The sequence below is a fragment of the Magnolia sinica genome, chromosome 19, assembly GCF_029962835.1.
Source record: "Magnolia sinica isolate HGM2019 chromosome 19, MsV1, whole genome shotgun sequence".
In the NCBI taxonomy this organism is placed as follows: Eukaryota; Viridiplantae; Streptophyta; class Magnoliopsida; order Magnoliales; family Magnoliaceae; genus Magnolia; species Magnolia sinica.
Window position 1 is genome coordinate 43,366,244 of NC_080591.1, and position 144,179 is coordinate 43,510,422.

A 144,179-nucleotide genomic window follows, 5' to 3' on the forward strand; every position below is an offset into this window, starting at 1 on the left:
GCGGTAAGCCAACAACGACCGAGTTGTGTGACAAAATATGGAGGCTGAACAAATTGCTAAATACCTTTCAGACCTTAACTGGCAGCAACCCACTGATAAAGAGATGGTCCAGAGATTTGGAGTGGGGAGAGAAATCCAGCTCAACCTCACAACAAACGCATTTAGATCCAAGATTCACCCCTTTCTTTTTTATCATTTCGTCAACTGGAATCACCCCTTGCATTAACCTCCAGAGAAAAACAGAAATCTTAAGAGGTAACTTCGCATCCCATATCCACTTAGCCCAAGTTTTCCACTGCCCACCCACTCTGCAGACATCCCAACCAAATTTGATGGAGAAATAGCCTGAATGATCGTGAGGCCAGAAACAATAGTTGGACTCGTCACATGTGCAAAAACCACCTTGAATAATATGCTCCAGCGCACCATCATGGGAAAAGGCCACCATAGGCAAGCATTGGTTTAATCCCTCCGTACTTAGCACATCTTGAACAACAGGCTGTTGGAGGTCACCGAGATTGGATGGGACGCTAGATTAGCTAGTGGGCTTAAACCCGATCAGTTACACTGTGAAAGGTTGCACCTACCTTGCCCCACATGCCACCAAACACTTTTATCCAGAAACAGGACTAGCTTGGCCAGGCATTTCCATAGGGGCGATGGGTTCGTTGCCGGGGTACTACCAGTCGAACTAAACAGTGAGGTTTCATACTTGGATCTGACGAAATCTACCCACATGTTGTTTTCGCTACCAAACTTCGCCACCCAAGCTATCTTTAGTCTCAGTGCTTTCATCACTTCCTTCAATTTTCTAATGCCAAGGCCTCCTTCCTCTTTAAGCAAAGTGATTTTGCTCCATTTTTACCAATAGAGCTTCCTCTTCCCTTCATGCCAACCCCAAAAGAAATTTACAAAACTCGATTTCATGCTTACCAAGACTTGGGCCAGTATAGTGGCAGCTGCGATTATGTGAACTAGGATCCCACAAAGAATGTGGCTTATAAGAGTAGACCTGTCATCCTATCAGAAGTGTCTAGCCTTCTAGCCTTGGATTTCGGCTTCAATTTTGTCAATCATAGGCTGAAAGACAGCACGCCTAACCTTGCCTTTAACCATTGGAACCCCCAAATAGGTGAACGCTACCGTAGAGCTGGGAATCCCGAGGATCCTCTTAATGTCTCTCACCCTGCCAGCTAGGAGCTAGGTAGGGTTATGGAAACAATTCTTCCTCTGATTTATCTTTTGGCCTAACACTAACTGATAAGAGGAAAGAAAATCAGTAGCTGCTTTAAGTGAAGCACAACCTCCATTTAGGAAGAGAACCATGTCATCTGCATATAGCAGGTGCGAGATTTGCTTGCAACCTTACTTAAGCTTGAAAGGCTGACATCTGCCGCTGTTAACCAGAGCCAAGAAGCCTCTGCTCAACACCTTTGCTGCTAGAATAAAGATGCTAGGAGATAGCGGATCCCCTTGATGTAAGCCTCTTAAAGATTTGAAAAAACCTGCTCCATCATCATTTATAAGCAGCATAAACCAATTATTGTTCCAACACTTTTCAACTATATTCACCAAAGATTGGCAAAAATTGAACCACTGTAAGACATGTTTGAGAAAATCTCACTCTAATTTGTCATACGCTTTTTCCGTGTCCAGCTTTAGAAGAATGTTCCCGCCACAGACTTTTCGATCCACTTCTCTGAACAGCTCTTGGCCCAAGGCTATACTTTCTGAAATCGAGCAACCTCTAATAAAATCTCCTTGCTCTAAGGAGATCAGCTTTGGGAGCATCGTAGCCAACCTATCCGCAATTATTTTTGTGAAAATCTTGTACACGTAATTACAAAGACTAATGGGTTGAATGTCAGAAAACTTTTTCGCGGCTAACATTTTAGGGATCAAGCAGATAAGGGACATAGATAAAGCTATGGGCAAAGATCCTCCCTAGAATAGATGAGTTACTGCTCTATGGATGTCTGTCCCAACTATTTGCCAGCTGCTAGCAAAGAATGTCCCTAAAAAGCCATCTGGGCCAGGCGCTCCATCCTTTGGGAGTGCCAACACTGCACTCCAAACTTCTTCTATCAATGGAATAACCATAAGTTACCTGTTATCTACTTCTAAAATGAGATGTGGGATCACCTCCACAAGGTTATCTACCTAAGACTGACCTTCTGCTTGGAATAACTCGGAGAAGTATTTTACAGCCTCCTCCTTGATTAATCCCAAATATGCAGTCATAACTCTTGAATCTAGCTGAATCTCCCCGGTTTCAGCTCTTCTAGCTCTTTCCATAGCTGATAGGTAGAAAATTTTCGTGTTTCGATCCCCTTCCTCGAGCCAGTTGTTCCGAGCCTTTTGCTTCCAGAAAATTTCCTCGGCCAGCTCCATACGTGCTAAACGCTACCTCACCTCTATCAGCTTAAACTGGTTAATCTCATCTACCCGGCCCGGATTGTGCACGATTTTCTAGATCTAATAGGTTCTGCTCGGTTGCCTTTAACTACTGGAAAACATTGCTAAAGACGTCTCTGTTCCATTCCTTGAGATGGAATTTCACCTTTATAATTTTGAGCATGAGGTTGACCATTGGTTGGGCCGAAAAATCTCCTGCCCATGCATCCTTGATCACCTGGATGCATCCATCGTGCAGAAGCCACATTCGCTGAAAGTGAAAAGGCTTGGCAGCTGACTGAGGGGCCCTAGGGAAAACCAGCAAAAGAGGCACATGGTCGAAGCTCACTTGTAGCAGGTTCTTCAATTGGAAACGGGAGAAAAGATTTACCCAGTCTCCATTGCATAACACCCTATCGAGTCTTGCCCAAACACGTGTGTTCACTGCTTGATTATTGCACTAGGTAAACCTGTTTCCAGAGAAACCCGCATCTAACAGGCCTGCATTTTCGATTGCCTCAAAAAATTCTGAGGAGCTGCCATGATCATCGTTCCTACTGCCCTGCCTCTATTCATTGGACAACACAGTGTTAAAATCCCCACAAACCGCCCATGGACCTAGGGAGCTTCTTGCCACAAAAGCTAAATCCTCGCATAGCGCCCTCCTTTGAAATCTAGAGCATTTAACATACACAATGGATAGATGGAAAGTTAGAGGGGAATTATGAACCTAAACATTAAAAGAAATCATCTAGCTAGATTGATGAGCAATAGAAACTGCTAAGGAATTTTTATGGAAGAACCAAAATTTCCCCCCATCAACAGCGTTGGAGAAAGAGGAGTGGAAGCTAAGTTTTAATCACACTCCCACTCTTCTTTCCTCCCTAGTCATTGGCTCCAAAATAGCGAGACACCAAGGATTGTGATTTCGAATGATTCTACGAGTTGTTCTTAGGGTAGCCATGTTGGTTACACCCTAAGCATTTCAGATTAAGGCACTATCCATCGGCAACATTGCCCGAATTTATACCCCTTCTCTTCAACCTTCTCAGCCACCCATTCCATTCTTCCAGATCTGCCCTTATTTTTTATTTAGCAGGCTTTCTTCCCCCTACTCACTTTTTTCCTATTTTTGGTGATCTCTAGGGCTGAGTTAGCTCGTTGGATCCATTCAACCTGGCAAGCTGTAGGTGGCCCTGAAAGGATAGAGAATCTGAATCAAGATCTATTATCTGGATGTCACTGCCTCGTTCCAATTGTTACCTTTCTCTCTCTAGAGGTTCTGGTTCATCTGGTGTGTCTTTAATATTGTTGTTGTTGCCGCTTCCTATGAGGTGGGTGTCCCTCCCACATCCTCTAACATGGCCTGATAAGGAGATAGATTGACTATGAGATTTAGAGTTCTATCTTCTGTCCTATAGCCCTCTAACCCGCTTTGATTTTGAATCATATCCTCTCTAACAATAAGAAGCAAACCACAGAAATGGTTTGGTAAACTCCCCTAATTCCTCTCTTTTTTCTCTATCCTTCTCATCTTCAGTCGAAGTGGGGAATTACCTTCTAATCTCGAGCATAAGCGTGATATCCTGCTTACTTTCTCGCTCTACGCTCACTAGCTTCTCAAGGCTGACTATCTGAAAAACACCTGGCTGAGACCTATGTAGGATACTGCTTTGCACCTCTTGACTTAGCTCATCTGCTAGCCTTTGCAAAATTGGGCTAGATTCCCTAGCCAAGGAAGTAGAGGCCATAAGGTCATTGGACAATGGCCTATGTTCTGGTGAGCAGATTTTTTCACTGTCCGAGGCACCGACATCCGTTCTCTGAAGTTCCTATCTATGAACCTCAATTTGGTTATTAAGGGGAGAGCTCCTGACTTCCTGGGTTCCTTGAGAAATAGACTTGGAGGCCTGGTAAATGGTTGGGGTCTCTCCTGCATTTTCTCGAACACCTAGCATGCAAGAAGGAAATGCCCCTTTCTGGTTTTTGACTGACTGGATCTCAGGCGGAGCTATTACTAAAGATGGTTGACCAACATTGAAATTCTGGTAACCCAATCTCTTGTGGCTACCACTGTTGGGGCCACAGAAACCTTCCTCTCACCGCTAGGCTCCCAATCATATTCCTATTGTACTGGTTCCATTTTTACTGAAATCTGATATGTTTTGCCTGTAATGACAAGCTTGATCAATCTGTTAATGTCGACTCCAGGATACCTATTAACCTTCACCTTAGCGAACATTTGGAAGATGTCATACTTAAAGCAAGTATCAACTAGTATTACGTTCCTGAAAACATTTCCCAGGTCAACTATAGCGGATTCCTTCCATGCATGAGCCAGGATACCATACAAACAGATCCAGTTACCTTCCCCTTTCAGATTGAAATTTGGAGACTAGGGTTCTAACTCCTCTAGCCCCATTACGCGAAATAATGTTGGATCGGCCAGGAAATCTGACATCTTTGTTTTTGTTTTGAAGACGTTAAGGAAATTGATACTTGACACCTGAGCTATGTCGATAGAAGATGCTGCAATTCTATAATCCCTGAGCCCATCGATAAGCCGCAAAATCAAAACTGATTTGTTTATCGCTGTCCCGACCAAGCCCATCTGCAGTTCTCTTAGTTTTCTTTCCACCATAATAGGATCTGTTATTGTAGCATCTATCTCCTCAAGTTTCCCCGGTGCCAGTAGTCCGGGATTCTCCCATCTCTTGCGATTTGTCTCTAGGGTTTTCCTTAACTACATTCCCACATTTCCTACCCATTCGACTGGTTCTGTTATTTTGACTTTAGCGCCCTAAGATCTAGGGTTTGCCTCTTTTACCGAAACTACCCTACCATTAATCCTGTGGCCATCCAAGACTCCTTTTGCAGCCCAGGCATCATCTTCGTACCAGAAACGGATAAATGCGAAACCTCTGGAATGATTAGAGCCTGGAAACAGGGGGGGGTATAAACATCTACCACTCTGCCGTATTTTTGGAATATTTTGATGATATCTACCTGCGAGCAGTCAAATGGAAGGTTTCCAATGAACATGGTGAATCCACCTACCTGCTCATACCTCCTACCATTTGCTATTGATTTCTTTGTTGCTGACCCCACCCGCGATATGTATTTCTCCCTGCTTGCTCCTTTGGTATCTTTGCAAACCCTCAAAGAGGCTCTATCCCTTGGGCGCCCCCTTTTGTTTCTTCCCATTTCATCACAAGACCAATGTTCGGCCAAGTTCCGTCTGTTTCATGGAATGTAATTTACTTGACATGAAAAGTAAAAGATTACACAATGGAATATAATTTGACTGATAATTTTAAATGGTAATTGAAAGATAATTGATTGGTTTGATTGGGTTGGTATGAGATGGCTTCGTTTTTTTTTTTTTTTTTTTTTCCTTTGTTGTTTATAGCCTTAATTTACCCATCTAGATCATTCTCACATTCTGACTGTTACCACAATTGTCTATTGTCCGCCACCACTTTGAACTTCTCTGTTTCTCCTCTCGCCACTTGTCTATAACTACTTTCATATGATTGCTTCTTCATCGGTCATTCAAGAAATACACTGCATCATCTGATATGCCCCTGCTATGACTATTGAGAAATTTTCTCGATGCATATATGCAGATCTTCTAATACACCATGTGGACCGCACAAATTATACGTAATTTTCTCTAATTGGTTCTAGCAGAGAATGGCAATAATGGGGATGAACAGGATCAAGCTGATATTTACATTTTTCCTTCATCTATTCCCTCGTGACCTTGTAAATTTCACTGCAGTTTCTTGGAAGGTTTCAATGGTGGACGTCAATATCCTCAGTGTGGTCCACTTGGGCTTTAAATATGATTCAATTTTGATTCACGCACCAAAATGAGCTGATAAAATGGATGAACGACATGGATAGGACATGTACATGACAGTGGCCCCTACAGAATATACTCGGCATGCAATGGGCTTGCCCTCTCATGTTATGATAATGAAGTGGATTGCTTTTATTTATGATGGAAATAGTATAGGTGTAATCGATGACTAATTGAAGATGTATTATAGATGAAATATCGGAATATTAAGAGACGGTTTATCGCCCGGGATACTCGCACATGTATGAGTGTAAGGTGCGTAATTATCATTCCTATGAGTAGATGTGTATCGTGGCACAACTACATGGCACGTAAAGTGGCCCCCACTGGAGATGAAAATTAACCCACTCAAGAGGGAAACGAATACAACCTGCGGACCTTCTGCGGGCGCGGCTTTGGTGGATCTCCAGATCCACTGAGGTGGGTGGGACCCTGACTGTGGGGGCCACCCTGATGGATGTGACTATATCTACACTGTCCATTCGTGTTGAAAGCTCATTTTAGGGCATGATTCAATAAATAACCAGATCCAAATCTCAGATGGACTACGGAACAGGGAATAATGGTAATTGACTATTAAAAACTTTTTGAGGGCCATAAAAGCTTAGATTAAGATGATATTTATGTGGTCTCTACATCTAGGTCCTTGTGACCTTATCAATAGGTTGAATTTAATGAATCTATGAAGTTTTTAATGGTGGGGATTCAATCACAACTATTTCTTATAATGTGGTCCACCTAAGATTTAGGTCAGCTTAATTTTTGGGATCATACTATGAAATGAATTTTAAAAATGGTTGGATAGTATGGCACATACATTACTTTGAACACCAGAAGTAGGTGGGATCCACTGAAGCCGCGCGCACCTTTTACAGTTTCTTTTGACACGGATTGCGTGGTGTGCCGCATACCACCGCCTGGTTTGTGTGATGACGTCACCAATATCAGTGGTCTCACCATGATGTATATTTTATATCCATTGTGTCTATTTATTTTGCCTGATTGTTTTAGAGCATGGACCTAGAAATGAGATAAATCCAAAGCTCCACTGGGCCACACCACTAAAAGCAGTGGGAATTGAATGCCTACCATTTAAAACTTTCTTAAGGCTATAGAAGTGTTGGATCAAGCTGATATTTGGTTTTCCCTTCATTCAGTTTCACGTGATGTTGTAAACTGATTGGATAGTATATGATTATCATCGTAGTCCAACAGTGGGTGTCACTATCCTCATTGCTTTCTATTGTGTGGTCCCCTTAACCTTGGATCTGCTTTATTTTTGAGTGCATGTACGTATATGATCTTTCAAAGTAGATGGACAGTATAGACGTAACACGTAGGTAATGATGGGCTTATAAAACTTAGCAATGTGAATACACCACCGAGGCCAGTGCATTACCATGCGTCCAAATTTCTTTGACGCGAATTGGGTACCGCCAAATGACCTAGCTGGAGACGGACGGCCTGACAGTGGCTCTGTGGGGCCACTATGATATATGTGCATAGCTTATTCATTTCCATAGATTATTTTAGGGCATGAGTCGAAAAAAAAAAAAAAAAAAAAGGAATAGATTTGAGGACTAAGTGCAGTGGGGATTAAACGCCTCAGTTGAAAACTTTCCAAAGCAGCAGAAGTTTTGGATCAATCCAATATTTATGTTTTTCCTTCATTTTGGTCCATATGACCTTATGAACAGGTTGAATGGCAAAAAACATCATGGTGGCCCTGAAATGGATTGAACAGTTAGCATCCTTGTCACTGCTCCTGCCCGTGGTGTGGTCCACTTAAGCCTTCATTCTGCCTCTTTTCTAAGTTTATGCCTAAAATGATCAGTTAAAATGGATGGACGGCCTGGATAAAACACATACATCACAGTGGGCCCTATAGAGCCCCCCGGACCGTCTGTCTCTGGTTGGGAGCGGGGATTACCCAATCTGCGTCCCAATTTCCTAAAGCCATTAATTCTTTCAAGTGATGGTGTGGAGTGGGTCACATTACGAGCGTATTGTGTACGGGTTAGCCATCCCATGACCGTAATCTTTAGGTTATCATGGAATGCAGGTAAAGATGCACATACGTCGGCAAACCACATCACTGTAATCCATTAACAATTCTAAATAAACAGAAGCCAGATACTTTCTGTTTTATTTTTCGTTTGGTGAAGGCTCGGTGCCACTGCCACAAGATGTATATTACATGAAAGAAAGAAAATATTACACCTGGAAAGTAGAAACCCCCGTCATAATCCTCAACCATGCACAGAAGCACGTCTATTCATGGGAAAGCGGGTTAGAAACTCTTTCCACACATGCTATCCTCCCTTCTCATCTATTTTTATTTTCCACCTTTTTTTTTTCTTTTTTTTAGAGGCCCAGTTCGTTTTTTCTCTTTTCTTTTCCCAATAGGGTACTGGGAACTTAGTTAATATATACAGGCCTGTAGTTCCTCAATCCAAGCCATTGATCTAATGATTCCTGTTGAGGATGGACCATTCCCCCATAGTCTCCCAAACCAGAAGATTCCAGCGATCGAATCTTTTGTCTTTCCTTCACTGATTGTGGTTTGGTTGTGCATATCTTTTCAACCATGTATTCACACGCCAACAACAAAAAGGAGAGTTTGAGTACAATTGATAGGGTATTCTGAAAGTGGTCTATCCATGATAGGGTCCATCGGATCAATGGCTTGGATAGATCAACCAAGGTTTCCACGTCTACAAAATAAGTTTGGAAGCCAAGAGGAAATACCACCTCTATTTTGAAATTCAATAAGTCTCTCTCTCCAGTAACCGCCTAGTGAACATGCATATAAATAATTATTTTCATGTTCGGTGGGCTACCTAAATAAAGAATTGTACAAAGACCACCAAGCAGCAATGGCAGCGTTGGACTGTTACTATTCTAAGCTAAGATGAATACACAATTGGGTCCACCTATTGAATGGCCTGGATCTTGCATGAACTTGGAAGATTCCATGTTATGTTGTCACAGGGAGGAAAGGCACTATCGTAATTAAAGGAAAAAAGGGTAGCATTTTGAAAAAGGCCCGCCTAAGAAATCTTTGTAGCACGCGCGTTGCTATCCGTTTTTGTTTCGACGCCAATAACGGCATTGTCATATGATTGTATTTTGGTCCCTTTCTTGCAGGCGAATCATCGCCTCAGCTAAATATTGCCACCTTTTTAAAACTCCCTTCCCCCGTATCCTCCTTTTTCTCCTCTCTCTCTCTCTCTCTCTCTCTCTCTCTCTCTCTCTCTTTCTCAATTTCCTTCTATTTCCATGTCTGAAGGTGGTGGCCGTGGCCATGGTAACTTGCTTTGGGAAACTCAGTCATGGGCTTTCTCAAATTCGGACAATTCCGGTGGGAGCGAGTCAAAATCGGTGAAACAGCCTCCAACCGAGTCAAACTCGAATAGTCCGACGGCGACCGTGGCCACAGAAGCTGGCCGGAAGCGAGGACAAAGCGAGGTTTCAAAGAATATGAAAGGTGGTATCCCAACCACAGACTGGAATGAAAACAAAGGTGGTGAATCAGACCATGAGATTCATATATGGACTGAGAGGGAGAGAAGGAAAAAGATGAGGAACATGTTCTCTAATCTTCACGCCCTGCTTCCTCAACTACCTGCCAAGGTACTCCAAATGAAAGTTTGTGGTATGCTTTCTCTTCGCAGAAGATGGCGGTGATCCATACACTGTACACATGGAATAACACGTAAGGCAATCTGGACCGTCCAAATTGAGAGCTCCGTCATGGATCGAATGTTATCTCAATATCAGATTGAGAGAATGATCCTAGCTAATTCCTAACAATCAACCTTGTGGCTATCACTTGGGCTGTCTAAACTGAATTGGTCAGCTATACAATCAAATTCAATTGGAAAATTCAGATAGCTAGGATCATCTGATCAGTTAATCCCATGTTTGCAAAGTATGGATTTATGTACGTGTATGCTATGTTGTACAGTGGATGATTCACAGTCATTTTCAAAATATCAGTGAACTATCCCCATCATACTGCTACTTTCCTTTTCTTTTTCTCTAGTTTATTAAATACCAGGTTGGAGAAATTGTCTTTTACAATGAAATTGACAAATGAAGATTTAATTTCAGAAGGCAAATTGACTAGACTAGATTTTTACCGTTTACTTTCTCAAGGAAGACCATCCTTCTAAAAGGGGGAGAGAGAGAGAGAGAGATACCCCTCCCCACAGATAAGTTTTTTTATGCAAGTCTCTTGTTAGCAGCTGTAAAGTCTTCCTATTTTCATTTGTTGGTGCAAGATAATGGGGTGGTTTATTGTGAAAAATTGGTAAAAATCCTACTTTAGAACTTTAGAATACATGTCAGGGATTCTCACCCGCCATACCTGTGCACCAAATCTATGTGTGTACACATTATCTTCTCTTAGGACCTCAGGATTCTTTCAATTTTTCCTATTTTTTTCATAGGGTGTGAGATTTTATACAACAGCTTAAAAAAAAAAAAAACAAAAAAACAAAATGGAGAATGGCTAGGGATGCTTATCTTGTCAACTCCATTTGTACCATACATTTGGCCCTCTTTAGATCAATTAGAAGCGTTGATGTGGTGACCACCACCAGTACGGAAGGCACCTCCAAAGCCACAGCAATGGGACAATCTTCAACATCACCCTAAGTGGCCCGCCAATGGTAGATCAAGAAAAAGGTTGAGGGGAAAAAACAAGGGAGCCACGCTCTCTATTCAATGAATGAAAATCATACTATTTAGTTGGCCACAGTTGTGAAATCACCATGACATATCCGCATGGAAGGCCACAAGATCTATGGTTTCGATTGCTCTAGCCATATGTGGGATTAGTAATAGAGAAGTTAGGCGAGGCAACCAGCATCAGATGAGCTTATAACTCCAAACATTTTCATTACCTTTCTACAGGCTGACAAATCCACCATTGTCGACGAAGCAGTCAGTTACATAAAAACTCTCCAACAGTCCATACAGAAGCTCCAGAAACAAAGGCTAGAAGTCATCCGAGGGGCAACCACTGACTACAATAAATTAATGGTCACACCGCGAACCCCAGCCATTGAATCAAGAGAGACATTTATAGCTGATCAGACATCGTCGAAGAACTGGGCCATGATCAACTCACCTCCCGTCCTCTCGTTTCCTTGTTTTCCACAGTCCTTCCAGACATGGTCATCTCCCAACGTTGTCTTGAGCGTGAGTGGCAATGATGCACAGATTAGTGTATGCACTGCTCGGAAGCCAGGGACCTTAACCACCATTTTCTACATACTGGAGAAACATAAGCTGGAGGTGGTAACCGCTCACATTACTTCTGATTATTTCAGGAGCATGTTCATGATACATGTCAACGTAAGTTCAACTATCATGCTTACACCTTTCTCTCCCTTCCTTTTTTTCTCCTTTATTACCCAAAATGGATTTCTTAAGGGCCTGTTTGGTAGATGCCTAAAAATGAATTTATCTAATTTTAGGCAATGGTAATTATGAATTACAGAGCATATTCCATTTTGGTCAGGGACCAAAATAATATTGATAACTGACAATCTTGATCTCTGATACATAATTATGATTAACTGAAATGAGATTAACTCATTTCAATCGTCTTAAATACTGGCCCTAAGGGTGTGTTTGGATGCACTGTCGGATTGAGGGTCTTGACTCCAAATTGTTATTTCCCTCCATCCGTTCACACTAAGGGTCTTGGCTAGTTCCAAATTGTTATTTCCCACCATCCGTTCACACTGAGGGTCTTGGCTCCAAATTGCAATTACCTTACTTTCAAGTTGTATATGAAACAAACACAAATGCAATTTGAGGGCTACTTCATTTTGGAACCTAGAAAACACTTATTTAATAATTACCTCTTTATTCAACTGAAAATTCACAGTTCAATTCACTTGTCTATCCAAAGTAGCAGATGAGCAGTGGTGTTTTAATGGAATGCGGAGATCCAGGATCACAACTACCATGTTGGTTCTCTTTAACATCACTTTATGGCATGCATGTTAGAGGTTGGGGCCATTCATCAGCTAGTAATTTTTCACATGGATGTAAGAGAAAAATCATGGTAGCACATTCATCCAGTGCCACACATGCATGCTGGATTTGGATCATGGGAAAATTTCTTTTCTAGCCTGCGCATTGTTCTCATATAAGTGTGTGTAATTTGCCAAATCAGCTGACCAATATTAATTTTTGGTCCAGGCTATTTCACAGCGTACAGTTTCTGATGAGTGTCCCAGATATATGACTGGTCTGCCATCAAATGGTGTGAAAGAAGCCCGATTGGGACCTTTTATTCAGGGCCCCGCATTCTATTAAAACCCTTTGAAATGTTACTTTTTCTTGACTTCCTCCCATAGATTCAGGCAAAATTTTAGGACACCGTTCATTAAGGCGTCATTAAGCTGTCAATATTAGTCTTTGCGGCCCCGCGCGCTTGCTGTAAACCAGTCCTGGTTCATTGCCACTACACCGCACCCATGGGTTTACGGTTGTGAGAAAAGACCTACCATTTAGTGGATCATGTTGTGGATGGCTCATGGTAAGCTTAAAATGAAATTACATGAAAAGGCCAATCCTAGCTGTTCATTTTGTTGCCTTCAAACAGGTTGTGATCAGCATTAAAATAATGTCAATGGATCAAACTCATCATGGAGAAATATATTGGTTAGTAGGATTCTTCAACGGATCTGGTTTTTCTCACTGTCCGTAGCATAGTGAATTTTACATTTGCATGGACGGTTGAGTGGCAACAAACCAAGACTAGCTCATTGTGAGGGGACCATAAAATCTTCTCTAGTACATGATTTGCTGTAGTCATTTTTTGGTAATATGTAAACTAATTGTGTCATCATTACTATTTTACTATGCAATTCAAACATAAAATAGTTAGTCAAATGTAGATATATTTAGCAACAAGTAAAATAATTTGTAATCATTGCATGTAATTATTATAAAATCTTCATCTAAATAATAACATAAAAGTAATATAAAATTGTCATCATTACATTTTATTGATAAATCAAATAATATAAAAGTATCATCATCACGGTCAAATGATGCTATCATTAGGAGATGAGTAAAGTAATTTATAATCATTGATCATTTTCTTTATATTACCGTGATAATGGACAAAACAAACAAACAAACAAACAAACCCTAAATAAATTGAGATTGAATATATATGGTTATGAAAAAGATGTAATATGTTGTATGCAATAAGCCCTTGTAATTAGTAATAGTTATGGTTTAAAGATCTTTTGAAAATATATTGACTGCGAAGGTCACAAGTCCAACCAATTGGACTACAAGCTAGCATCCACCAAGTGTATAATTTCCAATCTATGTTGTACATGTGCATCTAACCCTTTCAATAGATCAGCCCCATTATGAGGATCAACTAAGGCAAAAATCAGCTACTCATCCAGTAGACCAAATTATGCTATTTTTCATCTGCTCTATATTGTTTTCTATGGCCTTGGGCTATTTTTTGCATAAGGTGATCCTCATGGTGGGTCCAACTTATTGGAAGGGTTCCATCCCTTCTGCACATGACAGGTTGGAAATTAATTATTCATTGGGTGGATGATAACTTATGGTCCAACCAGTTGGACTTGGAACCTTCTCTTAAATGTAAGTTATCTCTACATTGATTTACATAATTCTTTTTTCTGCCTTATGACTCCTGAAAAGACTTAATATTTCTGGTGAATATTTGTATCAAGTAGGAGGCTAGATAAAAATAAAAATAAAAATAAAAAAAAAAAAAAAGGAAAAGGAAAAAAAAAAGAACAAGAAAAAAAGAAAAAGCTCCAAACATCTCTCTGAGATGAAGATTGCACTTCCACATGTGCCATTATATTCCGTGACTTATTGAACAAAGATGTCATGATCAGCTGTCACACATCCATGTTGAATTTAGTGATTTTAGCAGTTATATCCAAGCCTTTCCAAGAAGAGGTCGTTTATGCAGAAAAAAGTCGGATTTTAAGCTCTCCCTTTTTTCCTTTTTCTTTTTCGGAACTAGATAAGCTACATATAAATATGTTTTGACAAGATCAGCTTCATTTTGTTTCCATTATGTTTTTGTTGTTACTATACATTTTTGTCCAAGCTATATGTTGATATAGGGTGCATTTGGTTGTAACAAATATAATGAAATTTCATTTTTAATCAATCTAATTTTGTGCAAAATATTATGAAATTTCACAATATTTAGTGCAACCAAATGCCCCTTATACAAAACAGAAACACTAGAAATTAGTTTATAATCTCAAGTACCACAATAAAATATCGAAGCACGTCATTGTTTAGTAGGATATAAGAGTTTGTTGGTTATCGAACATGGAAACAAGTGGGTTCTAGCAATTTATTTCACTAGATTATATTACCCAATGCAACCCAAACCCAGAAACAAAATATTAGTGGAGAACTTTTTTCCCTATATACCTCTAACACTTGCAACTAGAAAGAGACGGGGTTTTTAAAATGACCACTTCCATTTAGGATTTTTACTAACATTATATTCCTTGTTTAATTATAATAATTCCCTTACGGTACATTAGTTCTATATCATCCAAATGTCACACGTGAGATATGTGTGAACTATCCTAATACCCCCTTCAAATGGATGCGATAACTATGCTAGGATCAATATGTCCTTCAAAAAATGAAATCAAGCACTTGGCAGACCTTTAATAGAGATATTGACAGTCTGATCAGTATCTGGGAGCAAAGAGAACATGAAATTCACTACACGTGACCCTTTTGCAAACAAAATGATAATCATCCCAATGTAATTAGTTTTGAGTATGAGGTACTAGATTAAAAGCCATATGTGCCGCACTAATATTATCACCATTTACTTGTAGTGTTAGAATGGCTTTCCTTTCTTTCAGCCCATTTTTGTCCATTGGGCGTGTGTACTTTGTAACGCCAAGGCCTAGGGTCCAATCCCAACCAAGGTTAGCATTTTTCTTTCTTTCACTTGCTCGTTTCTATAAATAGAGTGTGAAAGAGAGAGAACACAACCTTTTTCCCACAAAGATGGTATAAGTTGTACACGAGTTGAAGCGAGTTGAGCTTGGCACGGGTCAGCCAATAGCTAACCCCAGCTCGAACTCAGCTCGGCTTTGTCCTCGAGCCTGACTGGCCAGCTCAGACCACTTCGAGCCGAGTTCGAGCCTGTGTGGCATTTCTCAAACACATAGAGTGCATCTTCAATTTTTCACAAAATGTAAAACAATAACAACAGTATTCAGGTATTTCATCAAACACTTGGTGGGCAACATCAAAATCATGATTTGAGGGCAATTTTATAATGTGAAGGTTTTTTTTTTTTTTTTTTTTTTAGTGATTTGTTTTGTATCCATTCATTCCTCGCCACTAGCTGATCCCGCAGAGAATGTACGTACCTGAAACAATACTTCATTGAGTCATTTCATCAAACACTTGGCAAGCAGCATTAATATCAAAATATCTGAATCACCGAGCCAATTCGATCCGAGTTGATTCAAGTTGACGTTCGATCCGAGTCGAGTCAAGCTCAAGCAAGCTCGAAATTGGCTTAAAATTTTTTTTAGATAAAAAAAATTTGCTCGACTCAGCTCGGACTCAGTTTTGAACCGAGTCGAATGGAGCTTTTTCAAGTCAAGTTGAGCGAGTTAACCGAGTTAACTTAGTTCATGTGCAGCTCTAATGGTATTAGAGCTGGGATAGCTATTGAGAGAGAGAGAGAGATGCTCTCTTAAGATCTAGTTCTCAAAGGAACTTTCGTGAGAACTTTTGATACATGATATAGACAAAAAATCTGAAGGGTCCATTGGATGAGTCACCTCATGTCAGATTGACGGGAGGGAGGTGACAGTGAAGGTGGCCAGACCTCGTAATATGGCTCCTAAGAACTGGGTGGGTCAGAAAAACTAAACCTGCGACGACACCTTCTTAGTGTTTCATCGTATGAGGGGGCAACACCACACCCCCTCTAGAAGCGGTTTGCGGAGGAGAGATGAATCGAGAGGTATATCTCCCAAGAATGCAGTGGTCAACAGATTCTCAAGGACCAAAGCTCAAGGATTCAACGTTTTTATGGGGAACCTCCCATTCGACTGCTCGGCGACCGATCTCCACATGATTTTCCACCACTACGGCAAGGTGAACGATATCTTCATACCTTCCTTTTCGGGTACGTCCTCTTCCGAAGGGTATGCTTTTATCAGATTTCACTACGAGAATGATGCTAGGGCTGCAATAGGAGTTCTCAATGGAAGAAAGATTAATAGGAGGGAGGTGACGGTGAAGGTGGCCAGACCTCATAATACGGCTCCTAAGAAGGTTCTCTCGCAGACTGTAGATCCAATGCCTACAGATAAGCCTCCCATGCCTAATCGTCCCCCTCCCTCCTCTTTCGCAGATGCTGTCAGCAGGGGGAACGTTCCCCACCCCCCTCAGGTTACCTTTCCAAAACCCCATGCGGATACCACCACTATCGCAGATGTGGAAATAGTCTCAAGAAAGTTGAAGGAACTTAAACTGGGACTGATAGGGCATGTAGTGGATAAGGGAATTTCATTTTTGAAACCCATTTCGACGTTGAGTTCCAGATTCACGTCTGCAGCCATAGACGTGATCAGAACTTCCCCATGCCATTTCCTGATATTCCTGAAATTAGAAAGTGAGTTTACAAATTTCTTTGTAGACTCCCAACTCCACACCTAAATGGGGCTGAAATCATCTGCCTATGGTCAGAATTTGAAGAAAAATCCTAAGAAGATTATTGGATCCGGATTTTTGGAATCCCGGCTCATGTATGGTTTGAAGCAGTTATTCTCGATTTGGGGAACTATTTCGGGCAGGTAACATAGATGGACACTAACTCTAGATTTGGGTTGTTTCAAATGTATGCTAGGGTGAAAGTTCGTCTTCGCCCAGGTGTAAATGTGCGATAGGTGTTGAAATTGAAGGTGCTAGATAAAGAATACCCCATCTATGCTGAGATAGAGTCTCAACCAGAGGGTGGGAAGAGAGATCCCCCTCTTAGCCACTCAGGGATCTAGCTGCAAGTAGTCGAGAGCACCAAAGAATGGGTTGAGAGGAGATTCCAATGCTCAAACCAAGGAACCATGAGCCACCTAAGAGTTGTTTGTCAAAATGACTCTTAAAACAGAATAGTTATCGTTAGAGAGGGGACACCTAATTACATCGAGCATAGGCCGTGTAGTTTAATTGGAGACAGGCCATCCAGCCCAGGTTCCCCATTCATGGAGCCTTTAGCTATCATTCCAGTCGGAGAGGATACCAGAGGCCACCAGCCGCCTAGAGGTAGCATTCCTCCAAACACCCTTATGCCGGGAGTCCAGATTCTAGACCGCCCCATCTTTTGGTCTCCCCAATATGCGTCTGGATTTGTTGAAAACTTAGATCCGGAGCTCCCACTGCTAGTCAAGTCAGAGGGAATGCAAACTCCTTCTGCAGACTTAGACAAAACCCCGAAGTCTACTCAGGGAGTGAGATTCTTATAGGAAATGACGTTGAGTTGCCTAGATGCAGAGGACTACCCTCTCAGTCCATTAGGAATGGAAGGACCAACCCTGGCCAATTCAAATGAACATGTCGCTACGGATCCTGCTATACACAAGGTCCACCTGTAACCAATGCTTTATAATTGTTGAGATAAGAGCAAAAGCCTGCTTTAGATGGGCAGACCCAGGTCAGCTGGGTGTTCTCCCTAGCGTTCCTCAGGTGACAATGAGGAAGGTATCCCAACTCCTTTTCTCCCAGTCAGGAAAAGCCCGCTGTCCCTCCAGAGCCCTCAAAAGTCACTTCAGTTAGCAGCTAACCTTTCTCCTTATTTCGACAGAGAAACTCAGCCAAGGTTTGTGAACCTCAACAAATGCCCTCAAACAGCGAACCCCTGATAGGTCTGCCTACCTCCCAGCAGCCTTCGGGGATGTCTCCATCCTTAGAGAAGGAGGTTCCTCCCCCAGTAGATCCCCCGGGCCAGGTGGAAATTCCTCTATCACTGGGAAAATCTTTAGTAGAAATGCTCGCAACAAACCAGGGCCCTGGAAGAGGCAGGAATAGAAAAAAGAAATGCAGAAAAGCTTTCGACAAGATCGGGGAGGGAGAATGGTGTTGCAGGCTAAGAAAATTAAAGAGAAGGGCTATGAACACAGAAGCAGGTGAAAAGATATGGGTGTTTTTCCAAAACCATCTCAATGTTTCAGCTGAGACTATCTCTAATCAGATGATTTATCTTAATGTTTCCCTGTAGGGCCATAGGGCGCCTATTCTTCTCTCAGTGGTTTACGCCAAATGTTCTAGATTGCTCAGAAGATCTCTTTGGGCAGACATGAAATCCATTAGTAGAAACTCCCAGATGCCTTGGGTAGTAACGGGGGACTTTAGTGCAGTGACTTTGGCAGAGGAGAGATTGGGGTCAAGGCTCCCAGACTTAACTAGTGAGTCTGAGTTTACAGAAGTTATTCACAAGGTAGGGTTGCTAGATGCAGGGTTCTCAGGTAGTCATTTCACTTGGAGCAACAATAGAGCGGGACTAGTTAGAGTTTGGGCGAGGCTGGATAGGGTGTCGCTCAACGATCGTTAGACTGACATTTTTTCGACATTCCGAGTTCAACACCTGCCCAGGAACAACTCTAACCACATGCCCCTCCTCTCGCTCCCGAGGCTTATGCAGTCTTCAGCCAGGCCTTTCAGATTCTTAAAGATGTGGACGCTGCATGAAAATTTTATGCATATCATTAAAGAAGCCTGGGCAAAGGACATCTCTTCCCAGCCTTTACTCAACATCCAGCTAAAATTACACAGAGTCAAATTGGCCCTGAAAATCTGGAACAAACAGGTCTTTGGTAATGTCTTCCTCCAGGTTAAACAGGCTAAACAGGATCTGACAGATATCGAAGAGAACATGCAGGATTTGAGGGAAACGGACTAGCAACTGGAATGTGCGGTTGCCAGAAAAGCTGGCCAAATTACAGCTGATGGAGGAGGTATTCTAAAAATAAAAGGCCAAAAATTCTTGGCTAAAAGAGGGTGATAGGAATATAAGGATCTTCTCTACTTCTGCAGCGGACGGGGTACGACGATAAGAAATTTATTCTATTATTGATGATTCATTGAATGTTTTCTCTGACCAGGAGACCATTAAATCTGTGGCTATTGGATTTTTCTCTGCTCTTTTCACTGTGAAGACCCTTGCAGACGATTCTGATTTCCTCCACGCCATGCCATCTCTTCTTTCAAATGTGGATAATGCTGCCCTTCTGCCGCCTCCCTCCTTAGACGAGGTTCGCCAGGAGATTGCGGACATCCCCCAAGAAGGAGCAGCTGGTCCTGATGGTTTCTCCAGTGCTTTCTTCGTTCATTGTTGGCACATTGTGGGAGCAGACATTCACAAGGCAACAACTTCTTTGTTCAATGGTGGAACCCTCCAGCGTGCGTTCTCCTCCTCTCTTATATGTCTGGTGCCAAAGGGTCCGGGTCCGTCTTCCTTCAGAGACTACTGTCCTATCAGCCTTTGCAATGTCATTTATAAAATTTTTGCCAAGCTTCTAGCGGCCAGATTAAGTAGCCTCCTTCCAATGCTGATTTTGTAGGAGCAAGGCACGTTTGTAAAAGGGCAGCCTATCTCAGAGAACATTGCATATGTGTAAGAAGTGATGAGGGACATTAATAGGAAAATCAGAGGAGGTAACATTGTGTTTAAGCTGGACCTAGAAAAGGCCTATGACAGGGTCGAGTGGGGTTTCCTTAAACAGGTGTTATCCAAGTTTGGCTTCAGTGGTAGGTGGATTTCCTTGATGAAAACGTGTTGGGGTAACAACTGGTTCTCCATCTTGATCAACGGGGAGCTGGCTGGTTATTTTAAGGCTACTAGAGGGCTCCGCCAGGGGGACCCTTTATCTCATTATCTGTTCATTCTAGCAGCTGAGGCCTTTTCCAGAAGCTTTAGGTAGTTCATGATTTTTGGGCGAAGTCAACCCTTCAAGATCCGTAGAGGGTGCCCGGTCCCTTCCCACATGCTTTATGCTGACGATACTCTCCTATTTATGAATGACTGTAGATCTTTGTTACAAGGGGTTTCTGATTTCCTTTCCTCCTTCCAGGCCGCATTGGGGCAAAAGATAAATAGAAGTAAAAGCTATTTTCTCTGCTTAGACAAACTCTCTTCAGACAGGGTTAGGTCCATTAAAAGGATTTTGGGCATGAGCCGTGCCACCTCAGGGGTCGGTTATCTCGGGGTGCCCATCTCCAAGGGTCGAGTTAAAGTTGTTGATTTCCAATTCCCGGTTGATAGAGTGGAGAAAAAAGTTAGCAACTGGAAAGTAAGACTCTTATCCCAAGCTAGAAGAATCACCCTCATTTGCCATGTTCTTCGCAGCCTTCCCCTTCATGTCTTGGCCGCTGCCATTGCCCCGAAGCAGGTGCTTGCTAAACTAAAAAAGTGTTTCTTTAAATTTTTTTTGGGGCTGGGCGGACGGAAAAAGGAAGCTCCCGTGGGTAGCTTGGAACTCAGTTACAAGACCTCCAGAGGAGGGGGGTTTGGGCATTAGGAAGCTGCAAGAAGTGATGGATGCGCAAAGAATGAAGTTGGCTTGGACTGTAAAATTCAGTGATTCGAGAAGCCCTTGGGCCCTTCTAATGAGAGAAAAACACGGCTCTGATCTATCCCCCTCCCAGATTATCCAAACGGCTGCTATGCGGTCCCCCCCCCCTGTGGAGTAAAATCAGTCAGTTGTTGCCCATGGTTGACAGCACCGTTCAGTGGTCAATGGGCCCTGGCGAGCATAACCTTTGGACAACCAATTGGACAGGGCTTGGTCCTCTATTGTAAAACACCATCCGGCCAGTCCCTACTGCTCTTTGGTCGATGGCGATTAAAGACTTCCTGGGTCCTACAGGTCCTCTCCCCCCTTCATCCGTTTTCTCCTTTCTGTCAGAAGAGGCACAGGATATCATTTTCCTTGGGGGGTTCTTCATCTCTACGGAGGTGGATGACTGCTTTTGGCCCCTAAAACCTTCAGGAAAATTCTCCCTGAAATCTGCATGGGCCCATGGTAGGACGCCTGCCCCTTCCAGGAGCTGGTAAGCTTGGGTGTGGCACGAGAAACTCCCTTCAAAAATCGTCATGTTTTTGTGGAGATTATTGTAAGATGCTGTCGCGGTGGAGGAGAGAGAGTCCAGGAAAAAGGAATTTCTTTGGCCTCTATGTGCGTGTGCTACACCGAGGGCGGCATCCAACGGCCAAGCCCTGAATCTGCTAATCATCTCTTCCTTTATGGGCTTCTTGCCATGAGGATTTGGTCCCACGTGGGTGCTTGTCTTGGGATTTCCTTCATGCCCAATCAATCAATGATAGACAGGGTCAGACAATGGTGGATTGCCTCGGCAAATGGGCGAGTGCCTCTCATCATCTGTAAATCCCTCCCCGATCTGATCTTTTGGGAGATTTGGCGAGATAGAAACTCTGCCCATTACAAAGATAAGAAAGTCAATTTTGGCATGTGATTGGCCCGTATTCAGTGGTGAGTGAAGGAACTATCTGTGGCTGAGAACAAGGGTAAGGCAGGGCCCCACGGGCGGCATCAAGCTTGGGAGATCTTTTGTCTTCCTGCTCCCCCTCGAAGTAAAACTCGTCTACATGTCATTCGTTGGGTTATGCCAGCCAACAATTGGGTTAAGCTAAACATTGATAGCTCCGCTAGAGGGAACCCAGGTATTTCAGGAGATGGGATTCTAGTGAGAGATGGTAATGGTAAATTTCTCTTTACTTTCTTTTCAGGTTATGGGTGGGGTTCTAACAACAAAGCGGAGTTAAGGGTGGTGCATGATGGGCTCCTTTTATCTCTTAATAAGAGGTTCCTCTAGATTGAGCTTGAGTCGGATTCAAAGTTGGTTATTGACCTTCTTCAGGGGAGATCGTCCCCCTCATGGCAGGGGACACCGTGTGTTGTTAGGATAATGAACCTCATGAAGAGAGGTTCCATTTCGCTGAGGTTCATCTACCAAGAAGGTAACGGCCCTGCTGATGGCCTGCCTCGCTGGGGTGGTGAGAGGCAAGAGAGCATAGTTGTGGATAGTTTGGTTAGTATTCCGGCATCCATTAGAGGTCTGATTTTGCTAGATTAGGTGGGCTTGGGCGCCATTAGGGCTGATGAGGAGTCCGGGTAGGGGTTGTATAGCAGCTCGTGTATAGTTTTTTTTTTTTTTGAAAAATAAAAAGTGGGCAGACGTTGGGGCTTTATTAAAAAAAAGAAAAAGAAAAAAGAAGTCACCTCATGAAACCCAAAACTAATTTTTTGGGCTGATCTAAAAATCTAGTGGGCCATAGCAAAGTTAGAGGCAAATCAAGGATCCGGAGGTTTTCAATTTCCTATGGCCCACCAAATTTTTGGATAAGAAGAAAAATTAGTCCAGATGGTTTCATGAGGTGACTCATCTAATGAATTTTTCGGATTTTGTGCCCACATCATATGTCGCAAGTTCTAACAAAGTTCCCATGCATGAGAATTGGTTCTCTAGATAGCATTTGTGTGTGTGTGCCACTATGGTGGTGCTCAACTGTAACCACAACGTCTCACAATCATCATGATTGTGTTGGACTCTGAAGCACCACCGCCCATAGTAGCTGCCTCATGTGTCACTTGCATCTGCCCTTAATATCACTTGGAATAGTGGCAAGCACCGTTGTAGGCATTGCCAACCACCAAACTGTGACAGTCGTCACTGTAGGTAGTGGTGGTCACCACCACCCACAGCAACAACCCATACCGCTCTGCCATTTGCTCTCCCCGTTGCTTGGAAGAATGGTGGCCATCGTCGTTAGCAACAACAATCACACTGCTCATAGCAACAACCCTCACCAGTAAGCAACTATCAGTGATTACTACCACTTAGAATCTAGTGATGGTCATCTTTCACCATCATCAATGTTGTTGCCATCATCCTCTTTGATCAATTTATCCTAGACTCCATCAAGATAATCTTAGTGTTTTTTTATGCCCTTATTTCAAGTAAGTTGATTGCGTTGGTGCCTTATATGGTCATTCTTATGTGAAGCTTTTATCTATTTAGTTCTATTTTCTTATTATTTAGTGCTTGTAAAATTTGTTCCTTTCCTGTCATGGGTGACCTAAAAGCTTTTACACCTGATAAGATAAGATCTTCTAATGGGCAGTTAAATCTTGTCATTACTACCATTTTCTTGATGGAATTATTTATTTGACTTGGTCTAAATCAACTAAGATATTCCTCCTTGGAAGAAAGAAATTAGGGTATGTCACTTGAACCAAAATGGAACCCAGTAAAAGTGATCCAACCTTTGAAGATTGGGTAAGTGACAACTCCACTATTATGACATGGTTACTTCCTTCTATATAACCACGAATTTGTAACACTTGTGACCTTTATTACTAGTTGCATCTGCATCTATGTTCAAATCCTTAGAATGAAACAAACAACACGGAAGTAGAGGGGTACCACACACACACACACACACAAAGAAAAGACCTCCTTAGGAAAATTGCAGAACTTCAGCCTCCTAACCATTACATCCTCCTCATCCACTACTAATGTGGCTAAATTAGAGGGACAACTAGTTATATTTGCTAACCATGTCTCTTGTCATTCATCTTCATCGAACGGGTTATGGATCATTGACTTTGGGATAATTGACCACATGGGTAGCCAATAAGGTAACATCTTATCATATTCACCTTTTCCTCAACATATTAATTTAATTGATGGGTCCTGTTCGAAGAAGATTTTAGGAAAAAAGGATCATATCAACTAGGCCCATCTATGTAATTATCTTTTTTGGTACATGTTTCTTCTTTTTTCAATAATTTACTATTTCCGGTGCTCTCACCAAACAATTGTACTATTATGTTACGTTTTGTTTTTTCCTTTTCATTGTGTCATTCTTGATCTATAAAACAGTGGCGGGCATATGGTTTATGGGATCTACTTTCTAAATTTGAGAGGGGAAACTTGTGAGTTTCCTAAGCAGTGCTAAACTTAGAGCAGTGAAGAAACTAAGACCACTATTCCTCCTGCTTTAGTTTTATTTTTTAGTTTTTTAGAGAATGGTTGACACATGTCACCAGCGTTGTATTGATGAAGACGGATGTACATCCATTCGAGCGGGGCCATGATGAGAAAAATATATATCAGGCCCCACCTAGCATATACCCAAAGCGGAGAAACAAAGCTAAAGAAAGGCCTGTTGACCTCGACTAACAAATACCCAAAGCAAAAAAAAAAAAACAAAGTTGTAAAGGGGGCGACTGCAGCAGGGATTGGCACGGTGGAACAACTAAAAAATGGGCAGCCAAAGCTACTCGCATGAAAGGCGACAGGCGAGGAGAGTGGTGGGGGAATGGAGAGATTGGGAGGGGAAGAAGGTTACCCCACACCTTTCTTTGCCTTACAATGTTTGATCTGGCCCATCCCTGCTTGTCAAGAATAATGGACCCTTTTATGAGATGGGGAAGGCCTGAGGAGAGAAACATCCTGTCTAGGGCACCACTGCTGGCCAAGTTGGCAAGGGCATCGGCCACGAAGTTCCCCTCGCGAAAGATGTGAGAAAACTGAAGGATAAGGGGCCCAGAAAGCTGATGAATGGATTGCAAGTGGTACTAGAGTTTCCAGCCACCGGTAGAAAAAGGGCTAGAGGCCGCATCAAAGAGAGTTTGAGAGTCCGTCTTAACAATGATGGAGGATAGACCCATATCTTTACAAAGGTGGAGTTCATCAACCATGGTTTGAGCTTACACAACCATATTGGAAAACATCCCGAATTGATTGTGGAAGGCGAAAAGCATATTTTCTAAGTGGTCCCGTCAGACGCCTCCCCCTCCTCTAGCTCCCGAGTTGCCCTTTGCAAATCCATCGACATTTAGTTTAATCCAGTTATTAAGAGGTCTTGCCCATCTGACAACAATAGCCTTAACGGGAGAAGAGGGGACATAATAAGTAGCGCCAAAGCCCCAAAGGACTAGATCATGCCATACTGATTGATCCACGTTAGGGAGGAGAGTACCAATCTCAATGAGCCAGTTGGAAATTCTATGGATGGTGACAACAGCCATGTAGTTCTGGTTCTCGAATTTAGCCATGTTTCTGCCAATCCAGATTTCCCAGATAATAATTGGGAGGGGGGAGGGGGGGGTCAAGCCCCGAAAGAATTGCCTCAGGGAGGATGAGGAGGCGGTTGATCTCCATTGCTGGATTCTGACTTAGATAAGTTGGTCCAGAATGAAAGGCATCTGGAAAAGACAAGCAAAGTGGCTCCAAACCATGGAGGCAATTCTACCATGGCAGAAGAGATGATCTAAGTCTTCGACTTGAGGATCTGGAGGAAGGTTGGTGTTGTTAACAGGGAAGGTGTGATTATGGCTGGCCTGGGGAAGAGGGTTGGGTAGAGAGGATATCCTGGCATGGAGGGTTGGGGCCTGAATCAAGTGGTGCCGAATAGGAGGGCTGAAGGAGTAATCAGGATGAAGATGGTTGCTGCAAGGGTGACTGATCATCGCAGGAAGATTTTGTCCCTGTGGAAGGGCTGGCTGAGAGGCCTGCTAAGAAAAAGTTGTTGATGGAAGGGAAATGGGGTGGCCAGTTGGAGGGCTGTTTGGCGGGGGTGGGGGGTAGAACAGGCCTGATTGGGAGCCTATTGCTGCCAGCTACTTGGCTAGATGGAGAAGAAGGGTTAGGTCCTATATGCAAGGAAGGATGAAGGAAGTACTGAGGAGGTTCTGCTGCATAATGTTGACCAGCAAGTTGGTTGGGTGAAGGGATAGTTCCAGCCTATATAGAAGGGTGAAGAGGGGCCTGTTGAGGGGCTGGCGCAGGGGGCTAAGGAGTTGGCCTATTAGGCTGCCTGCTGGCAAAAGAGGGCTGCAACCGAGTGGCTCTGAGAGAAGGATCAATGGTTGAGGAGCCCAACTACTCACAATAGATGCATCTGGATGCAAGGTAGATCCCAGCGTGCTGGATAGAAACATCTACCAGAACTGCCGTTTACATTACCTTCCAAAAGAAGACCGCATTGCATTACCTTCCAAAAGAAGATAGTAATCTTGAGAGGAATGAAATTGTTCCAGGCCCAAGAAGCCCATTATTGCTTTGGCCTAGACCCATGGATATTGGTCCAGGCTGATTTGATAGAGAATTTGCCATCCGAGGAGAGAATTCAACTGAGTTTATCCATTCTATTGGACTTGAATATGCCGATGTCATAGATAGTTTGGATGGCCTGAGGGGGGCAGGAAATTTACGGTTAGGGACAAGCTCTAGGAGCCCGAAGAATCCCAGAAATAGAGACAAGCATATCGCTATTTGGAGGCTGGGGGAGGGAAGTTGGCATGTCGAATAACATGACCTTACCTGTCCAATTTTGAATCCAAAATTTAACACTCCATTTGCCAATTAGCCATTTGGAGTTGAGAACGTAGAAGAACAAATTTTTACGCAAGTCTTCGCATAAGCTAGAACCGCTGATCGTGGAAAGGCTGGATGGGAGAAGAAATGTTCGCAAGTATTTCGCCATGCTTAGACTAGCCCACAGGGAGTTTCCCTCAAGAAGACGCCAAGCCATCTTGGAGTGGAAGGCTTGCATGGCATTGGTCAGCCAACGAATCCTGAGGCCTCCCTCGGCTGTCGAGTAACAGATCGCATTCCTGCTGACCCAATGACGTCATTTGGATCCCTCTGAGGATCCCCAGAAGAAGGATGCGAGAGACTTTCTGATGTGTAGCCAAGCTTTTTTTAGGATGTTGACAGCAGAAAGGATGTGCATGGGAAAGCTGGTAAAAACATGCTGAATGAGGACCAACTTGGCAGCCTAATTGAGGAGCTTCGCCTTCCAGCCGACGATTTTGTGTTCGATCTTCTGAATAAGGGGCAGCACGTGAAGGAATCGGATTCTTCCTTTGAGCATAGGCACACCAAGGTACGTGATAGGGAGGGAAGATAGCTGGAAATCTGAAATCTTTGCAACTTGCCTGGCTCTATTAAGGGGAGCACTCTTGGGGATAATGAAGCTGCTCTTGGATGAGTTGACTTTCTGCCCTGCAGCATTCTCGTAGGAACAGATGAAAGTTAGCAGAGAGTAAATCGAGGTAAGCCTGCCATTCAAGAATATAATGGTATCGTCAGCAAAAAGAAGATGAGATATAATGGGGCAGTTCCTTGGGAGGTTGTAAGGGAGGCATCCCCCTGACTGGAAGAGTTGTTTGAGACCTCGACTGAGGACCTCGACTGCAATAATGGGGCATTTCCTCTTCCTTTAGTTCATTCCGATGATAGGTGTCCTACCTTGATTTCATCAGTATTTATATTTCAATATATTATTTATGTTATTGATGATTTTTGCATTTCACATGGGTTTATCTTATGAAAAATATTTATTAAACTAGTTGAAAGTCAATTTGAAACAATGGTGGAAGTTTTTCAATACAATAATGCTATTAAATGATGGATAGTTTTTTAAATAGTTATTTTACTAAAATAAATAGATTTCCAAATATGTTGTGTATATACTCCATAACAAAATGGGGTTGTTAAGCATAAGAGTCGACACCTTTTGAAAGTCATACAATGCATTGAAATGAGTATTTATCGAACATATTGAGGTAGTGTTATGGTTACTATAACATATTTGATCAATAGAATGCTAACTAGATATCTTCAAAACATGCTCTTTCAAAGTCTTATGCCCATATATACCACTATTTAGTCTCCAACCTAAAGTTTTTAGATGTGTAGCTTTTTTCATTGTCATAAGACTACTTACAATAATTTTAGTCCAAGATTTGTTAAGTGTCTGTGTTTGTGTTTGAGTGCGTGCGTGTATTATGGATATTCCTCTACTCTTAGGGGCTATATAAGTATTTGTTTCCCAGGACTATAGAAAAGTTGGTTTCAGAAGATGTCATATTCTTTCTGGTCCATCAAAATGCACGCCCCTTGCACCTACTTTGGAGCATTTCTCATATTTACATACCTATCTATGTAACTTTGGTCCATCAAAATGTTATTATGCTAGTTGTAGAACATGTTCCTTTGATTCTTGAGTCAGAGTTGGCCTTTTTTTTATGATGTAATATATTCATACCAAAAAGAGATTACAGTAGCTATATAGCCTAAGATTTTGGGCTGGCCCGAACTGGTCAGGCCCACTTATCGTAAGAAGAAAAGGAAATCTGGATAGAAATTTGAGACAAAATCAGCCCACCTGCGGGCTTCCCAAACTAATTCTATCTAGGAATAAAGAACCTCAAATAGTTTTTTTTTTTTTTTTGAAGGGGGGGGGGGGGGGTGATGATTACCTAACGTTTTGTACCGATGTTCCACTTTCCCGTCACTCCCCATTCATGTTAGGCCATCTGCAGCGTTCACCTCCCTAAGAGTATGGGCAAAGCGCACCTTCGAAATGCTCCTTAGGGACTCGATCCTAGTCCTCCAATACCACATGGACCAGGAGGAAAGAACATGATTAGAGAGGGCAGAAACCACTGATTTAGAATCACTTGCCACCTCCACCCTAGTGAAGCTGACCACCTTGCACTGGATGAGACATCTAGGATCTCCCTAATCTCAACCTGAGTATTGGAGCCGAATATGTAAACAACGACAAAAGCGAAGAGAACTTCATTCCTCTGCTCATCTTTCTCGACTTATGAGTATTGGCTTGACCAATGAGAAATCCTCATATTATTACCCTTCAAATTCAAAATGCGACACTTCTAATCTAGAAAAATATAGGTCCAATATTGCTCATCCAATTAAGAACTTCATTCATTTGCTCATCTTTCTCGATAATTTCCTTGTTTATATCTTTTTTCTCTTTTCCATCTTTAGTAGTTGTGCGTTTGCAGATCCTTGTTGGAAAACATCAATGATGAAAGAAATGGATACCCTAGACAAATAAGGCATGTGAGATCTAGTTCCTCTCCCACCTGATTATCGATCATGTTCTTCTCTTAAATGGTTTTACACTCTCAAGTGTAACACAAATGACACAATTGCTCATTATAAAGGTTAGTTAATTGACAAAGACTTCATGCAACAACATGAGGTGGATTACCGTGATACTTTTTCTTTAGTGGAAAAATTAAACTCAGTTCATGTCATTCATCCTGTAGTAATTCATTGTGATTGGGCATTATATCAACTAGATGCCGAAAATGCATTCTTAAATGGTCATTGAGCACTCCTCCCAAATTCTAATCTAAAGAAAGTATGGAAGCTTAAGAAAAAACTATATGGGCTCAAGTAGTAACCCCGAGTGTGGTTTGAACATTTCGGTCACGTGATAAGAGATTGGATTTGTACCTAGTTTAGTTGATCATTTTGTTTTGATAAGGAGTCATCTAAGATTACAATCTAAATGGTCTATGTTGATAATGTTCTTGTCACTCATGACAATATGGATGACATAAAGGTTGCCCAAGAGTTTCTTGCTTCCACCTCCGTGATTAAGAATCTGAAATTATTGTGATATTTTCTTAGCATTGAGGCTGCTCAGTGCAAAAGTGGTATATTCATATTAAAATGAAAGTATAAGATTGATCTTACTTAAGAAACGAGTATTGTATATTCACCACCGGCTATAACTCTAATTGAAGTAAATCATTGCCTTCACTCCAAGGAGTCTCCCCCTCTTACAAATTTAGGGAAGTTTTAAAGCCTCATGGAAAGATTAATTTATCTTTCAATGACATGATTAGACATTGCTTATGTAGTTAGTTTGGTGAGTCTGTTTATGCATTCTCTGTGTGCCCACCATCTTGATGCGTTTTATCATATTCTTCATTACTTGAAGTCCACGCCTTGAAAGGAGCTAGGTTTTCAAATCATGGGCATCTTTGTGTTCATGCCTTCCATGATGCTGATTAGGCCGGATCATCTGGTCATCATCATTACCGGTTACAACATGTTTGTTGGAGGTAATCTAATCTCATGATAAAGTAACAAACAAACTATTGTTGCTCATTTTTCTACCGAAGTGGAGTATCGGTATATGGGACATGCCATGAGTTAAGTGCTCTGGCTTCGACAATTCTTTTCAATCTAGCAATAATGTTTCTACTATACCTCTTTTAGTGATAACTAGGTCATTATTCATGTAAGTTCTAATATGGTATTCCACTAATGTACCAAACACGTAAAGGGTGATTGTCCATTTCTTCATGAAAAATTTACGGTATGTCTCATCTCTCCTTTTCTTGTTCCATCCAAGGATCAATTTGTAAATGCTCTTAATAAGTGCTTATGTCTTCTTTTGATGATAATTATGTTCAAGTTAGGCATGCAAAATATCTAGGATCCAACTTAGGAGAGAATGTTAGAATGAGATTCCTTTCTTTTCATCCATGTTTTGTTCATTAGGCTTGTATGCTTCATAAGGCCAGTGCCTAAGTTCCAATCCTAATTAGGGTTAGATTTTTTTCTCAAAATTTCTTGTTTGCTTTTATAAATAAGGAGCTCTAGGAGAGTGATAACACACTATCTTTTCCATAAACATAAAGGTTGTATAGGAAAGGCCCTCAAACACAATTAATAAATTGAAGCAAGAGAAGATCGGCATCGACAGAGGCCAAAGCTCCACCATATTCAATCATTTCTCTCGAATGAGAGCTGGTGGAGTTTTCTTTGAACTTCAAGAAACTATTTTCAAGCCAAGATATGTTATCACTATTGATAGATCAATAATTGTTAAACACAAAATCTAATTTTCAATGAAGAAGGCAACAAGCTTAGTAGATCACCTTCAACAATAAGTGATATAGACAACATCTAAGCCTACTCACACTAAAATTTTATCAAGTACAATCTACATTAAATTGCAATGGGGTCGGCCTGCCTACACACCTAAGATTCGAGGCAAGACTGGTATCACATATGGAAAAAGGGATGGTCTATGGCTATGTTTTTTGCTAGGATAACACCCATTTTAAACCTTCATTTTAAGTGCCTATGGCATGGGACACCGATTTTTTTATTTATTTTTTAATGATCCCCTATGGGAAAATCGAAGGGTTCTGAGACCTCTACATATAAAAATTAGTACTTAGCCAAAACAAGCCCCCACGTGTCCAATGACACCGTTGCGCTAACCCGTTTCATCACCATTTAGTCTCTACCGAAGATTTACAATTGACTCATTGGGACTAAGGAGCGAACCACCCAAAGGCATCCTTATGCTACGTAGAGACCCTTGCACCACATATAAAGACCACTATGCCATAGAATGCTAAGGCAAGCGCATAAGTCTTGAAAAATTAGTAGCCTTTATAAACTAGGAAAATTATGTCCTACATGCCTATAAATTTCCCCTCATACTCATTCCAAAGAGAGCTTTTTAGCTAGAACTAGGAAGCTCTTTCCCTTAAGAGATAAAAAGGAACTTGAGGCATAGACACTCACCAAGATGAGCCTTACTTGTCTAAACATTTCACCTTGTTGGGATGCCACTTGGCCATGATCGAGACCCCTAGGGGAAGTTATGGTGCTAAACCTTAGGTTTCATAAACATGGCCTTGGGCTAAGGTGTAGACCCACTTTGCAAGATCACAATGCTCGAGCTTTGCATTATGCCAAAAGCCTATTGTAGCATCTATGCCAAGGTGTCAAGCTCTCCTTCAACTCATCCAAGGGCTAAAGGCATAACCCACATGAGATCCTAGTGTTGTGGTCCTTTCACAACTAGATGCTCTGCTAAGACCTAATCTCATCCCATCTCCGACATGTGAGGCCCATGACTTTGTTGGACTCATTAGAGCTTGTATATGTTAAGGCCTTCATAAACTCCTTCCTTAGCCAGATCAACCATCCAACTACTTTAAAGATAAATTATCAGCACTATTGCCACCCCAACCTTACAATATGATATGTTTTAGGCTTTTACCTTTCAATCAGGGACTTATTCCCTCAAATATAATTAAGGGCTTGTACTAAACCACAACCTAGAACGTAATCCCAACCCAACTACTAGTGAAAGCCGATAGACATGCATTATTTGGGATGTATATTATGCATAGTAAGCATGCCTTCCAAAATTAGAAGAAAGGAAGAGCCAATACCCTCGATTGTTCTAAATAGCTGAATAATCCCCATGGAGTTAACAACTTTTGGGCATGTTGACATTTATATTTCATCATTTAGACAAAATGGGTCCCACACATCTGATTACATATTTGTGCAACCTAAACTTGGATCCAAGTGCTCTATGCCAAAAGATGATATCATCACACCGCAATAAGGAACCACAAAACTAGTAAAACGCCTTTACGACACATGCATAGACCTCAGTGGCACATAGAATTCTAAAATAGAAATAGAGGTTCTCAACTTAAATGTCAGGCATTAAGAAAACTAGGCCCATTAACCTATAAATTCTCACCACTCATTTCAAAGAGAAGGATAAAAACATATACAATCTGAAAGGACCTTTAGACTCTTCTAGAAACATAACGAAATTTAGGCACAAATACTTAAAAGGTGGGCCTCACTTACATGAATATTTTGATTCTCACTAGGTGGACCTTACACCATGCACAAGGTTCTTAAGGGAGGAGAGGACCTTGATCCATGCATTGAGACCATCTTACAAGCTTTAGCACCATGCACCGAGTACCATCGAATCAAGCTTTTTACCTAGGTGTAAACTAATCATAGCATCCATGCAAAGGTGTAAATTTCTCATTCAGCCCACCTAAGGACTATAGTCATAGACACCTGAAAAGAAGTCTCATTGGCTTAACTCCTTGGAGCATAAGCGCAAACCTACTACAACATTTGCCCTTGGCTCTAGGGCTTACTATCAAAAGGATTGATCTCACACTTCACCTTAGCATCTGAGACTCATAGCATTGTTGGATCCATCTAGCTTGTGTGCATTAAAGCCATCATAAGTCTCCTAGTCCAACTAGCGATTCGCCCATTTAGAAGATGAAATACCATGGACCAATAACATTTTGTGTCATGTAATAGAATAGTAATATGATTTTATATTTTAATTAATAGTTTTCCATATGAATGTAATTAAGGGCCTATGCCGGACCACAACCACAAATATACTGCTCTTAAACACTAATGAAAGCCTCTTGGCATAACTTTTTTTTTTTTTAATTACACATACTATATGTATTACATAGCTCGTAAATAGAGTTTAATGAAAATAACAAATCCTTAATATAAATAAAGAACGACATACTCATCCCATTTGAAAAGAGGACTTTCCCACACCTTGCTAGCTAATCAATTATCTGATGCCACAACCTTTGATAGTCAAGTCCATGATGCAAACCTCGACCACATGAGATGTGTGAAGCCCAACAACTAACAAATATGTTAAGATGTTATTCCCAAACTGCCAACCATCAACATAAATTTTCTTGAATAGGGTACCAACCCATAAGACATAGGTTATCTCACAAATCATTGGTTAGCATCTCCTCTAGTCTTAGAACTCACGTCACAATAATAGCTTTTGCTAGAGTTAGCTTATGTGTTTGTGCCACTACTCTCATACACATCACTTGCGTGTATGACTTCTCTCCTCTTACCTATCTTTGAAAAGTCTTGAATAACCCCACTAGTTCTACTCCACAACAAAATAAGGCCTGCACCTGAGGCCCTTTATGTCTCTTCCCTTGGAGAGACTAGCTTTGTCATGTGAACAAGGCGCCTTCTGCACTAGCTCCCAATGGCACATATCCTCCCACATTTGTGCCAGAGCTGGAAGGTGTTAGCTCTAGCTGGGGAGGAAGGCTGGGCCTTAATTGCCATGAACACACTTGCTTAAATAATTTGATTGTTCTTTTATGTTTGAACTATAGGTGCTTAATTTTGAGCAAGAAACCAAAGTACAAAAATGAGAGAAATGACCAACTACTTATAGCTGGCAACCGAAATGTGAAGTGACATCAAGCGTTAAGAACCCACTCGACACTGATATCTTAGAAGCTTCGCGCATGCCAAGTCGATGGGGGCATCTGCTCACACTTATATTTTGATATTTAGATAAAATGGGCTCCATGCATCCGATGGCATCTTTACTTCACTTAAAGTTAGCTCTAGTTGTTGTCTCGAAAGATGATGTCATCATGTCACGAAAAGGAAGTAGAAAACTAGTAGAAGTCCGGTGTGCCATTCACAGAGACTTTGGGCCACATGGACTATGAAGGAAAGCATAGAGGTTCCACCCGCAAGGTACCAAAAAAATCAGGCTCATCAACTTATAAATACATTAACCCTCATTTCAAAGAGAGAGGGGTAGAAACACACACACACACACACTAGAAAGGACCTTTGGATTCTTTAGAAAAGATAGGGAGCTTTAAAAACAAATGTTTCCAAGGTGACCCTCACTTGCTTGAACACTTCCACTCTCACTAGGAAGGCCACTTAGCATGCGTAAGGCTCCCAATGAAGGAAAGGGCCTTGTACCATTCGTTATGATCTTCTCAGTACTAACTTTCACTCCATCTGTCGAGCATCATTGGATCAAGTGTTCAAAACCCCAAGTGTAGGGTCGCGATGTAGTAATAATCTCGGTGAGACTGATGTCTAATCCACAGGGACTAATCTTATTTGTACTTTGAAAGTAATTAGAATCAAGACTAGGAGAAGATCTAACCTAAATCACGAAAGAAAGAGAGTAATTGTGAAGTGTTTGATTTAAGGAACTCAATTGGAATAAGAGTCCTATCCTATCCAATTGGAAGAAAGATATACAATAAGATCAAATTTGAACTTCCATTGATCTAATTCTCAACGGATGAAAGTTGTGAGGATTAGAAGTAATTCCATCATCTAACCATGCCCAGGAGACAATGGCAAACAATAGGACATACCGATCCAACAACCAATATAAGAGAATTATGAAAGTTAAAAGGGATTCCATCACTCATCCATGCCTAAGGGACGATGGAGAGCAACAAGATTTACTAACTTCACAATCTACAAGAAGAAAAAGAAGATACTTCAAGCTATTGCAAATCCACTATAATTTAAGTCACAACAAACCATTAAACACTAAAAGTAATCAAACTAGAATCAAAGGAGTTCAACAATAACAAGAATCAAAGAAGAAAAACATCCCAACCATGCTACAAGCTTCACCCCTTAGCCCTAGCAAAGGGATTTAGCCAACCATAGACATGATTGGATTAAAAACCTAAGAGAGCATTAAAAACTAAGAAGAAGGGAAGAAGAACTTTTGGAAAGCACCTCCACCCTTTTGTTCTACTTCTCCAAACCTTAGATAATGCCCATGGATGCCCTGGGACTCCTATTTATAGTTGTGCAATACCTCCTTTTGCACCTCCTTGGAAAAAATCTAGAAACCGCATCAAATTTACGCACTCCGCGTAACTTGTTCAATGACATCGAACAAGCTTCGATGTCATCGAAGGTGCCTTGAACCTGTTTCTTTTTCCACGCTATGTAACCTCGCTCAGACTGCGTAACCTTCTATGTCATTGAACCCACCTTCGAAGGTGTCTTCGATGTCATTGAGCATTATTCGAGGAATCGAGAATGCGTCCAAAATAGTCCAATGAGTTTTTTAAAAACTTCTCGAAAAATTCGACGTCATTGAAGTGGTCTTCGAGTCATCGAACAGGTCTTCGATGTCATTGAGGAGAACTTCGAGTAATCGAACATTGTACCTAATATGTCCAGCGAGTTTGGCCGAAACTCTATAGAAAATTCGATGTCATCGAGCAAAGCTTCGAGTCATCGAATAAGTCTTCGATTTCATCGAGCCGGTCTTCGAGTCATCGAGCAATTTCTTCAATTTGTCTAGCGACCAACTCAATTTTCATACATAAATTCAATGTCATCGACCTATGTTCGATGTCATCGAACTGTAACTTCGATGTCATCAAACAGTGGTTGATGACATAGTTAGTGTGAATTCTGCACTTGTTCTTTTGACTTCATTCCTTCTCCACTCGATTTTCTTGAATCTTGGAGTCTTGAAATATTCAATCTTGGTCTCCAAAGATTCATTCTTTGCTTTGACAATTCTTGAGCACTAAATCCATGCTTTTAGCATTCTTTTCAATCTATGCTCTTATATTCACCTTGAAACACAAACACATGTAAAATATACCATTAAGCCATATTATGTTTGTAAAATTAAGAAATAAATGGGGGATAATATGCAATATTTAACCCTCAACATAACTCCCAACCAGCATTTTGCTAGTCCCAAGCAAAATATGGGAAAAATAATCTTCACTCGCAAGTTCAAAATCCTTTTTCAAAAAACAATCTTTTATAGTAGAAAAAAGTGAGATTTTGAAAACTTAAAGTCAAATCAATTAATCAAGTAGGTTCTTTATCAATTAAATCATAATGGAAATTCCAATATCAAGTTTTCCAATGGGCTTAGTGAAAATCAATTTTCTTCTTAGAAGACTACTATTGTTTTGTAATGTTAACCATGTTTATCATCAACATTTGTTGAAAACTCAAATACTGATTATGAACTTGTCCCCTTTTTCTTCTTTTTCCAGTTTTTTATTTTGTATCGACAATCACCATTATTTATTATTCTTTTTTTTTTTTACATCCTTTTCAAAGACCTTTTCCATTCTCCTCAGAGATGTTGTCATTCTTCACTCTTTTCATGACCTTTTTGTCGATCTCCTTTTTTTTAACTGGTTTTTCATCTTTTAAGGTGGTCAAAGTTCTCTAGACTAAATTCTCAAGCTCTATATCAATGATTCACATACTAACCATTAGAAATTCAAGCACCCTCTCAGAAGGCAAATTGAGCATGTATTGTGGTTTAGATTAATATGATATTCAAATTTTTTCTAAATTAATTTCAATGTAAGAACTGTAAGTGATATATTACTTAAATGATTCAAACTCCAACAATTCAAAATCCAATCTCAATCTTATCATACTCAAAGCATTCTTAATTACACAAATTATAACTTTCCAAATAGATTTCGACTCAAAACCTTCAAAAATTTTCAAAATTTTTGCTCAAAACAGAGAAAAACACTGATTAGTTTACCTAATCCCCCAAACCCCCACAAAAATCTACATTGTCCTAAATGTAAAAGAGATAAGCCTTCATTGGAAATGAGGCAATGAAAAGAAAAGGGAAGTGATGGAAAGATAATACTTGAAGAAGGAATTTTTGAGGTTTTTCTAGTGATCTCAGTGTAAAGATGGGTCAGTACAAAAGGCTCAACAGACAATAAGAAAACTATCCTAAACAGCGGAAAGCAAACTATCTTAATCCTAAATTCTTTAAAAGCAGTAAACCTAACTGGAAAAATAATGGAAATGTCACGCCACAAACTCGAAAAACGGGTTCATAAAATTTTCGATCGCTGAATCCGGCGCCAACAGCTTCCTTAGTGCCTCTTTCTTGGCTCCCAGCATTCATATGCCATATTCCGATCCTGGGATCCTACAGGGAGGATTTTCAGTATAATTTTTTTTTTGTAATGGAAAATAACCACAAGTATAACCAAGTCACAAAACAACATCACCACATATCCACTATATCAAAAAATTTAAGTATAATGCGGAAAGGGAAATTTAAGGTGATAAAAAAACTCCAAAATAATTCGATACACACTCATGCCTCAGCGCTGCTGCGATCCAACGACACCTGCACGTAACGGTCGTGCATAAGCTTACAAAAGCTTAGAGGGTGGTGTAAGTGTGTACACAAAGTAAGTGCCAAGTATATAATATCAAAGTAATGCGAAAATATGCGGGTAAGTCCATGAATACAATTAGTCATACCAAGGCTATGTGATGCAAGGCATGAATGCTATCGGCCATACCAAGACCATGCAATGCGAGGCCTATGTAGCCACATGTCATATGTAAGATGCAAAGCAAGCATGTCAGTCCTCATCAAGTACACATATCGATGCAGTTTTCCTCTTAAGATATCACGAGCTGACTGCTGCCTCCCTAGCCGCACAGCTTAGCGAGCAGAATAAACTACATTATCCGCTTGACTAGTAGTCTACCAATACCTACCCGACTCATCAATAGCGGACTCATTTGTGAGCTAATCAAACTCAACCTAGCTTACAACCCCCTCACTTGGGCGGATAAGGTTACACCCCCTTCCAATTGACCACGACACAATGGGAGACGCGACCTACTACTAATCGGCACTTGGGGGCTCGTGTATCCACTCGGTCTAGACGTTGGAGCATCTCCTAGTACCAAAAAGGTTCTGAGACTTTCACCCAAGGATATCCTAAGTGCCCACAGTGCTAGAGCCAATATTTTCAGTATCCAATCCGACCATCCACGATGTGCCTGTGGAGGCCACAGCCCTGATGTCGCTAGCGAGTACAGTAATCATGTCACACATATGCGAGATGCATAAGTCACACCGACCAGTCATGCAGCAATCCTACGCGTACTGTGTGATCATGTAGGGCACTCCGTCTCATAAGGAGTCCCATATGTTTCAGCCCAATGGCTTATGTTATGATCAAACATTCCTCATATCAAGCATACATATGATGCGTATGGGCATGAATCATGGAGCTATACTAAGCATGTTATATGGTGATGAACTATCCTTCCAATGAGGATGGGTCTAGATGACCTACACACAACAAGCATGGGCCTATCAATGGGCCCTAGGGAGAGTCATAATGTGGACATTTAACCAACATTATCCTTACAATGTGGACGTCAAACCATCATTGCTCCCAAGGCACGACTCGTTATAAACATCATTATATACACCACAGTGAAATCACACATTATAATGGACCTATATACATCCCATTAGGCCTTAAATACATCAAATGGGCTGCATCACATGGGCCTTATATTCATCAAGTGTGCCGCATCAATGGGCCGCACCAATGGGCCTTATGTACATTGCAATGGGCCATAACCCATGGGCCTTCAAAACATCACAATGGGCCCTCATATGGCAAGTGGACCACATCACATGGGCCATATGTATATTAAATGGGCTTCACTAATGGGCCCGATGTATATCAAATGGGCCACATCCAATTATAAGTGGTGATAATGATTCCCATCATTAAAATTTCCAAGGCCCACCATAACATTTATTTTCCATCCAATCTAATCATAAGGTCACACTGACCTGAATTAAGATGAAAAATAAATTTCCTAATGATCCAAAACCTCTGCACTCCCAAAGGATTTTAATGGTAGACATTCAATCTCACAGTGCAGTTTGGTTCACTTGATAAATAGATCTGTCTTATTTTTAATCTTAAGCCTTAAAATTATCTTTCAAAATGGTTGGACAGTTTGGATGTAACAGATGATCATGGTGGGTCCCATAGGGATGGACGGCATAGATGAAGTACATACCTCATGGTGGGGTCCACACGTGTGGCCCACTAGATGTACGGACGGTTGGATACAACATATACATCCCAGTAAGGCCCACCGTCTAGCTATCTAGATGGTGGAATAAACACATACGTCATGGTACAGCTCACCCTCCAACCATCTAGATGGTGTGGGCCAACCATATACATTAAGGTGCAGTCCCACGTGGGGCCCACCATAATGTTTATATTCCATCCAATCCGTTGGTAAGGTCACAAAAACCTGGATTGAAGAGGAAAAACAAATTTCATAATGATCCAGAACTTCTGTGACCTAGAAAGGGTTCCAATGGTGGACGTTTAATCCCTTACTATTTCCTGTGATGTGGGCCACCTGAGTTCCTCATATGGCTAATTTTTAGAGGGGTGTCCACTGCCCTAAAGGGCCTACCAAATGCATGCTGTTGATGTCCAACACACCTCACGGTGGGACTTGCGGTTAGGACCCTACGGTCCCTGCCTCTTCCCTTCACGTCCCAGCGCAAGACGCTGCTGCGCGTCCCTGACGTTAGTAGCAGTACATGCTACTTGTATATATATTTTATTTTTAAAAATATTTTTCAGAGGTTTTTCCGTGGTAGGGCCCGCATCAGGTGGATCCACTCCACCCATTAGATTCTATTGCTCAAGACAGTCCGAACGATCCCAATATCCGGCATGTTTCAGTGTATAGAAATATTAGAGTGGATTTCAACGGTAAAGCCACTGTTTTCTATGCTATGGCCCACCAGATAGTCGGATTTGCTTCATTTTTCAGCTCAACACTTAAAATGAAATAGGGAATGGAATGGACGGTGTGGATAAGGTTCATACATTAGGGTGGGGACTATATGAGTGGCCTACCCAAAAGCATTAAAATCAAACCCTTTTTTGTTTTGCTGTGAGTACACCTCACTGCCGGTTCACCCTTCACTGGACCACGTCTAGTGTCCAGGGACGCTAGACGGTGTGAACGTCCATTAAGGTGGGTCCCACATGGATGTGGCCCCATTTCATTGGATCAATCTAATATTTATGTCTTCCCATCATCCAGAGGTTAGGGCCCACATGGCTTAGATGACCATGGGGTCAATTTGATGGACAGTCTGGACATTGTGGGCCACAAAATAAACGGAGGAGAGAGAGAGAGAGAGAGAGAGAGAGAGAGAGAGAGAGACGTAAAGATGGAGGGACCCTGACACTATGGGCCCTCCCTTGCATGATTTACAACATGCATCAAGTGGGTCTCATTACATGTGGACCCACTGATCAAAATCAATGGTGAAGATCCTTTCTCTACCAAAATGCAAGGTCTTGATGACCCTATTTATGCAAGAAAATTATACATCATGATGGGGTCCATGGAGAATGGCCCCATTATGAAATGATAATGAGAATCAAGGTGGGCCAATGGCCACATCTAGGGTCCAAACTGAGATCCATACCATCAATCGGTAGGCCTCACTTGGCCTATTATCAAAACAAAAAATCTAGGCCTATAGAAACACCCACCATTTGATCTTCTTGGTCCAATGGAATGCCGATCTCCTTATGTCCCTCTTTGATGGAAGATGATGAGAAATGAAGGGCTATGATGATGGATCTTAGGAGAGAAAGTGGGCTACACAACACACTTTTCTCTCTTGAAATTGCTTGGACCTACACCTCTCTTTTGCTTAGAATTTGTGTTGAGAAAGAGAGAGAGAGAAATGGTGGTTGTAAGGGAGAGGTGATGGATGTGAGTGATAGATGTGAGTTGATAGGTGTACTTGACATGTATGGGTGTGTAAGACAGAGAGAGAGAGAGGGAGAGAGTTAACTTATGGTAGGTTGCTTGACTTAGGTAGAAAGAAAGCATGGGTTGTGTACTTGGATTAATTGATTGATTGAGTGATCGATTAATGGGACATGTTGTAGAAATTTTTTTGAAATTTACAACGTGCAGTGTTTTCTCGAACTGAACGCGAGCCCACATCTCCTGGCCAGGGTATCGAATCGGTGTGCAAGATGCGGTGTTAGAACCGCGGCAACAGTGCGGTTGCAATGATATAAGTCTCAGATTAAGCTGACTCAAATCTACGGGATATGACTTAGGGTGCACAAATGTCGATTATAGGTTGCGGATTGCCATAATTCATCAGGAAGGATCGCAGGAGTCCATGAAACAATACGGACTAGGATATAGGCCTTACAGGAAAGCTACTCGGTCATGTTGCAGGGTTCCTCCTCCAACCAATATCTTGATAAATTTCTTAGTAGGTTTCTTAACAAGATTATCCAAAAGCCCTTTTTGCAATAGGCTTAGATGTCTTGGAGTATGAATTTCTAAAGAAATTTTTGGACCTCAGCATAAAGTTTCTTTTTAATCTCCTGAAATGTCTAAAGTACATATGATTCACCTGAGAAAGAAAGTTTCAGAGTTAGCGCAACATGGTGAGTCAGAGACTACAAGTTGTTAAAATTCAGAGAAATTTTCAGTAGGTGATGTAGTCTTAACATATGCCAAAGTTTCAGGCTTTTATTCAACTTTTAGCTCCTCCTCCCTTAATGGTAAACATTCAAGATCTATGGAAGGAGGGGCTTTAGAATAAGGGTTCTCTCAGTCAGTAATAACTATTGAGGTTTTTTTTTTTACAAAGCATCGATTATTTCTTTTATCATGGGATCATTTGAATCTGCTAAATATGCTAAGCGATCTTTTAAAGAGTTGAGAAAGTCAGTTGAGGGAGTTTCATTTTCCACATTGAGGTCTGTGATGATATGCCCAATGATTCCTTCGTCTTCTCTTAGAGTAGAGGGAAACATGATCTCTTTCTTTTCAACTTGGTGAGAGTCAATTGTCATTGAATACATCTCGCCCTGCCCTGTATAGACAGATAGTGGATCAATAGGTGTATTGATGAGAAGATTCTGTTTATTGCTACTACTCAGTAGAAACACTATATTATTAAGGGTTGACAGCTCAGATGATGACCTTAACTAGGTGGTTTCAAATTCTAAAGTCATATCAAGCAACTTCTTCATCTCCCTAATTATATTATAATCTAAATCAGGAGAGTGGTCTACACACGCCTCAAAAGAGCTGGAAGGGTCGATTAAAAGAGGCTTATCCTCCATATTTAAATTAAGTGTGTTAGATGAGTGGAGTAGATCATTATGGTCAACAACTTCTTGTACCTCGTGATCACTTTCCTAAACCACAATTGAAGTCGATTCCAGTGAATCTTGAGTTGTACTCTCATGATTTTTATCCCAATACTTATCATCGTCCAATTCAATACAATTCACAAGTGGGATGAGATCACTTACCTCACATTTTATTCCTAGATTGGGTTGAGGTTCGAATAAAATAACCTCTTCCTCATCATTGAAATTAGGCATGTCAGTATCATTATATCGGAAAACTAATAGTGTCTCTTGATCATTCCTTTGGACAGTCATCAAGATTGACTCTTTGAAAAACTGAACTATACGCTCATTAACACAATCCAACTCTTCATTCTCAATTTCAATACTCTTCACAAGTGAGTTAGGATCACTTTCCTCGCATTGTGTTTCTGGATCGGGTTGAAGCTCATATGAACTAGCCTCTTCCTCCTCTTTAAGATGTGACTGACATTCTTGAATGGAAGGTTCAATCACCTCTAATGATTTCATAATACTTGCGATTGCTTGTTTGACATATTCGTTGAATTGTTCTTCAGCATCTATGTGTTTCTAAATTGACTCCTCTTAGGTTATTTCCAATTGAATCTCATACATAGGGAATCTAAGGGAGTAGTCATTAAAATCAATTGGCGGTTCATCTCTCCAATGTTGATGTTTCCACTGATCATCAGTAGGGAGTTGGGAATGAAGAATTGGATTGGGTTGACGCTGGGGTTAATTATCTTCCATTAACTTATCGAGGCACGATTTAAGCGCTTCTATCTTTTTTTTATGCCATGAAAATTGCTTGTGTAACCCTGAAGTGAATCCTCTTGGATTGTTTCTGGTTGGATTTCGAAGGTAGGGCGCCCAAGAGAATTGTCACTACATTGTATTGCTGGTTCATCTTCCCAATATTATTATAATCATACGGGTCATAGGTGGGAGATTATGATGGTTATTGGTACATATTATCACCCATAATATAATCACACATTGTTTTCTTCTTATCTGATGGGTGATAATAGTTCTCACTCCCATAATTATGATAACTCTAACATTCACATAATGTTTTCTTATTTTATGAAGTGTAATTATTCTCCCGAATATTATCACGTAAGGATTTCTTAACCGGTGGAGCATTGTATTCTGATTGGTTCTCGATGATAGTTTTATAAAAATTTTGAGACATAGGTCGTTTCTTAATATAATCATCTGGTATTTCTTCACAATAACTCTTAGCTATCTCAACATACTGACATTCCCACTCTTGCATGGTGAAACCCTAACTTCGACTCAATCCTAAAAGAGAATAACAAAAAGAGTCATACAACAATATGAAAAGTGAGTAGAGGAGAAGTTAAAAGGAATGAAGTTATCGGATTGGAGATTACTATGTTAGGATCCATTAAAACAAAAAACAATATTAGTTCAAAAAAAAAATTATAGGAAAAGTCCTAAAAACAAAAGTTTAAACTTAGAAAGTTTTAAAACCCCTAAGTTAGAAAATTTCATAAGTTAAGAAAAAATCTAACCTGATCCTATAAATAAAAAGAACCCAAGACAATTAAGAAATCTAGAAAAGAAAGGGGGAGATTTAGAAAGAAGTTACCATATTAGAAGTTTCTAAATTAAGACCCTGCAGAACAAAACAAAACAAGTTAGTTTCTAAAAACAGAAAGTCTAAAATTAGAAAGTTTTTAAAACAAAACTAGAAAGATGAGTTAGTAAAAAAATAAACTCCTAGAATTAGAAAGTTTCTAAAAACAACCTAGAAAACAAACCCTAATCTAGAAATAGAAAGAGAGAGGAATTAGAAAGAGGTTACCGAATTAAAAAGTTTTATGTTAGACTCCTACAAAAAAAGGAAATGAATTAGTTTTTAAAACAAATCAAGAAAATTCCTAACCTAAAAATAGAAATTAAACTAAATCTTAATCTTATCCTAATTCTAAAACTAATCAATCTCATAAAAATACAACCGTTTATCCTCGGCAATTATGCTTAATCTTGTGTGTATTCTAAAACTAATAAACCTCGAATCCACAGGGACTAATCTTGTGTGTATTCTGAAAGTAATTAGAATCAGGACTAGATAAGATCTAACCTAATCAGGAAAGCAAGAGAGTAATTGTGAAGTGTTTGATTAAGAGCTTAAGAAATTTAAAGGTGGGAACTAGGGTTTCTAGGGATCCACGTGCAACTATTAGGAAGTTTCCTTATTTGATTCAAGAAACTCAATTGGAATCAGAGTCCTATCCTATCCAATTGGAAGATATATAATAAGGTCAGATCTGAACTTCTATTGACTTAATTCTCAATGAATGAAAGTTGTGAGGATTGGAAGTGATTTCATCATCTAACCATGCCCAGGAGACAATGGCAAACAATAAGATATACCGATCTAACAACCAACATAGGAGAATTGTTAAAGTTAAAAGGGATTCCGTCACTCATCCATGCCTAAGGGATGATGGAGAACATTAGGATTTACTAACTTCACAATCTATAAGCAGAAAAATAAGATACTTCAAGCTATTGCAGATCCACTGTAATTTAAGTCACATCAAACCATTAAACACTAAAAGTATTCCTTAATTATCAAACTAGAATTAAAGGAGTTCAATAATAACAAGAATCAAACAAGAAAAAAAATCCCAACCATGCTACAAGCTTCACCCCTTAGCCCTAGCTAAGGGATCTAGCCAACCATAGACATGATTGGATTAAAAACCCTAAGAGAAAGCATTAAAAACTAAGAAGGGAAGAAGAACTCTTGGGAAGTAGCTCTGCCCTTTTGTTCTACTTCTCCAAACCCTATATAGATGCCTAAGGATGCCCTGGGGACTCCTATTTATAGTTGTGCAACACCTCCTTTCGCACATCCTTAGAAAAATCTAGAAACTGCCTTAAATTTATGCACTTCGTGTAACTCCGCGAACTTGTTTGATGACATCGAATAAGCTTCAATGTCATCGAAGGTTCCTTGAACCCGTTGCTTTTTTCGCATTGCGTAACCTCACTCGGAACGCATAACCTTCTATGTCATCTAACCCACCTTCGATGTCTCATGCCCCAAACCCAGAAATCGGGCTCACAAAATTTCCGATCGCGGAATCCGACCCCGACAACCTCCTTAGTACCCCATTCTCAGCTCCCAGCGTGCATAGGCCAGATTCTGATCCTGGGATCCTACAAGGAGGATTTTTCAATGTACATTTGTCTCGTAATAACCATAACCACAAGTTTACCCAAATCACAAAGGCAACATCATCATCGCATATCCACTAATATAAACATTTGAATACAGTGTTGAAAGGGAAATACATATATCGAAATTAAAACTCCAGAGGACCACTACACACCCATGCTCAATGCTGCTGCAACCTAACGCCACCTCCACGCATCTGTCCTGCATAAGCTTATAGAAAGCTTAGAGGGTGGTGAAAGTGTGTGTATAAGATAAGTGTCAAGTATTTAATAAAGTCCATAAATCATACATCATTGAAATAAGCAGAAATACTGACAAGATCATGAATCATATGATATCAGAGTAAGCGAAAATATACTGGTACGTCCATGAGTTCTATCAACCATACTAAGGCTATGCGATGCAAGTCATGAATGCTAATGGCCATATTAAGGCTATGTAATGCAAAACATAATAAGACAATAACAGATGTCAAGGATGCAATGCAATATGCAAATCCTGATGAGCCACGAATACCATCAACTTCATTTAGGCCATACATCAAACCTGCGCGTATCGCATGATCATGTGAGGGCAACTCTGTCTCCCAAGGAATCCCATAAGCATCTCAACCCAATAGCATATGCTCTAATCAATCATCCACCATAACATGCATACAAATCATGGAGGTCTACAGAAGGACGGCAGATCGAGTCCAAATTAAGATAAGCTCACTGATTTAAAATGCGTCACGATTGTTAAGGAAAGAATCCAACCTATGGCCACTGTAACATCGGACGATGCTTCGATGTGGGATAAAGTTTTGCCTTCACTATGTGCACAGTAGCCTGCTAGCACCGTAGCCTGCCAATCATTGGTAGCTCGCTCAAGTCCTCATGCCCCCCCACTCAGTGCCCGCCCACGTGCGCCCGCCCACATGTGATCACAGTGGAGTGTCACAATATCCCCCACTGAGGGCAGATCTGAGTCTAAGTGCAATAAGTGGGCTTCCTTACCCTCTCTATCGAGCAATAAACTGGACTTCCTTATCGGGCCCAATATATACACAAGGTGGGCTCCAAGGTGTAGGTATCATGATGCTATGCTGTCACATACTCATAATCGGTATCGATAATAGCCTCAGTAATCGGTCTCGACAATCGGAATTGGCCTTGACAATCAGAATCGGCCTCGGCAATCGGAATCGGCCTCGATAATCAGAATCAGCCTCGATCATTAGAATCAACCTTGACAATCAGAATTGGCCTCGATAATCGGTATTGATAACCGACACTGATAATCGGCCTCAATAATCAGAATCGGCCGGACAAGGCCTAAGGGAAGGTCACAATATGGATATTAAGCCATCATTGCTAATAATGTGGTCATTTAACCAACATTGCTCCCAAGGAGTGGCCTATACAAGGGATTCATATACAACTTAATGGGCCATATATACATCGCACTGGGCCTCAACCATGGGCCTTGAATACATCACAATGGGCCTTGCCAAATGGGTTGGAAATACATCACAATGGGCCTCATCATATGGGCCAGAAATACATCACAATAGGCCTTACCAAATGGGCCGAAAATATATCACAATGGGCCACGTCCCATGGGCCTCAAATATATCACAATGGGCCTCTACCCATGAGCTTCAAATATATCACAATGGGCCTCAACCCACGAGCCCTAATACATCATAATGGGCCTCAACCCATGGGCCCCAAATACATTACATTAAGCCTCATCAAATGGGCCCCAAATACATCAAATGGGTCATATCAACGAGCCAAATCAAATGGGCTGATTCAAATAGGCCGAATCAAATGGGCTTCATGTATATCAATCGGGCCCACCGTTATGTATTTTGAGATCTGACCTATTCATAAGTTTACATAGAGGTAGATGAGGTGAAAGCAAAAACATTAGCTTGATCGAAACTACTGTGGACCTTAAGAAGTTTTGAATGGTGAATGTCACTGTCCCCACTATTTTCAATGGTGGGGTCTACTTGAACTATAGATCTGTCTCATTTTTCTTCTATCACAAGCCTTAAAATTATCTTTCAAAATGGTTGGATGGTTTGGATGCAACACATGCATCATGGTGGTTCCCATAGGGATAGACGGCATAGATAAAGCATATACCTTAAGGTGGGTCCCCTGGCCGTCCAACAGCCTAGCCAAAATGGCTGGACGATATAGATAAAACACATATGTCATAGTGGGTTCCATGTGGGGCCCACCTTAACGTTAATCTGCCATCCAATTTGTTAATAAGGTCAAGCAGACCTGGATGAAGAGGAAAAACAAATTTCATATTAATCCAAAACTTCTGTGACAACCCAAAAGGGTTTCAATGGTAGACGTTTAATCCCACTGTTTCCTGCCGTGTGGGCCACCTAAGTTCCACATAGGGCTGATTTTTTTATTTTATTTTATTTTATTTATTTATTTTTTTTTTTTTGGGGGGGGGGGGGGGGCACTGGTTAGAGGGGACCCATCATGGTGGGGCCCACGGCTAGGACCCACATCCTTGCCCCTCTCACCCGTCACGTACAGCGTAGCAGGACGCTACTGCGTGTCCTCTGGTTGTGCAGCAATAGCACCTGTTGCATGTTTTTATTTTTTTTATTTTCGTGAGGTTTTTCCTAGGTGGGACCCACATCAGGGGAATCCATCCCACCCATTGGCTTCTGCGGCTCAAGGCGGACCCATCAAGTTCAATATTCGAGGTATTTTGGTGTATAGAAACATCAGGGTGGATTTCAACAGTAAAAACATTATTTTTTATGCTACGGCCCGCTAGATAGTTGGATTGGCTTCATTTTTTGGCTCAACGCCTAAAATGATCTGGAGAATGGGATGGACAGCTTGGATTAGATCCATACATCAAGGTGGGGCCTGCATAAGTAGCCCACCCAAAAAGCTTAAACAAGCTAATATTTATATTATTATTATTTTATCTAGCCGCCAATACACCACACCGTTAGTTCATACTTCACTGTCTAGCCACGTCCAGTGTCCCTAGACATTGGACGCTTTGGGTAACGCATATTTAAGGTGGGCCCCCACCCATAGACGTGCTACTAGGGTGGGCCACCAAATGGTTAGATGGTTTGGATAAAACGTACATGAAGGTGGGGTACATCCAGGTGGACCACACGGCCACATCATCATACCAAAAAAATAAAAGAGAGAGAGAGAGAGACATGAGGATGGAGGGACCCCGGTAGTATAGGCCCTCCCTTATATGATTTACAACATACATCAAATGGGTCCCATTTCATATGGACCCACCGATCAAAATCAACAGTGGAGATCCTTTCCCCACCGAAATGCAAGGTCTAGAAGACCCTATTTATCCAAAGAAAATAAACATCATGATGGGGTCCATGGAGAATGGCCCCATCATGGAATGGTCATAAAAATTAAGGTGGGCCATCAGCCACATCTAGGGTCCTAAGTAAGATCTGTACCATCAATCGGTAGGCCCCACTTGGCCCATCATAAAAACATGAAATCTAATCTTATAGAAACACCCACCTTTGATCTCCTCTTCCTTATTCTGCCAACGTGTTTTATAGCTCTAAAGAATGTGATCCAATGGTTGAGAAGGGGCTTGGAGGGTGGAATTGAGTGATAGGAAGGTGGGCCACACATGGCTTTCTCCTCTCTCTTGGACGTGGGTTGCTCTCACGGAGCTTGGGAGAAAAAATGAGAGAAAGAGGGGTGATGTGAGTGATGGAGTGATGGGGAGAGGGATGGGTGAAGTGATGTAAGGGTTGACTTTGGGGTAGCTTGTGTAAGAGAGAGGTAAGGGTAGGGTATGGGTTGCTTGTACTTGACTTGAGGTGTCATGGATTGATGTGACACTTGATATGGTTGATGGACATTCTCTTGGGATTTTCAATGCATAACGTTATCCTCGAACTGAACGCGGGCCCACATCTCCTAGCCTGGGTATCGCCTCACCGCGTAATACATGGCGTCGGAACCGCGACGACGGTGCGGTCACAAGGGTACAAGTCTCAGGTTGAGCCAACTCTGATATACGAGACATAATTCAAGATCGTGCGTAAATATCAATTACAGATCGCGAGTTGCTGAAATTCGACCGGAGGACCGCAGAAGCCTACGGAATAGTACGAGCTAGGATACGAGTCTTATAGAAGGTGTTTTTGATGTCATCGACCATTGTTTGAGGAATAAAAAATGCATCCAAAACAGTCCAATGAGCTTTTTAAAAAATTTGATATTATCGAAGGGCTCTTCGAGTCATCAAACAGGTCTTCGATGTCATCGAGGAGAACTTCGAGTAATGAACAGGTCTTCGATGTCATTGAGGAGAACTTCGAGTAATTGAACATTGTGCTCAATATGTCTAGTGAGTTTGGTTGAAACTCCATAGAAAATTCGATGTCATCGAGCAGAACTTCGAGTATCGAACAAGTCTTCAATGTCATCAAGCCGGTCTTCAAGTCATTGATCAATGTCTTCAATTTTTCTAGCGACCAACTTAATTTTCATGCATAAATTCGATGTCATTGACTTGTGTTCGATATCATCAAACAGTAACTTCGATGTCATCAAATAGTGGTTGATGAAATAGTCAGTGTGAATTCTGCACCTGTTCTTTTGACTTCATTCCTTCTCCACTTGGTTTTCTTGAATCTTGGAGTCTTGAAATATTCAATCTTGGTCTTCAAGGATTCATTCTTTGCTTTGGCAATTCTTGAGCACTAAATCCATGCTTTCAGCATTCTTTTGAATCCAAGCTCTTAAATTCACCTTGTAACACAAACACATGTAAAATATACTATTAAGCCATATTATGTTTGTAAAACCAAGAAATAAATGGGGGATAATATGCAATATTTGACCCTCAACATTAAGCTCTATGCATAGGGCTTGTCATCAAGAGGATTAATCTCACACTTAATGACACCACAAAATCTTATTTCAGCGGTACTCACTAGTATCACGAGTATTATTTTTTTGAGGAAGAGGATGTCGAGATACCTAATTCCTTTGACACTATAAAACTCAAGGTCAAAGTTGAAATTACGGGGATTATCAAAAAGGATACTGCGACACGAAGAATCTTACATTGCGTAGAATTATGGCTAAATCCTAGAGGGGGTGAATAGCACCACTTAAAATTATTTACAAATTAATTCAGTTAAGTGAGGCCCATATCATAAAAAACAAAGACACAACTAATTGTGCAACTAATCTATGATTATAGATAACTACATATAGTGTTTGTAATGCATTAATCGCCTAACGTATAATCTAATATGCATCCTTATGAATTATACAAATTACAACACAAGCATAATAAAATTATATACACATAAATAATTACAAACACAAGGATATATAACATTTTGACTAAATCCCTACTCCACTCATGGATGACGATCTCAAACTTGAGTTTTTCAGATTTTACTTTGTCGATGGTTTTCTATAGATTCACCATTAACCTTTACAATAGTTTCCAATGGGTTTACCATAAACCTTTACGTTCCTACATAAGGACCTACATACACTCCCATCGAAGATGGTCTTACATAAGAACCTACACATACACACCCATGTTGGTGGCTGTCTTACACAAGGACCTACACATACACACCTGTGTTGGTGGTGGTCCTACACAAGGACATACAAATATGCATCTGTATTAGTGGCTACCATAGAGACTTATAAGAGTTTTCTATAGGCTAAGCAATAACCTACACATACACACCCATGTCGATGGGTCACTTGGAAACTCACAATGTTTTCTATATGCTAACCAAAAACTAAAACGGTCATACAAAAGTACTTACGTATACTTTCGTCGAAGACGGTCCTACATAAAGACCTATTTGATTTTAGGTTTCAAACTCAATGAACTCTAATTAAAACCTTACACGTTTTGGATGAGCCCCATTAATAACGCCTTCTTAAGATGCTCGATCAATCTTAATGTGGCTTCCCTTTTACTCTTCCAATCTTTGATGCAAATCTTCTTCAACTCCAACAATCAACTACCTTACAATTATCTTCTTATGGGGATACCAAGGTAATGGGATGGTAATGAAATTTCTTACAACTAATGCGATAGTTGATTTCAATTGGGAATTCATCTAGATGGGCATTCTAAAGGATGATGGACATGATAATTTACCTATAGAAATAGTATATAATATCTAGAGAATATACGAGAACATATACATATTCAAATGGAGCTTGGAATGCTCATTAGAGTGATGAATCACAAGGAAGATAACATGAATATTTTTGGTTTACAGTCTAGAAGCATAGGATAGGAGTTGAATGCATAAAGCCTTTAAAAATACTAAAAAATTATCTTCTTCTTTTTTTGCAAAGGTCTGAGTGCACATTTTATAAGAAAAAAAGCTCTAATGGATCTATAATAGCTAGTTATTCGGTCAGACCGGAGACAGCTCAGTTTGACTAAAAATAGTCGGGTAGACTCTAGAATGTTGCTAGACAAAATTGATTGATTTTGATTAGATAGAATCAAGCCAAAGATTCCAAGGTTGGGCAAAAAAATGCACAAATTTCCATTTAGCTTGCCAGATTGTTTCTGCCATTTTTGGTTGAACCAGACATACTTCAAGTCGAATGAAAATTTCCTGAAATACCTTTAAAGCCTAGCTAATCTTGTTCAAATTAAATCCTAAGGCTTTGAACAATAAAATAAGGTTTTCTTATTAAATTATATCATCTAGAGGTAGGTTGTTTTGAAACTTAAGGTGGTCTAGGGCCAGTATCACCAAGGCACCTCAATTTACCTATGTCTTCAAACCTTAATGTTGTAAGTCTTCAAGTTTTTGGTCTTCTAATGTCTTCTAATGGAGTTTCAAGTGACTTACGAAACACTAGCACACGCCATTGACAAATGAAAACACTAAAAAAGTCATTTTTAATAAGAATAAGGCCTATAAACACAATTGTTTGAAGGTCATGAAAAACATAAGTCCATACCCCTCTACGAAGATGATTGATAACCTAATTCTGATGAATTGAAGAAAAATTTTCACTTCAAACTTTAATATTTGTAACAACAAAGATAACCTCCAGTGGCCTTAGCATCACTTAAGACGCTAGAAGTTCTGTATACGAACTTCACAATACCGCTTCATAACCTTGAAATGTCCAAGCCATTAGAAGAGATGCCTTAGATATTTAATATGTTGTTAAGGCTATACACCTAAAAGCCCATCATATTCTATGTAAATCACCCATTGCCTCCTGCAAGCGATGATCATACTACTTAAGGTGAGCTCAATCCCTCTAAACTCAAGTAACATAACACGGCCAGTAAGAACATGCGTAGAAGACGAGTTTTGATTGCAAAGAAGTAATTGATTTGAACTATGGTACCAGTATCCAAGTTTAGTTAGGAGTCATTAGCTTAGACATAACATCCAATATATGTAGCTAGACTAGCACAAGTTCTCAGGGGAAAAACTTATGATTTGCCTTCTTATAAAGCTCAACGCTGTCTTAATCCAAGTTATCTTCATGATCCTTAAGCCTGCCATTGGACGATGGTAGATGCTAAAGTGTCAAGCCAACCATGACCCTAGTGAAAGTTGAGGACGATGGCCACAACATGAAAGAAATTAGATTTGGCTCCCAATAAGAGCCCACGTGATGTATCTTAGTACCATCAATTTAGTAGTTGAGGTAAAAAAGTATATCGACCTCCTTAAGGAATTTAAGGATGTCTTCACCTAGATATACTCAGAAAATGTCAAGTTTGGATGCCAAGGTGACCATGAACATACTCAATATCTTAAAAATAAATAAATAAATAAATAAATCACAGATTGAAGAAGAGGTTAATGGGCTCATCTCAGCAGGTTTCATCCAAGAGGTAAAACATTATCAACGGATCTTGAATATTATCTTGGTATAAAGAAGAACAAGCAAATCATGGTCTACTTTGACTTCAGTGGTGACTTCTAATGCTGATCATGGAAATCTTAATCGACATCATCACCGACTATCCAACTATGTGTCTTATGGACTACTACTATGGTTAGAGTCAAATTTAGATGGCCTAAAGGAAAAATAGGTCATGGCCTTCTCCATCTCGTTCGATATCTTTTACTAGAAGATCATGCCACTTGGCCTAAAACATATCGGTGCAACATATCAAGTGCCATGCAGAGCATCTTCAACAACATGATACACAAACATGTTGAGTGCAATGTGGATGATTTGGTGGTATGCACTAACAAATATGAGAAGCATCCTTAACATTTTCGCTCTATCTCCCTCAAGCTACAGAAGAAGCAATTACACATGAATCTACTCAAATGTGCATTTGGAGTTTCCTCCAAAAAGTTCATTAGGTTTGTCATCCGTCATCGTGGCATCGACATTGATCTAGTCAAGATGAAGACAATTCAAAGATGCCCATCACCTAGGACTCTCATAGAGCTCAAGAGCCTCCAAGGCAAGCTTTCCTAAATCCCTTGATTAATTTTGAATATGGCAGGTCATTATCAATCTTTCTCATGCTTGATAAGGAAGGGTGCTCGGTTTTAGTGGGACAAGGCTTATCAAACACCATTGACATGATCAAGATGTGGCTCACATAGTCTCCAACCCTAGCAACACCATTCAAGGGCAAGCCCTAAATCCTTTACATCACATATTGTGAGAACTCTTACTGCTCTCCTAGCCCAAAACAACGAAGAATGCAAAGAGAATACCCATTGCTACCTTATTCATATGCTAGTGGGGGCAGAATACAATTATTCTCTAATTTAGAAAATTTATTTACTGCTCATCTTTGTAGCTCAAAATCTTCACCATTGCTTCCTAGGCTACTAGATTATACTAATATCGAGAGTTGACCCAATCAAGTTCTTAATATCATGACCTATGATTTATGGTTGTCTTACCAAATGTTTATTACTTCTCACTAAAAATTACATATTGTTGACACTGATAGGGAGGTTGCTAATTATCTTGATACTAAGGTAATTTCCATAGACATTCATTAAGTAAGGAGAACTTAAGCATAAGAGGGAAAGCATGACCCTTTAAAAAGGCATTTATTGATATTGGTTCAAATATAAAACTTGGTTTATGATATAGCACATAATATTAAACATTCTGTTGAAATACCCATTATTGTAAGACAGAGATGAAAATAACAAGGCTACTTGCATGGTATAAAGAAGTAGAATAATGCATGTCATGCATGTGCCTTAACCAAGGTTCCTTATATTTAGATTGTCTAGATTACTGGTTGGGGGCATTCATTGCATCAGGGAATGATTAGCCTTTGCAGTTGCCCCATGTAGCTAGATAAAGAGCCCACATGTAGCCTTGATGGAGAGTTGATAGTCTCCTGAATTCATACGAGAGTTGGACTATAAATCGAATGAGTAACATTGAATTGCTTCAGCCTATCAGCCTTTGTAACGTTGTGTATAAGATATTCTCCAATATAACCGCTTCCAGGCTGAGTGCCCTCCTTCCAAAGTTGGTCTTCTTAGAGTAAGGTGCCTTTGTTAGGGGCCGATCGATTATGGAAAGCATCGCCCTTGCTCAAGAAATTTTCAGAGATGTAGACCAGAAGGTCCAGGGAGGGAATATAGTGTTGAAACTCGACATGAAAAATGCATACGATAGGGTTGAATGGAATTTTTTGCATTAGGTCTTGCTAAAATTTGGTTATGAGGCTAACTAAGTAAAGCTAGTCGTATCTTGCTGGAAAATAATTGGTTTTCTGGTCTAGTTAATGGGGTAAGTTGCGGTTTCTTCCACTCCTCCCAAGGTTTGAGACAAGTGAAATTGCAGTAATGACAGCTTTAATAGAAGTGGGAATAGGTCAAACTGTCCTAGAGGGGGGTGAATAGGACTTTATAAAAATTTTATGATGATTTAATATCCCATTATCATAATTTTGATTTAACAAACTCCTATCAAGATGACCCCAATTTAACTCTAATGGCTTCCAAGCCAAATAGATGATCCAATCATAAGACTACCCAATATTTAAAAAGTATGCAATCTTAGTCTATGATGAATCAACAATACGACTATGTGTGTGTGTGTGTGTGGGGGGGGGGGGGAGGGGGGGATGTGATTCTTATCAGTTCTAAATAATCATGTTAGCATACTTTATGAGAACATTCAAAGTAAACACAATTAGTAAGGCAAAAATATCAATCCCAAACATAGTCATTTATAGTGGTTCAGCTACGTGTCTACTCTACTTCTAGTGGATGCACTCAACTCTTGAGTGTACCGAATCTCACTAAAGGAGGTTTTAAATCAGGTTCACCTCTAACCCTCACAACCTACACAAGGTCGACTCTAGGACCTACACAAGGAATCTAGGCATGTCTTCACGAGACACAAGTTTATGTCCCACACAGGAGCAAGGGTCAACACACAGCACTTGGGTTTTATGCTCTACACATGAGCAAAGGATTCACATAAGGAACCTAGAGTTTTAAGCCACACAAGCCAAGGATCCACATAAGGAACCTAGAGTTTATGTCCTACATAAGAGAAAAGGTCAACACACAACACCTAAGTTTTAGGCCACACAGGCCAATGACATACACTAAGGACCTTAGTTTATGCTCTACAAGAGCAAGGGTCAACACACAGTGCCCACACGTACTCTCCTGTTAGAGGCCTCCCATGAGGACTTGAAAGGTGTGAGAATCGCCTGTGACCCAATCCTACACAAATGAATGATCAGCAGGGTCTCTGGACTCTAATGACTTATAGATAAGTAGATGAGCCCCATTAAGCATGTTGATGAAGATCTGCTCCTTTAATGATGAAGAATCTTCAACTCCCTTGATCCGCAACACTAATGATGCTCCGATGTATGGTGACCAGGGCGATGAGTTGGGTCAAGGTTATGTAGGCAATTACTTTATTAAATGATAATCATTGAAGAGACAGAGTAATTTCAAGATCTTAGGTATTCAAGGGATCCCAGCTTAATGATCTGCCATTAAGGTGGTAGCTGGAAGATCCTTGAATGTGGAAGTTCATTCACCAATCCACTCTATTGAATATCAATGATGAGAGTGGATTGAGGAATGAACTCCCTTAAGAAAAAGGGCTCAGGGTAGGTGACGTAAGTTACTCTCTCAAAGCTCTCTATCTCTTTCTCTAAACTGCAACTAATGGCAAGTTCTCCATAAATATGCAAAGAGATCCAACGGTAATAAAATAGTTAGTTTTTTTTACAGAGTTTGATATCATTGAACCATCTTCGATATCATCGAACGTATACTTTCGAAGACCTCGAGGGATAGATCAATGATATGAACTCTACTGACAATCACAGCTGAATCTCTTATACACATCTCGATCATATCAAACATGCTTCGATGAGATCGGATTTTGAACTCCGATTTCATCGAACCACGATTCGATTCTTCGACAATGAAAAATGAGATCAGGCTAAATATGAGATAGCTGGCTTCGATATTATCGATCCTCCCATGATGTCATCGGATTTCAAATGTAGATGATATCGATAACTAATTTGATTCACCAATCTTTTGTAGAAGATTTTCCTATAAGCTTGCTGGACATTCCATTGTCCGAATTCGATGATATCATCCTAGTTTAGATATGATCTATCTTTACATATTAATATTATCAAGGGAGTCTCAATTCCACGAACATTTATAGAGGATTTTCCTAAAAGCTTGCTAGACTAGTTTGGTCCGATTTCAATAACATCGATATCATCAGAGTTTGAGTTCCGAGGATATCGAGGCTCTCATTGAGTCATCGATAAATATATGATTTGCCTTAACATCTTGCTGGACACAAAATGACCAGAATTCGATTATATCGAGTCATCTCGATGATCTTAGAATTCGAATGTCAATAATATCGATTCTTCCATCGATTCATCGAGAATTTTGTCCAGAGATCAAGTTAGTTGCTGGACACAAGAGGTCCTTAATTCGACGATATGGATTGCATTCCGCGGACATCGATAACAGGTATCCGATCTCATCGAGGTGATCTCGATAAATAAACAAAAGCTGAAAACTTAGAAAATTTTCTGATTTGCAAAATAGTTTTCATACTTTAAACCCTATATTGTTCTATCCACTTTTAAGAGTTTTATATACCTGGGTGTTTTGGGACATGGGATGTGAGGCTAAGTTTACCTTTGATGAGTTCGGAGAACACATCCAGTTGAGGCAGACACTTGAATGATCTTCCTATGGGGCTCACTTGACTTGCTGACTCAATACCCATGCTAATTGACAAACTTGGGCACTTTCAATCTCCCCCTTTGTCAATTACATTACAAAACACCTAAAACCACCTAGAACAACTTCCTAAATTGTGTGTACATGATCCCCTACATAATTTTACATAGATACTACAAATTCATACACTTTAACTTAAGTAGCTGCTCCCCTGCTCCCCCTATCTTCTTGCAGCTACTCCCCCTATCACCTGTATCACCAAAAAATATATACCAAATGTGTTCTCATGGTGGGATTTGTTCTCCCCCTTTTTGTCAGTTGTTGACAAAGGTTAGTATGTACCAATAATAGAACAAATGATGGGCATCTTTGAATTGTCTTCAAACGCTTCAATTTGGATGAAATCGGAGTGCATCAAACACTTTAACTTAAGTAGCTGCATCCCATGCTTGTTGTCACATATTTGAGAGATGCTTAAAATATTGTGAGTCATACCTTTTATACAAAAAGCATTCTCATTTTTTAGCATCTCCATTCCTTCTATGGTTCTATGCCCTACTACCTTAGCGGTGCTTCCATCACCATAAGTAACTATCCCGCTATCTAGGTACCATCAAGATGTGAGTAATTTGAGAGAAGAGATTTGCCACCTGTGACATATCTTTAGCACCCGCTATCTAGGTACCACTCAGTATTATTGCTTATTATATGATTTGAGTGAGTGATAAGAAAAATTTTCTTCTCTTTCACTACCCATGTTGTGATAAGTTTCCTTGAGGATGTTTCCTTTACTTTGTCAGGAACTTATTTGGGTACATTAGGTAACTGAATCATTTTTCCTTGTTTTATTAGATCATTTCTTTTCTGATTCAATTTAGCCACTTGATTTAATAGCTCCTCCATTCTTTTAGTCATTCTGGGTGGAGATGGATGTGTCTTACCTCTAACCATATTGTTTGGTGGACTCTTGGCATTTTGTATTGTTCTTTCGGTTGGTCTGTATTTACCAATAGGATTCAAACTAGAATTGGATTGAGTCCATTGCGGAGCAATACATTCAAATTTAAAATGGCCTGAGACTCCACATGAATGACAGATAGAAGTAGCTTTTGTTTTACTTCCTGATGCAGTTAATTTCTCAATCATTGGTGCTACATTTTTGGGACTTGATGTGACTTTTTCATATACTAATCCACTCTTGTCTTTTCCAGGCCTTCGCATCCCTAAGAGTCTTTCTAATTTTTCACTACTCTGAGAGAATTTGTAATTCAGTTCAATAGACTTCCTAGATTGTTCTTCATCAAACTGTGCGATTTTCATTCTTAAGATGCATATTTTCATCTTTCAATAGTTCAATCTGTTTGGTCAGTTTTAAGGATTCATATTTGAGGGATAAGTTGATTCTTTCCAGCTTATGATTTTCAGAGTGGTATTGTTAAAGATCACTAATCAAGTGTGTATTGATCTTTGAAGTTTTATTTAGATCCATTTGCAGCAATTTGTTTTTAGTTTCATTCATCTCAAGTCTTTTAAGGATATGGATGCTATGTGTAGAAAGTTGATTATAGGCATCCTATAATTTATCCTTCTCTTCCTCTACTTCTTCTTTCTTATCATCTGATGGAAATGTCTCTTCGATTCAAGGTTCATTAATTTCCTTAAGTATCACTGGAATGCTTGTAGATGTGGAGGCCATGAGTATTTTCAAGGAATTTTGGTCTCCATCACTTTCTGAATCACTAAGGTCATAGTTTGAATCTTCAGTGTCATCCCAGGTGGTGGCCATGGCCTTTCCTTTGGTTTTTCTATTGGGGCATTTAGTGGACAAATGTTTAAATTTCTTACAATTGTAACACTGAGGTTCTTTGGACTTTTTGGAAGGTTTGCCTATATTGTGCTTTGTTGTCCATCTGTTTGCCTCTGTATGGCCGGCCACGATTTTTGTTGAAAAGTCTTTTGAACCTTTGAGTGAAGCGAGCTACTTCCTCATCTTATTATCCTTTTCACTTTCCTCTTCCTCGTTAGTATTGTGCTTTGAAGTTTTAAGGACAGTATTTTTGGGTTTAGGAGTTTACTTGAAGTGAAGTTCAAATGTTTGTAGGGAACCTACTAGTTCTTCTACTTTCATTTCATCCATGTTTCTACATTCTTTAATGATTGTAACTTTCGAGTTGAACCGTTCCGGTAAGGATCTAAGAATTTTTCGACATATTTTTAGGACCGGAACCTTTTCTCCTAATCCACCCATAGAATTGCAGATGATGTTTAGTTTTATGAAGAACTCTATGAAGGTCTCATGCTCTTCCATTTTGAGACTTTCAAAATGTGATGTTAGGAGCTGCAGTTTGGATCTTTTTATTGTGCTGATTCCCTCATGAGTTGTTTCTAACAAGTCTCATGCTTCATTTGAGGTTCCACACATACTGATCTGATTAAAGACTTCTTAAGACACAACACAGTAAATGGCGTTCATTGCTTTTGCTTCAGTAGTTTGTTTTTCTTTATTGAATGTTGTTTACTTTTCTTTGGATTTTGGTTTGGAGATGGTTGTGCCATTTTCAAGTACTATTTGTTCGGTTGGCGGCACATATCCATTTTTAACAATGTCCCAAACTTCATGATCTAAAGATCTTAGAAAGTAGTGCATCCTAGCCTTCTAGTAGGTATAATTTGAACCATCAAAGACAGGAGGTTTAGTTACAGATGAGCCTTCTCCTTTGGCCATATTACTAACTTCAGTCAAGATCACTCTCTAGGCAGTGAAGCCCTTAAGAGAGACCCGCTCTGATACCAATTGAAATTGCGATAATGACTGCTTTAATAGAAGTGGGAATAGGTCAAAGTGCCCTAGAAGGGGGTAAATAGGACTTTATAAAATTTTTATAATGATTTAATATCCCATTATCATAATTCTGATTTAACAAACTCGTATCAAGATGACCCCAATTTAACATAAATGGCTTCCAAGCCAAATAGAGGATCCGATCATAAGACTATCTAGTATTTAAAAAGTATACAATCTTAGTCTATGATGAATCAACATACGACTGTGTGTGTGTGTGTGGTGTGGGATGTGATTCTTATCAGTTCTAAATAATCATGTTAGCATGCTTTATGAGAACATTCAAAGTAAACACAATTAGTAAGGCGAAAATATCAATCCCAAACACAGTCATTTATAGTGGTTCGGCTACATGCCAACTCAACTTTCGGCGAACGCACTCAACCCTTAAGTGTATCGGATCTCACTAAAGGAGGTTTTAAATCAGGTTTACCTCTAGCCTTCACAACCTACACAAGGTCGACTGTAGGACCTACACAAGGAACCTATGCATGTCTCCACGAGACACAAGTTTATGCGCCACACAAAAGTAAGGGTCAACACACAACACCCGAGTTTTATGATCTATATATGAGTAAAGGATCCACACAAAGAACCTAAGGTTTTAGGTGACACAAGCCAAGGATCCGCACAGGGAACTTAGAGTTTATGCCCTATACAAGAGCAAAGGTCAACACATAGCACCTAAGTTTTAGGCCACACAGGTGAAAGACCTACACTAAGGACCTAAGTTTTTGCTCTACAAGAGCAAGGGTCAATACACAACACCCACACATATTCTCCCATCGGAGGCCTCCTATGAGGACTTGAAAGGGGTGAGAATCACTTGTGACCCAATCCTACACAAAGGAATGATCAGCAGGGTCTCTGAACTCTAATGACTTTATAGATAAGTAGATGAGCCCCATTAAACATGTTGATGAAGATCTCCTCCTTTGATGATGAAGAATCTTCAAATCCCTTGATCCGCAACACTAATGATGCTCTGATGTATGGCGACGAGTTGGGTCAAGGTTATGTTGGTAATTACTCTATTAAATGATAATCATTGAAGAGATAGAGTGATTCCAAGATCTTAGGTATTCAAGGGATCCCAGCTCAATGATTTGCTATTAAGGTGGTAGTTGGAAGATCTTTGAATGTGGAAGTTCATTCACCAATCCACTCTATTGAATATTAATGATAAGGGTGGATTGAGGAATGAACTCCCATGAGAAAAAGGGCTTAGGGTAGGTGATGTGAGTTACTCTCTCAGAGCTCTCTCTCTTTTTCTCAATAAAGCAACCAATAGCAAGCTCTCCTTAAATAGGCAAAGAGATCCAACGATAATAAAATAGTCAGTTTTTTAACAGAGTTCGATATCATTGAGCCATCTTCGATATCATTGAACGTATACTTTCGAAGACATTGAGGGACAAATCAATGATATGAACTCTACTGACAATCACAGCTGAATCTCTTATACACAGCTCGAACATATAGAACGTGCTTCGATGTCATCGGATTTTGAACTCCGATTTCATTGAACCATGGTTCGATTCTTCGATAATGAAAACATGAGAGCATGTTAAATATGAGATAGCTGGCTTCAATATTATCGATCCTCCCATGATGTCATCGGATTTCAAATGTTGATGATATCGATAACTAGTTCGTTTTATTGATCTTTTATAGAAGATTTTCTTATAAGCTTGTTGGGCATTCCATTGTTTGAATTCGACGATATCGTCCTAGTTTAGATATGATCAATCTTTGAATATCGATATTATCGAGGGAGTCTTGACTCCTTGAACATTTAAAGAGGATTTTCTTAAAAGCTTGTTGGATTAGTTTAGTCCGATTTCGATATCATCAGAGTTTGAGTTCCGAGGATATCGAGGCTCTCATTGAGTCATCAACAAATATATGATTTGCCTTAACAACTTGCTGCACATAAACTGACCATAATTCGATTATATTGAGTCGTCTCAATGATCTCGAAATTCGAATGTTGATGATATTGATTCTTCCATCGATTCATCGAGAATTTTGTCCAGAGATCAAGTTAGTTGTTGGACATAAGAGGTCCTCAATTCGATGATATCGATTGCATTCCAAGGACATCAATAACAGGTGTTTGATCTCATTGAGGTGATCTCGATATATCGACAAAAGCTGAAAACTTAGAAACTTTCCTGATTTACAAAATAGTTTTCATACTTTAAACCCTATGTTGTTCTATCCACTTTTAAGGGTTTTATATACCTGGGTGTTTTGGGACATGGGATGTGAGGCTAAGTATACCTTTGATGAGTTCAGAGCACACATCCAATTAAGGCAGACACTTAAATGATCTACCTATGAGGCTCACTTGAGTTACTGACTCAATACCCATGCTAATTGACAAATCAGGGCACTTTCAACAAGGAAACCTCCTCTCCCCTACCTTATTCATCCTTGCCTCTGTTGTTTTCAATAGTGGTCTTTCCAGATTGAGCTCCCAAGGGCTATGTACTCCATTCAAGGTGAAGTAAGGCTGCAAACAGATCTCCCATTTCTATATGCGGATGACACTATTTTGTTCCTCAACAGTTCTAGTAAGTCTCTTCATGTGGTAAAGAAATACCTCTTCGACTACCAGTCAATCTCAGGCTAAAGGGTTAACCAGCGTAAAATCTCCTTCCATTGCTCCTCAAAGCTATCCTCTGCAAGGATTAGAAGTATCTAACAGATTCTTGGCATTAACAAAGCTGCAGAAAATTTCTCTCACCTAGGTGTTTCGATTTTCAAGGGCCGATCCAAAAGCTCCTTCTTCACCCCCCCTATTGGGAAAGATGGCTGCCAAGATTCAAGGATGGAGCGCTAGAATTCTCCCCCAAGTAGGTAGGCTCGCCCTCATCTCATTCGTCCTAAGCAGTATACCCATCCATACCTTAGCAGCCACGATTGTTCCTAAGAGAATTCTGATGGAGGTTGAGAGGATGTTTGCCATTTTCCTCTGGGGTTGGCGGGATGAAAAGCCGAACCTGCATTGGCGAAGTTGGTCCTCCATTGCCATGCCTAAAGCCGAGGGTGGGCTGGGGATTAGAAAGCTGAAGGATGTTATGCAAGGGTTTCACCTGAAGATGGCATGGAGTGCTAAGTAGGAGGAGAACGACAGTTTATGGGGATAATTCATCTGCTCCAAATACCCGATTTCCTCATCTTCCTCCATGTTTGGCAGTTGGCTCTCGATTGTGTCTCTAATTTGGAAAGGTTTAGTGGGCCTCTTCCTCATCCTAACAGGTACACTCAGTGGGTGGTGGGTCGTGGTGACTACAACATGTGGAGCGCAAATTGGTCTGGGCTGGGCCCACTAGATTCTCTCCCATTGCTATAAATCTCAGACTCCATGAGAGATCTCAAAGTGGGAGATTTTCATAATGCAGACGGCATCAAACTAGAAGCATCCAATTCTCTCCCTGTATGACTCAAGGACTATATCGAGAGGGGCATATTCTGTACCTCTGACACGGATGATATTCTTCTCTGGCCATTAGAGCCCTTGGGCCAATTTTCAGCTAAATCTGCTTGGAGCATTAGTAGAGACAGAGGGCAGGTCCTCCCCTAGGCCAAGAGATTTAGCATCCTATGATTCCCCCAAAAATCTCCTTATTTCTATGAATATTACTAAATGACGCCTTACCCGTCGATGATCTCATTCAGATGAAAGGAATCCAATTGGCATTAATATGTAACTGCTGTAATATCATGTCAACAACAGGCCCTTAGGTCTAATCCCTCTCTCATCTCTTCCTTTTAGGCTATTTCACTGACACAGTGTAGCAGCATTCTACAGCCTTCCTCGGGGTTTCGCTATTTCATCAGTTCTCCATCAAGAACCAACTTCATTAGTGGTGGCAGAGAACTCTTCCCCTTAACAGCAGACAGGCAGTCATCCGAATGGCCCCGACTTTCATCCTAGGGGAGGTTTGGAAAGCAAGGAATTCTGCCAGATTCGACAATTCGGCAATCTTTGCTTCAGTGGTTTTTCATAAGATTCAATGGTGGTTCGAGACCCTCTTCTCCCAGATTGTGAGAATTTTCCAGTAGTGCCCCTCTTCCTCTTCAGGTCCCATTTCCTTCCCCTCAGTTGGTTCCCCCCGCCCAGCTCGTTCTTTCTCTTTAGTCAGGTGGGTCAAGCCAAGACAGGGTCTCTTCCAGTTGAATGTGGACGGGTCCGCTCTATCAAATCCTAGTCCAGCGGGTGGCGGGGGCATTTGTCGAGATCATCTCAGCAACATGATCTTTGCTTTCGCTTGTGGCTACGAGGAAGCTTCCAACAACATGATAGATTGCGGGCAGTCCTCGATGGTTTAAAATTATGCTTGGATCTCAGCCTCTCCAACGTCCTCATTGAGTCAGATTCTTATTGGGTGGTATCCTGTCTAATGAAGGCTTCCTCACCTTCCTGGAAATGGTCTTACTGGTTGGCTAGGATAAAAAAGCTCTCTTCTTAGGGAAGCTTTTAGATAGCTTATGTTCTTAGAGAAGTAAACAATCCGGCAGATGGCTTGGCCAAAATCGGTAGCAAAGAGTAATCCATTAGGCTCTTCCATGGTCTTTCCTCCCTCCCTTGCTTGATTAAGGGGCGGGTTCTTTTAGACAAAGCAGGCTTAGGCTACGTTAGAGAATTTCCTTCAAACCTCCTTGTATGGCATATGATAGGCAATTCAAGTGTTGTCCCTGGATCTTCTTCTGCTCGGAATAGGCTTACATGTAAAAAATTCTCTGCAATGGATATAATTGAATGGTTTAAATTTAAAAAAAGAAAAAAGAAAAAAAAAGCATGAGGTGGCTAGCACAAGGTGGCAGCATGATGTGGTAGCACAAGATAACAAGCACAAAGTGGTAATAATGACCTCTTGATACAACAATTTTACACTATACCAACATCAAAGTGAGATACATGTTGATTATCCTAATACAGCTTGTACCATGTGAAGTGTTACTAAACTAACTATTAGTTGAGCACACTTTTCATTCTACACAAGTAGAGCCCACGTCACACCTTGAAATTTGACACATAGGTTGGTTAGACCCTAATCCTACATCCCAAGAACATGACTGATATATAATATAGATATGAACCATAAATCATATAATTCAATATATCAAACCACACAATATCATTCAACAACACATACTTTTCAAAATACAAACAAATTAATATTTATTCACCACTAACTAAAACTCAATTGATCTGCCATTATAATTTCTTTACAAGAAACTTAAACTAAAAGGAAACCAAAACTAGTTAAATAGAAAAAAAACAACCTATAGAACTTTGCTCCACTCGCTCTCCTCACTTAATCCTGGTCATGAAATTAAAAAATCCAAACAAGTGAATGTGAATCCCAATGAAGAAATTCCTTTTAATTTTTTTGAATATTTATACTTTTAAAAAATAAAAAAAATTTCTAAAATAGTAGGTAATCAAAATAAGAAAATTTTAAATATAATAAGTTTCCAAATATAAAAACTTTGTAAATATAAAAATTTCAAAAATATATATATATTTTTTAAATTATTATTGATATAACATTTAACCAAAATGATTAATACAAGGTGGTTGGAAATATGAATGATCCTAAGAATGATGAAGATCTCGATGCCAACAAATATCATGATGTCAAATAACATAAAGATACATGAACATAATGTACAAGAGGTGTGTCGGAACACCAGGGCCTTTTTATCAAATAACATAACCTTTTGCCAATACAACCCTGTTGGAATATTTGGTTGAATTAAATAGACTATTGAAAATCGAGAACAAAAAAATAAGAAAATAAGATTTGAGAAAGAAGACTTATTGAATTGACTCGAGGCGTGACTGAGTCACTCGGCTTGAAATTGAATTTGCTACCCTTGGGCAATGTCCTAAGTGCAACAGGTTTCCAGAGTAATCGACCTCCAAGATACAACGACTATGACCCGGTCCACTCACTGTACACGGGCTCGAACCACTTGCAGTTTAATCCGAAAGTGATGAGTTGGCTCAACAACGAACTCAGTAATTAAAATGCTGAAAACAGAATATCAGAGAGTATTTTTTATAAGAGAAGGATTTTTGTATTTGCAAACGTAAATCAAAAGTCTTTATATAGACTTCGAAGTGGTGTATAAGCACCCTTTACAAAGGGTTAGGTCCATTGGGTTTAAACCCAATAGATGCGAACAACTGGAACGGACACGCCTCTCTGGTTTAAAATGAAAAGGCGCAAGTAAGAGTACACTCTTGCAAATAAAGTCCCACGAGTATCCATACACACACACACCCAGGCGATTACACTCATACCGTACCTGCACCCGCACCCACGCTCGCAACTATGCCCAACCCAGCCCATCCATCTCATCACATCGCGTCGCATTGTGCACACAAACATGGACATGGACACGAACTCGGACTCAGCTCGACATTGCTCGGCTCGGCGCGTGCGCGCGTGTGTGGTCAATGGCATAGATTAGACCTATTGGCATGGCCCCCCCACAGGACCACATTCACATGCCCCTTGAATGGGGATTAAGCCCAAGGCAAAAAGCCTATCTTATATACAAGAGAATTTACTTTGTCAAAGTCAATGTGCGATAAAACTCACAATCCAAAAACACCAAAATTTAAATGTGGAGGGAAACCACCAAAAATTTGAAAATTAAATTTTAATATTATTTTAAAACAAAATACAATAATGCCCCACCTGTTTTAAAATAAAACTCTTTTGGATTAAACAGTAATAGTTATGTAATGGTGCCGGTGTCACCATAGACTTGAACTAACATTAAAGTAGGATAAGTCTATAAGAATCAGGTGACACCATAGTCTTGAACCTAAATCCTTTTAATGTAGATTGCAAGAACATGCCACTCACACAACTCTTCCTCTGCAAGTGATTCTGCGGTTCGGTGCATTTCGGCCATACACCATTACTTGGATTTCATGATTGCTCTAGAGAATTCGCCTAGATTTTCATAGGAAGCGACGTCCACCTCCACACCTATATAGGTGAATTCCATCAAGTGTATGTAGCAACTATATACACCGCCAAATATATGGCTATGGATCCATTAAGAGTTCTAAAAACTCGTCCTTCTGTGTTGTTGCTCGCACTATACTCCATAAAAGGGACTCATATAACTCAGTGCAATCGTCTACCTCGTGTCTTGTTGTTTACCCATTGAACCTATTTCATGAGATCTTCACTTGTATAGGTTGGGTTACCGACACTGGCAGCTCATAATTAGGCTCAACCCTATTCCCTTCGATGTATCATCGACTAACCTTTTAGATAGTCTTTTGGTTAGATGATCTGTCAGATTCTTTTCTAACCTCACAAAGTCAATAGATATGACTTCATCACGCAACATGTGTTTCACTATGTTATGTCTGAGTTTAATACGCCTGCTCTTTCCATTATATATTTTACTCTTTGCTTTTGCTATAGCTGCTTGACAGTCACATGAATAAACACGTCCGATACAGGCTTTGACCACAATGGTATATCAGCTAAGAGATTTCTAAGCCACTTGGTTTCTGATCCAGCCTTTTCTAAGGCAATAAACTTGGATTTCATAGTCGACCGAGTGATACATATTTGCTTGGTAAACTTCCAAGAGACTGCTCCTCCACCCAAAGTGAAGACATATCCACTGGTGGATTTTGTCTCATATGAATCACTAATCCAGTTAGCATCATTGTATCCTTCTAATACAGTAAGGAAACTATTATAATGTAAACCATAAGCCACATTGCCTTTTAGGTATCTCAAAATCCTAAATAAGACATTCCAATGCTCTTTTCCAGAGTTATGTGTATATCTACTTAGCCTTCCTACTGCAAAAGCCATGTCTGGTCTATTGCAATTTGTTAGGTATATGAGGCTACCAATTATTCTGAAATACTCTAATTAAGACATACTATTTTCTGTATTCTTCATGAGAGTCACACTATAATCATAAGGAGTACTAACAGGAAAACAGTCAAAATGGTTAAACTTTCTCAATATCTTCTCAATGTAATGAGATTGTGTTAATATAATAACATCATCTTTCCTGGTTACTTAAATACCCAAGATTACACTAGCCTCTGATAAGTATTTCATGTCAAACTTAGATGACAAGAATTTCTTAGTTGCATTAACTAATTTAATATTAGTTCCAAAAATAAGCATGTCATCAACATAAAGGCATATAATAACATAATCATTTTCAGAAATTTTACTATATGCACATCTATCTACATCATTTATATGATAACCATTTGATTTTAAAATACCATCAAAATTTTCATGCCATTGTTTAGGAGCCTGTTTTAAACCATATAGTGATTTAATTATTCTATATACTTTATTTTCTTTACCTGATATCTTATAACCCTCAGATTGCTCTATATATATTTCTTTTTCTAAGTCTCCATTTAAGAAAGCCATCTTAACGTCCATCTGGTGTACCACCAGTTTATATATGGGAGGCTATTGCTATTAAGGGCCTGATAGTTGTAATTCTAGTTACATGGGGAATATGTATCAAAATAATCTATTTCTTCCTTTTGTTTAAAGCCATTCGCTAACAATATAGCCTTAAACTTATCAATAGTTCCATCTGGTTTTAGTTTATTTCTAAACACCCATTTACAGCCTATTGGTTTGTTTTCAGGTGGTAGATATATAAGTTCCCAAGTGTTATTAGATATTATAGATTCCAATTAATCATTTATTGCTTCCTTCCAAAAGGCTACATATGGAGAGTTAATTGCTTCCATATAGATTGTAGGATTATCTTCTATTAAGAAGGTGAAAAAACCATCTCCTAGGTTAGCTTCTCTTCCAACCCTAGTACTTTTTCTTGGTTGTTTCTCTTCTACTACTTTCTCGTAAGCATTTTTACTAGTGGACGCAATATTTGATTCATTGACTTCCTCTATTCCTATAGATTTAGATTTTATATGGAATACTTTCTTAAAGAATTCTGCATCCCTAGATTTTATAATTGTATTAGGATCTAGAATATTATCCATAGTTTTTAAAACTAGAAACATGTAGGCAGCACTGTTTTGTGCGTAAACTATAAATACACAGTCGGTCGTTTTAGGGCCTCACTTTCTTTTCTTAGTTTTAGGGCCTAACTTTCTTTTCTTAGTTTTCTTAAAATATTTGGTTGAATTAAATAGATTATTGAAAATTGAGAACCAAAAAGAAATTAAGATTTGAGAAAGAAGACTTATTGAATTGAGTCGAGGCGTGACTGAGTCACTCAGCTTGAAATCGAATTTGCTCCCCTTAGAGAGCATCCCAAGTGCAACAGGTTTCCAGAGAAATCGACCTCCAGGATACAATGACTATGACCCAGTGCACTCACTACACACGGGCTCGAACCACTTGCAATTTAATCCAAAAGTGCTGAGTTAACTCAGCGACGAACTCGGTAATTAAAATGCTTAAAACAGAATATCAGAGAGTGTTTTTTATAAGAGAAGGATTTTCATATTTGCAAACATAAATTGAAAGTCTTTATATAGACTCTGAAGTGGTGTATAAGCACCCTTTACAAAGGGTAGGTCCATTTGGTTTAAACCCAACAGATGCGACCAACCGGAACAAACACACCTCTCCAGTGTAAAATGAAAAAGTACAAGTGCGAGTACACTCTCGCAAATAATTCCCACGAGTACACGCACACCTCACCCGCACCGTCACCCGTGCCCATGCCCTGCCCGTCCCATCCCGTTGCGTCATGCACGAGCACATGGACATGCACACGGACACGGACTTAACTCAGACTCGGCTCAGCTCGGCATGGCATGACACGGCTCGGCTTTGCGCACGCGCGCGTGTGGTCAATAACATAGATTAGAGCTATTGGCATAGCCCCCCCCCCCAGGACCAAATTTACATGCCCCCTGAATGGGGCTCAAGCCCAAGACAAAAAGCCTATCTTATATACAAGAGAATTTGCTTTGTCAAATCCGATGTGGGACAAAACCCACAATCCAAAAACACTAAAATTTAAATGTGGAGGGAAACCACCAAAAATTTAAAAATCAAATTTTAATATTATTTTAAAACAAAATACAACAAACCCTTGTCCATATCGTGGCCATTTGTAGTTCCTATCATGCTCATCCACGTGTCTATTTGTTGCTCTTGTATAAGTAACGCTCGCTCACTATGGTTGGGCTAAAGTAGGCCAAGTGGATCCAATTGGAGTTTAAGGTCATTTCAACCTAAGGGTCTTGAAAGTCCTTCTATTTTGCTGTTAAGAATTTTAACCCAAGGGACAATATATCGCTTTACTATATGCCAATGTTCAAGAAGCCCATTATTAAGTTCTCCATATAGAAATTTTCTAAAAATATATTTCCAAAAAAACCTTTTCAAAGTATACTTTTATTAAGTAGTTGTTTGTGCGTGGCTTTTACCAAAAAAAAAAAGAAGTCATAAATAACTTTCAAATGCACACTTTCCATAAACAACACTCCATGAATAACTTTCCATAAAACCTTCCATGATGGACATGCTTTCTTAAAACAATGCATGTATAAACTAACTTCTTCACATGGGTGCAATGATTATGATTTTCCTAGAAAATTCAACAATAATAAAATAATTTGAAAAAAATAATAACCTTGTTGAAATTTTAATGATTCTACGAGGCTTCTTAAAAAATAAAAAATAAAAAAATTAATACTTACATAATGGCATGGAATTTCGAGTAGAAAATAGTGTGATGTAAGTTCTCAGGTAATTTCGATCCTATAACTTGGAAAGTTAAATTTTGGGTTATGATTTAAACCAACTAAAATGCTTTCAAAATAATATTAATTCTAGAAGGGTTAACTTATGAAAAAATATTCAACAATCTCCAAAATTTCAACATCCATGTTTGTATACCTCATTCTTTTCATAGTTTTAGTTGTTCGGATTGAAAATTTAAACAAAGGTATAATTCAAACAATCCAAATAGTGCAAATCATCTATTTTTCCTAAATAAGCAACATCTTTACAATATAGAATAAAGAACAATAAATATAAATTAAATTAAAACAATGTGGGGATAGCTTATTCACATTACATGGAATTTTTTATTTTTATTTTTAAAAACATTTAGAAAGTATAAAGAATTTCTCACCTTATTTAAGTTTTAAAAATAATAATAATAAACTTTTCTTCCTTTTTTCTTCTTCTTCTCCTCCTCCTCCTCCTCCTCCTCACACACACACACACACACACACACACACACACACACACACACATTTGAATCCAATATCGAGCAAGGGCGTTGGTTAACATAGACAACACATGCTGTTGTTTAAGATTTCTTTTTTAATTTAACAATGTCAATGCTTTATATATGGTACTTTTGCTCTGCCTCCTCTCCTCACAATGATTGTGCACACTTGTGAAAAAGGGGGCCTAAGCCTCTTCCTATAGCTCTAGGTTAAGAAAGAGAGGAAAGAAGAAAAATGCATTTGTCATTTCTAGTAACTCACAATGATGTTATGACTAGTAGGAAACTAGAACCGAGGTTCCATGGTCTACCGTGGGTTGTGTCTCTGATGTAGAGTGGGTTGCAGACACTTTCATTGCAAAGATGGACCAAAGAAAGCCCAACGGAGGCGGAAACGATCTAGACCGTTAGAACCTTAAATCAGTCGTATCTCATAAATCATGATGAATTTTTTAACGTATTATATCCAACCAACCCCAATACATTAGATTTCCCATGTCGGATTTGTGAGATTCCATCAGATCGAAGGTCAAATTTCCATTTTAGTTTCATTTTTATTATAAATAGGGAGTCTTAGTTTAAGTATAACTTTTGATCCTTTGAATTGTAAAAGTCATGCCCAACATAAAACGAGCTTAGAAATGTTAGGAGAATAAGGTGTCACTTACTATTTTTGGCTGAAAACCACAAAGTTTAGTAGGAATAAAAGTCATCTATAAATAGTAGGTTTACTATTTATTGTAAGTCACATTTTTAGGGTGTTTGAGTTGGAGTCTAAGCTAAAACTCCATCTTAGGTTTGAGTTCCTTATTTAAGAGTTATAATTTCATTTTATTTTTATTTTTTATCATCGGTCAAGTTATTTTAAATTTATTAGGAATTATTTATGCTTTTTATCCCTCGTGTATTGAGGAAGCTTTGTGAGGAGTCCAGAGAGCTTCATGGATTCGAAGTAGTTATCCCCTATGGGAGATGGTGATCGACCTCATCACATCTCTCCCTACGCGAAGTGGTATAAGAGTGAGGACTCTCCTTGGACAGATGGTCACTAACAATGAAATGGACCAAAATCCAATGGATGGTGATCCAGGAATTTATTATCTATCTAGAAGAATTGAAGCTTTCTATCGGTAGAGTCAATTGACCATGGAAGGATTACGGGCAACCTTAGACAGTATTATGCATCAATTCTGCCATGAGCCCAAGGGGACACTCAACCACTCATGATTATTGTACGTCACAACCCCATTTTTTGTGAAGTGCTTTCAAAAGTAAGTCACAAGGTTATCCCAGATGAGTCGAGCACCAGTGATGAGGACGTTAGTGGTGTCATTGCCCAACGATTTGCCCATAGAGAAGATTAACTAGATTGTGATGAAAGAGACTATGATGTAAGGGTGAACTTTTTAGTGTTAATGGGTTATTGCATATAGACGACTTCCTCGATTGGTTAAAATAAGTAAAGAGGTATTTTGATTACATGAACGTGCTGGAAGAAAATAAAGCGAAGTTGGTTGCGTTCAAATTGAAATCCAGTGCTTTTGCATGATGGGAGCAATTACAACTATGACCTGCCAGACGGAACAAGGATCCCATCCAATCATGACTGCAGATGAGACTCCTTCTTTAATCACAATTCCTCCCAAGAGATTATGAGTATGTGTATTTCCATCAATACCAAAATTGCCGGAAGGGGTTTCAGATAGTCACAAATTACACCACGGAATTCTAGCAGTTGTTAATGTGGAATTATTTGTTAGAGACCAAATCATAGAAGTTAGCATGGTTTATAGGCGATTTATGACTGACAATTCAAGACCGAGTTCAGATGCACCCGATCGGGACCATGAAAGAAGCGGTTCAGTTGGCAAGTAGGGTGAAAACATAGCTTGCAAGAGTCCCTATTCAGTCTTATCCTTTGACTTGGGCCCCCATAACAGGTCCCACATAGGATTCAGTGCAAGCCAAAGGAAAGGAACTAATCGGAGGGTGTCATTAACCTCCTACAATCACAAACCATGACATGGGGAGCGGTCCATCTAGGCCTCAATGTACAACACCCGCAATAGTGGGTCTGAGTAAGAGTCCAAATCCTTATGGTTAACCAAGGCCGGACCATTGTCTCCTTTATGGATAACCGGGCCACTTATCAAACACATTCCCTCAATGCCCTGCAACCCACTTGGCCATTTACGAAGGGTATGTTGAAGGTGAGACAGTGGAAGAAGGCCCTTGATTTCATGAGAATGAACAAGCTATTGAAGAAGGAGTTGGTGACGAAGAATGGTAGGCCGATGATCATGGTGAATTCTTGGTCATGAGGTGGTTATTGTACACTCCAAGGAATGAGGTGCACCCGTAGTGGAACAATATTTTTCACACGTAGTGTATCTTCAATGATAAGGTCTGTGATATAATAATAGACAGTGGTAGTTGTTCGATGTTGTGTTCTGCACTGGGTGCTCGGGCATGCCACAATTGGATTTGCGGCTCCAATTTGAAATGAACAACAATAACCCCTAGCACTGAGGTAGGCAGACACATAGTGTATGATTGGGGTCTGCGGAGATCGGTCGCCTATTCAGCCACTCGCTCAATGTGTAAATTAGATTAGGCGATATTCAGAAGGTGGGGTTCATCCTCTAGTGATGGGTTGCACCTTTACCTTTCATACGAAAGGACTTTTTAAGATAGATAATGAAAATGGGGAAGGGATTCTTACAATCGGTCATGAAGAGTAGTTGTAAAACACCTTTTCAATTAACGAACTAAATCCATTGCACAAGCATAGACTCAAATTACGGCTAAAATTTACCAGCTACTTGATTACCACTAAAGGTTACACTACGAAATGTAAACAGCAAGCTGAAAAGAAAATGATTATACTAAGGAATGTAAATTGCTTGGCAGGAAAAGTAAATGATTACACTATGGAATGTAAATTGACTAGTAATTGAAAGATAATGCTGGGTTTGTTTGGTTTGGTATGAGAAGATTTTCCTTCTTAATTTTCTCTACTATTTATAGCTTTGATTCAGACGTTCTGGATCCTTATCACGTTCCGATGGTTATGTTAATAGCTCTCCATTACTTGGATTATAAATGCTTCTCACGTTCTACTTCCTTCACTTCCTTTTTTACCACTTGTCTTGCGACCATGCGTGTTTGATTGCTTCTCCTTTCACTATGCAAACATTCGAATTCGATCGTCATTCCTCTCGACCACTCTAGTGATGCACGATAACCATTGATACGTTATGGCTCCACTTTTTGAGGCAACTTTAAACATATCTATAGGAAAATCCTTGGGCATAGCATGCGTGCTTGTACAAATTACACGAAACCTATTCTGATTGGTCATGGTGAGACTCGATCGAAATGGGTACAAACATTGCCCCCCTCATTGTTATCCTTTTGGTGAAAAGTGACATTGACATTAAGAGTCCTTATTAATGACATAATAAATGTATGCATGCATTGCTCGGATGTGAACCACCTTCAACTGTTACTTTGTGGTATGTTAGTATCAGTCGTGTCTAATTGATGCGTTGGAGGAACCCCATGCCTACACATGTCTTCTCTAGCCATCTTGCCAAGATCATGATGACACCTCAATAAATGCTCTCTCTCTCTCTCTCTCTCTCTCTCTCTCTCTCTCTCTGGCTATATAAACACTACTTTGAAATCATTTTCCCTCTATGCTCTTATTTTCCTCTCCTGCTTGCGATCTTCTTTCCAAAATTCTTGCTTTGTCCTATCCTCTTTGCAATGGCTGTTTCTTCTTCCTATGCACCTTCATTCGACCAAAGATACATCATGGCCATCATGGATGTACTTGGCAAGAAGTGCAACAAAGGCATGATTTTCAAATCTCCCATGGGCGGTGAGATTCTTTACTTGGGGTCCTGCATTCTTTACAGAGATCACGACTGATGAGATTCATCCTTTGAATCCATTTTTTCCAATCTACCCAGGAGAAGAAATTTTGATCTGACCTGGATTTGTACCTGATGCTGCGAATACTCTAAAGACTCCTCGGATGTGGTTGAAGCCCCTTTAGGATTGGGAAGCATGGTTCATCCAGGTATCTTCCCAATATGAAGAATCATGGAGGAACATCGATATCTATGAATGCATAAAACTCTCTGTTTGAGGATATTTGGCCAACCTGACCCTTCTTGTTGCTCTTTTGGTGTTTTGAAGTATGTTGATGAACACATTCCTATTCAACTATGGTCCAATAATCCTCACTATCAAGGATATCTACCACCTAACTAAACTATTACAATTCAGCATGATGTTTTATGCGGGTGTTGTTTCTAGGAGGCGTAAGGATTTCCTGAGCAAAGTTGCTAAAGCCTACACCAACTTCCTGAAGGCCTACCACAAGCTTGATGGCTCGGTTGATGAGGATGAACAAACGACTTTCCTTCTCCTCTAGATTTGCTAACATTTCCTATGTGTGAGCACTTAGCAAGTCACCACAGAGTATGTTGCTCTGGACGAACAACTTACCCAAGGCCACTGGATCACCCTAGCACCTTATATTCTTGGCCACTTATATCGGGGTCTCTATGAGACTACCCGAAAATGACTGCATTCTGCAGGAGGGCACCTGTGGCTCCTACAGATGTGGTTCTTCACATACTTCTGTCCAACCCTTTTCCATCACACCATCCATAAAGGGAAGCCATACACTTCCTTCAGCGATCAGTTTCTCTACGGTCTCCCAGAGAGTCTTAGGGTCAAGTAATACCTCCATGGCCTTTTCCATCTTAACAAGACTAAGAAGGACCAGTCCTTCATGCCTTTCTCAAAGGGAGAGACATACGATCTGGGATGGCTCATTGGGAAGTACGAGCCACATGATGAGTACTTGGTCGGTTGGTCACACCACCCCTGGGCCAGTTATGTTCTTAGCCGAGATCTTTCCTATGGAGGAATGATCGAGTCTAGCAAAAATGCTAAGGTCGAAGTCCAGTAGTATTATCCATCATTACTTTCTCGACAACTTAGCTTCATACAGTGCTTTCCATGCCCTCTCACCCATAAATCCTGCAACTAACATCCCTACGACTGCATCATAGTGACAGATGTGGAACTCTACATGTCTCTCAATAACACGTACCGCAAAGAGGCACTTGCTTTGGTAGTACTCCTAACTTTCCCCAGGTGATGGATAGCTTCCTCACGTGGTGGGATCTCCATTACACCAGGTTGCTGGGTATTAAGAGTGCGACCATGCTCATCAATTAACTCATCTCCTAGTTAGAGGTGAAGAGCAAGAAGAGAATCGTTGCCCTACCATCATCTCCCTCTACCAAGAAGACGGCGAACAAGCCGAAATCCAGGTCGACTGCTCCTTCTCCTGCTCCAGTTCCCACGACTGAGGTTGTTGTCCCAGCAAGCTAAGAGGTCACAGAGGAGAATTTAGATGCTCTAGAGCCTTCCCATGAAAAAAGATGGCTTTGAAAAAGATCTAAGACTTGGGTGATCTCTCCGGTCAATCTCTCATTCCAACGCGTCAGTCCTCTCAAGCCACCCTTAAAAATAGAGGATTGACCATTGCTAGCATCATTTAGGCCCCATAGACCATCAGGTACATCCTTGGTCGAGGCCATAGCTGCTTTCGAAGCATATTTTTTTTAAAAAATATTGGTCCGGTCTTATAGTCGCAGATTATTTGAACGAGATTAAGGAGGGCCTAAAACGGCATAAAGAAGCACATTTTAATAAATGCCAAAATAACTGGTGGCAAGATAGAGAGGGGTTGAATAATCCCGATCTTCCTTTCAATGAGAAATATCACCCTCCCTATCGTCCTAATCTGCCACCATTCCCCACTTCCACCCAACCATTAGCGACCATATTAAGAAATCCTCAAGTCATTAGAGGTCAGCAAGTCGTCCACATCATTCAATCCGACTTAGGTGGAGATTGCTTGCTCGTATATATGTTTGCATTAATTTTCCTCTTTTGCATCCATTAACTCTTTTATGTGTTTCTTGTAGTTACTCGAGAGCTGACACCTGCTGAAATGCAGTTGGTTATGGCCTAACCACAATAATAGTAATTAACAGCAACAACAACAACAACAACAACAGTAATACCAACAGCAGCGGTAGTAACCTTGGCAGTCACGGTGGTCCCCGAGCCCTTGATTACTGAGATCTTAGCTGTCGGTCTGAGTCCTCCTGAAGTCAGCAATCTTCCTGATGACTCAGAGTATATGATATAAGTTCCCCCCAGTCTTGTGCTAGTCGCTCAGAGTGAGGTCATGATGCCTCCCTCTTAGCCCTTCATTGTGAAGTTCTCTTCTCCATTACTACTACTCCCATCACCCGTAATGGTCAAGGAGATCCTCACCTCGACCAAGCTTGAGGTTGTAGCCACCGAAGAGGTGGTTGAGGTGATGGTCAAGGCCGAGGTGGAGACGGTCACATGCACTTAGGTTGAGGTCGATGAGACAGCTTCGGCCAAGGTCAGTGAGCCAACCGCGATCGAGGTTATTGAGGTTGTTCTGTGTGCTACCGCTGAACCTGCCACTGTTGAAGTCGCCGAGACCACTCCGACCGATACTGTTGAGCCTTCCATTATAGTCGAGGCTGCTTTTCTCCAAGATCTTCCTTCCTAAAAGACCTAGATGGATAGATGACTACAGCTAAATCCCCTTCTCCTTCCCATAATTTGCAAGATGTAAGAGTTAAACTCCAAGTTCTTTTGCAGAAGGGTTTAGAGGCATCTATTAATGTCGCATCAGTCGAGACACTCGATCGATTAGTCAAGATGTATTGTGTATTCTCTTGAATGGATCCTGTTCTAGCCAGCAATATGCCTGTCCTTTAAGAATTCTAGGGATTGCTTAATACCTGTTATCATGTATCATCATTGGCGGTCTTGAGACCAAATAATCCATGGCCATGCTGAGAGGATTTCTACATGGGCAACTGTTTGGGAACTTGAGGGCAAGAACACTATTATGAAAACTTCCAAAGTGGAGCTAGAAAATCTAGAAGTTAGGATTACGGCATTGAAGGCAGAGTTGACTATCTAAAGTAAGAGTACACTAAGAAGTATGCAAAATACCTTCAATATAAGAAGGAAGTTCAGGATTTGGCGACCACTGTGCATTCCCAAGAGGCGGATCTCAGTCGACTTCTTTAGTCTACAGCTAAGAAAGAGGCTTCACTGCAAGTAGCCAAGGGGGACTTGGAGATGGCGAAAAGCTCACTACGACGATTTTTGAGTGTAGAATTTTGATTGTAATGACTCTCTTTATATATGATGGTTGTTGAGCCATTTTTATCCTTCATTGTTTCCCTATTTTTCCTTTTTGTTATTTTATTTGCCTCATTTGTTGACGTTACCGTAAAATTCGAAAGGCATAGCCGATTTTCGAATTTCATGACCTAACCAATCCCACGTTCCTAACAGCCAGGAGCGTGTGACGATATTATCGACATGATTACACCAAATCGTGGGTGTCGAGGATGCCTATTTAAACAATGTTTGATACTAATTCCGACTCCACATCATCATTTCTTTACTGTCTCAATGGCCTCCAGTCCTTCTGTCCTTATCGTAGTTGTTGAGTCCTATTTGAAGGAAATATTCAAATGGGGCTTGAAGGAATATTCACATTCCACCTTGTTGTTCGATGCCAATGGTTTTGCAATAGATGTTTCATAAGTGGCTGAATCAGACACTACGCTCGAAAAGCTTGTCCAAATGTTGAAATGCTTATATGCCACAGAGGATTGGTATTGTGAGCTCACTTTTAATAATTGGGTAAATTCATCATACCTCCGGCAGCAAGCTGCGACTAAAGAGGATTCTTCATAGATGAGCCATAAATAGGAACTGGCTTGGTACAAAAGATTGCAATGTGCCCAAGCACACCAATTCAATCAGACCATGTTGAAAATGTTGTAATCTTACTGGGCTAGGTTAATGGAGGAATTGGAGGAATGAGATTTAGCCTACTATGCCAAGGAGATGGGTGTCCTAGAAGACCTTACCTTCCTGAATGAATAGATTGCCCTGTATTAACTTATAACACTAAGAAAGCGGCCGAGGGTGAAGTCTCTTTAACCGCCATTTGTGTCGACTAGCTACTTCATCTCTTACCACTCGTCATCAAAAGATGGGCTAGCTGGGCTCCATCTAAGGAAAAGGGCAAAGCAGAGATGCAAGCCCTCGAAGAGTTTGAGGGGATGAAAATTTAGGCTACTCGACCGCTTTTAAACTTTATGTTACTGTTTTTCTTTTGTTCTAATGCAGTCAATGGCCGATAAAGTAATGAATAAAAACTTAAGGGAAAGGATGTATTTTTATTTCAGCAATGTGATTTGACTTCGATAGTGCCTTGGCTATCGGCCTAGCCTTTATATCCTAGTATGGATGCATAGTACTTACCATCCCTTATACGTGCATACCAAACCTCAACCACAGTGGCAGTACCACTTCTTTTGAGGAAAATCTATTTATTTTGCTACATTTCTTACGATCCTGGAAATGACTCATTGCCTTAACCTTCACTCTCGGGTACTCAACTGTCACACCGGACCCTACGCACATTAATTGTTGAATTTCCCTTCTATAAAAGCACTCCTTAGATTGCAAAATGCACCACGAATGATCTCAAACCATAACTTCATCACCACTATTTTAGCCTTCATGGATTTCTTCTCTCTATCAATTAAAATCATAGAAGAAATATTCGAAGAAGGGATCGACTCCTTCCCGCACTCTTCCTTTTTGCATGATCCTCATCATTCCTCAGGGATGCTTCTGATCTTCCCAAGGATTGTTGGCTTCCCCAGGAGATATTGAATATTCTTTCAGAACTTTAGCAACTTAGAGAAGAATACTCCGAGGCTAATAGAGAGCTCAAGCGCTGCATTGCTTCTTTATCACCGGCTCATAGTGCTGAATGTAGAGCCCTGCCAGCCCACCATGAAGCAGCTTGGAAGAATTGGCTACATTGGACTCGTGAACATAATTTCAATGAGGAGATGTTGTAGTCGCTGAAGCTCACATGCAACAATCTATCTGGCAACTTGGCCGAGACCCATAGGCTTTACCCGAGCCATGATCGGCTAGAAAATGAGGAGTTGGTTGCTTTCATTGAGTCCTAGATAACACTTAACCAGGACTGTGTGAAATCCAATGAAGCTGAAAACGGCCGATTTGGAGTACATGGCCATCGACCGTCATCTCGCATGGATTGATTGCTCCTCTATAGAGCTTGTGAGCCAGCGCGCTTCGTGGACCGAGAGGCAAAGGTTGGCGAGCGAGGCGAAAGTCTCGGCCACAAATAGATTCGAGTAGCTCAAGTCGGCTCATTTAAGGCTTGACCGTCTGACCTACCAAATTATTTCCCCCTTTTACCCTTTTTTTCCTTTAAAGTATTTTGATTACTATAATTAACTAGCCCTTGCTTCATGGCTTTTATTCAAATTAACTACTTATTTTACTAACTTTGCTCGGCCCGATTCCTGATGACTTTCCACAATGAAGGGAAGCAATATTTCAAGAAGCAGACATTTATAGGAGCCCTTGCAATCTTCCCATCCACATCCTTAAGGACATAGGCTTCTCCCTTGAGGATTTGCTCGATAACATATGGCCCTTCTCAAGTAGGAGACCATTTCTTATTTATTTCTTGGTCTCTTTGGCCGATAGGCAACACCATTTTTCAGACCATATCGCCTATCCCGAAAGCCTTTCCTTTCACTCTTTTACTATACACTTATGTCGACGACCACTTTGTTGGCAATGATTGAGTGTAAAGCTCTAATACGGACCTCTTCTAACTCCTCGAGCTCGGCCAACATTGCCTCCGTGAACTCTGGAGGGGTTAGTTGAGCTTGATATGTAGTTCGTAATGATGCGACCACAATTTCCAAAGGTAGGACTGCATCTTGTCCGTAAGTTAATGCAAATGGAGTAACCCTAGTACTAATACGGGTGGCGTTCTGTAAGCCCACAGAGCCTCGGATAGTTTGGTATGCCATTCTTGGAAATTTTCTTAAATCATTTTCCTTACGACACTCTTGATTACCTTTTTGTTAGCCTCAGCCTGGCCGTTAGCCTGGATATAATAAGGGGTCGAATGCAGAATTTTGATACCATATTTATTGGCCATTGCCTGTACTTCTTTGGCCAAAAAAGCCACACCTCGATCCATGATAATGGACTTTGGTATCCTAAAACGGTGGATAATATTAGTTTCAATGAAACTAATGATTTCTTTATGGTTGATTTTTCTCATAGGCTTTGCCTCTACCCATTTGATAAAGTAATTAGTTGCTACAATGATGAATGAATCCATGCAAGATGAGGGTGGTAATTTGTCCGATCAAAATGATTGCCCATCCCCAGAATAGCCATGACATTATTATGGGATGTATCTCTGTTGCAAGTACATGTTGGATCGGTCCATTCCTTTTGCATGCTTCACAGCCCTTCGCGTATTGGATGTAGTCAGCCATCATTCTTGACCAATAATAGTCATAACACTTGAGCGTGAGCTTAATCTTTCTCCCAGCCTAATGGGCACCACAAATCCCTTCATGGACCCCTTCCATGAGTAACACAACTTCATTCTTTGATAAGCACCGAAGTAAAAATCCATCAGCTCCTTTTCGATACAGTTCATTATCGACCATCACATAATTTGCGGCTAACCTTCATATACTCCTGTCAGTCTTGGTAAGTGAGCTCTGCAAATAACCCATGAAAGGAGCCCTCCAATCATCTTCCTCTACTTATATTTGGCACACTTCTATCTCATTCTCTCTTTGAAATACAGAGGGTAAGGATTTTCTTTGGACGACGATCGTCTAACTGGTCGATCCTCACAAGGCTTCAAGTCCCGTGGCTAATGTGCCATTTCGTTAGCATCCGCATTATGCATATAATACAGATCTAGGATACGTGGGGGAATTTCTCCTCAAGATTTGAAGGATGGTCAATTAAAAAGTCAGCTATAGCTTGACCTTTCATTGCTTTCTGTGGCACGTAATGTAAATCAAATTCATATAAAGCCAACACCCATTTGCTGATTTAGCCACCTAAATTGGCCGGTTTAACATACATTTCACTAAATCGGTAACTATTATTATATTTACTCTCTCAGCCAATAAGTAATACCTCAACTTAGTGGCTGTGAAATACAATGACAAGTATAATTTCTCCATGGCCGAATATCATCTTTCAACATCGAGCAATGTTAGACTCAAGTAATAAACTACTCGCTCCTTTCACATGTCATCATCTTGTACTAAAAGAGCTCTGATAGACTTTGCTGAGGCTGTGACATATAACTTAAGTGGTCAATCTTTGATAGGAGGCATCAATGCAGGCGGCTTCATTAGATATTCCTTAATTCTATCGAAATTCATCTGGTCTCCGCTTCCCAAATGAATTTGATTCCCTATTTCAACTTCAACAGTGGAGAGAAGATATTAGTGTTGCCTGCATAGTTAGATATGAACCTCCTCAAGAAATTGAAATGGCCCAAGAATTTTTAAAACTTAGCCTTGTTTCTTGGTGGCCACGCATTAATCATGGCTTGGGCCTTATTTTGATTGACTTCAATTCCTCTTGGATGCACTAAGAATCCCATGAAATTACTGGCTGAGACCCCAAAAGCACGTTTCGAAGGGTTCATTTTCAATTTATGGAGCCTCATCCATTTGAAGGACTTGTGCAGATGGGCTAGGTGCTCATTTGCATTGGTCGACTTGAGCACCACATCGTCCACATAGACCTCCATAAAGTGGCTGATCATAGCATGGAAAATGGCATTCATTGTCCTTTGGTATGTGGTCCCTGCATTCTTTAAACCAAAGGACATCACTACCCAGCAATATGTTCCCAAAGGCCCTGGACATCTAAATGCCATTTTCAATACATCATCTAATGCTATATAAATCTAATTATATCTAGAATGCCCATGTAAAAAAGAAACAATCCCATATCTAGCAGCCTAATTAATAAGCTGATTGGCCACCAGTATGGGTTATTCGTCTTTTGGCATAGCCATGTTTAGATTTCTAAAGTCGATACACACCCTTAACTTACCGTTCTTGTTAATCACTACCACCACATTTGACATCCATTCCACATATTTAATTGGTCAAATGAAACTGGCTTTTAATAGTCACTCAATCTCCTCCTTGATCTTAAGGGTGACTTCAGCCATCATCTCCCTAGGCGGCTACTTGTATGGCCAATAACCTTCTTTCTTGGGTAATCTATGCTCAACTAGGAAATGATCCAACTTTAGCATTTCATGGTAATCCCACGCAAAGTAGTTGATGAACTCTGAAAGTAACTTTGTTAACTTCTCCTTCTCAGGCAGTTACAACAAGTTTCTTATGAACGTTGCTTTCAAGTCATGATCTGTCCCTAGGTTAATCTCGACCAGTAAGTCTGGACTTGCGGTCGAATATCCTTTTCTTCTTTTGATGCTTTTTTAAACATCAAATTATCTCCCTTGGCTAGTTCTTGTAACTCGGCCAGATTCACAAAACAACGTTGATCAGTTTCCTTTAGGCTCTCTTCAAGCCTCTTTATTATGGTCGCGAAGTCATCCCCACTCACTTCATTCTAATCATGGAACATCTTCGATGATGCAATGAGAAGCCGACCGATAGAGGACGATGTCCTTTGACCGAGCGTCATTGGATCGGGTAACCTCCATAATAGCTTGCACAATGCTGTCTGGGTTCTTAATGAAGTATCGACCACAAAAAATGGTAATAAAACTATTTTTGTACCCATGGTCAGATCGATTGGTATGACACCGTGCATGTTCGTGGCATGGTCAACAAATTTTTAACGGTCACCTTTGAGGGGATTAGATTAGCCATAGTCTTTCCTAACATGGCCATCATTCTCTATGGTAACAAATTTACTGCAGCCCCATTATCAATCAGAATTAGGGTAACAAAGCAACCATTGGAGTGAGCTAATATATATAATAGCTTAAGGTATTGTATCATGTCGCTGGTTGGTTTGTCGATAATCACCCTTTCGGGTGTACCCCGGGTCACAACAGTGACCATGTTAACATGTGATGTTTTGTCAGCCTTATCTTCATTTTCTTTGCCTTCTTCAAATGGGAAAGAAGCATGTTGTATGATTACCAGAGGAGCATATTCTTCTACATCCCCAGGCATTATGTTTGGTCTAGTGGGCCATGCCTGAAACCTAGACAACAATGTGAAAACCATATTACAATGAAATGTTAATGGCAATAATGAACCAAACACAATTTTACCACCTGAACTTTTCCCCTCTTGTGTTTTCTTCAATCTGACTAGGATATTCATCGTCCATGGGTTCGGCTGAGATATTATTAGGTGAAGGACTCTTCAGAGTGTCAGTGGTCGACACAAATTCATGGGGTAGCCATTCCTCTATCAAAAAATAGTCTTCTCTGAGATTGTCTAGCAAGTTATCAACAGTATCTTCCTCTTCGAGGTCCCCTGACCGAGACATATTGTTAAGGGCCTCTGGGTCTTTCTGTGTCACAACTAGTAGCATAACTTCAACCATGTTTACTGTCAATTGCTCATTGAGAATGAGATCTTTCTAAAAGGGACGGGGCATTTTAACTTATGGTTGAGGGAGTGTCCCTCCCCCTTCCATTTTCCTTCTTACAGCAGTTCTCTATTCTACCACCGACGCTTTTGGGTCTTTGTCAAAGCTTCCAATATCGTTGGAAACTTTAGATGAACAACTTATTTCCATATTCCCTCTTGTTTGGTAGGATCTTTGACCATCCTTGACAAGGGTAGTCCCCAACGTGAACGGTGATTGGAGGCCGATTGTATTGGCCAATAATGATCGAGACTGTTATTATGATCCTCCCTTCTCTTTCTGGAGGTGTTTTACGACTGAAATGTCATTTTTCGAGCGCATCGGTTGTAAACTCGAGGACCTTGATGTCTTCTTTGGATGGGGATCGACTGATCATCTTAAGGACGAGGAATACAGTAACGTCATTGTGTGCTCCAGTGATCATCTGAGTTGAGATCAATCTTCAGTTTTAGACAATCCCTCACATTGGCGGTGACCATGTTCACCTCCATATTAGCTGGAAATTGATCAATATCGATCAACATTTCCTCCTTATCCTTTTTTGGGAACTTCAAAAACCCATGGTCGATATGGTCCTGAATAAGGTTCATGAAAACAACACATTTGTTAGTCAAGTGGGACCAAGTTCCATGCCACTTACAATACTCGATCCTCTGCAATTCATCATCCGAAGGTACTTTATTTATGCTAGGAATTTTAATAAACCTTTCAGCCAACAAGATATCAAATATTTCTTCGGCTCAGGTGATATCAAATATATACACCCCTCTAAACCTTTTGTATGGTCGGGGCGGTCGACTCCGCTTTGACCAATGAGGAACATACCAATGGCTTCTTAGCCACTACATCAACAATTGCAATTTCATAATTAGGTTAATTGTAATATGTCCCCAATGACGAATTCATTCGTGTAACCCCTTCTCACAGGAGTTCCTCATAGTGAGAAACCCTTTTAGTTAGATCATATATTCAATAACTTCATGCCTATGAAATTTTTACAGAGCTTATATTCCAGTCTGTCTTGTGTGAGTTGCAAAAATTTAGCCTCGGTCATGACTACTTTACACGGCTCTTTGCCTACTTGAATCACATAATATAACTCTCCCATGATTCCCCAGGAAACTATCAGAAACGTGCGTGATCGACCGTGGTTATCTCCCTATTTCTAGAGAAGAATTGAGCATGGAACTTCTCTTCCAACTCCTATCAGGTGTGTACTGAATTTGGCAGTAGGTTTGAATACAATGTGAAGGCCACATTGGTCAACGAGTGACCGAATAACCATAACTTATGATAATCATTATTGGTGATTTCGCCACTCTGCATCGTGAAACGACCGACGTGTTCAGTAGTCGACTGACTAGGTTCACCTGAGAATAGGGCAAAATCTAGTCGATAATTTCTCGGCAGTGGATGTCGTCGATTTACCCATTCGGAGTAGGGTTTATGATACATAGGGACGGTGTTACGGCTAAGCACTTGGCCAACAACTTCTTGAACAAGTTATATTATTTAGTCTCGGTCAACCAGCTAAGGTTCTACAACTGGCGGATGATCTGAACCAAATTGGTTAAGATTATCAGGGAATCTAAGGCCCTACTATGGATTGAATCCAGCTGGCAGTCCATGATTCCTATTATCGGGTGTAAAATTCCTAACCACCTGCTCAAGTTGCATGATCTCCATAGGAGGTATCACATTCCTGACCTCTGGAGGAGGAATCGATGGTGAGTGGTGTTGCAAAGGCGGCATATGTGGCAACGGAACTACGTTACCAACCGAGCTTCCATTGGCAGTGTGTTGTGGTGCCAACAATGTTCGTTCTGTTATTACAGCCAACAATCATTGCATGGCTTTAGTCTGACTGGCCATGTAGCGATTGGTGTTTTCGGCTTAGATGCGGAATTGCTCACCCTGAGCTCTTCCGTATTCATGCACCATCTGGATGCTCATTTGAACATTCCAAAGTACTATTGACACTTCATTCGGAAGTACAGCTCGAGACGTGGATGGTCCAACCAATCTCTGGTCAGGTTAGTATTTAGATTGGACGCCTCTGGAGGCGCATGGACTAGCGCATCCTCCCTTGGAGGTGGTGCGGTCGGTGTTGAGGGTTCGATCCCATCAGTTCGGGCACTTTTCCTCTACTTTTTTGGTAAAAGTTGGACTGGCAATTAATAGAGAAGGTCCCACCTGGCGTATAAGAAAATTGATTGATGTTGTTTTCTGCACTGGGTGGGCGGGTGTGCCATTATTGGATCTGCGGCTCTAATTTGAACTGAGCAATAATGACCCTGAGTGCTGAGGTATGCAAACACATAGTGCATGACTAAGGTTTGAGGAGATCGGTCACCTATTTAGCCACTGACTCGATGTATAAATTGGATCAGGCGATATTCAAAGGGTGAGGTTCATCCTTTGATGATGGGTTACACCTTTGCCTTCCGTATGAAAGGACTTTTCAAGACGGATAATGAAATATGGAAGAGATTCTTATAGTCGGTCGTGAAGAGCGGCTGCAAAACACCTCTCCAGTTGAAGAACCGAATTTAGTGCACAACGGTAAACTCAAATTATGGCTAAAAGTTACCAGCTACTTGATTACCGCTAAAGGTTACACTACAAAATGTAAACATTAGGCTAAAAAAGCAAATGATTATACTAAGGAATGTAAATTTCTTGGTAGGAGAATTAAAGGATTACACCATGGAATGTAAATTGACTAGTAATTGAAAGATAATGTTGGGTTTGTTTGTTTTGGTATGAGATGATTTTCCTTCTTAATTTTCTCTGCTATTTATATATTTGATCCAGACGTTCTAGATCCTTCCCACATTCCGACAGTTATGGTAATAACCCTCTATTACTTGGATTATAGATGCTTCCCATGTTTTACTTCCTTCACTTCCCATTTTGCCACCTATCTTGCAATCGTGCAAGTTCGATCGCTTCTCTTTTCATTATATGAACATTCGAATTCGATCGTTATTACTCTCGACCACTCTTGTGATGCACGACAACCATTGATACGTTATGGCTCCACTTTTTGAGGCAACTCCATATATATCTACAGGAAAATCCCTGGGCATAGCATGTGTGCCTGTACAGATCATACGACACCTATTCTGATTGGTCAAAGAAAGATTCGGATAAAATGGGTATGAACAACAGTAGTGAGAATATCTTCTCAAACGTGATGGTGGACATGTTGTGGCTATCTACAAAAAATCAACCTTCCCCTTACTCGATTGGCTGGATAAAAAATGTAAACAAGACCAATGTAACTGAACAACGTCATTCCAAACACGGCTGATTTTTAACGCATTCCCAGTATATAATGCATGTCATATCTAATAACTAGGTCAGGATAGGCACAACTTTACCCTCCTATATATCCTATCACTAAACCTAGGTTAGGTCAGACCAAGTTGTTCGAGTCCATCTAGATTATAATTGAATGGGTCACGTTGGTAAAACTTGGGCTTCTCGAATTTTTAAGTGAGATAGGTCACATCTTATGATATTGGGTTGCAAGTCAGTCAAGGGATAATTTAGCTAGTTTAGTTGATGGGTTGGGCTCGTACTAACCACCACCTGAACACGTCGACCAGTTGCCCCCAATCATGTGGTTGGTGAGCGGAATAGTCACAAAACATATAAAACACTGAAATATTGATGTCATGCGATATGAGATGATGCATTGCAATATATAGGTCAACTAATGTAGTTATAGGTTGTAGAGTAAGTAGCTATTGGTAGAGCATCCAGAACAACTAGGTGTTGTGTGCCCTCCAATTTCCCTTTTTGTTTAACCAAAATAACAAGTAACATACATAAGGGTGCATATTTTTCACTTAGATTTTAGACCGAGTGAATTGTGTTGAAATTGGGAGCTAAGAATCCATTTATAGACCAATAATACACTTATTAGAAAGATATTCGAATGTTGACACATCATTGTGACAAAACAAGGATATATTGCATAAACAAGGAACTCTGTGATTTTATTTTATTTTGTGAATTTTGATTCAGTTTCTTTAATAAACTATCTAACAGGCAAATGGAATGGCCAATCAGTTCTCAGAGATGTCGGACGTGGAAGAAGTGTACAAGCTAGCAGTTGGAGAGATAATTTTATGGCTTTCTACATGATTTTACTATTGAACTGCAGATCATAAGATGATAGAAATATGTTGTTGAAGCATTTTATTACGCTGTAGAATTTTTGGTTTCTTTCTTTCATATTGCACAGATATTTAGCTATTCTATCACTACAATGTTTTGTATTTAAGTGGAGGATTTAAGGAAAAAAGGTAACGATTTTGAATTTTACGTTCTTTGCATAATCAATTGATGACCGATAAATTCTCAACTTCGTTCTGTGGATTGATAGCTATTGTGTCTCCATTATGGCCTGAACCATCAAATGGTTTGGAGGCTATGCTTTACACTCCACAACACGAATTAATATTGAAAGGATGATTCATGCCATCACCATTTGTAGATGAATTTGATATACGGAATAGAAAATTTTCAACGGCTCACATTCAACTCCGGATATCAAAGGTGACAATATTCATGATTAAAACATGGCTATTGAATTCTAGCTTAGGATGTTGGTCCAATCGGGCAATACACATTGGCAGTACTAGAAGTTGTAAAATAAGCAAAACTAACTCTAAATTCTTTACCCTTCTATGGTCTTTAATAGCTTTTCTTTTTTACTATGATTTCTATTCCCTTGATACAGGTGATTGTATATGAATTTCCATTACCATCCATGGCAGCGCACAGGAATTCTATCCACATTTCAATTTCATTTCCTAACCACTTCTCAAAAATTGGAAAGGAAATGTGCATAGAGTGTCATGCTTATAATTAGTGGGTGGTGGGATGTTTTTGTACATGCTCATGCGTACCGAAGAAAGCACATCTCACTTATTCCTTACTAAGAAATTTTTTATACAGATATATGAAAAACACATTAGGAACTATTGTTTTTAAATGTCTCTTGTGACCTTTGCTCATAGGAGATAGGGTTGTAGCTAAATTGGTATGGGTGGGTTTTTTCTAGCCCTACTAATAAATGGGCTGGCTGTAGGTATACCATGCCCATATCGGAATCTGGCCTCAACCCGATTATGTGTATGTTGGAATCCATGTGCCAAACTTCCAAATCCAATCTATACCTAAACCTGAATGTAGGTTTGTTGACAAGTACAATCCACCAATCTAAGGGTAAGAGACTTTCATGCTGGGAGATTTCTAGGGCGAGGAAATCACATCAAATTTCTTTATCAAAGTACTGCAGGCTCCACTTGTTCAAACTCTCAATAGCAGAACATGTATGCATGTGAAGGAAAGTGAACGTTATTGGGTAATCCTTACCTTCAATTGGTGCCTGTTAGAAACTTTTGAAGCTGTTCATGTTTACGTTGAGACTAAGGCATTGAAAAATTTTTAAACCAAATATTTTGATATTTTCAGCCAAAAGATGAGTTTGTAGGCCTTACTTTAGGAAATGTTGTCTAAACATGGAAAACTGCACAACACACAGCTTGGACGTATCATGAATAGTTCAAGTTAGCATGCGTGGCCACATATGGAAGTGCACGTGGGCTAAGCAAATTGTTGGAACTTAACTAAGTTCGTTTAAGTTTTTTACCATAGTTATTTTTTGTAAAATTTAATTATATTAAAGTTCTAGCAAGTAATTCAGCTTTTCAATTGTTGGGCATCTCTATGGGGCCAACAATTTCTCTTCCTCTACTTAATGGGATGAGGAGGCATGATGAAGTGACACAAGAATGATGGCTCAGAGAAGGGAGATTTCCTTGAGAACGAAGCATGTTCTCAAACTAGCTGATGCTGAGCCCAACCAGATTAAGAGAATGTCATGCGAGATTGGTTGTGTGAAAAGAGGAAACGACACAAACAAAGGGAGAAAAAAAAAAACCAAGAGGAGATGTGGTGATGGCTAATTTTTTAGGCCTACTAGGTGGGATGAAAAGGGATAAACGTAAGCTTACAAATTCTCTCAGCAACACACCCAAGTGAAGGAAACTATTTTATGAAAAAGCATAATTAGTTGCTTCTCTGTATGGAACCTTTTTATTAACATAAAAATTCTCAGCATAAGTTCAACCAACAACAAAAGAGTTTAAAACGTCTTAACTTATAGGAAACAATCTGAACAGAGTTCCTCCAATCAAAACAAAATATCAATTATAAGGACTAACCAAAACTCACAAAATAGCAAAGTAAAGAAGTAGCATTCAGCCAAACTATCAACTCACGTTTTAACATGTGGCATGTAGTGGAATAGAAAGATCAACGTTTTAACATGTGGCATGTAGTGGAATAGAAAGATCATCCCGCGTAGAGTTTGCATTTAAAAAAAAAAAAAAAAAAAAACTTGATACATTGTTAGTGCACTCATTTTTGCACCCTTGTTTGTCAATCACGTGAGCCGTTGTGTCCATAGTCGGTTGAGCCTTTGGAAAGTGAAGACCGAATACACAAGTGGAGCAAAAGCATCAAGGAGCATATACAGGTAAAAGAGATTCCTTGGTGACACTAACCCTTGACCGAAAATAACCCTTCACCTCTAGATGATCTTGACCCAATAGGAATAATCAATAGATCATCCCTTAGCGTTAGGAAACTAAGAAAAACATGATAAACAAGGATAAAATAGGTGCAAATCTTTTGTGCAAAAGATAAAGCCAAGCAACAGAATTTGATTGATGTTTGATAGCATCGAGCCGCCATCGAATAGTCTTCGATGGCATCGAAGACCTGCTCAATAACATCGATCAAGAGTTAGGGATGTCAAGAAACCAACTTGATTTCCTTATGAAATTCTCAATGACATCAAGTTCACTTCGATGACATCAAAACTTATGTTTAGGTGGCATTAAGTCTCCTAGATGACATCGATTGAGAGTCAGAAAATGTTCAACAATCAAACTGGATTTCTCCCTGTAATTCTCGATGACATCGATGTCCCTTTGATGACATCGAAACTTATGTTTTGATGGCAACAAAGACACCTTGATGGCATCGATTGAGATAAGTTTCGATGGCATCAAAGACACCTTAATGGCATCAATTGAGATCAAGGGATTGTCCAGTAAGATTTGTAGTTTTTTTTTTTTTTTCTGATTTTCTTGATGGCATCGAAGCACCTTCGATGACATTGAAGCTTAATGTTCGTTGCAACCGAGGGACAATTCGATGACATCGAAAGTGGTCCAGATTTGTCTAGCACGGAAATTCGATATTTGTCTGGATTGTTCGATGGCATCGGGGAACCCTTCAATGACATCGAAGGTTTCTTCGATGGAATCGAATAACCGTTGATAACATCGATAAAGCCGTTTTTTACCCATTCTTTTGATCGTTGGAGCTCAAACTTTTTATAAATGGCAATCAGTTCTTAGGTTTTATAATAGATTTTTGGATCAACAAGAGGTAAGATGATCCCATAGGCATATCCCAAACCCAATGCCTCTATTCCTATGAGTTTAAGTAATCTCCCTTGAGATTTCAACTCCAATGAGGATTATAACCTCACCATTGGAGATATGCTTGAACTCCTCCATTTCTTAGAGATTAGACTTAAGTAATCTTGGTATATCATTGTCCAACTCATCTAGGAGTCCATCTAGTTAAATTCCCTATGATAAACAACTACCCATTAGTTGTAGGAGATTTAACCCACTCATATCACTTTGGGCATCTTAGTGGACAATCTACTACAAGGTGGTGATCATGGAGCTAAAGCCGTGGCGAAGCAGTAACAACTTGATCATGGGAGCATCAGGAAGCTGTTTGAAGCACATGAGAGTGGAGATGAAGCAACCCAAAAAAGCGTGACAAAAGGGATTCAATCTAGCAAGTAAGTGTCATGTGTAAGAGTTTGGGTTTGTACTCTGACCTTGTGTAGGTTAGAGTGCAAGAATTTCTGATCAAACTCACCTTAGGTTCTTGTGTAGGACCTTAGTCTGTGTGGCTTAAATCTTAAGTTCGGGATTAGGAGCTTAGCCTGTCTAGCATAAACCCCTTAGGTGATTGTGTAGGACACTTGCTCTTGTGTAAGGTATAAAATCTTGGGTGCTTGTGTAGGACCCTTACTCTTGTGTAGGGCATTAACTCTTGGGTGCTTGTGTAGATCCTTGCTCTTGTGTAGAGCATAAACTGTCAAGTTATTGTGTAAGACCTTGACATGTGTGGCCTAAATTGTGGGGTTCGGGATTAAGACCCTTGTCCTTATGTAGGACATAAACTTGGGTGCTTATGTCAGACCATTGCTCTTATCTAGGGTATAAAATTCAAAGTCCTTGTATAGGGCTATAAAGGTTTGAGGTAAACCCGATTTAAAACTTTCGATAGTGAAATCCAGTACACAGTAGGAGGGAGTGCTCCGCCGAAAGTGGAGTATGCATGTAGCCGAACGACTATATATGATCAATAAAAATATTCACGCTTTTAGTTAATTATGATTTTGTGTCTTAAATGTTTAATTGTGATGCATGATTAAATGAATGTTTAGGATTGATAGGAATCACATCTCACACCCTTATATACACTATCATTTTATAGGATAGTTGCTTTACTTGCAAATTCTTTGTAGCTAATGTGATTGGAACCTCTATTGGCTTGGAAGCCTTAAAGTTATATTGATTAGTTTAGTTTAATTGACATATTAGTTTAAATTAGGCAATTGTTGTTTTTAATAGGCAAATATTTTTATTGGTCCTAATCACCCCTCCCCCTCTATAACTTAGAGCACATTCTATAGCTCTGCCATACTTCTATATTAAACACATTACGGCATTAAAATCATAATTTTAATTGGTATTAGAGCAGGTTACTCCTAAAAGGTTTAATCGCCTAGATTTTATCCTAGGAGCTTAAGAATGTTATCTATCCAAGAGGGTAATACTGTCTCACGACCACCGTACTTTGATGGGTCCAACTACACTTATTGGAATGCTAAGATGAGGATATTCTTAATGTCCTTGGACCATTCTGTTTGGAAAGTTGTCGAAGAAGGATGGACAATTTCCATAGAAGATGTCGGGGTTGATGGTAAAACTATGAGCGCTCCTAAACATAAATCTAAATGGAGTGCTACTAAGAGAGCTGGGTATACCTATAAAGTCAAAGCTCTTAATGTTATTTACTGTGTGGTTTTCCTTGACGAATTTAAATGTATATGTACTTGTACAATGGGGAAGGACACGTGGGATATCTTGGAAATAACTCGTGAAGGGGGTAGCACAGTAAAAAAGAACTAAGCTTCAGCTCTTACCCACCCAATTTTAAAACATTAAGATGGGAGAGTCTGAAACTTTTATGGAATTCTATTCTAAGCTGAATGACATATGCAATTTCATGTGGGGTTTAGGAGAGAGGATTCCAGAAGGACAAATTTTTAGAAAAATTCTTAGATCTTTGCCGAATAGGTTCACTCTCAAGATAACCTCAATAGAAGAGTGTATGAATATAGATGAAATGAAGGTAGAAGAACTTATAGGTTTCCTACAAACATTTGAACTATACTTTAAGGTCCTCTCTAGAGGTAAGAAATTAGTTGTCCTCAAATCATCTTATATTTATTCACACAAATAACAAGAAATTAAATTGAAAAATGATGATGATGATGTGGACAGAGAGGAATTAATTAATATACTTAGGAAATTCCTCAAATTTACTAAAGGGAAGAGTTGTGACAAGGTGGACAAGAATAAAGGAAAATCCACTAAACCATATAAAAATGTCCACTATTACAACTGTGGAGATTATGGACATATTGCCCCTAATTGCCCTTGCAAAACAAAATGCAAAGGTAAGGCAATGGCGGTAACGTGGTATGATACGGAGGAGTATGAATCCGTTCAAAATGATTCATCTAGTGAGGATGACTTGAGCCAATTGCATATATTATTGGCTCATATCCCACCATCCCTCCCAAGTAATTTGGGAGATCATAACTCCAAAAGGAGGTGACCCAAGTAGGTCTCTTTGGGCTGAATTGGTAAATCAGAGGATCTAGCCTCCTATTATGAGCTCTATTGTTGAATTTGAGGATTTCAGCCTCATTCTTGGACATATAGGTAAATCAGAGGATTCTAGCCTCATTATGTGCAAAATTGAAAAAATTCGAGGATTAAGCCTCATTTGTATTAGGGTAATCTAAGCTTTAAATTTGTTGAACAATACATCTCATGTTTTTAGCTTAGATTATCCTTGGTCATTCTTGTTTTCATTTATATCAATTTGAATGACCTTAATTAGCATGCTTCTTGTTTTTCATGATTATATGCATCCCTAATCCTTGTGAGTATATGCATTATAATTGGTAAATCTTTGACCTATAGAGTTACTTCATACTTAATTTTATTGGTATATATATTTTGGACTAACCTTATGTCAAGTACTAATAAAAAGGGGGAGAAAGATCAATCCCACCAAAACATGCATTCTCTTATGTAGGGTTTGTTTGTTGTTGCAGGTTTGATCGGGGAAGCAACTAAGGGGGAGCAATGCAAGCATTGCATGTCTTAATGTTTTGAGTTGTAAATTTTATATTGACATGTAATTATTTTTTGTTGTTTTAGTATGTCATTGGTATAGACCATGACATGGTATATGTTAGGTTTTTATAATGTAATTGATAAAAGGGGAGATTGTTAGTGCACTCATTTTTGCACCCTTGTTTGTTAATCATGTGAGCCATTGTGTCTGTAGTAAGTTGAAGACCAAAGACACAAGTAGAGCAGAAGCATCAAAGAGCACATAAGGGTAAAAGAGATGCCATGGTGACACTAACCCTTGACCCAAAACAACCCTTCACCTCTAGATGATCTTGACCTAATAGGAATAATCAATTGATCATCCCTTAGCCTTAGGAGACTAAGAAAAAGATGATAAGCAAGGCTATAAGAGGTATGAATCTGTTGTGTAAAAGATAAGCCCAAACAAAAAAATTAATTGATGTTCGATGGCATCGAGATGTCATTAAACAGTTTTCAATGGCATTAAAGACCTGCTCAATGACATAAATTAAGAGTCATGGATGTCTAGCAACCAACTAGATTTCTTTCTGAAATTCTCGATGACATCAAGGTCCCTTCAATGACATCAAAACTTATGTTTCAATGGCATCACCTCCTCGATGACATCGATTAAGAGTCAGAAAATGTCCAACAATCAAACTGGATTTCTCCCTGAAATTCTTGATAACATCTAGGTCCCTTTGATGACATCGAAACTTATGTTTCGATGGCATCGAAGACACCTTTATGGCATCGATTGAGATCTAGAGAATGTCTAACAAGGTTTATGGATTTTTCTCTAATTTTCTCGATGGCAACGAAGCACCTTCGATCTTCGATGACATCAAAGGTTGATGTTCGATGCAATTGAAGGATAGTTTGATGACATCGAAACTAGTCCAGATCTATCCAGCAAGAAAATACCATATTTATCTAGATTATTTGATGGCATTGGGGAACCTTTCGATGGAATCGAAGGACCTACAATGACATCAATAAAGCCATTTTCTGCCCATTTTTTTTACTAGTGGAGCTCAAACTTTTTATGAATGGAATTCGGTTCGTTGACTTATTGATGGAATTTTGGATCAAGTAGAGGTTAGATGATCCCATAGGCATATCCCTAACCCAATGCCTCTATTCCTATGAGTTTTAAGCAATCTCCCTTGAGATTTCAACTCCAATGAGGATTATAACCTCATCATTAGAGATATACTTGAACTCCTCCATTTCCTAGAGATTAGATTTAAGCAATATTAGTATATCATTGTCCAAGTCCTCTAGGAGCCCATCTATTTAAATCCCATAAGATAAACAACTATGCATTAGTTGTAGGAGATTCAACCCACTCATATCACCTTGGGCATCTTAGTGGATCATCTACAGCAAGGTGGTGATCGTGGAGCTGAAGCTGTGGCGAAGTAGCAACAATTTGATCAGGGGAGCATTAGGGAGCCATTTGAAGCACGGGAGAGCGGAGATGAAGCAACCCAAAGAAGCACGAAAAAAAAGGATTTAATCCGACAAGTACGTGTCGTGTCATGTGTAAGAGTCCGGGTTTATACTCCGACCTTGTGTAGGTTGGAGTGCAAGATTTTCTGCTCAAACTCACCTCAGGTTCTTTTGTGGGACCTTGGTCTGTGTGGCCTAAATCTTAGGTTTGGGAATAGGACCTTGGCCTATGTGGCATAAGCCCCTTGGGTGCTTGTTTAGGACCCTTCCTCTTATGTAGGGCATAAACTCTTGGGATGCTTGTGTAGGACCCTTTCTCTTTTATAGGGTATAAATTCTTGGGTGCTTGTATAAGACCCTTGCTCTTGTATAGGGCATAAACTATCAAGTTCTTGTGTAGGACCTTGGCATGCATGGCCTAATTTGTGGGGTTCAGGATTAGGACCATTGTCCTTATGTAGGAGATAAACTTAGGTGCTTGTGTAGGACCCTTGCTCTTGTCTAGGGCATAAACTTTAGAGTTCTTGTATAGGGTTGTAAAGGTTTAAGGTAAACTTGATTTAAAACCTCCGATAGTGAAATCCGGTACACTCTAGGAAAGAGTGTGTCCGCTAGAAGTGGAGTAGGCACGTAGCCAAACCACTATATATGATCGTGTTTGGGATTTATCGTTGCCTATTTATTTAATTATGTTTATCTGTCTTGAATGTTTAATTATGATGCATGATTAGATGAATATTTAGAATTGATAGGAATCACATCCCACACACTCATATACACTATCATTTTATACTCTAGTTGCTTTACTTGCAAATTCTTTGCAGCTTATGTGATTGGACCATCCATTGGTTTGGAAGCCTTAGAGTTATATTGCTTAGTTTAGAAAATTAGTTTAAACTAGGCAATTGTTGTTTTTTATAGGCAGATACTTTTATTGGTACTGATCAACCCCCTCTAGGACTTACACCACATTCTATAGCTCCACCATACTTCTGCAATAGACGCATTGCAGCATTAAAACCGTAATTTCAATTATATTGGTGGAGATTTTCATTATATGTGAATTTCTCATACATAAAAAAAATACCATCAACTCATGTTTGAACATGTGAAGATTTTGCATGAGGAAGTTATGGGCCAACCATGATATCCAATTCTTCTAACAATTTTCTATCTCACATTAAGACATGATCCCAAAAACAAGTAGATCCAAAACTAACGTGGATTGTCCACACTCTAAAAATTAGATACAAAGTGTGCACCCTCAGACTCAAGTTATGGTCCATGACTCATACACCAGATGTACATAATCTCACTTATCATAGAGTTGATAGGAGGCGTAATGTAATGTATTCTAAGTTTTCACCTTCACTAACATTCATACATTCATACATTTACATTTACTTAATTCATCACATCCACAACCACAATAAAATTCAGAGGAATCAAAATATATGTCCACCCATTTGGGAATTTATTCAACTAACATATTAAGTGGTATCGCTTCAATCTGGTCGATCCCATACCACCTCCCGTGAGCCACTGGGTACATATACTTTAATGGAGAATAAGAGGACATTGGGGGTACCGGTTATGGCTAAGGACCCTCTGATGCCTAAGTCTGGTAGATGAACCCAAAGTAGGTATGGTTAGAGTCAGGAATGTTGTGTTTACCTTCCCTATAAGCAGGGTGATGGATTTATAGGTTTGCTAGGTAGCTTGTGTATCTGAGTAGATCTGGGGCCCGTATTGGAGTTAGAATCTATTCTCTAGTATTTCTACAATTATGTCTCGATTGGTGTGATTTTTGGTTAGGATCTCGCTATGTAGCCTTACTCGTATACAGAACGAGATTCTCTCCAGATGTTTTCATTCTGATGTTAAGGTGATTGAGGTCGGCATCCAAGGTTGGGGTTTGTTAATGAACCCTTATCTCATAATAGGGTTGACTAATTTAGCTCGATCATTAAGTTTTCTTACTTAGCTTAACTTCCCTCGTTGTAGGCGCTTTGGTAGTTTAGGGAGTCTGCTTTAATAGTCCTCTGCCACTTGTCTCATACGTCAGGTCAGCTCAATTTTCCCCATAGCATCAAGTATTGTTCAATAAAAGCATAATTATAAACAATCTAGATTTAATCTAGGCATTAATAACTATAATGAATGGAAATTAAATCTTCTATAAATCGGTTACATAAACAGATCATCCATCAAATGTAGCAAGTTCATCTTCTGCCATATGCAGCCATTGGTCCTGAGTTTCATCTGCTAACCTAGCCACATTCTCAGGCACTCGATGTGGTTTACTTGTCTCATTTGTCTTTATATGGTTATTAATCCACAATGTTAGCTGGTTAGGCTAGTGAGTGAACTCATCATGGTTCATGTATAACACAATATAAGATAGTACAAAAAATGGAATGATATGTATGAAAATATGAGTATGGCTGCTGAGATGTCATGAGATGCATGTTAAGTGGAATGATTGTCCAATTGGTCGGGTTAGATATCCATCAACCCAAATCTTTATCCTTCAGACATCTACCGTAGGTAGGCATGGCCAATTTATACATTTACTCCATAAGTAGGCTTCTACCACTACATGAAAAATGGAAAAAAAGGATGGATTTAGAGACTGTTTTGGACCGTCTCTAAAATTGCTTGGTTTAAAGACGCTTTAGAGACGGCCGTAAACCGTCTCTAAAATTTTAGACGGCCCCTGACCGTCTTTAATAGTCTTAAAAATTTGAACGTCCACAAATCATTTAGGATGGTTGTTGACCGTCTTATATGGGTCATCTGAGACGGTCATTGGTCGTCCACATTAGAGACGGTCCTTGACCGTCTTATGTGCGGTCATCTGAGACGGTCATTGGCCGTCTTTTACTTGCAATCTGAGACTGTCAAAGACCATCTCTATTAGAGACAGTCCATAGCCGTCTTACAGCCCTGTCAAAGACCGTCTCTATTAGAGACGGTCAAGGATTGTCTTTATTAGAGATGGCCCTAGACCGTCTCAATTAGAGACAGTCCTAATCCATCTCTAATGCTCAATTAAGCAACTCCAAAAAATTATAAATTTCAAAAAAAAAAAAAAACTTAAGAAACTTAAAAAAATAATTAACAATGTTTAAGAAAAATTTTAATTTTGACAAAAAAAATTGTTGATAATTTTGAAAAAAAAAAGATTTTGATAAAAAAATGATATTTTGAAAAAGAAAATTTAAAAAATTAAACAAAATTGTGAAAATTTTAACAAATTGAAAAAAAAAATATTTTTTTAAAAAGAAAACTAAATTTTGTATTTTGACAAGAAAAATTGAAAAGTTATATATAACAAAAGTGAGATTAAAAAATGATATTTTAAAAAAGAAAATTTAAGAAATTAAACAAAATTGTGAAAAAATTGACAAATTGTAAAAAAATTATATATTTTAAAAAAGAAAACTAAATTTTTCATTTTGACAAGAAAAATTGAAAAGTTAGATAACAAAAGTGAGATTTCGATTAAAAAATTGATATTTTGAAAAAGAAAAATTAAAAAAATAAACAAAATTATGAAAAAGTTGTCAAATTGTAAAAAAAAATATTTTTTTAAAAAGAAAACTAGATTTTGTATTTTGACAAGAAAAATGGAAAAGTTATATAACAAAAGTGAGATTTTGATGATGTGTTGTATATCCTTACCGCCCATACATTTCTCCAACCCATTTTTTGGCCAGGTAAAAAAAAAATGTGTAGATTTAAATCTTAAGTGGACCACACCACTGGAAAGAATGATAATATAGTACCTCACCATTAAAAATTATAAAGAGCCCATCCTAAGGTTTTAGTAATGTTTATTTGCAATCCAACTTGTTGATAATGTAAAGAAGATCTAGATGAAGGTAAAGTACAAAGATCAAATTGATCTAAAACTTTTGTGGCATTTAAAAGGTTTTTAATTGTCATTCATCATATTATTTTGATTGGTATGGCCCACCTAAGATTATTTAGTTCTTATCATTTAAAATCACATCCTAAAATATGATGAAAAAATATATGGACGGTGTCGATATCTATAAAATATATCAAGGTGGGCCCTACACGGCTAGAGTAACACCCATGAAAGAGTTACCTAAAATAGTGAAATGGTACTATAAGGTCACCTCATGGCAACTTCCCATGAGGTTAATCTGTGTGCGCCCCACCATGATGTGTGTAGAACATCAACACAATGCATTTGATGTGTCCCCTTTAAGTCCAAAAATCTGTCATATACGAAACTCAGGTGGGCCATAGCATCTAAAACTATGTGAAGACATCCCTAAAACATATAAAAGCATTTGGTAGGGCCCACATGAGTTTTGGATGTCTATGAAACTTGGTCTGACTCCTCATCCAAGTGGGACACATAATGAATGGGTTGGATCTATGAACCACATCTAGGTGGGCGCAATAAATGATTATGAATGTTTTAATGGGAGGGTAACCCTTTCAACTATAGTATGTGTTGTGGCCCACCCAAGTCATGGATTGACTTTATTTTTAAGCTCGTGGCCCACCATCGAATGGTGCATCTGATTGACAGGGTAGATCCAAAGTTCAAGTGGACTCACCATAGAAAAGAGTGGGATAGTGACACCCACTATTGAAACCTTCTTAGGGCTCGCCACGATGTTTATTTGAACTCCAATCTGTTTATAAGTTAATACAGACATGGATGTGGTTGAAACTTGGTCTGATATCCCTCATCCAAGTGGGACACACATAATGAGTAGGTTGGATATGTGAATCAAATTCAGGCAGGCCCAATATATGATTATGAATGTTTTAAGGAAACCCTTCTCCACTACATTTAGGTGAGTTACTCGTTACTTTCACTAGAGTAAACTCTGTGGGGTCCACTGTTATTTATTTATTTTATCCATTCCATTCATCCATGTTAACAGATAATTTGAGGTCTAAGGAACAAAACGGAAGCATATCCAAAGCTCAAGTGGACCACACCACAGGAAATAGCTAGTGTGATTGAACCTCTACCATTTAAATTTCTTGGAGGCCATAGAAGTTTTGGATCAAGCTGATGTTTCTGTTTTCTATTCATTCATATATTTTTGATATTATGAACAACCTTTAACCATTTTTGGACAATCTGATCAGTCCAGATTGAAAAGTAAATAACTTCAGATGTTTAAATCAAAATTCACTCAAATTGTTGATCAATCTTATTTGCCCAATATCTCTCTCATATGTAGCATGATCGGGGTGAGTGACTAGTCAATTTGAGGGTAATGATCAGTAAATTAGAGTGAATGGACTAGACATGTAAAATGGGCCAAATATTCTGGTCAAAATTGTGACCCAACTTATTGACCTCGTGAGAACCTATTATTTATTTATTTTATCCACTCCATTAATCTATGTTAACGGATAATTTTAGGATGTGATCCGAAAATGAAGAAAATTAAAATCTCAAGCGGACCACAGCATAGGAAACAGTTTGATTGAACATCTACCATTGAAAATTTTTTGGAGGCCAAATAAGTTTTGGATCAAGCTGATGTTTGTGCTTTCTCTTCATCCATGTCTTTGTGATCATATTAACAGGTTGGATGACAAATAAAAATTACTTTAGACCCTAGGAAGGTTTCAATAGTGGAAATCACTATTCCACACTGTTTCCTATGTAATGGTCCAATTGAGCTTTGGATCTACTTCAATTTTGGGATCAAACCCTAAAATTAGCATTAAAAAAGTAAATTTTATATATAATTAAAAGGTAATATTTAAATGAATAAAAATATCTAAATTTATATATATATATATATATATATATATATATAAGGTAATGTTTAAATGATTTAAAATATTATATGAAAAAGAATATTGAAAAGTTTAGAAATTTGAACTATGTTTGAGAAAAATTTTGAGAACAAAATGATGCTTTTGAAGAAAAAAAATCGAAATTTAGAAATTTGTGAGAAAAAATTAAAATATGAGAAATTTTTTGAGATTTTGAAAATAAAAATTCAAAATTTGTATTTAAATTTTTTTGAAATATTTTATAATAAAAATGATATTTTTAAGGTCGTGGCCCACCATAGAATGGTGCATCTGACTGACGGGGCAGATCCAAATTTCAAGTGGACCCACCATACAAAAGAGTGGGATAGTGACACCCACTATTGAAACCTTCTTAGGGCCCGCCGCGATGTTTATTTGAGATCCAACCTGTTTATAAGTTAATACAGACATGGAATAAGGTGGGACATACACATAGTTTTGATGTGTCCCCTTTTGTTTATGAGATATCTCAAAAATCATCCGTATACGAAACTCAGGTGGGCCATACCATCTAAAACTATGTGAAGGCATCTAAAAAAATATAAAAGTACTTGGTGAGGCCCACATAAGTTTTGAATGCAGCTGAAACTGGGTCTGACCCCTCATCCAAGTGGGACACACATAATGAGCTTAATCCGATACTTCTCCAGCTCCCAAGAAGTTTTTAATGGTGGAAGTGCAATGCCCAATTTGTAGTCCACTCAAGCCTTGTTCCTGCCTAATGTTTTGCATGATACCTTATAATGATCTGAGAAAAAAGATTAGGTTATAGGGCTCTATAGGGCCTACAAAAATATATGTTTTGTATCGAAGTCGTCCATCTATTTTGAAATATTATTATAGGGCTCTATAGGGGCTCTATAGGGCTTACAAAAATATATGTTTTATATCTAAGCTGTCCATCTATTTTGAAATATTATTATAGGTCATGAAACTAAAAATTAGGTATATTGAAGGCTGAAGTGGACCGCACGGTAGAAAACATGGAGAATAAATCACATGTGCTTCCTATGGTGTGGTCCTCTTGGGCCTTCAATCTACTTTATTTTTGGTATCATGTACTAAAATTATTTATTAAAATTAATGGATGGAATAGATAAACAAAATACATCATGGTGGGTCCCACAAATCTCCAGACAGGACATCCATGTCTGTCTTACCCCATCCATGGGTAAAATTGGGAAACAGATTGGCTACTCTCCCAGCCACCAGCCCCGTGGCTGGTGGTCAATGCTCTGTGGGCCCCACCATGACATATGTGTTTCATCCATTTTGTTCATCCATTTTTAAAGATCATTTTATCGCTTGATCCTAAAAATGAGAGGGATATAAATATAAGGTGGACCACACCATATGAAAACAATAGTGATTGAATATCCACCATTAAAATCCTCCTAAGGCCCATTGTACTGTTTATTTGACATCTAACATGTTGATTAGGTCATACAGCCCAGATGATGGGAAAAAATAAAAATTAGCTTGATCCAAAACTTTTATGGCCCCCAAAATATTTTTAATGGTCGACGCTCATTCAACACTGTTTCTTGTAATGTGGTCCACTTGAGATCGGGATATACCCCATTTTTGGTCTTATACCATAAAATGATCTGTAAAAAGAGATGGACGACATGGATGCAACACATGCATCATGGTGGGTCCCACAAAGCCCCTGTCAGGACCGTCCATGGTCCGTCTCACGAAACGTCACCCAATTTTAGGTGCGCGCTTGAAACAGAGCAGCGCCCAAAATAGGTTATTTCTCTCTCTCTCTCTCTCTCTCTCTCTCTCTCCATTTTCCAATCCTCTCTCTCCCTCCTTATCTCTGCTCCATCTCTCCCTCCATCTCCCTCTAACAGTGCATGCATCTCCCTCTCCCTCAAACAGCCCACGCATCTCCCTCTCCCTAGGGTTTTGGTGAACCACTTACCTAGGGTTTTCTCATTCTAGCTCGCGGCTCGAAGGAGGGGCAACCAATCTAGTTTATTCCTCAGCTGGGAGGTAGCAACAATGGTAATGTTAAGGCCGTTGATTCGAAAGTGAAAGTTTGATATATTTGGGGGTTTTCAAATTTAGAGGTTTTTTTGGATTTAGGGGTTTTCAAATTTGGGGTTTTCGAATTTGGAGGTTTTTGGATTTAGGGGTTTCCAAATTTGGGGGTTTTCAAATTTGGAGGTTTTTGGATTTAGAGGTTTCCAAATTTGGGGGTTTTTGGATTGATATTCGGAGCGTAGATGGGCTACAACGATTGGGTTACGGTTTTGAGTTTGTTCTTTTCAGTGGTGGATATTTGATTTGTTCTTATTTTTGCCTTTACTTTGAATTTCCTCATTTTATGCTGTTTTCTTTGTTGATCTGTGTTTTTAAGCCGTAGATCCGGATCTAGATATGTCAAGACTTATATATCTGGCTCAAAAGCTTCTTAGAAGCGTTGGATCTAGCTATATCGATTTCATTCCGTTGAATTATTTTTTTTTAACATTTTCTGGATCTATGATTGCCTTTGTTTCTCTGATTTATAGCTTTCTGTGATTCATAGATCAGATCTGATTTATGTTGCATGTATTAGCTCTAGTTCATTCATTTAACTTAGCAGATCTTTTGAATTGATGGTTTTGTGTTTGTTATTATGGCACTATCAAGATTTAGCTTGCAGATCTACACTTACAACAAAGTGTTGGCAACACACCTGCAATACACATTTCATACATGTACGACAATCCAGATTGTCCAAAAATCATGGACCCCATTGTGGTTGGACATTATACATTTGATGAACAGATTAAGGCTATACTCCATTCATGGTGGGGTCCTTCCAGTATGGATTGATGTACATGATTCTGTGTATACTTTCTATGGCAAACTCATTTCGTAGTCCACTCCTGTCTGAATATGATTTGTAGAGGTGGTGTTTTGTTCTTTGTTCTCTATTGTATACTTCTGAATCTTTCTCATCATTTCTTTCCTTCTGGATTATGTGGATTTTTTCCTCAACAAAAAGATTCATTGCTTCGTTGCATTCTTGTTACTGCGTTGTAGCTTGTCGGTGTGTTTTATCCGCTTTCTTCTTTATTCAGTTGGAATATGAAGCCCTTTTTGTGCAAGTATCATGGGCAATTTGAATGAAATCACACATTCATTCATGTAATCACAGTTGCAAAAATTCAGCATTATTTCTAAAAACCGAATTTATTTCTAGATTTTTCAGAAAAAGCATTGATTAGTGTCCAACACAAGCATCTAATAACCTGTTAGAGAATGCAGAGTTGACAGGCTTCAATGGTTTTCTGGATTCTATTAATGTGTTTCTATATAAATATCATAACTCTGTTATGTTCTGTTCTTTTCTGGTTTTCTAATCTTATAGGATTCTATTTTTTTCCCTATCCTTTTTTCTGTTTTGGATTTGGGTATTAATTAAACTTTAAAAATGGTTCTCATTTAAGAGATACTATTTTGGGCTTCCGTTTCAGTTTCCACAAGAGGTTTGTGGTGTCAGTATACTTTTTTTTTCATTAGATGTTGGATTTTGATTATTCTTTCTCCTTTTGTAAATGGCATGTTTTGATAAATGCATTGAATAGGGTTAATTTTATTTTGTGTTTGAATAGGGTTAATTTTATTTTATTTTGTGTTTGAAGTTTATGAATTCCTGTGTGGAGAGTTTTCAACATCATCAGTGTTTTTTTCTCTCTCTCTGCTTGTTTGTTTGTTGACGAAGGCGACATTTTGATTGGTGGGTTGTGAGAATCGAATTGTAAGGTGCAACGATGGTGTAAGGCAGTGAGATCATGGTATCTTCTTTTATTTGATTAAAAAATGGTTCCTGAATGTTTGAGGTATTATAGAATGCTCAAGCTAAGTTCCTGAATGTTTGAGGCCTCATTATACAATGCTCAAGCTAAGTTCCTGAATGTTTGTATCCTCATTATATAATGCTCAAGCTAAGTTTGTACAGTATGTTCAGGTGAGTCAATTTATACAAGTCGGGTCCATGGTTCAGTAATCCAAACTTTTCATAGATGGGCCACATATGGAAGGATCCTGAGATTGAAAGATCCCAACTATAGAATATTTGGCCTTTTCCAGGTTGAATGTAAACCATTGCTGAGTTTTCTTTCTCAAGCGACTATTTGTCAGACTAGCCCCATCTGTACAAACTGAAAAACAGAAATGGCTAAGCATTGTATGAAAGGCCAAATGGCTTAGATGTATATAATTTTTAGCATGTATATAGTGGAATCAACAAAAACTAATGTATATACTCGAAATTGATGAAGCAAACCCGGATGTGCGTCGGAGCTATCCGGATGTTCTCTTATTTTTATATATCCTAAAAAAAGATGTATAAATAACATTATTATTCCAAGTTGTCACAAAAAAAGAAAATCCTTAAGTGCCACAAATATGGATCTAAATCTCTACCTTTCTTTATTTTTCTTATGCTGATCTCTTTCTTATGTGATATATCCTATTAAAAATCCATAAAGGCACGGATCTCTCAAAATAGAAGACTACTAATGACTTGCACATGACTAATTGCATCATATCTTGTCAAAAAGCTTTTGTCACCAAGCATTTAGTGGTAGGTAGTATAGATTATTTAATATAGGCTTGACGACCAATGGTTTAACTGAGGATATGCTCCTTGATAGAGTGGAATGGCATGAACGGGATTCATGTAGCTGACCCCAGTTTGTTGGGATAAGGTTTAGATTATGAAGATGATTATGATGATAGATTATGTTGGAGATTTTGTTTGAGTTTCAATACATTTGAGGATGGGAAAGTTTCAAGTTCTTTTATCGGTAGTTCCACATGTTGTATATCAGTTGGCTTAGTTTAAAACAAAGAGACATGGTGATAACCCTCCTGCCTGTGAGTTGATAATTTTGGAACTCAAATGAGTTGTATGCATTTGGGTTCTAGTTAAAATTACCAAGGCCACAATACAATTATCAGTCACCTTTGTTTCATGAACCAAGTCTCCAACATGCCTTACATGCGTTAACTCGCAGATACATCTTGATTTTTAAGTTGGTATTGCAAAGGGTGAGCTAATGCAATACTGCGGGTTCCAAATACCTTAAGTAAAGATCTCCTTTTTTTTTTTATTTTTACCTCATTTGGGTTCCTGATAAAATTACAATGGTCAGGCAAAAAATGGTCAATCCACCTTACTCTTATGAATCAATCTCCTACATGGTAGAGTAAGATTCTACTGCTTTTCTTACCAATCTTTTTTTTTTTTTTTCATGTCCACTCTTTTATGTGTATCTTTCACCTGTCTCAATTTTCTTGGATGGATGTTGAATGTATTTATGAATTTAAATGAAAATAAAGAATTTATAATATATAACCTATTCTCAAATCCCAAAACCTATAACTTAAACCTAAACCTTAACCTAAACCTAAACCTATAACCTATAACCTAAAGCTAAACCTAAAACCCAAATGTAAATCCAATCTCGAACCCAAACCCGATTTCCTAAACCTAAACCTTAACGTATTCTCAAATCCCTAAACCTAAACGTACACCTAATCCTAATCTCAACTCCCTAACCTAAAACCTAAACTCAATTCCCTAACCTTACCCTATAACCTAACCTAAACCTAAACCTATAACCTACACTTATAACCTAAACCTAAACATATAACTTAAACCTATAACCTTAACCTAAACCTAAACCTATTCTTATAACCTAAACCTATACTTATAACCTAAACCTATTCTCAAATCCCAAAAGCTATAACCTAAACCTTAACCCAAACCCGAACCTGATTTCCTAAACCTAAACCTACACCTATTCTCAATTCCCTAAACCTTAACCTATAACCTAATCTAAACCTAAACCTATAACCTACACTTATAACCTAAACCTATAACCTTAACCTAAACTTAAAACCTAATCTAAACCTTAACCTATAACCTAAACCTAAACCTTAACCTATAACCTAAACTTATAACCTTTACTTAAAATTATAACCTTCACCTAAACCTAATCTCAAATCCCAACCAGAAACGATTTGAGACGACGTTCAGTGATACTTTGTTAAATATGAAATTTATGACCTTTAGTAACTTGGTTAATTAAAATGAACTACGTAGTGGCTTGATCCCAATCTGACTTTTTGGGTACGTAGGCAGCCATTCGTAATGTATTAGAATATCGGTGCAGCCACAAATCTTTTTTCTCCTTTAAATTGTAACAGACTGTATCGGTTGCATTTTTCTCTGTCATACAGGTTGTGGCTATTAAAGATATAATATCACCTCCTTATAGGGAAACATTTAATGATGTGTACAGGTAAATTCACTTTTTCTTATTCTTATATTATTTCCCAGTTATATTTGTGTTAGTTTTAGAGTACAGGTAGCAATAGAAAGTGTTCGTCGATTGTGGCTTATAGACAAAGGGATGAGTAACCAACAATATGAATATGGGAGGCCTTCCCCAGGTATCCAGATGCTTTTAGATATAATTATGTTGTTTTTAAATGTATTAGCTCGAAATTGATGGAGCAGACCCGGATGTGCGTCAAAGCTATCCGGATGTTGAGTGGAGGTCCCTGGAAGGTGGGAACCGCTGTTATGACCATGATGGAGCTGTCCATTTCCTATGGATAGCACTGGAGTGGCCTGACCATTTGGACAGACCATATTTATGTATTTACTCGAAATTGATGGAGCAGACCCGGATGTGCGTCGGAGTTATCCGGATGTTGAGCGGGGGTCCCTGGAAGATGGGAACTGCTGTTATGACCATGATGAAGTTGTCCATTTCCTATGGACAGTATTGGAAAGGCCTAGAAAATTGGAGCAGGCCGTGTTTATATCTGTATTTGTAGGGACCACACCCTTAACCTATAACCTAAACCTATTCTCAAATCCCCAAACCTATAACTATAACCTAAACCTATAACCTAAACTCAATTCCCTAAACTTTAACCTACAACCTAACCTAAACCTATACTTATAACCTAAACCTATTCTCAAATCCCAAAACCTATAACCAAAACCTTAACCTAAACTTATAACCTATAACCAATAACCTGAACCTATAACTTATTCTCAAATCCCAAAACCTATAACTATAGCCTAAACCTTAACCAAAAACCTATAACCTAACCTAAACCTAAACCTATAACCATAACCTAAACCTAAACCAATAACCTTAACCATAACTTATAACCTTAACCTAAACCTAAACCTAAACCTAGACCTACAACCTATAACCTAAACCTAAACCTAAAACCTAATGTATTCTCAAATCCCTAAACCTGAACCTACACCTAATCCTAATCTCAACTCCCAAACCTAAACCTAAACTTGAAAACCCATACCTAAACCCGATCTCGAACCTGAACCCGATTTCCTAAACCTAAACCTTAACCTATTCTCGATTCCCTAAACCTATAGCTTATAACCTAAACCAAAACCTAAACCTAAACCTTAACCTATTCTCAAATCCCTAAACCTATAACTTATAACCTAAATCGAAACCTAAACCTAAACCTATAACCTAAACCTAAACCTAAAACCTAATGCATTCTCAAATCCCTAAACCTAAACTAACACCTAATCCTAATCTCAACTCCCTAACCTAAACCTAAACCTAAACTTGAAAACCCAAACCTAAACCCGCTCACGAACCCGAACTCAATTTCCTAAACCTAAACCTTATCCTAGTCTCAATTCCCTAAACCTATAGCTTATAACCTAAACCTAAACCTAAACCTAAAACCTAAATGTATTCTCAAATCCCTAAACCTAAACCTACACCTAATCCTAATCTTAACTCCCTAACCTAAACCTAAACTTAAGCTTGAAAACCCAAACCTAAACCCGATCCTGAACCCGAACCCGATTTCCTAAACCTAAACCTTAACCTACTCTAAATTCCCTAAACCTATAGCTTATAACCTAAACCTAAACCTATAACCTAAAACCTAAACCTAAATGTATTCTCAAATCCCTAAACCTATACCTACACCTAATCCTAATCTCAACTCCCTAGCCTAAACCTAAACCTAAACCCGATCCCAAACCCGAATCCGATTTCCTAAACCTAAACCTTAACCTATTCTCAATTCCCTAAACCTATAGCTTATAACCTAAACCCAACCCTAAACCTAAACCTAAACCTATAAGCTATAACCAAAACCAAAAACCGGAATGTATTCTTAAATCCCTAAACCTAAACCCACACCTAATCCAAATCTCAACTCCCTAACCTAAACCTAAACCTAAACTTGAAAACCCAAACCTAAACCCGATCCCGAACCCGAACCAGATTTCCTAAACCTAAACCTTAGCCTATTCTCAATTCCCTAAACCTATAGCCTTAACCTAAACCTAAACCTTAACCTAAACCTAAACCTAAACCTAAACCTTAACCTAAACCTAAAACTAAACCTAAACCTATAACCTATAACCTAAACCTAAACCTAAAACCTAAATGTATTCTCAAATCACTAAACCTAAACCTACACCTAATCCTAATCTCAACTCCCTAACCTAAACCTAAACCTAAACTTGAAAACCCCCGAACCCGATTTCCTAAACCTAAACCTTAACCTATTCTCAATTCCCTAAACCTATAGCATATAACCTAAACCTAAACCTAAACCTAAACCTAAACCTAAACATATAACCTTTAACCTAAACCAAAACCTAAAACCTAAATTGTATTCTCAAATCCATAAACCTAAACCTACACCTAATCCTAATCTCAACTCCCTAACCTAAACCTAAACTTGAAAACCCAAACCTAAACCCGATCTCGACCCGAACCCGATTTCCCAAACCTAAACCTTAACCTATTCTCAATTCCCTAAACCTATAGCTTATAACCTAAACCTAAACCTAAACATAAACCTATAACCTAATGTATTCTCAAATCCCTAAACCTAAACCTGCACCTAATCCTAATCTCAACTCCCTAACTTAAACCTAAACCTAAACTTGAAAACCCAAAGCTAAACCCGATCCCGACCCCGAACCCGATTTCCTAAAACTAAACATTAACCTATTCTTAATTCCCTAAACCTATAGCTTATAACCTAAACCTAAACCTAAACCTAAACCTTAACCTAAACATATAACCTTTAACCTAAACCAAAACCTAAAACCTAAATTGTATTCTCAAATCCATAAACCTAAACATACACCTAATCCTAATCTCAACTCCCTAACCTAAACCAAAACTTGAAAACCCAAACCTAAACCTGAACTCGAACCCGAACCCGATTTGCTAAACCTAAACCTTAACCTATTCTCAATTCCCTAAACCTATAGCTTATAACCTAAACCTAAACCTATAACCTAATGTATTCTCAAATCCCTAAACCTAAACCGACACCTAATCCTAATCTCAACTCCCTAACCTAAACCTAAACATAAAATTGAAAACCCAAATCTAAACCCGATCCCGAACCCGAACCCGATTTCCTAAACCTAAACCTTAACCTATTCTCAATCCCTAAACCTTAACCTATAACCTAACCTAAACCTAAACCTATAACCTGCACGTATAACCTAAACCTATAACCTAAACCTAAGCCTAAAACCTAAAACCGAAATGTATTCTCAAATCCTTAAACCTAAACCTACACCTAATCATAATCTCTACTCCCTAACCTAAATTTAAACCTAAACTTGAAAACCCAAACCTAAACCCGATCGCCAACCCGAACCCGATTTCCTAAACCTAAACCTTAACCTATTCTCAATTCCCTAAACTTATAGCTTATAACATAAACCTAAACCTAAACCTAAACCTAAACCAAAGCCTATACCCCATAACCTAAACCTAAACCTAAAACCTAATGGATTCTCAAATCCCTAAACCTAAACCTACACCTAATCCTAATCTCAACTCCCTAACCTAAACCTAAACCTAAACATGAAAACCCAAACCTAAACCCGATCCTGAACCCAAACTCAATTTTCTAAACCTAAACCTTAACCTATTCTCAATTCTCAAAACCTATAGCTTATAACCTAAACCTAAACCTATAACCTATAACCTAAACCTAAAACCTAAATGTATTCTCAAATCCCTAAACCTAAACCTACACCTAATCCTAATCTCAACTCCCTAACCTAAACCTAAACCTAAACTTGAAAACCCAAACCAAAACCCGATCCCGAACCCGAATCTAGTTTCCAAAACCTAAACGTTAACGTATTCTCAATTCCCTAAACCAATAGCTTATAACCTAAACCGAACCCCAAAACCTAAACCTATGACCGATAACCTAAACCTAAAACCTAAATGTATTCTTAAATCCCTAAACCTAAACCCACACCTAATCCTAATCTCAACTCCCTAACCTAAACCTAAACCTAAACTTGAAAACCCAAACCTAAACCCGATCCCGAACCCGAACCCGATTTCGTAAACCTAAACCTTCGCCTATTCTCAATTCCCTAAACCTATAGCTTGTAACCAAAACCTAAACCTTAACCTAAACCTAAACCTAAACCTGTAACCTATAACCTAAACCTAAACCTAAACCTACACCTAATCCTAAACTCAACTCCCTAACCTAAACTTAAACTTGAAAACCAAAACCTCAACCTGATCTCGAACCCGAACCCGATTTCCTAAACCTAAACCTTAATCTATTCTCAATTCCCTAAACCTATAGCTTATAACCTAAACCTAAACCTAAACCTATAACCTTATGTATTCTCAAATCCCTAAGCCTAAACCCAAACCTTAATCTATTCTCAATTCCCTAAACCTATAGCTTATAACCTAAACCTAAACCTAAACCTAAACCTGTAACCTTATGTATTCTCAAATCCCTAAACCTAAACCTACACCTAATCCTAATCTCAACTCCCTAACCTAAACCTAAACCTAAACTTGAAAACCCAAACTTAAACCCGATCCCGAACCCAAACCCGATTTCCTAAGCCTAAACCTTAACCTATTCTCAATTCTCTAAACCTAAACCTAAACCTAAACCTATAACCTATAACCTAAACCTAAATCTAAAACCTTAACGTATTCTTAAATCCCTAAACCTAAACCTACACCTAATCCTAATCTCAACTCCCTATCCTAAACTTAAACCTAAACTTGAAAACCCATACCTAAACCCGATCTCGAACCTGAACCCGATTTCCTAAACCTAAACCTTAACCTATTCTCAATTCCCTAAACCTAAACCTAAACATAAACCTTAACCTAAACCTAAACCTAAACCTAAAACCTTAATGTATTCTTAAATCCCTAAACCTAAACCTACACCTAATCCTAATCTTAACTCCCTATCCTAAACTTAAACCTAAACTTGAAAACCCAAACCTAAACCCGATCCTGAACCCAAACCCGATTTCCTAAACCTAAACCTTAACCTATTCTCAATTCCCTAAACCTAAACCTAAACCTAAACCATAACCTAAACCTAAACCTAAACTTATAACCTATAACCTAAACCTAAACCTAAACCATAACCTAAACCTAAACCTAAACTTATAACCTATAACCTAAACCTAAACCTAAAACCTTAGTGTATTCTTAAATCCCTAAACCTAAACCTACACCTAATCCTAATCTCAACTCCCTATCCTAAACTTAAACCTAAACTTGAAAACCCATACCTAAACCCGATCTCGAACCCGAACCCGACCCCGATTTCCTAAACCTAAACCTTAACCTATTCTCAATTCCCCATACCTAAACCTAAACCTAAACCTAAACCTTAACCTAAACCTAAACCTAAACCTAAAACCTTAATGTATTCTTAAATTCCTAAACCTAAACCTACACCTAATCCTAATCTCAACTCCCTATCCTAAACTTAAACCTAAACTTGAAAACCCAAACCTAAACCCGATCCCGAACCCAAACCCAATTTCCTAAACCTAAACCTTAACCTATTCTCAATTCCCTAAACCTAAACCTAAACCTAAACCATAACCTAAACCTAAACCTAAACTTATAACCTATAACCTAAACCTAAACCTAAACCATAACCTAAACCTAAACCTAAACTTATAACCTATAACCTAAACCTAAACCTAAAACCTTAGTGTATTCTTAAATCCCTAAACCTAAACCTACACCTAATCCTAATCTCAACTCCCTATCCTAAACTTAAACCTAAACTTGAAAACCCAAACCTAAACTTGATCCCGAACCCGAACCCGATTTCCTAAACCTAAACATTAACCTATTGTCAATTCACTGAACCTATAGCTTATAACCTAAACCTAAACCTAAACCTATAACCTATAACCTAAACCTAAACCTAAACCTACACCTAATTCTAATCTCAACTCCTTAACCTAAACCTGTAACCTGCACTTATATCCTAAACCTAAGCCTAAAACCTAAACCTAAACCTAAAACTGAAATGTATTCTCAAATCCTTAAACCTAAACCTACACCTAATCCTAATCTCAACTCCCTAACTTAAACTTAAACCTAAACTTGAAAACCCAAACCTAAACCCGATCCCGAACTCGGACCCGATTTCCTAAACCTAAACTTAACCTTAACCTTAACCTATTCTCAATTCCCTAAAGCTATAACCTATATACTATAACCTATCACTAAAACCTTAACCTTAACCTAAACCTATAACCGAAACCTAAACCTAAACCTAAACCTAAACCAAAACCAAAACTTATAACGTAAACCTTAACCTATAACCTATAACCTATAACCTAAACTTATAACCTATAACGTAAAACCTAAACCTAAACCTAAACCTATAACCTAAAACCTAAACTTAAACCTAAAACCTAAATGTATTCTCAAATCCCTAAACCTAGACCTACACCTAATCCTAATCTGAACTCCCTAACCTAAACCTAAACCTAAACTTGAAAACCCAAACCTAAACCCGATCCCGAACCCAAACCCGATTGCTGTAAGAATGTAGCCCAATCACATGGTAAGAAATAAGAACGTATCCCTTTTAACACATGCCCATTTTTACAAAGCTTTAATTTTTGTTGTTGTTTCTATTAACTTGGTTTGAAACACTTTTTTGCATTATTTGCTTGCATTAGTTTTATTTTAATGATCAGTTTTATTTTAAAAAAGTGCCCACTTTTTTGGAAGAAGTTTATGCAATTCTTCATGATTTTGAATTATAATGTTTTGTTGGCTTAATATTTTTTTTAAGATGAAAGACAGAAAATTATTGCTGATTTTTTTCCTTTTTTTTTATTTATGATGTTAAACTTATATGTATTTATGCGTGGATGAATGTAATGTGGATAAGATTGTTTGTGTTTGGATGGATGTAGTTTATGTTTGGATGAATGTAGTTTATGTTGGATTTACATAGTTTGGGTTTTGATGGATGTGAATGTGAATATCATGAAATATATTATATAGCAGGTGTATATCTAGAAGAATGTGATGAAATATATTGTAACAGGTGTATATTGACCCTCTCAAATTTGAAAGTATGCTTTGAAGGTTAATAAGGGACGGCCTATGGCCGTCCTTTGAAGGCTCATAAGAGACGGTCCATGACCGTCTTTTTTAAGGACGGTCCATGGCTGTCCTTTGAAGGCTCATCAGAGATGGTCCATGACCGTCCTTTTAAAGGACGGTCCATGGCTATCCTTTGAAGGTTCATCAGAGACGGTCTATGACCATCTTTTTTAAGGACGGTCCATGACCGTCCTTTTAAAGGACAATCGATGGCCGTCCTTTGAAGGCTCATTAGAGATGGTCCATGACCGTCCTTTTTTCATCAATAAGAATGATGATTTTTTACCGTCCTTTAAGTAATACGACACGTCAAAATTTAACGGGCCATGCGATGGTCCATGACTGTCCTTTTTGGTCATTTGAGATGGTTTTGGACCATCCTTTTTTCGTTGTTTTGGCATAGTGTACTAAAGTGGACATTTGGCAAGGATTGACCAGGAGAACTATCCAGGGAGATCCCATAGGAACCCAGGCATGAGGTATGCATGCGGTAATAGAGAGTGTGCATCTAGGAATTAGCATGGGAACACAATGGTAATGCATGCCCTAATGTCTATGCATTGATATGTATATTCAACAAATAAATCTCTCTCTGAAAGGAAACATTGAATTCATGATATCAATGTTTAGCATGTTCACATATTCAATATGTATCAGAAATATTTCAGAGCAAGGATCATTAATACAATAATTCTATCAGCTATAACAATCATATTAATCATAACAATTGTTACAGGTAAAACTCAACTTACCTAATGTACGGGCCACATGGCAAAGCGACCTTCGGAATAGATGCCCTAGATAGAGCTAGAAAAGATGAGTTGAGTAAAGGCACTCAATGACAGAGTTGTAACAGTTAAATCCGTTTGGAAATAAGGCTCATCAACACACCTACAGAGCTCAACCTCGAGCATCAATCTCAACCATGGGTGCCAAGCCTGACTTTAGGGATCGACCTCAACCTCGGGTGACAAGCCTGACCTTGGTATCAACCTCAACCTCGGATGACAAGCCGGACCTCGACCTTGGGTATTGAGACTGACCTTGGTGTAGACCTCGACCTCGAGTGTCTAGCCCGACCTTGCTGTCAAACTTGAGCTCAGGACCTCAAAATAAAACATTTATAATCCCACACCATATATAGACAGGACTGCCCAACAAGGTTTAAACCGAAGATCATGCAGATCGATACATAATTGGAGAGATATCTAAGAGCAGATTTTAACTCCAATGCGGGTCCCTTTAACATATCCTAAAGAATCTCTCAAATACGCAAATAGCTTGGCCAACCTATAAGTACACCACCTTATTCAAGTGAAAGGTACGCACAACTATCTTGATTATACTATGCATATTATGAGTCTATACACCTAATTTAGGCATCGAAGGGTCTCCAACCACAACCGGCACCTTTACTGTCTCTTTGTTCACCATTCCTTTACAGGTATCTAAAGGGCTTGCCAAGAGAAAAGGAGGATCAACCATATTCGAGCATCAATAGTTTGGCATTGTCTACGGGAATGACAACAAATCCGTTTAGAGGTTCCCATCGTATTGAAGCTACTCACTCTCTTTCCCCCTTTAACCTACGATGGCTAAAGGAAGGAAAAGGGCCTTAACCTCCATTACTGAAGCAATTCCCATGCCAGAAGAACAACCTGAAGATCCCCAAGTCCTGCAATTAGATCACCATACCGAACCCTTCCCACAATGGCCATGCAAAGATCCCGCAATAGAGGGAGTTGACTCATCTCCTTATAAAACCAAGTTAAGGCCTTGTCCGGCAATGTGGATCGGATAATGTGGATCTTCGAGAGGCAAAGCCATTCCCCAATCAAGGCGTGGAAGAGGGCGTGACCACTGAGCAATCCCGATCTCCGAAGGTACCTCATGATTCACACATGATGAAGGTACAACTAATGCGATACGGACAGGCCCCCACATATACTTCAAGAATGACCATGCTTGCCGAGTTTGACCTGCATCATACCTTAGAAAAAAGGAGGCATGGAAAGGCCCCCAAAGTCGTGGCCAAAAGTGAGGTCCCATGGGAGGCAGAGCTTAAAGAGATACGTGACCATCTTGGTAATATTCAAAAGTTGTGTCGAGCCAAAGCTTCAGCCTCCACCAAACCATGCTAGAAGAAGCCGAGACTCCGTTTACTAACGATATTATGAGATCCCAACTCCTCTCCAAGTTTTGGATGCCTCGGATCACCCCTTATTATGAGATCCCAAATCACAAAATATCATCACCATATATCCATTAAAATAATCTTTGAGTACAATAATAAAAGGGAAATGCATGATATAACATAACTCCAAAAGATCAAGCCCATGCTCATGTGTTCTAACATAACCTGCATGTAAAGAACGTGCATAATCTTACTACAAAGCTTGGAGAGTTTGTGTGCGTGTATGCACAATGCATGTGCCAAGCATACAAATGTCAAAGTAAGTGGAAATGAGAGAGGGCTAAAATGGTAAGTCCATAATTGCTATTAGGCATACCTAGGCTATGCGATGCAAGGGCCTGCATGTCCAAATGTCATATGTTAAAGATGTAATGCAACTTGCTAATCCTCCACTAGTCCACATGTCAGAATAGTTCACAATTCGATCATCACCTAGGTCTAGTACACTTCCAACACGAGTTACCGGTCATCACGCGTAAGACCAAGTGAGTGCAAAAGACCTCACTATCTACTTCATTATTGGTACATAAAAAGCCACCCAGCTCGTTAATAACGAACCTATTTAATAAGCTAGTAAAACTCAACTTAGCCTATAACCCTCTTCACCTGTGTGGGTAAGCTCAATCCTTAGTCCAACCGACCCCAACAAAGTGATATACGCGACCTACTGGTATCAACCATTGTGCACTCTTAAATCCACTTGGTCTATATGTTGGAGCACCCTACTGGTACCACGGGCTTTAGGGACTTTCACCCAGGGACGCCTGTGGCACCCTGTAATCTCAATAGTTTTCGATGTCCATAAAATCATCCTCCAGCCACAATAAGGCTACATGACCACCTTCCTAGTGTCACTAGGAAGTAGATGTAATGTGTCACACATAGTTCACAATGCATGAATCACACCATCCAAGACATGTATCAAACCTACGTGTATCGCGCGAATCATGCGAGGCGACCCTATCTCATATAGAGTCCCATAAGTGTCTCAAGCCGAAGGGCATATGCCATGAACAATTGTCATCCACAACATGCATACAAATGATGCGTATAAGCATATAATTGGGCAGGTATCCATTATACTAAGCATATTATCAGTGTGTCCTATAACGTCAAGCACACTAGCATATTATTAGATATATCATGATATAATCGGCTTTAATTGGCAGATTAACACAAAGAGTGGGAATCAAACGACAGGCCCCACTATAGATATAAATGTCTATGTGGTGTGGCCCACATTAGACTAACATTGGCTTCTCATGTAGCCTGTACATAAAAATCTAGTAACTATATGTAAGGCATGGATAAGATACATATGCCATGGCAGGGTCCACTAAGAATGACCCGGATGGACACCCACATGTGCAACATGTGTGCCACTAGGTTATCAATCTACTGAGCACAAGGCCCCTTGATGATATCCCAAAATAATCAGATCATCATTGATGTCACTATGATTACCCCACTAGGATGATCTACACCATTTGAACATTACTGATGCAATCGATGGTTACAAATCATTGTTTAGTCACTAAGATGTGATCTTGTGCTTATGGCCCATCTGAGTCTTGGGATTTCATCATTTAAAGCAAAGTATATGCCGCAATGGGTTTAATACAACTATAGTGTCAACATTATATACACACACTAATTAGGAATTTTAAATTGATTTAATAATTAATTCCAAATCCTGTAAATACACGTCACTTTCAACTAAGGATTATAGGGATTTTGAATCCGGGGTGCAAAACATAGCCAAGGGATTCCAGAAATCTAGGAATCTCAAGTCTAAGAGAGCCCTAAATCCAAGGGATCTCACATTTAGGGATTCTCAAGTCCATGTGATCCCAAATCTAAGGGATTCTATATCTAGAAGATTCTACAAAAATCAGGTTTCCACCCCCACCATTCCCTGCGATGCGACCCACCTAAGATTTAGATCGCCTAAACCTTGGGCCTATGGCCTAGCACGGCCTAAAGAAAACAATGAATAGTGTGGATGGAACAAAAACATTAAGGTGGGTCCCACGAGTGGTCCCATGTGCTACCAAAAAGGGGCAGTACTCCCTGCCCACTTTTCCTTTCGGTGCAGTCCGCCTGAGAATTAGATCAGCTTGATCTTTAGCTCCCTAGCATAAAATGATCTGGCAAGATAGATGAATGCAGTGGATAAGGCACTAAATCATGGGGGGTCCCATGAGTTGGCTTCTATTCACTTGTCACCCCAGGTGTACAGTTGCGATGCAGTAATAACTCGGTGAGACCGAGGTCGTACCCACAGGGACTTGCTTTTATGTAAATTCTGAAATAGATTAAAAATAAAACTAGAATCTACCAACTAAAATCTAGATTTAAAGAGATCAATGGTGAAGAAATTATTCGAGATAATAAAAAAACTAGAGTGCCAAAGATCCACTTATAGCCATTTTAATGCTACTTTACTTGATTCAATTGATAAAACAACTAGAATCGAATTCCTATCCTATCCAATCGGCTGATATAATGGTTGAAACATGATTCATTCATCAAAATAGAATATGAACATTCATTGGATTAATTCCCTCATAAAGCATCAATTTAATGTTCGTAGGGAATTCAAAGCACCTACCATGCCTGGAGTCAATGATAGATCAAGGAATTTTACAGATCAGACAATTGCAAAATAGGTAAGAATATATTAACAAGCCTTCCTAAGCATCCAATGTGCCTAGAGCCGACAATGGATCAAAGTAAGTTGAAAATACTTCTTCATTCAAACCATAAAGCAATCAATTGTTCAACATGAAAACTAAATAACTTGAATCAAAGCAAAATAAGCATCAAATGAACTGCAAGCTTCATCTCTTAGCTTTAGCTATGAAATTAACCAACCATATACATAATTAAACTAAAACACTTAAAGAAAAACATAAAAACTAACTAGAATAGAAGGATTGGAGGACTCCTTGAAGCATCACAACCCCTTGCTCTACTCCTTATACCCTAATTCGTGCTTAGAAACTCTTAAAACATCCCTATTTATAAGCTTGGATTGGGCTGACTTCAAAACTGCCTCAATTTATGCTGTTATCACAGCTTCAATGGGAGCTTCAAAGGCAACTTCGATAGGATCGAAGTTCAATTGAATAGTTTGACTCAAATTTGAAAACTGTCAGCATCTGAATTTTTAAATCTGTGTAAGTCATCCATGGCATCACCTTGGCTTCGATGACATCGAACATGTCATCGATGGGATCAAAAAATGCTTCAAACCATCCAGTGAGTATAGAAACCAATATCATTCATGATTTTGGTGTTCCAAAGTCCATCACTATGGACCGAGGTGCATCATTCATAGCCAAAGAGACATGTGCCATGGCCGACCGGTATGGTATAAAAATTCTTCATTCAATCACATATTATGCCCAGGCTAATGCCAAGCCGAGGCTAGCAATAATGTGATCAAATATTTTCTGAGTAAAATGATACGAGGAAACCCACAGGAATGGCATCTTAAACTATCTGAAGCACTATGGGCTTATAGGATATCTCCCCGTACAAGAACAGCCGTTAGCCCATTCATGTTGACATACGGGCATGAAGCGGTTTTGCCTTTGGAAATCATGTTCCCATCTTTATGAATTACTCATCAGTCTTAATTAAGCCCACCTAAATTTACAGAAGCAATGTTGGCAGAGCTTAGTAATTGGACAAGATTCGTGTCAAGGCATTGAATTCAATTATGGCCAATAAAGCGGTCGTGGCCCGAGCATATAACAAGAGGGTTAAAGGAGAGGCCTTTAAAGAAGGTGAAAAGGCCAAGCTATATGTCCTAGAGGGGGGGGGGGGGGGGTGAATAGGACAATGCCAAATAAAAACTTATAACAGCGGAATAATAAAGAAAATGATAGCCAAATTAAATAACAATGCAGGAAAGAAAAACAACCTCAAAATTCAGATCTTGAGAGGTTGATACAAACGTTATTCTAAGGACAACCTTAAACCAAAAACAGAGTTTATGGTAGGACAACCTTATTTCTAGAAAGGTCTTTGTATCAAGTCTCAAATCGAAGAGGAATACAAAAATAAATATAAACTGAATTGAAATAACTTGTAATTAAAGATGTATTGTTCTAGGGACATCCATACACCATAAAAATGGCAGGGCAACCTTGCTGGAACAACTTTCAAATGAAATTGAAAATCAAGCTTAAAAAGGAATAGCAGAAAATATATTCTAAGCTATTACAACATTCTCACAAAGCTTGAAATAATTACAACATTCACCACCATACATACATCCCACAAAAAGAATAAAAAATTAGAAGAATAAAACAATCAACCACAACTCAAGGGATTATAGTGGTTCGCCTGTGTGTTCACCAACTGTTATACAACAGCCACACAAAAAGCTACTCCACTCCTAATATCCTCACACAGGGGATATTAGCGTTCACTAAAAATAGGTTTTCCCAGGTTCACCCAAAACCCTTACAATTGTGTCTTTGTATGTGGGCTTACACAATTAAAAAAACCCCACTTCTGAGTTTTCCTGGCTTTCCTCAGATAACCAAAATAACAAGATTTTTCGGTAAATCTTGAAAGAAACCAAAATAATAGAAAGGAATTTACAATATGTAAAATACCGAAAATCTTCTTCGTTGTAGCCCAGGTAGAACCAAATCAAAGTAGATGATTGAATGTCCAAGTTCAATGTCCAAGACTCGATTACAATGGTTCTAATTCTAATAGATTTTAAATTAAACCAAAGAGGGCTTGACTTAATTGATTTTGATTCCAAAGAATGGGAATAACAATTCCTCTTATCAAATTAGATTGGAATAGCAGAAACAAAATCAATTAAATATTGAATGTCCAAGTTCAATGTCCAGTACTCGATTACAATGGTTCTAATTCTAATAGATTTTAAATTAAACCAAATAGGGCTTGCCTTAATTGATTTTGATTCCAAAGAAAGGGAATAATAATTCCTCTTTTCAAATCGGATTGGAATATAAGAAACAAAATCAATTAAAATAAAGCTAAGGAAAAAGAATATTAAATAAGCACACTTAGCTTAGATGGAGCACAGAATTATCTCTCAGAAGTTCGACGAAGATTGGCTTGAATACTTTAATTAAATTGATGATTTCTTCTGAGATTCGTGCACTATTTATAGGTGAGAAGATCGGGTCTTCGACTGGTCTAGAGTGCTCTTCGACTAGTCGAAGCAACAACAGATATTTGAAAAATCTGGCGGGATATGCTCTGACCGTTCTACGACTGGTCGTAGGTCACCTACGACTGGTCGTAGGTTTCCTTCGACTGGTCGTAGGTCCTGAATATCTTCGCTGGACTTCGAGTCAAAGAATGTACGACTAGTCGAAGATCAGTCGACACTATTCCTATGACTGGTCGAACAGATTCCAGGACTAGTCGAAGGCTAACAGATTTTATCCGAAATTTGTAACAAACTTACGACTGGTCGAGGAATTTCTTAGACTGGTCGAAGCAAGTCTAGGACTAGTCGAAGAAGGCCTAGGACTAGTCAAAGAACAGACCAATCACATGTAAAATAACATTCGACTTATGTATCCGAAATGACCTACTTCTAAGGTCAACCTATGGTCAAACAAACCTCAATCATGAAGTATGGACATTGAAGCATTAGGAACAAGTGACCTTGAAGTATGAGCCATGAAGTCTTGAAATCTTGAAGTAGATTAAACCTTGAAGTAGCTCAATCTTGAAAGTGGCTTGAGTTTTAGCTTGAGTTTCAGATTGAGTCTTGATTTCAGCTTGAGTCTTGCCTTGTACTTTCTTTTCAGCTTGAGTCTTGTTTTGTGAGCAGTTCTTGCATTCAAGAGTCTTGAGTCTTGTACTTGAGAGCTTTGCTTGTTGTGAGCTTAGCTTGTTTATGAATGTTGATCCTTGAGAGAGCTTCACTTATGCAAGTTATATATAACATAATAGTGATTTTGTCATCACAAATTTGACAACAAACAGGGATAGAAACTATAGCACTTACAGAAGGAGACAGAGTTTGGAAAATGGTCCTTCTTATTGGTAAAAAAAGGAGCGTTAGGAAAATGGTCTCATACATGGGACAGACTGTACATCATCAAACAAGTCCTAAGGACAAGAGCTTATCTACTTAGGGATTTGAATGGTAATGTCGCTCCATCACCTATAAACAACCGATTTTTGAAACAATATTTCCCTGCATTGTGAGAAGTCATAAAAAATCAGGCTAAACTAGTTCAGAAAGGGAGATAGAATTGCAGTTAAATAAAAGCCCTAATGGGAGGCCTAGTTAAGTTATTTAAAATAAAGACCCGAAGGCATAAGTTTTTATATATATATATATATATATATATATATATATATATATATTGAAAAGGAAGAAGAGAGGGTCAACCAGCGGAGTCATCCCATAGCTCACTTTACGTGAGCAAAGGCTCGAACAACAGCATGCTTTGCATCCCTCGCTCGGTTCCTCCTTTCACTCCAGGACACTTCTTAAGTCACAAGCGTCTCCAAAGCATGTTCGATGTAATTTAGATGATGGTCAATGTCGGCCATCTCTGAGTTGGCCAAGCGCTTCTCACCCTCATTGACTGCAACACGCCCTTCATAGAGGGATATCTGGGCCTCTATAAATGTGATCATCTCTGTACTTTCTGGTCGTTCGTGGTGGGGAAAGATCCTGCTGGTGTTGGCCAGGTCATCGAGAAGTCGAGTAAATGAGCGCTTTAAACTCCGAAATGTCTTTTAGTTGAATTCATTTTCACGAGTCCAATGTAGAAGGTTCTTCCAGGCTTCCTGGTAGAAGGTCGGAAGAGCACGGTATTCTCTATTGAGAGCTGATAGGTGGTCCAGGGTGGTCATGTTGGGTTCAAATTCAATATCTACTTCATTAAAAACATTTCTGAGGAATTGGAGTTCTGAGAACACGTTCAAAATCTTTTGAGAAGGTCGCCCCTTCTCAGGGATTTTGCTTATGTCCAATATAAAAGAAACTTGTTCATCTTTTAAGAAGGAATACGAAAAGGCCTCTATGCCATCATCGACAACTTCTAAAAACTTAAAGTATCCCATTGGAGATATTATCTTTCATGCAGGAGTGTTGATCAAAGTTAGTTCGTCTAAATCTTAAGTCTTCCTTTTATAGATTAAGTCTTAAGAATGGCAGTTAATGTGAATGATTAACTGAGTGAGGATTGGGTTCTCGATATTAAAGGAGTTATTCCTGGAGTCATGGGAAGGTAGCCAGATAAGCAGAGCCATACTTAGAAATAATGGCTTAAGTTATGAAGTGTTTAAGTATTGCACTCATGATTCAAAATACTAAATATGTATCATATAAATTTGACTAGTGTATGCAATTAAGGTAAATGGTTTTAATTGAGGAACCATCGCTCTCTCAAGTGTCGGCATGAACAGAGTCACCCACCTTCAACCAAATAGTTACATTCATCATAGCAACGACTGATTACTCTGTTAATCAGGCCGAGTCATGAAAGGATCGGTTATGATCATTTCATTCTTACAGATGTAAGGAAAATGCAAAAGAAAAAACAAAAAGGGTTTCGATAGGTCAGGATCGTTTCATTTCATTACATTGCTGGTCTTAAATGCATGGTTACATAAGATTGGAGGACCTCCCTGATAATAAGGATGGCATCAAGGCCCAGGGCGATTCGTTACAAGATATTGAGATAGACAGGAAGAAGATGGAGGGGACAAGTTATGACAAAGAAAATGGTTAGCACTACCACCACACGTCTCTTCTTAGTCAGAGGCCTACTGTAAGTGCTAGTATGTTTAAAGCACATGTTACACCTGGTTTGTCAAATTTCATCCTGTCAAAACAACTTAGCATAGTATTCAAGATTAAAGTCAAGCTTATGTTCAAGTTGAAGTCAAGCTAAAGTTCAAGTCACGTGGATCAAGATGGAAAGTTCACCTTTAAGTTCAAGTTCAAGATTCCACTAAAAATGCTAGTAGAAGATCAAGCTTCATCGACAAGTTCAACTCCTACTGATGAATCAAATAATAGAAGATCAAGCTCCTTTGAAAACTTCAAGTTTCTAATCCTATGAAGTTCAGTCCAACAGGTATTTTAAACCCTAGAAAGACCTTAGGTTTAGGGGCTTTCAAAACATATTTAATTTGGATTTTTATACTTATAATTGATTGAGTTTCGACTAGTCTAAGTTTTGCTTTGACCAGTCTAAGAAATTTCTCAACTAGTCCAAGAAATAGTAGAAGTATAACATAAATTCTTTTACGTCTTCGAGCAGTTGAGTGGAGTCATCGACTAGTTGAAGGTTCCTCAACTTGAAGTCCAGCAACTAAAATCAAGTCGGATTCTTCTTGCTCAACCAGTCGAAGGTCACCCTCAACCAGTCAAAGATCCGTTAGATCTTCTCTCGCTTGAATTTGAAAATTTGTTGGAACTGAATCAGGTGCTTCGACCTATTGAAGGAAAAAAATTTCTAACTATAAATAGAGGTTTTTTCTCAATCCCAAAATACAACTTAAGCCTATCAAAGCCCTTATTCAAGAGAGAGAGAGGCCTCATTTACTGTCAAGCTATCAATTGGTATTTATAAATATATTTTATAGGTTTTTCATTAATTCTTTTATCTCAAAACTCTATCACTCTAATTTTAAAAAGAGCATTTACTCTTATTGAGATTTGAGGGAATTAATACAAGTAGCCTTTAGGTTAAAATCTAATTAAAATCAAATAGAACCCTATACCATTTTCTATTGGACTGAAGATCGAACATTCATCATTCATGAAAAGCGATCTACATCTATAACATCTTCTTCAGTGAAGATAAGTATCAATTTACTTTTTCTATTTGGTTTTTTATGAGTTATCCAGAAAATCTTATTAGAGGTTTAGTCTGAGATAGCCTAAAAATCTTAGAGAGGGGTTTCTTTGTTTGTGATAGCCCATTAAAATCACAACTGTATCAGGTTTTAAGGTGACCCTATTAAAACATTATTCATAGTGAAAGTTAAGATTACGAGGTTAGTAATCTTGGGAGTGGAGTAGGTGTGGCTAATTGAGAATGGTTGTTGTACACACTGAACCACTATAATTCTTGGTGTTTGTGGTGAATATTTGTAATTTCATTTATGTAAAAGTGGTGAATGTTTGTAATAGATAGGTTTACTTTCTCTTACTTGGTTTGAGATCTTGATTCATACAAACGTTAATGAAATAAGGTTTTCCAACCTAAACTTTGTTTTGGGTGTAGGTTGTCCTACAAACTAGTTTGAATCAAAATTTCAATACTAGTGAGATTGATATTTTAAGTTTGTTTATTATGGAAGCGCCCTAGTTTGTTAATTAGCATGAGGGTTGAGTCGGTAAGTCAAGTGAGCCCCATATGAAGATCATACAAGCTATTGCCCCAACCGGATGTATGTATCAAGATCGTCAAAGGTAAATCAAGCCTCACATCCCATGTCCCAAAATACCTAAGTAAATAAATCCTTAAAAATCTTAGAACAATATATGTATTAAAAAGTCTGAAAATGTGTTTTTAAATGAAAATTTTTCTAAGTTTTCTGCGTAGTTTTCTGCTTAGGTCGATGACATCGAAAACATCAAAAACTTATTTTTGATGACATCGAATAGGTTTCGATGGCACTGAAAGTGACCTTTTATGTCCAGTAACTACATAAGTATTTGGACAGAATATTCAATGAATCAAATGTGCCTTCGATGATATCAAACACATGTAGTTGATGACATCGAGGGTGATTCGATGAAATCGAAGTACTTAAAGCTTTGTCATATAAAACTTCTTGGAAGACTCCTTGGTCTGTGTGGCCTAAAACCTATGTGCTTTGTATAGGACCTTTGCTCTTGTGTAGAGCATAAACTATCATGTCCTTCTGTAGGACCCTTGCCTTGTGTAGGCATGTTTAGGTACCTTGTGTAGGTCATAGAGTCAACCTTGTGTCGGTTGTAAAGGTTTGAAGTGAAGCTGATTTAAAACCTCTGTTAGTGAAATCTGGTACACTCAAGGGTTGAGTGTGTCCACCGGGAGTGGAGTGGGCACATAGCCGAACCACTATACTTGACTGTGTTTGGGATTATTTTTTACATATTCTTTTGATTCTGTTTATCTTGAATGTTCATATAAAGAATGATTATTTGAATATCTAGAACTGATAAGAGTCACATCCCACACACACTCATACACATCATCCATCATAGACTAGTTGTTAAATCTTCTTAATATTTAGTAGCCTTGTGCTTGGATCCTCTACTTGGCTTAGAAGCCATTAGAATTAACATGAGAAAATAATCATTCTTTATGCTTGGAAGCGACATCTTGGTCTATCTTGATTGTTGCATAATAGATCAAGATTAGGATAATAGGATTTTAAATTGGCATAAATTTTTAAAAAGTCCTATTCACCCCCCTCTAGGACACTTTAACCTAATCCTACTTCTACTACAGCGGTCTATACCACATTTTCAATTGGTATCAGAACGGGACTCTCTTAAGGGTTTAACCGCCTATAGAGTGATCTTGACTGAAGTTAGGAATCATGGCCAAAGGGGAGGGCTCATCTGTGTCCAGACCTCCTGTATTTAATGGTTCAAATTATGCATACTAGAAGGCAATGATGAACTACCTTCTAAAATCTCTAGATCATGACATTTGGGACATAGTTGAAAACCAATATATGCCACCAACTGATCAAATAGTACTTGAAAATGGTACAACTATCTCCAAACCTAAATCTATATAAATGTGGACAACGTACGACAAAGAAAAACAAACATCTGAAACAAAAGTAATGAATGCTATTTAATGTACCGCGTCCTAAGAAGTCTTTAATCAAATTAGTATGTGCAGTACATCAAAAGAAGCATGGGATTTGTTGGAAACAACCCATGAGGGAACCAGCACAGTGAAAAGATCTAAGTGCAACTTCTAACATCACAATTTGAACACCTCATAATGGAGGAACATGAGACATTCATGGAATTCTTTACAAAACTGAACATCATCTGTAATTCCATGAGTGGATTGGGAGAGAAAATTCTGGTCTAAAAAATTTGTAGGAAAATTCTAAGATCCCTACTGGAACCTTTTAACTCCAAAGAAACAACTATTGAAGAGTGTAGAAACATGGACAAAATGAAAGTAGAAGAACTAGTAGGTTCCCTACAAACATTTGAACTACACTTCAAACCAACCCCCAAATCCAAAAGTAATGCCCTCAAAGCTGGAAAACACACCACCATTAATGAGGAGGAAAGTGAGAGAGAAAATGAGGATGAGGAAGTGCAAGCGCCATATAGGTAAACCTCTCAAAAGGTGCAAAGAGCCTCAGTGTTACAATTGCCGAAAATTTGGGCACTTGTCCACTGAATGTCCCACAAAAAATGACTAGGGAAAGGCTATGGAAGCCACATGGGATGACACAGATGAATCCAATTCTGAAAGCAGTGATTTTGATAGTGATGAACCAAAAATCTTTAAAAATACTTGTGGCTTTCACCACTACAATCATTCCCAATTCAAGAGATAACAAGGAAAGAGATGAATCACAAACCAATGAGACACACCCGTCTGGTGATGAGGATGAAGTAGAAGAAGAAGAAAAGGATGATATCCATGATGCTTATGATCAATTTTATATCCATAGCATTAGTGTCCTTAAGAAACTTGGTGTTGTTGAATATACAAACAAACTGTTACAAGATGAGGTGAACAAAACTCAAGAAATCAATACCCACTTGATAAATGATCTTTAGCAATACCACATTGAAAATGACAAACTAGAAAGGAAAACTGCTTCCCTCACATCTGAAATGCTAAAATTAAATAAACAGATTAAATTCCTGGAAAGTGAAAATATACACCTAAAGAATGAAAATCATAAACTTATTTTTTATTTAGGTAAATCAAAACAATCTGTTGAACTTAGTCATAGATTCGCTCAAAGCAGTGAAAAAATGAAAAAACTTCTAGGAATGGGAAGAACACAGAAGGATAGGAAAGGCTTAGGCTATGAATCTTGTAAATCAAACTCCTTTCCTGCACCACCTATGATTAAGAAAAATGTGGCATCTGGAAGCAATACTAGAGACACCCCTATATGTCATTTATGTGGAGATTTAGGACATTACAGGTTTGAATGTCTTACGTCTGGAAGGTCTTACTCCACTTCCAGTTTGAACTTTTCTGGTAAATACAAACCAACCAGAAGAACTATGCAAAATGTCAAGAGTCCTTTAAAATACATACCTAAAGAAGAAAGGAAACATCCTACCCCACCCAAAATGACAAAAAGGATGGAGGAATTATTAAATCAAGTGTCACAACAAAATCAGAAAATGAAAGAATTAATGAAACAAGGAAACATGATTTAGTTACCCAATATTCCCAGATAAACCCATAGTGAAGTGAAAACAGATTCTCTGAGAAAAACTATCACAAAATGGGCAGTGAAAAACAAGAGAAATTGCCAAGTGTCTCATTCCTCTCTTAATACAGGCAATAGTGCTAAATGCTACCTTGATAGCGGTTGCTCAAAACATGTAACAAGTGATAAATCTCTTCTCTCAAATTATTCGAAACTTGATGATGAGATAGTCACTTTTGTAGATGGTATCAGCGCTAAGGTAACGGGGCATGGAACTATAGTTGTACTGGAAATGCTCAAAAATGAGAATGCTCTTTGCGTAGAAGGGTTGACACACAACCTTCTAAGCATCTCTCAAATCTGTGACAACAAGCACGTGGTGACATTCTCCAAACGTGAGTGTAAGATCTCAGGCCTATCAGGTAAATTAATTATGAAGGGTCTTCGCACTAGTGACAAATGCTATGTCATTAAAGGCAATAGAGAGAATGATCCATTTGCCTGATATCACATGAGTAAAGGAAATAAGTCCAGGTCATGGCATCTAGACTTGGATGTATGTGTGAAATGATGCACTTTTATGATTATCATGATATATCTGAGGTTTCTATACCTCAAAATTCTTTTTGAACGTAAACATAAAAAAATGTTTATAATTTTGGGCTTCTCAATATTTTGTACAAATTTTGCTAAGTATACAAGCTAAAAAGGAAATATTTTATGATATACATCTCTGAGTTTCTATCGAAGTACCCAGATCAATGCCAAATTTATTACTTTGATGAGTCATTTGATGAATCGAAGAACTCACAGAATCAAAAGCGTTAGATATTACAGACTATCATCGAACACCACTTCGATGACATCGAAGATGCCCGTCCTATAAAAAGTCGGGTGAGCGGGAATTTTTTTTAAAAAACTTCATCCTTTTCATTTTTCTCCTTGGCTCCATTAACGTAGGTGGGTCCTCTACAGCTCAGATCCAGAGATTCCAAGGTAAAACCCCTCACTCCGTCAAGGTATTCTACATTAAATCAAGTTATTTTAGGTTGTTAAAGAAAATTTTGGGATTTTTTTTTTGTGGTTCTTCATTGTCTTGATCTTTTACTTGATTTTCCTTTTCTCTATTCTCTTGCACCTTTTGCCCAATCTTACATGGCCAAGGATAAGGGGAAAGCTCCTGCCGAAGGAGAATCATCTCGATCGACACGGAGAAAAACCTTGGCTCCATGAGAAAGAGGCAGGGCACCGGATCAAGGATCCCTTGCTCGTCGATGAGGCACCACTGGTCGATAGTCATCGTGTAGTGAGGCCCTGCCTACGGCTTCGACACAACCTACCGCACCAATGATTCCGCCTCCCCATGCCAACATCTTGGAAAAATTCATGGGGAGACAACTTGTGCATGAATGAAAAGTGGATAAGGAGTGCATACAGGTCTTTGAAATAGAACCTTTGTTGTCAACCATAGATTGGGCTCCTATTTTGGATTTCAGTGGGCCGTGCTGCGATGAAAGAGTCTACCATTTTCTTGCATACTGCCACTCTCTGGTTCTTGAGCCTCCTTCTATAATGGTCACAGTCGAGGACATGATTGTAGAAATCATGGCTGCCACAATTGCAAATCTATTCGGCCTTACTCTCTCCCCTGTCGGTCTATCTGACCTCGACCTTGATGCCCCACAGTCCGGTCCCTAGTAGCAAAATTCCTGTGTTATGGTAGAGACGTCCCTTGGTTTCAAGGGAATGCTCTCAAGACCAAATACATGCTCCCGAAATACTGATTTCTACATGGGATTTTCTCTACCAATGTATCTCCTAGGGGGACAAATAGAGACGACCTAACCTCATTCATGGTCCTTGTACTATATAGCATTGCTTTTGGTGTAAAACTGTGTCTACCCTCGATAGTTCACCAATTAGCTGTTGTTGTCCACACATCTAGACCCACTCATCTCCCGTTCCCTCATATTATTAATGTGTTGATGTTGAGGCATAAAATAAAGGATCAATGAATGAATCAGAAAAGGAAGGATAGAAGAAAAACATGGAAAGATGTGAAGAAAATGTAAAAGGCAGAGAGAACATGGCGTTGTCTTAACCCGCGCAGAAGGGTGTTGATTGCGTGGGTCAACACAGATACCCCTTAGTTGTCTGCACTCGTACAAGTAATGGTTTGATTGAGCGTAATATATAGCCTTTATGACAACTCGTGCAACACTATAGTGTTGTGCGCACCAATGCAAAGGGGTGTGAAGTGTTAAGCGGACAGGCTCAAGTGTGGATTCGGATATGCTGACATGGATCTAGGAATGCTGATGTGGATGGCTCAAATTTGATGAAAGGTGGGCCCATGACATAGACTTCGAGGGCCCACATGTGTGGAGGCCTATAAATACCCCACTTCCCCTCTCATTTGCACGTGTTGAAGATTTTGGAGAAGACCAGAGCTCCAGAGAAGAAGAGAAGACTGAAGATACCAGAGAAGGAAGGAGACAGGGAGGACTTCCCTTCAGGTCGCGCAACAGTATGATGTTACGCAGGCCCGCACAACAGCATGCTGCCGAGATTTCTGTTGCTTTCATCCCCGAAGTCTTCGCATTCTTTGAGTTTCCTTTTACGCAACGATATGAGCTTAAGAAGTAGAGATCAGATGATCGAATTCGCACAATATTCCTCTTGATGAGATGATTAAATCGCAAGATGAAATGTTGCTGGATTTGATATTCAAATTCAATATTCAAACTCTTCATTTTTTGTATCTTAAGATAATCTATCTTAGAATCAATGTTGCGCGGCCACCAGTGTTCAAAGAGGCAGGGTGCTGCCAAGATTTTAGTTGATTTGATCCCCTGAAGTCTTCACATTCTCTAGTCTTCCTTTTGTGCAAGGATATAGCTTAAGAAGGAGAGATCAGATGATCTAATTTGCACAATATTCCTTTTGATGAGATGATTAAATCGCAAGCTGAAACACTGTCGGATTTGATATTCATATTCAATGTTCAAATTCTTCATTTTCTGTATCTTAAGATAATCTATCTTAGAATCAAGAGAAATGAAAGGATGTAAATGAATTCAATATGAATAAATATGATAATTGTTTTGCAAGCACTTTCTCTATTATGATTGAATAAGATAGTCTCCCAAATCAAATGCATTTGTTTCTTGTCGAAACAAAATGGAGATTCTGCTAGGGACTTCTATCTTATTTAAGATTAACACTGAGAAGGTTATGAAAACTTTTGTCATAGTTTCGCGTCCTATAAGGCACCAAAATGGTGACTCTCAACGTGAACATCCTCCCCTTCATCTCTAAGATAGAATGTTCTACTAATAGAATGCTAATTGTGATTTTATATTTTGTCCGATGGTAAGAAGATAACACCGCAAGTTACGAGTAATGGCGAACCAGATAAAGAAAGTGAATTTCTACTTCATCACTACTGGATTCATGGTGGAATATGCAATGACCGAGCTTGCAGTCCGCAAACCCCAATTTCCTTTCAGCAAAGATGATAAGCCGCAAGTTATGGCCGGTGTCATATCTGCCTTGCCTCTGGCACTAGAAAAGGATGATGGTTGGGTTGTTGTGTCGTCTCAAAAGATGAGAACCCGAAACACAGCAACCACTAGAGTGAATACATTGCCAAGAAGATCCAGGGGACCAGTGACGTGAAATACAACAAGAAATAATCCTAAACTTGCCCCTCCGGCTCTATCCCAAGAAGATCTCTTCCCTCTTTGACAGCCCAAGACTTCCTAGCATTGCCTATTGCGAAGACTTGATGAACAAGAAAAGAAAAGGGAACTGATCAAAGACTACAACCGACTACTGAAGATTGTATAGCCGACATGGCCAAAGCATAGAGAACTATCATGGAAGAATGTAAAAGTCTTCGGGAGGCTTTAGCTACTTTAGCACATAATGTGGCTCGGATTGTGGCCCCTTCAGTGATGGCCACCATGAACGAGCAAGAACAACAACTAGAAGGTTCTCAGCCACCAAGGGAAGGATCACTCGGGTCTACTCCCACAGCAAGAGCAATAACTCAGGAAGAAATAAGACAGGTAGTTGCAGAAGCTGTCAGAAAGGAAAAAGAACATGAAAATGCCTAGATATTCCGATACAAGACGTCGTATCCGAGAGAGGTGGAGGATGTTCCTTTCCTAGTCAATTTCAAGCATCTCGATATTTAGAAATTCAATGGAGACGAGTCGCTGGAGGAATATCTCATACATTTCATCATGAGTATGGGAAACTTTTCTACAGTAGCACAATATTGCCTCCAATTGTTAGGATCCTCTTTGGCAGGCAGAGTATTTCGATGGTACTCTAACCTGGCAGTAGGGTCGATGCGAACTTGGGAACAGATGCAGGATGCATTTATATCCAACTTTTCATCAGAACGCGACGTTGGTGTTGCGAAATTGGCTTCTGTTAGATAAAGAGAAAATGAACTTGTGGAGAAATTCATCAACAGGTGGAAGACTTTGGGGGCTTCATGCAGACAATTGCCAGAAGAAAAGGATCAAGTAAACATGTGTTTGAATTCCATGGAGTCGGGAATCGCCTTCGGGCTCACAAGCACTAACATAAAAATGTTTCAAAGCGACAAAAGCACATGCATTGGAATTGATGACTAAGAAAATGCTAGCATTTTAGACCAGAATAGATAGAGGAGGATCAAATAGATTGCTAGTAAATACTGTTTCTCCAAAAATAAAGAAGAATACTTTCTATAATAAGCGAGAGACAAGAAAGAGAGAAGATTCGAATCGGTGTAAAAATGATAAGTGAACTCGATCGAATGATGATCACAAAGAATATGACTTTAAAAAAGAGGATGTCATACCAATGATGGAACACCTATTGACTGTCGGAACTATTCAGTTACCTTAGCCCAGACATCTAGAAGAAGTCAAAATGACTAAAGACTAGAGATATTGCCGTTATCATCGTTATGTTAGACATCCGACAAAAAATTATTTTACATTAAAAGATATGTTGAAGAGAATCATAAATTAAGGTGAAATAGTAATGAAAACAGATGAGAAACAAGATAAGAAAGCAACTGTAAATGCCACATTTGCGGGAGATCCACTGAAGATTGGGGAAGATAAAAGGAAGCTTGTTGCGATGAGAGAATGGCCGGAAGCGATGGATTCGCTCAGAAGCTCTCGTTGGGTTCACAATTTGTTGAATAATCTTCTAAAGAAGCCAGTCATGGATTAGCTTCTATTCGCCAAAGAGAGGATGAACCGGTCAGAGAATTCATTAATCGATGGAGAATCCTTGGGGCATTACATTTACGATTGGTGAAAAAAGAAAAGGAACAAGTTAAGTTATGCTTGGAATGCATAAGACCAAGTATTGTGTTAAGTCTCATGGATTTGAATATACAGAAATGTCAAGACCTGATCGAAGAGGCTTGTAGCATAGAAAGGATTACTGCAAAGGTGTTTGACTTTTATATAAGCCAGTTGGTTTTGAACCTCTGGAGAAATCCAACCGATATGACTGAGGAAGAAAGAAAAACGATGAATTGACAGAATGAGCAAGGAAGTTTAGATACAAGAAATATGAATGAACATACAGCTACGAAAATGAAGAAAGAATTTGCATAGCCCAAGGGTTGTAGGAAATATTGGTTCGAAGCAGATAATATACTTCCTATGCTGAAAAAATTTCTGCAACAGAAAAGATCAAATTACCATGGCTGAAACATCCAAAGGAAATGAAGAAAATAAGTGAAGGTGATTATTGTTATTACCATTATTTCCTTGGACATCAGAAGGAAAATTGTTTCAGTTTGAAGAACAAAGTACAAAAGATGATTGATAAGGGTGAAATTGTTATAAGGAAGTACGAAATAAAAGAGGAAATAAGAGTACATAGGCCTGATTAGTTCAAGATTAGGGGCAGTGTTAATCTTGGATGATCAATATGAAGTGATGCGGCATCAGTATATTTGTTAAAGGTAACAACATCATGATTTTGATTACAAAGATTATTAGAATAATGCTTCCTAATCAAAAGGGGGCATGACAAGTAGAAGGATGAAAGGGCAACAAAAGACAAAGTCATGTACTCCTCTTCATGTGAATGAATAAAAGCCGCAAGTTTTCAAGAAAAGCCTCTCAAAGTATATCGGCATATCGGGATTGAGCACATTGATGATTGCTGTCAAGCGTCGATGATTGTCACTGACATCAATGATTGTCATTGTCAAAATTCGTCACAACGTCGATGATTTTCATCAAGTATCACCACAACGTTGATGATATTCATTAAATTCGCCAAGTGTTGATGATTATTGCCAAAATTAGCAACTATCGTTGTCATTATGAATTGCTCAAACTCATCTTATTGAAATTGCTATCATCGCCAAGCTGATACACTATTTTAAACATGATATGAATGTTCTCAAAACATTATCAACAACGACGAAATATCAATTATTGATTTACTATTTTTGGCATTGGAATATAACTATATAGCCAACTACATATAAAGTTGATGACAGTGATGGTGGCTTATTATTTAAGGCATCCTAGCCAAGCCCTCAATAGCCAACTACGCATAAGACCTATCATCATCAACACTATATATATATTATTCGGGCAGTAGTGAGGAGTTAGTGGCCATAAAAAGCTTGTAGGCCATCACATGCGGGCAGTGGTTGGAGCCAATGACTGAAAGTCCCTAATGGCCAGTCACACGTAAGACCTTTAACCGCCTGTAGAGCTTCTGACAGTGTCACGGGGAAGGATGAAAATACCCTCCCGTGAATGGGTCTGACCTTACAGGTGAACAAAAAGTGGGTCATAGTGTGAGCTTGTGGCTTTGACCATAGATAGGCCAACCATACGTAAGACCCTCCAGATTCCCGGTTTGATTCGAGTAGAAACTCATGAGGAAGAGTTTTTAGCCTACTCATTGATGGATTGGAAACTTTGGATTTGGTACCTAAAGGTAGCTGACACTGCGAACTCTAAAGAGTTACTGTGGCCAACCCTGTGCATAAATCTCACCGAGTTCAAGGCCCGGTAGCTTCATTTGCCCCCTCTGATGGATCACAATTTGTGAACTCCCCGTCTGCAATAAGTCCAGCGAACTCTAGAGAGTTACAATGACCATTCGTGTAATACCCAACTCCCGCATGAGTTTAAGAAACTTCTTGCTCCACTACTCAAGAGCTTAAACTGGTGAAAAGTTGTGTTCGGTCCAGTTGTGTCCAGTTAAGTCTAGTCTAGTCAAGTTGTGTCTAGTCAAGTTCAGTCCAGTCCAGTCTAGGTGTGGTCAATCAAAGTGCACTAGATCTATTATTCAAGAGCTTAAACTATGCGTAACATCAAAATGCTACAAAAATACATGATCATCTATTTACTTGAAATATGCTCAAAGATGCAAACTGTTTGATATGATAATGTAAATCATGAAAATTTCATACAAAATGCATTTCTTTTGAAACAGGTACAGTTTACAATTATATCTGATCAAAATATTTGATACTATATATTATAAAGTTAAGTGCTTCAAAATAAGGTTATTTTCTTAAGAAGATGAGTCTTCAATGATAATATGTTTACCCGTCTGAAGAGGACGACAATGTCTTTCTGCCTCCTGCCTTTCTAACACTGAAGGAGTATTATCTTTTAAATTTTACAAAGGAGGAGGAGGATAAAATTGCGAAGAGTCATCATTCTCTTCCAAAAAATCTAAAGATTTATAAGTATTCTTCGAAGGCGTGCCAAAGGCAATACATCCCTTAAGAGTATCAACGGGCTTCATTTCAAAAATCTTATTTGCAGAAGAAATTTTTATGTAGAGTTGGCCTGAAGAGGGGCTACAATCTATTTCTTTGAAATATCCAATGCCTTCGTCTTTTTGGAAATCTTTTAAGCACGGAGAAAGAATCCATATAGCATGGTCTACTGGATAACAATGTTCCACTAAGAAATACTATGGACCCACCATCGCATCCAGGAATAAGAAGCGCTAAAAGGGTAATTATAGTTGGGAATTATGAAGCGCGACTCGGTGCCAACATTCAAGAGTTGCTTCCATATTAGAGCCTAATTATATGGCCCAACACTGTAACTTCTCATTGCTCTGGTAACAGTGTCACAAGTCTCCGGAACAGTCTGGTCAAATCCAAATTGGCGGGCAAATCTGTTAGGATAGTATGGTTCTCGCTAAAATACACTACCTTCTCTCTAAGGCAGGGTGCTGAACCTTGTAAGTACTATGGTCTCATGCTCCTTTGGTTGTCTAATTTTGTTGTTCCAAAACTTTATCTGTGTCTAGTGTTTGTATGATGATATACATATGTTCAAGACATTGTTCAAGACATTGCATCGACTCTATAAAGACATTTCTTCTGTCAAGAACAACAAACTACTTCAAGCCAAGTCAAGCCATGTACTTTGTCAACTTCTGTAAACATCAATGTTCAGAGCTACATCGATAAACACTTCAAGACTCAAGTACATTTCAAGATTCAAGTGTAACTCAAGATGAAGTTTAATTTCAAGCTTTAGAAGATCTGAAGATCAAGCTACATCAAGTAGAGATCTCAAGCTTCAAAAGGTTCAAAGGTCAACCATTATCTGAAAAGAAAGAAGTTCAATGTTCATACTTAATGATCTAGGTATGATAGACCTTAGATTGACCTTAGGGTAGGTCATTTTGGTTACATAATTCAATATGAATCTTTATAGATGATTTTGGTCTGTTCTAAGACTAGTCCTAAACCTTGTTCGACTAGTCCTAGCACTGGTTCGACCAGTCCAAGAAATTCCTCATCCAGTCCTAAGTTGTTGAAGATTTTCAGAATTTTTTGGTTAAGCTACGACCAGTCCTGAGAACTGGTCGACCGGTCGTAGGAGGGTCACAACTCGACCTTCGATTAGTCATGTATCTACGACTCGAACTACAGTGTGAAAATCATGTTTCCTACGACCAATCCTAGGTCAGTTACGACCGGTCGTAGGTGGTTCACGGCCAGTCGTAGAACGGTTTTTTAAGAATGCGCTTAAAATTTCAAAATGCCATTGTTGCTACGACCAGTTGAAGCTTTCTTAAGACCAGTCGTAGACGTGATTTCTACAACTATAAATTAAACACGAATCTCAAAGTTTTAGAACTCACTTCAAGAAAATCAAAGCTCCATTCTAAGATAAGTTAATGTTCATTTTAAGCTATGTTGTGCATAATTAATATTCTCTTTTGTTAACTTATTTTTTTAATTTTATTCCTATATTCCAATCTTATTTGAAAAGAGGAATTGTTGTATTCTTTCTTCTTAGAATCAAAATCAAATATAGCTATGCTCATTTGATTTAATTTAAAATCAATTAAAACTTAGAACCATTTTAATTGAGTATTGGACATTGAACATTGATTCGAACTTCTACTCCGATTGGTTCTTCCGGGTTGCTACGAAAGGAGAAATCCAGGTATTTTATGTTTATGTAAAATTTCTATTCTTTTGATTTTTGTTTGAGATTCACCAGAAAAATCTCATTGTGTGGTTATCTGAGGAGAGCCAGAAAACTCAGAAAGTGTGAGTTTTTGGATTGTGTAAGCCCAAGTTAAAAAGACACAATTGTGAAGGTTTTAGGTGAACATATGAAACCTATTTTGTTAGTGAATGTTAATATCCCCCGTGTGAAGATATTAGGAGTGGAGTAGTATTCTGTGTGGCTGTTGTTGAATAATTGGTGTACACACAAGCGAACCACTATAATTCTTTGTCTTGTGGTTTGAATGCTTGCTTAAGTTTTATATCTTTTATCATTCAGATTTGTGGAATGTATGTGTGGATGTGAATGTTGTAAAATTTACATTTCAAAGCACAGTGGGAATGTTGTAATAATTTAGATTTAAATTCCTACAATTTATTTCAATTCCTGACTATTTATTTATTCCTTTCCGATTTGAGTTTTTGATATAAAGGACGTTCTAGAAATAAGGTTATCCTGTCATAAACCGTTGGTTTTTATGGTGTAGGGTTGTCCTTAGAACTGAATTCGTATCAACCTCTCAAATCTTGTTTATTGAGGTTGCTTTTATTTCAGCATTGTGAATTGATTTATTTTATTTGGCTATAATATTCTTTTATTCCGCTGTTAAAGTTTTATTTTGGCATCGTCTTATTCTCCCCCCTGCCCTCTAGGATGTATAGCTAGGCCATTTCAAGTGGTATCAGAGGCTAATAGCTCGCTCTTATTGCTTTTTATTTGGATTTATTTCCTGAGCTAACGATCTAAGCTATATAAAAGATGTCAAATTTTGATAGCCTATCAGTCACTAGGCCTCCACCCTTTGATGGCTCCAACTGTGCCTATTAGAAAGCTAGGATGAGAATCTTACTCAAATCAATATATGAGAGTGTGTGGCAAGCCACAATGACTGAATGGAACCCACCTACCACTGAAGTGACTGGTATCGATAGTTCAAAATCAATGAGAGTAACAGCGTATTTCTCATGGACCACTCTTTAGAAAAATGAGAGTATTGCCAATGTAAAAGCACTAAATACAATTACTTCCGCATTATCACTGGATGAGTTCAAAAGAATTATATCCAGTGATACTACAAAGCAAGCTTGAGATATTTTAGAAATGACACACGAGGGTACATCAATTGTCAAGAAATCTAAGGTCCATCTCCTTACAACCAAATTTGAGGAAATTCATATGAAGGAAAATGAAATGTTTGTGGACTTTTACACAAGATTAAATGACATTATAAACTCAATGTGGGGTCTTGGCGATAAAATCCCAAAAAGTAAAGTGTGTGCAAAGATACTACACTCACTTCCTGAACAGTTCAACTCTAAGGTAACCGCAATCCAGGAACTTCATGATACAAACAATATGAGGGTAGAAGAACTACTTGGTTCTTTAAAAACCTATGAGTTAAACTTTAAAGCTCCTAAAAGTAAATCTATTGCTCTTAAATCTTCTAAATGTATTTCTCAAGAAAACTCTGATTCTGAAGATGATATGGCTCTTTTAGCGAAAAAGTTTTATAAGATTTTCAAGAGTAAAAAGAGGGTTGATTTTCAAAAATCAAATGATAAGAAAAGATCGAAACCTAAATCTAAAAATTGGAAGTCTTTGAAAGATAGTCAATGTTATAACTGCCAAGAATATGGGCATTTAACAAACAAATGTCCTAAAAAGGACAAACCCAAAAAGAAGGGAATGTTGGCTACTTGGGATGAATCGTTTGATTCTGAAGCTTCTTCTGAATCAGAAGATTCTGAAACCGAGTCGGGCAATGAAGTTAAAGCCCTTATGACTCTAGCCAATTCACTTTTTCAGATCATGATGATTCAACTAGCGAAGAAAATTTGAATAGTGATTATGAAAATGAAAATGATCTTCAAGATGCTTATAATGCCCTATACAAAGAAAGTTGTAAAATTGCTGTCAAACTTAAACTTCAAAAAGAAAAGTTTTTTAAACTCAAAGAATGTTTTGAATCTCTTGTTTTAGAAAAATCCCAAATTCTGAAAAATTAAAATGCGATTTAGAATTCAAAACCTCCCTGATTAAAAATCTGAAATCTGAAAATGAGAAACTTAAAAATGAAGTATCTTCTCTTCTGAGTTTAAAGGACATATAGAGATATGCCCAAGGTGATCCAAAGTTAGAAAAACTATTATCCAGATTAAGAAAATGTGGTGATCGATCTGGGTTAGGCTATGATAAGAATATACCTCCTAAACAAAAGTATACTCCTCCTAAGTTTATCAAAGGAGAGACCTCGAACTCAAAAGGGAAAAGTACTTATCAAGGTTTTTCTAAAAATACAGAAACTTTTCAAAAACCTAAAAGCAGCTATGTCAACTTCAAAAATCAGAACAGAAACCCACTAGCTAAAAAGATAGTTGATTTACTCAAGGAGCTCTTAAAATCTAACTCAGTAGGTTATTCTTACAACAACAGACAGAAGAAGACCAGCTATATTCCCAAACCCAAAACAGTTCTGAAATGGGTTCCTAAGGTTGCCTGCTTGGTTGCCCACACCGCTTTTAAAGCTACAAGTCATTCAAAGTGGTACCTAGATAGTGGATGCTCCAGGCATATGACAAGCGACAAGGCTTTACTCACCGATCTTAAAGATATGACTGATGGGTCAGTTACTTTTGGTGATGGAAGCAATTGCAAGATAATTGGCCAAGGTATGGTTTAACTCTATAATCTTTCCTTATTTAAGAACGTTTTATATGTTGAGGGGCTAAAACATAACCTGTTAAGCATATCCCAAATATGCGATAACAACCATAGTGTGAAATTTTCCAATCAAGGTTGTGAAATCATAAAAAAAAAGGGTTCTGTAATATTATCTGGTCACAGAACTTCTGAAAACTACTAT

At 39.0% G+C, this 144,179-nt stretch overlaps 1 protein-coding gene across 4 annotated transcripts; it reads left to right on the top strand.

Annotated features, from left to right (window-relative positions):
• The first annotated feature begins 9,480 nt into the window (after positions 1 to 9,480).
• LOC131235413 (transcription factor bHLH95) lies at positions 9,481 to 90,248 on the top strand. 4 transcript variants are annotated; one of them, XM_058232589.1, is made up of 4 exons: positions 9,481 to 9,889; positions 11,174 to 11,617; positions 12,473 to 12,536; positions 89,968 to 90,248. In XM_058232589.1, exons 1-4 carry the CDS (start codon positions 9,536 to 9,538, stop codon positions 90,087 to 90,089), a joined length of 984 nt encoding a protein of 327 aa, XP_058088572.1. In that variant the 5' UTR covers positions 9,481 to 9,535; the 3' UTR covers positions 90,090 to 90,248. The 4 variants fall into 4 exon arrangements, with proteins under 4 accessions (XP_058088572.1, XP_058088574.1, XP_058088576.1 ...); XM_058232591.1 differs by having other exon boundaries at positions 89,989 to 90,248; XM_058232593.1 differs by lacking the exon at positions 12,473 to 12,536 and having other exon boundaries at positions 9,482 to 9,889; positions 89,989 to 90,248.
• Positions 90,249 to 144,179: the final 53,931 nt, after the last annotated feature.

Bases quoted from the DNA above. Each gene is read 5' to 3' on its own strand.
- LOC131235413 (XM_058232589.1), top strand. From the start codon at position 9,536: ATGTCTGAAGGTGGTGGCCGTGGCCATGGTAACTTGCTTTGGGAAACT. The intron at 9,890-11,173 runs GTACTCCAAATG...ACCTTTCTACAG, and splicing joins TTCCTCAACTACCTGCCAAG to GCTGACAAATCCACCATTGT. The intron at 11,618-12,472 runs GTAAGTTCAACT...TTTTTGGTCCAG, and splicing joins TGTTCATGATACATGTCAAC to GCTATTTCACAGCGTACAGT.